Source organism: Taudactylus pleione, unplaced genomic scaffold (genome assembly GCF_031769625.1).
Source record: "Taudactylus pleione unplaced genomic scaffold, aTauple2 ptg000033l, whole genome shotgun sequence".
NCBI classification, from domain to species: domain Eukaryota; kingdom Metazoa; phylum Chordata; class Amphibia; order Anura; family Myobatrachidae; genus Taudactylus; species Taudactylus pleione.
This window is the reverse complement of record NW_028284435.1, coordinates 5,581,812-5,703,707: the sequence shown is the minus strand read 5'-3', so window position 1 is coordinate 5,703,707 and position 121,896 is coordinate 5,581,812. Positions and strand designations below refer to the sequence as shown.

Genomic DNA, 121,896 nt, shown 5'->3' with positions numbered 1-121,896 from the left:
TTTATCCCATTACTACATCCCTTTAAGTGGCAAAGCAAGTCTGTTGCCACTAGTGTATATTTATTTTATGTACACTGATCCTTTGCAGCTGCATTCAGCTTCCAGCACTTCAAACTTGCTTAAGTGATTGAGGGGTTTATTTACTAAGCAGTGTTAAGTACAGAGTGAAAAGTGATAAGAAAGTGATAAGGTGCCAGCCAATCAGCTCCCAACTGTCATTTTTCAAACACAGCCTGTTAGATGAGTTGGGAGCTGATTGGCTGGCACCATATCACTTTATATTGTCTCCTAACACTGCTTAGTAAATAGACCCGAGTGCAGTATTGTGTTCCACTTAATATGGGTGTTGAATAATACACAAGTGCGCTATGAGCCCAACTGAAAGTGCTATTTAATTTATTTTATTTTTTAAAGAAAAAATGTAAATTAAATATTCACATTTACAAGAACTTCAACCAAACCACAAAGACTGGCAGCAGTTTGTACAAGCTCAGGTATACATATTGTGAACAAGAGCCCCAACCAAATCATGGGGTACTTAAGTCACATTCATAATTATAGTGATGGCAATATAAAAAAAACCATGCTATTGGTACACAGTTTTAAATTAGTATGTAATCCATTCATTGTTAAATTCATTATTGTAATTGAAAATCAACACAGGACAACAATTAAACATGGCTCAGCATAAAATTTGTGTTTGGTATCCAATATCTTCATAAATTCTTCATTACTGTACTCTCCAGACCATCAATGCTTCATCTGCAATCAGTTCTTGCTCACCTGTGGAAACAATATGGTCAGACCCAATTGTAATACCTCAGAACTACCAGTCATTTTTCATTAATCTCAATTAAATTCAATAACCAGACTGCAAGATTATTGTATGAAACTACTGCAGAGAAATGCTACATGTAACTCACTCCATTTGTAAGATAACATCAAGTTGTGATTCAACTAGAGCTTTTTCTCATACATTCCATGTAAAAAGTAATGCACTGGTCATTATAAGACAAAGAAAGATTATTCTGTGCAGAGATCTATACATGCATCCTTAATAAATAGAAAACAGGACAGAGCAAGTTGGATGCGAGACCAGGTAAAGGAGATTGCAAAAGAAAATAATGCTGTGTTGAGCAGGGAGGATGGATGTAGTGATATAAAGGTAGCACAGTGGCTAGTATTGCTGTGTCAGCACTAAAGCAGTGTTCTATTCTGTCCATGGCACTGAAGTTTCTATGCGCTTCCTGTACGGATATTCTACTACAATCCAGTAACATACAATAGTTAATTTACTGAAAACTGAGGGGCAAGGGAGAACAAGTTGGGGGAGAGGGGGGGGGAGTGAGAAGGATACCCAGGAAACACAGCTAGTTAATGATTTTGACTACCCCTTGTAATGCCACATGAATCACCAACAGCACTTATTAGCATTAAGAAAAAAGTAGGCACATCATCTCGTTTTCATAGCTTATGTCCTCATAAAAATACATTTCTAATCACATAATATCATGATGTGAACAGCAGTGAAAGGTTTTAATCATTGGACATAGCTAAACATTTACCACATTGGTTCCATAATTTGAGAACAAACAAAGAAGCAATCTGCATTGAATAGAAGTCAATAAAGAACACTAACCAGCTGCTGAAATAGAACTCACCCCTTACAGTTTCTACTTCCTTTCAATATTGCAAAGCCAGGCATAAGATAGATTTGAAGCTTGGTTCGATATGTGAACGCATCTTTAAGTTGTTAGACTTGGCTCCCATGAAGAATCCTCTTGCACCATTTAGGCTTCACAATCCGGGCAGTTTCACTAGCGCACACAGCATCTTTAAGAGGGGAATGAGCAAATTTAGAACAGGACAACACTGATATTACAGTAACATACCCAAAAAAGGATCAACTTCTGAATTGGGATGGACATTGGAAGCCGATTGTTAGCAACCATCGATGTTTCTGATACTGGAAGTACTTTCTCCATTGAATACAGCTTTCTGATGTCCATCCGATAGGTGGCTGTGAGGAGGAGCACACACAGCTGCTCTGCATAGCAGGAGAATAGATGCAGAGAACATGTGCACAGCATCTATTCTCTGGGGACAGCCCAGCATCTCAGAGTGCTGGGCAAGCGCCCACAGTGACATGAACACGGTGTGTTGTGAGGCTCCACCCTTTTTTGATCAGAGCATAACCATCACGATGGTCAGGCTATCAAATGGTAGCAAGCCCAGCAACCATTCGATGCCAGGCTGCCGATGTCCATCCCAACTACTGAAATTAGCCTAGGAAAACATGCACTATACACCATCAATCACATATCAAAAATTAAATGGTAAGGAATTAGAAGTAGTGTGTGCGTGGGTGTTATTTGATGCTGTCCAATTATGGTCATAGGTAACAAATTTAAAACAAGTAACCACGCCATTTTCCAGTAACCTTTCCTTGCTACAATAAACAAGTGCTATAGCAGCAATAAGGATATGTCAAGCAGCAGCTCCGTGCCCTTCCCCCCACGTAGCTAATGCAGAAAAAGATACTTAAGATTGTTTTTAAATTTGAAACTACAGGTCTTAAACACTCCATTTCACCCAAAGTTAATACCACTTTTAAACCTAAATACCGGGTCTAACCCGGAGGTTGGAACAGTGTCCCAATCCGGATCAGACCCGGAACTTTCCTGGCGCCGACCCAGGATATTCCTGAGTCGGCACCATTCACACCGGAGCAGGGTCTGCAGTGACCCGGCTCTTCCGGCATTGAAGTGGACGCTTGGGGAGGATGTCATCTCCAAGTGCCACTGAAGCCAGCCAATCGGCAGGCATGCAGCACAATTCGGGTCATCGTGACCCAGATCGCACCATTTACACTGCAGGGATTCACAGGTCGTTCCAGTGTTAAAACCTGCAAGTTACCTGGGTTTGATTGCTGGGTCACTTGACGCAGGAATTCAACCCTAACCCCTTTTACACCTAGAAGCAACCCAGGATAACCTTGCAATAACCCAGGTTTTAGCTCTGGTGTAAAAAGGGTACAAGTGGCACAAACAGCATGGCTATACTGTGCAGTTGGACAAGTGTCTATAGGCTGTCTTATTAGTCAATCTACACAAAACGGGCGATACAATGAAGCAGAATGTTGAATAGCCGAGGGGGATATGGGGGGAGAAAAAAAAAAAATTATATATATATATATATATATATATAGATGGAGGTGCTACCTGATGAGACTAATTGCAGGCACAGAAACAGACAAATCTCAGGTGTATAACTCCAAATTATTAATTTATAAATGCAACAAAATTTTGCAATCAATAGAGGTTTTTAGCATAATCTTGGCCAAGATTTGAATCGTAGTATGTTAGGGACCTACCCTACAGAGGTTACCTGGATATGGTGGGTAGGCCCATAACCTTGGCCAAGATTATACTAAAAACCTATTGATTGCAAAATTTTATTGCATTTATATATTAATAATTTGGAGTTGTGCACCTGAGTTTTGTCTGTTTTTGTGTTAAGTACAACTACATGATTTCTGCACGCATTTTCCTGAGACGCGAGCAGAAATCCAATCCGTTTTATGGCTTAGTGCTGCGCTAACAGCCTTGCGACCAGCACTTTAGTAGGGGAATGCTGTCACAGTTAATAACCGCTTAAGGCGCGATAACAGGCATTCTCCGACTTATGTGGTTCAAGTCTAAATTTAAAGCATGGTCATTGACAAGCTCTGGGAACTCATTTCCAGGGCTATTCAGCATCACACTGAATTGAAACACCCCCAATGAGTAGCAAGCTATACATTTATACATAAATCATCATTTGGAGGCTTGACAAGTCGAGTATGGAAGGGCACACCACAGAAGTCCTGCAACAGTGAATAGTCACTGGACACTCAGGTGCTTGGTGGTATAATGCATACAATTCTGAATCCTATTCTTTAGTTACTCTAGTAATAGGGAAGACATTGTTATAAGCTTTAATTACCAAGATCATTTCTGCTTAGCCACTCCACATGAGGGGCACTCCATCATCTACACGCCTATCACAGAACATACCAAAGAAAGGTATCAAGAAACTAGATGGAACACAGAAATAACAAGCTATTAAAGATATAACACAACAATTAGAACAAGGCAGAAATGTTACCAATGCTGCTGTAGGTGCTGAGTGACCTAGATTAGGAAGCACCAACACAAGACTGAGAAACTCCTGGAAGCTGCAGGGTACCCTTATTACATTGGTACTACATTATTTTATTGCTAGTGGCTAGCTGCAAATAGTTCTTACATTTAAAATGGTCTCCAACCAGGAGCACATTCAGGAGAGGGGAACCCTTACATTAAAAATATCAGTCAATAAGAGCTTCCCTATTCGTCCTCAGCCAGATAAAGTGCTAATCATGGTTAAATCATGATGTGAACAGCAGTAAAAAGGCTTTCATCACTGGACGGAGTTTAGAAAACAGGTTTATCCTCTCTAGCAAAACCACATTTGGTTCACATTAAATAATTTCTCCATCTCAAAAAAAAAATAAAAAATATGAAGGTTACGACTGACCTCTATGTTACTGAAATAAAACCAGTATTTCAGCTCTATTGCTCCATGGAGGTTTGTGCATTTTACACTGGTCCTTCTTGGAAAAGAAAATTAACTGCTTGAAGACCGACATCTGAAACAGAACACAATAAAAACATATACACACATGCTAATTTTTCAAGCTTTTAACTGATCAGGTTTTCACATCCTCATAAGTCAAAAAAAGGTATAATCACAGCAGTCATGATGTGAACAGCAGAGAAGGTTTAATCACTGGATGTGGAACATAACAAGCATAACCCCAAACGAATACCCTGCAAAACTGCATTATAAACTCTTGCAAGAGTATGTTCTTGCACAAAATTTTATATTTTGCTAATGAAATGATCAGGGCACCTATAACCTGCAATCAACCTCAATGATTCTAGTAAAGCTAAACTTAACTCATTGAAGGTGAAATTGTAAACTACCACATTAAATAATAGCCCTGAACTATCCAACAATAAAGGGGATTGAAAAATAGATCATGTTTTGGCAAATACAAAGCAAGAAATACATGGTGTTTGACATGTAGTTCTTTACACTACTAAAACCTACTTCAATATTTTTATACTAATCTATACACTTGACAATGCACAGAGCAAGGTGCATGCTGACAAAATGAAAAGCCAAATCAGCAATGGGATTTTTTTTTTTTTTTTTTTTTTTAAAAGCACAAAATTCATTAAACATGATTTTGAGTTTGTTAAAAAATAAATAAATAAGGAAAGTCGCTTTGTTGACTACTCAAAATAACCTAAAAGGGCATTACCTTTAAATCACCAAGTCACTCAGCGCTCTTCCTGACACTTACACATCATCCCAGTAACGGCGCGAGTCCTCTTCAGGATTAGGTCGCATCTCAGAGTGCCAGACTCCATTACTGCTGCCAAGTATTTGTCCATACTGCTGCAGGGGCTTTGGTTACCTGACATGCTGTGATAAATAGAAAAACTTAGTAATGTAGTACTATAAGTCATCACCATACATATCCATAAAACCTACTTACAATCCTCTAGTATAAACATTTAAGAACACAAGTATACGAAAGCTGGATTTTACTATATGGGTACTGGATCACATAGGGCAGGGGTCTTCAACCTTTGGCCCTCCAGATGCTGTGGAACTACACATTCCAGCATTCCCTGCCACCATTTTGATATAACAGCATGCTAAAACTGTGGCAGGGCATCCTGGGATCGGTAGTTCCAGAGCAGCTGGAGGGCCAAAGGTTGAAGACCCATGACTTAGGGTGAAGCATGACATTTGAAGACCCTCGCTGAGCCTGCCTTTTAGCAGGATGTAGTTAATTTGCCGGCGCATGGAATGCCAGCCGTCAAAATCATGACTCCTAAATCCCAAAGTACTACTAAAGACCAGCGCCAGAATCCAGACATGGCATGAGATGCCAACGTCTGAATCTCAACACCCTGCATTCCAAATGACATTACAGCAGAGATATGTATATCTACACTCACAAGTAGCGGAGAGAGGGGGTGGGATAACCTTAGGTCCTGGGGGGGTTAGGTTTAGGCATCAAGGGGGGGGGTTAGGGTGCTTCTGAACGGCAGCACACCCCTTTTAGCTGCCTCTGCTTTGCACTATCGAAAGGCAAGATATACAGGCAAAGTGCACAGTGGAATGAACAATGTTGCTCAAATAATTATGCTTGATCTGCATGTCTCCACTACATGAATAACTGCATTATCCCCACCGACTGTCAATCAATACTTCCAAAACCTAACCACAACTTTGGACAATATTGCTTAATGTATGCAAGATACAATGAAGTACACATTAGCTATAGTGTGAGATTATATGATTATAGTTTAGCAAGTACTACAAAGAGGAAACATACAATAAACATCAGAAATATGAACTACATAGCTCTGGCCATTGTTACTGGTGCAGCACATATAAGGGGCACTGATCCACACCGATACATTGTCTATATATGCACATCAATGTTAGAGAACAGGGATGAGATACCACCCAATACATATTTACAGTATATTGAAGAACGTGTACTCCCGCATACGAGGACAGACAAGTCACAGCATCTCCCGCCTGATGATAGTAGAAGGCCGAACACACAATAATCCCTCCAGCGCACGTTCCCCGCCTGCAGTTATTACGAGGAGGCGACCATCACTGCATGTAGCCTATTACATTGCGAAATATACTAAGCAGCAGCGTTATATCATCGGCGCCTCCGGAGCACAGCTCCACTCACCTCCCTCCCTGTTGCCCGGACCGCAGCAAATGGCCGTAATCTAACCAGCACGAGGTCTTTACGGGCTGTACGCGGAAGTAGGTCACGTTACGTCAAAGGAAGGACAGACGCAGTAGGACGTGGCTACGTGAGGTTGATGGCGGCGCGGCCATACTTGTGTCTGGCAATAGGAATCCTATGTATTATGTGATTGAGTGGTTACTGGTGCAGTAGCAGAGTGTCAGTGTGTGACCTGTGGGTAGTGCATGGAGTGAGCGGTGTCACAATGAGAGAGCAGCGGCGCCGTGTGTAGGGTAGTTGCCCCGGTGCGCTGAGGCCGCGGCCTGCATGTCACACACATACAGTATAGCATACACACAGCGGCGCTATTATTAGTACAGTGCCGCTAGCGGCGGCGGCCAGTGTGGGCGGGGCTCTGGGTGCCACGTTGAGCAGTACGTGGAGGGAAGGAGGCCGGCCTGTGGGCACTGCTGCTGGGAGCGGAGCAGCCGGCTTGGAGAGGCGGTGATACGTGAGCAACAGCTTTAGCGTCCCAGACACAGTACTGCTCACCTGCCATCCCAGCCTCCAGGCACCCCCGCACCGCCTGCTCCCCCGTCTGTGCGCTGCTTCCTGCTCCGCAGTTAGGTGAGTGTGTCGCGGCTACGATTGGATCGGGCTGCGGTGGCAGCTGCCGGTAACTCCCCTGTTCTCCATATCTGTACCCCATACAGATCCTGTAGGGGCCGGTGTGCAGTGTGTGCGATGCCCATGGCGGGTAAGGGGGCAGAGGTGGCAGCAGCTGGTACCCCCCATTTCCTCTTGCTGGAGCAGCAGCAGAGACATATGGCCGCTGTCTGTAATACTACTGACTGATTGCTCTGCCCTCCTGGTGCCCTATGCTGCAGCGTCTGTATGTACAGCTGGATCCTCGGGCAACTGGCTGCCCCTACATTACCCTGCAGCACTCACCCAGCTGTACCAGCTAGGTGGCACATGATGTGACTGCACAGGGTATAAGTGGGCCTCGGGTGAGTGCGGCGCGGTGCCCGGTGTGTAGTGAGCTGCAGAGGTGTATGTGTGTGACCTCTGTCCGGGGCCAGAATGCCCACCTGAGCAGTGTTACATCATGGCCTAAGCACTGATGGGTCAGATGTCTACGGTAACTTTGTCCTGCCCTAGGAGCAGGCTCAGCACTGGCATTGCACGGATTACCGAGCTCTGTCTGTAACTACTAACTGGAATCTCTCATTCTTCTATTAACTGACCCCAGCACAAACACTGTGCTTATTGTACATGCTGATGTGTGCTAAGGGTAGACTTTCTTATTGTACATGCTGATGTGTGCTAGGGGTAGACTTTCTTATTGTACATGCTGATGTGTGCTAGGGGTAGACTTTCTTATTGTACATGCTGATGTGTGCTAGGGGTAGACTTTCTGATGTTTCTTTTATTTTTCTTAACAGAAAATAATCGACAATATTTTTAGTTTCCTGAAAATGCAGAACTCTTACAATAAAGTCTTTAATGCTGTCTTGTGATAGTTTAGATTGCTGTTAATGATTCTCAAATATGCGTTATCTGTGTAATTTTGCATTGAACATTTATTTTATGTGTAAAACTTAAAGCATTTCAATAATTCTTACTGCCTGAAAGTTATATGAAATAGAGCAGTTATGCCCTCCTAAGCAAGGGTTTGGGTTATACAGTAAAATGGGCAGTTTTTTTGGCATTGAAAGGTGAAGCCCTATTTGGAACCTGACTGGCAGATAGAGAAAGGGATGTACAGTAGGGTCAGCACGAAAAGCTTTTGAGTTTAGGTTACTTTCAAACTTTTCTTTCCCGGGAGAAGTGTCAAGGTGCCTACACCCATAGCGATATTTACACGATCTGGCCAATTCCGACGCATCGGAACGACAGATCTTGTAAAATATGCCCAAATCGTGAGTCCCCACTCACGATGCGATGCGTGTCCCACATCGCATCTTCAGATCTACCATGCTGTAGGGCAGTTCTGACAATCTCAAGTCACGATGCACTGGATAGTTTAGGAGGCACGTTGGCAGCTTTTTTAGACCAAATTGTGCCCATGACTGCCGGGGAGAGTTCAGGGGGAAATCGTGCACATTGTGGGATTGTGAGCACATCGCTATGTGTGTAGGCACCTTTACAGCCACACACCTAAAGATTTGCTCCATTCAGGCAACTATTTGACTGGATGGAATGGAAATATGGTAGTCTATGGGAGCAAATGACAATCGTCCATTTTTTCCAAACATCAGAAAATGTACAAATATGGTCATTCAGACAAGTTGTTAAAAATCTATTTGATTCAACTAATTTGGCTGACTGTTTTCTGGTGTTTTGGAGCAAATTGTGGATTGTCATTTGCCCCGATACGTTGCCAAATTTTAATTCCAACTAGCTGCCTGGTTGGAAAGACAATCTTTAGGTGTGTGGCCATCTTTAGGTACATCGACAGCGGGGGCTACCTTCATGGCCATAGGTGTTCTGATGGGGTAGGTTTACTGTTTGTTGAGTTTACAAAGCCACCATTGGATTTTAAAGGGCAATAATAATTCTAAACAAGCCTGATTAATTACTATTGCCCGTAAAATCCATCATTCAAAGTCCCTGATTATCGTTGGATGTAAACACAACCTGTATTTAATCTGCTCCTTTGTGTGTAATTGTTTAAATAGATCATATGTTTAGATCAATGATGGGCATCTGGATACATTTCAGGGGCCAAATTGGGTGTAAGGATGGTTATTGGAAGAGCGCAATTGAACAGTTGCTGCAGTGCCACCATTGCCTTGTGATAACAAATAAATTTTGTTTTGGAAACCACTTAACGGTTTATCCATCAATGGTGTGTGCATACACGGTTTATAAATATAGTTTGCACATTCTCAAGGGATCACGGCAACGGACACCTTGTACGATATGCCATCACCAAACATCAGGAAACTGCCATTGGAACTAAGAGAGAATGATTGCCACCATTGTCTGCGCTGGGTATGATCAATTGGTTCCGATGGCCATCCCTGATTGGGTGTCACTAATCTTCAAAAGGATTGCATATTACTTTTAATCTCTGTAATGTCTTAATTGACATATTGTCAGGCGTTTTCAACAAAATCTTATAATTCAGGAATGAGTTGGGATACAGGTAACGGCTTCTGAAACTACCTGTTGCCCATTACTGGTTTAGGTGGAGTTTCCCCTCACATTTGTGCATAAAAAGATTATAGGTGGACAAATGCAACAAGACACATGCATCATTAAGCTTCTGGTACAAATCCATTATAGTAAAAGATAATAAAAAAAATATGCATCATAAAACTTTAATATTTAATTGAATGGTTTACAACTGATTAAATAGCTAAAACTAAAATAAAAACAAAGAAATTGCTTATATTACAGTGTTCATTCTAACACCCTGCACGTAATCGGTGAGGAGGGCATATTTTAATTCTGAAGAGCAACATTGTAGACGTGATGTATCACTATAGCTACTGTAGCTGTAGCGATATGTCGCATATAAAAATGTTGCCCTTCAAGATTAAAATTTGCCCTCACAGATTATGTGCATGGTGCTAGAATGAACACTGTATTACTGCTAGTTTAAGTAATAATGCCTATTTGTTATAACTACTGTTCTTCAGGCTCTACATCAGTGTTTGCCAATCTCGGTACTCAAGGCACACTAAAAGTCCTGGTTTTAGTGATCATGCTTGAACACAGATGGTTAAATCAAAATAATTGAGGTACCAATTAAGACATTTGTGCTCAATTATGGCTATCCTTAAAATCTGGACTTTTATACATCTTTTACATGAATGCCGCGTTGCATCCGGGTTATGTTCATGCGCCCATCCCAGGTGCGACCTTTGTTCTGACCCCTTTCAGACTGGAGCCCCGACCCTGCACTAATGCTGCTTCAATGACGTCATGGGCATCACGTGATGAGCCGGTGCTTGGAGATGATCTCATATCCAAGCATCGGCTCTTCCTATGCAGTAACTCTGGCTACCCGTTAGCATCACAAGCAGGGTTGAAATGCCGGGTTGCTCGACCCAGCTTAATTCAACCTGGCCCTTTCACACTGCACAGAAACCCGGGTTCCTGCGCATTCACGTGCAATAACCCGGGTTATTACCTCTTGTGCAACATGGGTATTAGTGTGCCTTGAGGACGGTGATTGGGAACCCCTGCTCTACATGGTTACATTTTTTAATTCAGACAGAAATGAAGTAATAGAAGTGTTTTTTATGACGAAAATTAGGCATCTTCAAGGCTGGGGATACAAAAACAACAGCAAATCACTGACTTGTAAAAGATGTAAAGTACTCTTAATTAAGCTGAAATGTTGCACTATGCTTTTATAATCGCAATTTCTTATATGTCAATTAACAGGTTGGAAATGCCTCTGATTACTATTGTTACTGGTCTCACACCTATACTAAAAGTAGTTGAGTAGCCTAGCAATTACCAGAATTGAAGCCTATCTAATTACTACATTGCTTAATTGAAATAACCTACAATTCACAATAACAGTGTAGAAATGTAGTAGAACATTGCCTATAATTCAAAGTTTACTTATACCCCTTGTACACCAAAATAAAAATCCCAGGTTGATGCGCATCAACCTGGGATTTTTATGTCGTTGTAAATGGTCAGTGTAAATGGATCCACCCTGGTCTAGGGACCCGGGAATCCAACTCGGGTATTTTGCAGGGTTTTCCACTGGTCATTCCCGTGCCACCCTGTAGTGTAGATGTTGCAATCCGGGTCACGATGACCTGGATCGTGCCGCTTGCCGCCCGATTGACCGGCTTCAGTGGCGCTTGGAGATGAAATCTCCAAGCGTCCACTGCAATGCTGGAAGTGCCGGGTCACTGCACACCTAGCTCCGGTGTGAACGGCTCCGACACTGGAATATCCTGGGTCAGCGCTGTAATATGAAAGGGTTCTGTGCCAGGTCTGATCCGGATTGGAACAGTGGGCCTGATTCAGAGTCGCTCTGAATCAGGGCCCTCCTACCTAAAAATGGAGCGGCCTCCTTGCCGCTCGCATAGCTGTGGGTGACCACCCACAGCTTATGCGAGCGGCCAAAAAGATGGTCGTGATGGTCAAGACCATCGTGACCATTGGGCTTGCGACGAGACCCTGCGGTAGGGTCTCGTTGCCACAAGCCCAGGAGTGCTTTTGGCTCTATCGGAGCCAAAAGCACTCCCACTGACATCACTAGTGATGTCAGTGGGGCCGGCCCCAGATGGTAGGCGTTCCCATGGTAACGCCTCCGTCTGGGCAGCAACGCCTCCGGCGCGCCCACCAAAGGGAGCGTGCTGTCACTCACCATCGACAGCACGCCCCCTTTGGTGCAAGACCCATAGCGACAACTTGGCTGTCGCTATGCGGGTCTCGCGCATGCGCACGACGGAGCTCCCTCCATCATGCGCATTAGGGCACCATCGACCCACTTGCAAGCGCTCAGCGCTCGCGAGCGGTTCTGAATTAGGTCCAGTGTTCCAACTCCCGGATCACTTTGGTGTAAAAGAGATATTAGCTTAAAATACATTCTATTTGTAAGGTTTTATATACCTTAAGTGTGAAACTAGTGTTCCTCTTGTCTGTTCCTAAATACACAAGCACAATTGCTGATGAGGCTTGTAGTTACTCATTCTATATACTTTCACACTTGGATATACAGGTGATTAGAGTTCAAAGGGCAAACTTCAGCTTCTGTTTTGCAACATGCTACCCTTACTTCAGATCAAGTGTAATGTGTGATCTACTTCTTAGCAGTGTACAATGGAAATATATGGGTACAAGATTGTTAATCATAGAAAAGGCCTTGTTTGTAAAAGCTGTAAGTTAATACAAAATAAAGTCAAGTTATAAAGAGAAAATTTAAGCACACCAAACTGATAAGAGTTTCATGGTGTTGATAGCCTGAAGGTAATGTATAGTATGTATGTGTGAACTCAGCAAAGCAAGTATGAAAAATAAATCAAACTTGTTGAGCATGGAACTGTATTTTTGTTCCTGTACATTAAAGAATTAAATCCTGCCTTACTCCCATGGAGAATACATACCAAAGAATACTGTTTAAACATAAATGTAAAATTTTTATTAACAGTTGTAAGTAACCAATACATTTTAGATTGTGAAATATTTATACCTAGTGTTATTTATTGCTAGTCCGTGCATTTGCGGCTAACTTCTTTAAATCTTATTTGTACATCTTTCCTATTTAAAGGCTACTTCCACCTTCAAATAAGTGGCTTTCTTGAAAAATAAAAAGCCCAAATGTTCACAGTGTGAACTTCACACAGCACTTGTAAACTTTATTTTGAGACCTATAGCATTGCCTAACATTCTGCAGAGTTAAATGGTATTTTTTTGTTGCCCTGTGTAACAAATGCCGCTATAGAACTGTCACTTCTGTTCCCTCCTACTTCAAACCACAATTTGTGGAATCAGCCAAGGAACTTAGTAATTGTGTCACAGACTGGAACTCAGATGGTGTTTAGTATTGTTATTTGATCACTATAAGCGGCTGATGGCAGTTATAGACTGTTGGCACAATCATTCCATACTTTGTTTTTAACTCTTTTTTTAATATTAAATAATCCCATAAAATACCTGCATCTGAAGGTTTTCAGAGTTCAAACTGCATAGTTTTGTCAACTTTCTCACTAGTATTTAGTTTTCAAATAGAAATCATGAAGAGAAAGGTACTCTCATGTTTTGGGGGCACTTTTAACCTAATCTAAAATGTTACTTTTATTATGTTAAAAAATAATATGTAGACAGACATACAAACAATCACATGTAAGTAATACAATACAATGTGTCATCTTATAGCAGCAAAATATAGATTGTAATTTTGAAATAAGAATTATGAGAATAGATTCTCTTAATTAATAAGTTTGGCAGTCACAGTAATCCTAACAGGGTAAATAATAAAAATGTGGGTACAAAATATGTATAATAGAGCTGGGCAGCAATACAAAAACTCCACATATATGCGTATCAATTGCAGCATAAGGTTATTTCTTTAAAATTGTCAGTTATACCCCTTTCAGACATACCGAGAATCCCGGGAATTCCAGAGTTGCCCCGTATGTCTGGAAGGTACCCCCAGGTAGCCAACCCTTCAATCGACCAGAGAAATTTCCAGAGAAATTACCCTGCTTATGTCTGAGTGGTGCTACCCGGGAATTTACTACCGGGCTGCACTAAACTGCTTTGAGTTGGCAGCACAGAACGTCCTATAGGATGCTCAGCGCTGCTGCTGCTGCACAGAGAACCCCAGCCAGACGCCAGCGACACCCGCCGGCGCTGGAGATCACTGGCGGGTCTCTGCAACAGCGGGCCGACCGCACTCCCGCTGGACCACCAGGGCAGAAAGGTAAGAAAATAAATAATTTAATAATAATAAAATAAAATTAATAAAATGGCTGCAGTGATTGGTTGGCTGGCTGCTGCATGGTGATATCATCAGCGGCAGCCGGAGAGGGGAAAGGCTAGGAAGGGCAGAGGAGAGGCAGGTAATATTAAAAACTAAAACACCCGGCTTATGTCTGAAAGGGGTCTACCTGGGAATTTCCCAGGTATAAGCTCTAGTGTGAAAGGTGGGTCTCGACCAAATACCCGGGAATTTGCACAGGAGAAATTCCCGGGTCTGAGCAGGAAATTTCCTGGGTCGTATGTCTGAAAGGGGTATTTTTAGCAACATATCTATCAATATTGATATGTATATTGCTAATAACTGACCAATCCATTGTTAAAGTGTGTACTTAGCATTAGGAAATCTATTTCCCTTTCTTATTCCAAACTGTAATCACAACCTAATTCTATACATAAATGTATATTCTAAAAATCTGACACAAGAACACAAAAGTAGAATGTTATTAAATGGGATTTATATACCAAACAGTGGTTATTCATTAAAAACCGTTAATATAAATACTAAACGGTTTCTTTACAATAAAACAAAGAATAGAAATGGAAGAACATCACTCACATAATCTGTCTAGGGAAGGTCAAAATATGAAAATAACAAGTTCATAAATCATTCTGTTACTTTTAAGCTTTGTTCCTTGCCCAAATTAAGGTCCTTTGGTAACTCTCTTCTGGAACATAGCAGATATATGGTAATATTTCACTAAACATGGCATATACATAATAAAAGTGACTTTATAAATTATTGTCCTAAAAATACATTTAGACTTACAACAAGTAAATCACAACATAATACTTATTTATTATTTATTACCAGTTATTTATATAGCGCACACATATTCCGCAGTGCTTTACAGAGAATATTTGGCCATTCACATCAGTCCCTGCCCCAGTGGAGCTTACAATCTATATTCCCTATCATATGCGCACACACATACACACTAGGATTAATTTGTTTTGGGAGCCAATTAACCTACCAGTATATTTTTGGAGTGTGGGAGGAAACCGGAGTACCCGGAGGAAACCCACGCAAGCACAGGGAGAATATACAAACTCCGCACAGGTAGGGCTGTGATGGGAATCGAACCCATGACCTCAGTGCTGTAAGGCAGTAATGCTAACCATTACACCGTCTGTGCTGCCCCTTATACGTTAATATACTTTTACTGATCATCCACTTTAAAACTACCTGTATGTCCCTTTGCATGAGACAAAATAAAACAATGGCCACTTGTGTATATATATCTCTCATTCCTGCTAGAAGATGTGAATTATTCACTTTAAGAAACGTCTCTCACGCACTAATTTCGGAATGTTTATGCAAATTTTTGTTGGTTAGCTGCAGTAGTATAGCATAAAGTCACAAATTCTTTTCCTCTATAAGTCTCCAAGTTGTATCCACATGTAAGTCGCCTGTTTATCGTTGGTCACTCTTATGGGTCATAGTATTAGGTGACCCCAGGAGATGTACTCTCCACTGTGCAACTCCAGAGATTCCGGGGTTTCCAGCACAATACGAAAGTCCAGCAAAAAGAGTGACAGCACAGCGGCTTACAGCAATAAATGATCCACAGCTCTGGGTATGTACCTCTCTGCTTTGCAGTCATGCCACTGCTATCGAGTCCCGTATAGCTGCGGCTCCCGCTGGAATAGACCCTTCCAATTAAGCCAGGCAAAAAAGATTGAGCGCTGCAGCTTATATTAGACAGAGTCCAATCTCCGTCTTTTGATAAAGCTTCCCAGGTGGATGCGAAACGCGTCAGAGACAGATACTTTTTTGCTGACTATACTAGATTTCTATGGATGGCTGACCAGTTTAAATCTACTTTCAATTATCTACCACGGCCAATATCTTGGAGGAACATCCTCTAAAAAGATGGAGATTGGACTCTGTCTAATATAAGCGGCCATTTTCCCTGTAGTCTGCATGCGCAAACGACGGGAAAATTGCCGCGGCAGCCATTTTCCAGCTGGTTTTACAGCGCTGGCCCCCCCCGTGCCGACGTGGGACTCCGGAGAGGTAAGTATACTATGGGTGCAGGGTGTGCGATGCAGGGCCCCTCTGAACCCAGGGGCCCGTGTGCCCCGCACACCCTGCACCCATTATAGATACGCCCCATGTCATATGACTGTTAAGGCCCCTACACACAAATGATGTATGCCACGATACGATCTTGTTAACAATTTCCCTTGAACTCTCTGCACAATCTGACACAAGATCTATCGTGCACAATCTAAATATTTGCATATAATTAGATTGTGCGTTTAGCAGACTGATGCTTGCACAAATCAGTGCGAACCATGCTACAAGCATCTTTGTAAAAAAAAAAAAAAATCAAGACACAGATGCATAGACGGACCAGTGAAATCCGTCCGTGCATCTGTGTTTAAAAGATAAATACAAAGTGAAATTTTTTTTTTTTTTAAACCGTATGCCCACCCCTGAAGCACAAGCAGCGACGGGTTTTTCACAGCTGGTCCTGGTTTTGAAAATACAGGGAACAAAATACGTAGGGGTCTTGTATTTAGCACAACCAGCACTGGGCTGAGCCGGTCTGGTCCTGATTTTGATGCAGGGGACAAAAAGCGTAGGAGTCCCCTGTATTATCAATAACCAGCACCGGACCCTTTCTAGCAGGAGAGTAATGAGTAATGCCACAGCCAGGGGAACCCTTTCACCAGGTCCCCCGGTCAAAGCATTACCCCTGGCCGCTAGTCAGCCCAGGACGGGGATCCCTGGGGAGCTGGGGACCCCCCCAATAAAGGGTCACCCTTTCCAGGGCACTCCAAGCTGATAGCCCGGGGCAGAATCAGTATGATATACCGCCGGCCGCAGGTTGAAATCCCGAATGTCGGAAGCTAAGTATAAACTAACCTATTCTACCCCCTAACCCCCCTTCCCCTCCACCTAAACCTAAGTCCTCGGGGGGGGGGTGCCTAACCCTAACCCCCCTTCCCCTAGCCTGACTCTAACCTCCCGTGGGGGTGCCCAACCCTAAGTCTTCCCCGGGAGCCCTGCACCTAACCCTATTCCACCGGTGAAAAAATAAATTACCATACTCGCCTCTTCCTATGCGTGGATCGCGTCCTCTTTGTTCAATGTAGGCATCCCCGGTCTTGGCAAAACAAAAAACGAAAATCCCCGGACCAGCAAACAGTACCGTCCTCTAAGGATGGTACTACCTAAATGACGGCTCAGCGGCGGGATTTCACTATAGAAATCCCGGTGCTGAGCGCTCATTGGCTGAGAGAGGCGAGCCTTCCACTTCTCAGCCAATGAGTGGTTCTCACCATTGACTTCAATGGTGAGAAACGCTAAGGTAACTTAAGGTTACTTTTGCACATGTTATGCACGATCTGTCGTTCCGATGTGTTGAAAACGGCCGATCGTGCATAATATCGTATCGTGTGTGGGCACCTTAAGGATCACCTTTGTCTTATCAATCTTCACCTCTTGCCACTCCATATGTCCACAGCTTTGATTTGGGTCCAGACCCAACAGAGAATTTTAGGAAATATGCTGTTCTTGCTTGATGCAGTGACCTGTCCATTAATGATAGGACAGGACTGCATATGACAAGGTCACTATCGTGTACACCAGGCACTGGAAGCAAGCAGGAAGCCACTTACTGAAAGTTTTGGAAAAAGTTGTGCTTCATCTGCTCTGAGTACTCATATATATTTCTGTCAAGCTGAAGAGGAAAGATTGTGGTATTCATCACACCTGTATATGAAATCAAATTTACACATTAACTTTGTTTTAATATAATACATCTGAATATATCAGTTCATTGTGATTATTGGTCTTTACTCCTATGTCATGTGAGCTATTTACTGTTCTTAATGGTTTGTTTTTGTTAATGCAGAATGAAGCTTAAAGAGATTGATCGTACTGCAATGCAGGCCTGGAGCCCCTCTCAGCAACATCCAATATACCTAGCAACAGGTCAGTGAGTATATTTGAGAGATTTTAATTCCATTTCAAACTGTTTTGTGATGGCAGTAGTAAGCTTTGTAGAATAAGAAAAGCTGAAAGTAGCATATTTACAGATCTCTTCCACCAATATTACTAGATTATAAACAAGCATTTGCCCGCAGCTTCGCTCGCGTGGATGTCTGTTATTGCTCAGTGGAACTAATTTTACTAAGAGAGTAGTGGCATCTAATATTGTGATGTATATTGTAGACATTGACCACAAAATGTCTTTGTAACAAATATTTGCAGTGTTTCCTTCAGGGAAATGCTTGGGGCTACAAACTCATGAGCAACCCATTTAACCTGCAGTAACACTGAAAGGTTGCAAGTAATATGAGCAGCGACTATGATATGTAGTGTTTGTCTTGGTGCACCAACTACTGGATTGGCAAGTTTACTGAAACTTCATGAGTCAAGATAATCTGCCTAATATATAGTCGGATTTTCCTGCAAAATAGATCTTGAGAAATATATATGTATTTGTATATGCGTACATATATAAATGTTTGTGTACAGGGTGTGCAATATATGTGTGTGTGTGTGTGTGTATGTATGTATGTATGTATGTATATGTGTTTTATATATTTATATATATATATATATGTATGTATGTTTGTCATTTTGGACTGTGCAAATTCTGATAAAACATTTTTTTTGTCTCTATAGTTCATAAACAGACCCTAAAAGTATATTTGTTCCCAAAAAATTATATTAATATACATCTAGTCATTTTTGACTTGAGGAGCCCGCACACTGCACGCACCGACTGTCAAGTGTCTGGTTTTTCCTTTATTGCTCCTCTCCCTGATGTCACATTGAGATAATACATACCTCAGTTTCTTTCTAGGTGACTAAGCTATACAGTATCGAAAACGCAATCCAAATTCATCCCATTGTGTTTATGTGACGCCGGTACAGACAGAAAAACTAAAATTCTGAAAATAAATTTTTTTGTCTCCATTAGTTTATACATCGTCCCAAGGAGTAAATTTCCCCCAAAAATTTCTATGTACAGACACAACCATTACAACTTTATTATAAATATAGATGAACCTTGGGAGAATGGGATCGTGAAAAATTAGGTTTCTGCTCTTCTCTTATTTCTGGATTACATATTAAGGCCCCCATTTACAAACGAGTTTTATCACCAAAACGAGTGATAAATGTCACTGTGTATGATAAATGCTGCTCCAGCCAATCAGCTCCCAACTGTCAACTGTTAGAAAAATGACAGTTGGGAGCTGATTGGCTGGAGCACCATATATCATACAAAGTGAAATTTATCACTCATTTTGGTGATAAAACTCGTTAGTGACACCTCCGTTGTATAATGAAAAACTTTTTGCATTTTATTATGTAATTATGTAGTGTTATGAGTTATTGTAGTATAAATTAGTGTGACTCTACCTCCCAGCTTCCAGCATTTATTAAAAATGTAAAAATGAATAATTTGCTAGATAGTCTAACTTGTGGTGTCTTTTTTTTTTCTTTTCATTTTTGTTTCTTGGAATCCTCAACTCTCTCCCCCATCAGCTGTATATAGATAATGCTGTCAATCATCTTAGAGACCTTTTTAGATTTTTAACACAATTTAAAATTCCTTTTGTATTCTCTCAGCTCTCCAAAAGATTGAGGTTACTGGCACCTCAAACTACCATAACAAAAAAGGAATCAACAAATCTAATTATATATTTATTGTATACTACAGTTGAAATACACTATATTTAAATCTTATGTTTGATGCATTTAGTAATGATTTTATAAATGGACAGATTTGTTTAGCTGTCTTTAGCACTGACAGTGGACACTAATTGGTTTTAATTGCATGAATAAATTGGGTATTTGTTCCTATTGATGTACTCTCCAAGTTACAATATGATAAAACACAGAACTGTTTAATTTCAGTAAATATTTGATGAAACAACTTAAATGCACACTGCTTTTCTGCATTTGTTTTATTTTTATCTGGAGCTTTATTAAATATACGGTATGTATATTTAATAAAACAACACCTTACAAGTCACTGTGCCCATCTCCTTTAAATAGATCCAGGTAAGCACCTAGGTGGTGTGTGGAGAGAGACAAAAAAGGGTGCTGGTTTGGAGAATTCCATGTATGCACAGCAGGGAGCTGTCAGAGCACTGGCTTTCTGCCGTTGGAGCCACTTAATACATTTTTGCTTGCAGCGAGATTCCCCTGTAATTGAGGCAAACTATGAATTTTGGCTGTGACAGCATGAAGAATTTTTTTTTTTTGCATTAACATTGATTGGATGATTGTGTTAAAGGCTAAATATTAAATATCACAAGCCAGATTTTGTTCCCACCTATTTATTTATCTCTACACCTGCAGTGCTTCAGCCCTGTCATGGCACACAGTCCCCCAAACAATTCCTCAGTGCTGTATTAGCCACATTGTGTACCTATAGTACAGTGTTGGCTAACCTTGACACTCCAGCTGTTATGGAACTACATAACCCAGCATGCACTGCTACAGTTTTGCTATTAGGGCATGCTAAAACTGTGGCAGGGCATGCTGGGATATATAGTTCCACAACAGCTGGAGTGTCAAGGTTAGCCAACACTGCTATAGTATGTTCACAGTCCTTTTCTGACTTTTACATAATTGCCTATGTTTAACTATCAACCCATTACTGGTAATCAAGTGGGTATGTGCAACAGAGTCACTAAAGACGCGCCATCCAACATCATATGGCCACAGGCTATAATCATTCAGAATTCTATTTCTGGCATTGGACTTAGCTTTAAATCAGAATAACAACAGTTGCTTGGTACTGAGGAATTGGTCAGCTTTCACAGAGACATTTTAATGGAAAAAATTATTATCAAAAGATGTCCTGTACTATTCTAAATATATATTGATATATGCATACAGTATTGTTTATTGCAAGTAGGTTTTCAATGTACGTGGAAACATATGCTTTGTGGCTGACGTCCATTATTAGGGATGGCACCCCACTTTCTGCATTCCTTCAAAGTAAGCTTTGGAGTCCTTTGACATTCGGGTTACTGAGATTGTGAATTACATCTCTTAGACCGGTGTGCATGGATGGAAAAAATGTTTTTTTTTTTACTTATTGTCTGAATTTGTCCAGAAAGTGCAATGTATTGTGTAGATTAGAAACGCTGCCAACAGAAGAAGCGGGACCCTTTTTGCATTTAGGTTTGTGTCTAGTGCTTGCATACCCACTTTCAACATGAATGCGGCTGCCATACAAATCAGGAGATTACGCTTTTCATTAAAGCAGAAGGAAAATCCTTAATTCACTTGGAACTACACCTTTGCTCTTCTACTCCTTTTCCACCAAAAACCTGGCTCCAACCTGGGACACTGAGCACAGGTCGAAGCCGGAGGTTACCCCTTTTACACTGACAGATGGACCTGAGTTATTTTCCAGGTCCAGCCATTCACATCAGACCTGGGTATTCCAGCATTACAGTGGACATTTAGAGATGATGTCCTCTCCAATTGCTACTGAAGCCAGCCAATTTGCGGTTGTGAGGCATGAACCGGGTCAACGTGACTCTGGTCGCGCCATTTACACAGCACCGTTACCTGGATGCTTCCTTCAGTAGAGACCAGGGTCGGATTTCTGGGTCAATCAACCAGGGTTATTTTTCAAGGTCGCTTTTACACCGAACCACAACCCGGCAATAACCAGGTTTATTGTGGTAGTGGAAAAGGGGTATTAGAGAGCTTTCTTCTTATTCTCTACATATCTTGCAAGCAATTATATATAAAATAGCCTACTACACCACAAATAAAGTAGTGCATCTGCTTTAACAGCTCTAGAAAATGTTTTTTCACTTTGTTCTTCAAATTTTAGTTTTTCTGACACCTGTAACCTCTTCTCCCTCAGTTCTTGTGTTTGCAAAGGTCCTTGTGTCTGGAATAGCCTTTCAATAAATGAAGAGCATATCTTTATAAACTAGTATATTTCGCTATGTGTTTTATGAAAATAAAATGCGGATGAACCATGTAATTAGGAAGATTGGAATAAGTGTAGCTGTAGTTGGTTTGCCGCTCTCTATTACCATGGAACACAAGTCCACTTGTCAGGCATGACTCAGGCTGCCTTTGCTAAATTGTACATATATTTTGGCTATACATGTTAAAGGCTAATTTATTTAACATGTTGTATTTTACGATCTATTTTTAATTCCGCCCACATTTCATGTTTTATTTTGTTCTACTCTACCCAAAACTATGAACAAAATACCATCTAGATCTGCACTGAGCACTACTCCTCATTCAATGAGTTAACACCATTCAGTCATTTGTCTATTGCTATATGATTTTCTACCATACCACAACACCAAAAGTGCCAGTTGTCAGTGGCTGCTGTAATAATGGTGGTTGATAATGTTTCTGCCATACCATATTATGATGATCGAGCATTATTATTATTATCTTTTATTTATATGGCACTCCACAAGTGTCTATCGTGCCATAGAGGGAAAATTACAGAAATGCACATGATCAATGCAAAATAATAAGGTTAAAATATACAGTGCAAAGGTAGGTTATAAATTTCCTTCTCCTTATTTTCTGCACAAGTGATTGTGAGACACTATAAAAATGTCACAGTAGAAGTGATTTCACAAGTGTTTCATCTGTAATAGTGTGAGTTCCTTTTTTTGAACAGGCCACATCAGAGTGTGATGCATGCTGGGGAATTACTACCCCTTGTTCCTGCTTTTGTGCCTTTGTTAATGTGAAGTGAAAAGGAGGAGGGAATGTGTGGTTGTTTAAACACTACTATTCTAGGGCAATATAATGTGCCATTTGTGATGTTTAAAAGGCCCCGTCAGACATAGAAAGTGTTTTTATGACTACTTACTGTGGATGATAATACAGTTTTTCACAAGAATAGGTTAAGAATACATTTCGCAAACATAATTAGCTTTTTATTCCTCTACTTTATGAGTGCCGTGAGTGCTCCACCCAGTTGTGTGTGTCCCCCTCCCCCTCTGCCTCTGCCTCTCCCTCTCTCTAGACATATTGTGTTTATACATACACTGTGTGTGTGTATATAGATATATAGATAGATATAGATATATAGATATAGTGCCTTGCTAAAGTATTCACCCCCCTGGCTTTTTACCTTTTTTGTTACATTGCAACCTGTCATTTATTTATTTTTTTTAATCTGAATTTTATGTGATGGATCTGTACAAAATAGTCTAATTTGGTGAAGTGAAATAAAAAATATATAAAAAAGAATCTTAATAAATAAAATTCTGAAAATTGGCATGTGCATATGTAATCACCCCCTTTGCTATGAAGCCCTTCAAAAGTTCTGGTTCAGAAGTCACATTAGTTTAATGAAGTCCACCTGTGTGAAATCTAAGTGTCACATGATCTATCAGTATAAACACACCTTTTCTGAAAGGCCCCAGAGGCTGTAACACCACTAAGCAAGAGGCATCATCACACCATGAAGACCAAGGAGCTCTACAAACAAGTCAGGGACAAAGAGGGGTATTCAATATGGGAGCGAAAAGTCCGTGCTGGACTTTTCGCTCCACATCGGAGATTTTCCTGGGATAAAGTATCGGGCGCGCGCCCGCTTTATCCCCGTATTCAATATAAAACCTACGAAAACGGGAAGCTGCGAAGTGGGATCTGCATAAAAATTTTTTTTTTTCCTGTAATAAATTGTAGGACCCCCCTAAAGTTGTAAAAACATGGGGGATCACTATGGGTACCCCCGTTTTAGGCTGCAAATTAAAGTCGGGATTTAAATAGCCGCAACAGGTGTTTTTTCCCGACATTGAAGAAGTGTTGCAGAAGAGCACTTTTTTTTTCGTTTTTTTAAGTGGTCCCATCAAATTTGGGGTACATAAAAATGGGTACTAGCATATTTTTATGTCCCTAAAGTAAGTTTTAAAAAATTCTGCAACTATGCACCTGCCGCTAATAGCCTATTCTAGAAAACACCTGCCACATACTTGCAGAATAGCCCTGAACCTATTTCCCTATTTTTAAACACTTTTTTTCCCAATTTTTTTTTTTCACCCCAATTTTTAAATTAATTTTTTGGGGTGTCCCTATTTTTTTTTTAAAACTTTTTTTGACAGTTATTTTTAAAATGTCATTCCCAGGGGTGGAGACTATTTTTTTTTTTAAGCCTGCACCCCTAAACCCCAATTCTGCACTTTTTTTCGCCACCTATTCAGTGGTGAAAAGTTATCCCCGTTTTTTTTCAAAGACTTTTCGAACCTGCGAAAAGTCTTTGAAATTGAATACGGTGTAAAACCAAAACCTCTGAAAATGACGTCATTGGTGCGAAAACAACGCAAAAACTGAGTTTTCGCTCCATATTGAATACCCCTAAAAGTTGTTGAGAAGTACAATTCTGAGTTGGGTGATAAAAAAAATATCCAAATCTTTGATGATCCCCCAGAGCACCATCAAATCCATCATCATCAAATGGAAAGAACATGGTACCACAACAAACCTGCCAAGAGAGGGCCGCCCACCAAAACTCACAGACTGGGCAAGGAGGGCATTAATCAGAGAGGCAGCACAGAGACCCCTGAAGGAGCTGCAGCGTTCTACAGCAGAGACTGGTGTATATGTGCATGTGACCACAATAAGTCGTACTCTCCAGAGAGCTGGGTTTTATGGAAGAGTGGCCAGAAAAAACCATAACTTAGTGATAAAAATTAGAAGACACGATTTGAGTTTGCCTAAAGGCATGTGGGCAACTCCCTTAATGTATGGAGGAAGGTGCTCTGGTCAGATGAGACTAAAATTTTACTTTTCAGCCACCAAGGAAAACGCTATGGCGCAAAGCCAACACATCCCATCACCCCAAGAACACCATCCCCACAATAAAACATGGTAGTGGCAGCATCATGCGGATGTTTTTCAGCAGCAGGGACTGTGAAACTGATCTGAGTCGAGGGAAAGATGGATGGTGCTAAATACAGGGATATTCTTGAGCAAAACCTGTTTCAGTCTGCCTGTGATTTGTGACTGGGACGGAGGTTCACCTTCCAGCAGGACAATGACCCGAAGCATACTGCTAAAGCAACACTCGAGTGGTTTAAGGGGAAACATTTAAATGTGTTGGACTGGCCTAGTCAAAGCCCAGATCTAAATTGAATTGAGAATCTGTGGTCAGACTTGAAGATTGCTGTTCACAAGCGGAAACCATCCAACATGAAGGAGCTGAAGCAGTTTTGCCTTGAGGAATGGGCAAAAATCCCAGGGGCAAGATGTGGCAAGCTCATAGAGACTTATCCAAAGCGACTTGCAGCTGTAATTGTCGCAAAAGGTGGCTCGACAAAGTACTGACTTTAAGGAGGTGAATAGTTATGCACGCTGCAGTTTTCTGTTATGTTGTCCTAAATGTTGTTTGATTCACAATATAAAAAAAACACAACTTCACAGTTGTAGGCCTGTTCTGTGTATGAAATGATGCACACCTTCAAACAATCCATATTAATTCCAGGTTGTGAGGCAACAAAACATGAAAAAATGTAAAGGGGGTGAATACTTTTGCAAGGCAATGTACACACTGAGTGTATGTCTGTGTATGTATGTATGTATGTATGTGTGTGTATATATGTATGTATGTATATATATATATAATATATTTATTATGTGAGTGCGTATAATTTTATAGAAAGCCTCAGTCTTTCTCTAGCCCCCAATCACCTGATGTTATTGCGGTGAAGAATGTATTGTGTTGGCAGAGTTTTTTTATTCTTTTTTTTTGGGTGGGGCGAATCCTTACACTTTCAAAATATACTGTGGGAAAAATAGCAGGTGAACTGAATCATTAGCAAAGAAGTGTTCATGTTTTGGCCACTATGTATTATTTAGCATTAAGGCACATACACAAATAATATCACATCATCAGTCACGTTGGAGAAATTTGGCCTAAATTTGGATGCCAGGACCAAAACTTACAACTGCCAGTATTGTAAGATAAATATTGCAATGTTAACAATCTTGGTCCTCAAAGCACCATAACTTGACTTGCTATAAATACAAAGACTGTTACTGATTAGCACAACAACTACAGCCAATAAAACGCAGAAGGATTCCTTATATAACCTTGGTAAATATTCTTAAATAAAAAGAGTTCTAAACAGGCGCTGTTGGTAGTTCAAAAAGGGGGATGGGGAAAGAAATAGTCTCTTACTTTTCCAAATATATCTTTGAGTCAGTGAGTTATTTAAGAACAACTTGACTGCTGGCAGGGGCGTCAGAACGATTTTGTGATAGGGGCAATATAAAATCATTCCTGCCTCCATGCAATGAGGCCCCTCCCTCTAACTTACCTGCGCAGACTGGAGCGGCAGCCGCGGACGGTCAGGGGCTGTGCTTTATAGCAATAGGCTGCACAGCCCCTGCACTGCATGGAGGAGGAGGAGGTGTAATGTACGGTCATTACACACATTACACCTCCTCCTCCGTGAAGTGCAGGGGCTGTGCAGCCTATTGCTATAAAGCACAGCCCCTGACCGTCCGTGGCCGCCGCTCCTTCTCCCGCCCGTTCCGACGCCAATGACTGCAGTTACTTTGATTTACCCATTATGCACAAAAATGCATAATCTTAAATCCTGGACTGTTTTTAGGCATGAACATGCAGCCTATTAGTTCACTAAGACAAATGACCTAAAGGAGGCACATAATTACAGAGAGGCTTGAGGTAAAGTTCCTAGTGAATGTATAGGCTGCATTAGCATTGGTTAAGCATACAAAATTGTAGGTCCTGATTTAGGCTATAAAATCTAGGTTGCAGCTTGCATTTCCTAAGCATTATGGTGACCTAGTGCATGGTAAGTCACCATGTGAGTATGTTTTAAAGAATATTTTAATGAAAAATTAATTCTCATTATGCATATACCATAATTAAGCAATTTAAACATTATTAAGCGGTCAATTAAATTAGCTGAGAATAAGAGCAGCCATATTGCCATGCTGCATTTGCGGTAGCTTATTTTTGTTCATAGCCCGTAGGTCCGCCTTCAGACCAGGGTGAGATGAAGAGCAGTTGCTGGCGTTTCCACGCCAATGCGACGGCGCTACACCCATCTTGCCCATAACTGTATTGATCTCCAACATTCTCTTGCATTACCTACTTCTCTTGTACACCAGCTATACTCTACACCTCCACCTTGTGCCCTTGTGCTCTCTTCTCCCGGACTTCACTCCTCCGTTGTTTTCTGTGTCCTCAGATGACCTAGACCTGTTATCTGCACCCACACTAATAGCTACAGCTTTTAGCTTACTGTAAATATTTCCATTGCACCCCTTGCATTAGTGGCAGTGTTGAGATTTGTAGTGCTATTTACTACTTGTCTATTGTATTGTACTGTTTTACCCTGTACTGTCTTATTGTTTTGCCCTCCGTACGGCGCTGCAGACCTCTTGTTGCGCCCTATAAATAAAGTTTAATAATAATATTTATTTTGCCTTTTTCTATATTTCTTGTCAGGTACATCTGCCCAGCAGCTAGATGCCACATTCAGCACAAGTGCCTCCTTGGAGATCTTTGAACTAGATTGGGATGATCCCTCACTGGACATGAAATCATGTGCTAAATTTGAATCCTCTCACAGGTAATGAATTTAATAGAGGCAATATAAATGATTTTATTCTGAATTGCAGGCTAGACGAACTGTACATTTGTCAAGGATTTTGAAACTTCATAATAGAGTTGCAAATTTTTTAGAGCATTCACAACGGTATCCACAAGGAGAACCATGCGGAAAATAATTTAAGGGCATTAAGACATGGCCAATGTTGCTGTGTCTGTGTGTGAAATCAGTTTTTAGTTTAGTGCCTCTTTTGAGCCATTAAACTAAGTCAGTAATGCCGCTTAAGCTGGATACACATTAGATGATTTCTTGAGTGATTTGAGTGATTCCCACAGATAGGAACTTCAAATCGGCAAGTGTTTTCGCACTATGCACACTCCGGCGTCGTCGTCCGTCGCATCTTCACGGCACACCAACATGCAGCTCAATGTGACAATCTCGTTAACGTTTTCCTGCAAATTGTGCAGCGTATATGCATTACCAGACGACCAGGCGATATGTTAACATTATATAATTAATGATCTAACCACCAAATGATGCAAGATACCTGTATATCGTTCCGTCGTTTAGCACATTGCACAGTGTGTATGCACTATATCGTTTGTTAGGGAGTTCAAGGGAAATCTGGACGACCATCGCATCATTTGCTGATCGTCTGTGTACCCAGCTTAAGTCTTTAAAAGCAGCCCATTTTAAGACCATATATCATCATAAAAGGCACATTCTTAAAAAAAACAATAAGAAGTTTCTGCTGTTGAAAGCAGTGATGCAAACGTGTGAAGATGTCCTTTATGCATGAAGAACATTTGGTCAGCTCTTTTTATCACCATATTGAAGTTAGACAAGTTAGTGATGTGAATTGTGAAGCGCTCCATTATATGAATAGCTGTTTGGGTTGCCAGAAAAGGAAAATGCATGAATCATTATTGTAATTCAGTGCTTTTAACCATTATTTCCTGTACATTCCAATGTCTGAATGTCAAACAGTTAATTGTATTTTTCTATAATTGTATGTCTATTGTGGCTTGATTTCAGGTTCCATAAGCTAATTTGGGGGCCACACAGAATGGACTCTGATAGCAGTGTTTCAGGCGTTTTAATAGCCGGAGGTGAAAATGGAAATGTCATTCTTTATGACCAAGCTAAGATTTTGGCTGGTGATAGTGATGTAGTGATCACTCAGCAGGATAAACATACTGGACCAGTAAGAGCTTTGGACGTGAACACCTTTCAGGTTAGATCTGTTACTTTTTCTGTTATGTATCTTTTCGGACTTTAAGAAGTAAAGGAATAAAATACTTTCCTATGTTATTTCTTTCTTCAAGCCAAACCCTGAAATGTAACAGTTACTGACATAATAACATTTCTCAATAATACAGTAGATTGCCCTATATCCTAGGTTTCAATACCTACAGTATAGCATCCGTACTCTTAAGGCAGAGGTTCCCAAACTCCGTCATTACAGTCCATGTTTTTAGGATATCCATGCTTGAACCCAGATGGTTAAAACAAATTGACTGAGGTGCTAATTAAGTCACCTGTGCTCAAGCATGGATATCCTTAAAATGTGGTCTGTAATGGCGGAGTTTGGGAACTTCTGCTCTAAGGAGTTCCTCATGTTGATTCAAATGTACTTCAATCTTTTAAATGTTATTCAAAATAACATTAAATGTAGTAGTAAATTCAGCATACAAAACAAATTAGGCTTATTTTAAACCTTTTATTGTATTGTCTGTATAAATGTACTAAAGTTAAAGGGTAAATTGATTACATTTACACACATTAGGAGGTGCTCTGTATCAACAAGCACACCTTAAGGAGAACTTGGTAAATGGTTATCAATCCATGGGGGTTCAAATCTCGTATATAGGAACTCTGCTCTATAATGGTGAATGATAATTACCTTTTAAACATGTTGAGTTCTGAACAGTCTTAAGCACATTTCATCATTTGGTCAGTAGTGCTAGAAAGAAATGATACCATACTGCAGTGGTGTTACAATTATGGCTAAATGTCATGATTGGGATACCAGAAGTCTGGTGAATTCCTTGTTGTGTATGGCTTACTATTCACATACTGTGCATGACTGCTCGACTCTTGAGCTGGATAATGTCTTTGAACATGACTCCGCATGAAGGTGACTGGACTGTCTGTGTATTCACCACTATATCTTGAATTCAGGTCTCTCCCTCCCATTCTCCCTCTCCCTCTCCCCAGTTCCTCAACCCACCCTTCTCTCAGGAAATAGACACCAGCTTTCTTATTTCTGTAACAGTTGTATTTATTCATATATATCAAGTTTAACAATATACAAAAAAAGACAACAATGTCATACAGAGTCACATTATAGAACAGGATAGAGATTAACGTAGACAGGAGGAGGGAAGCATGAGAGGTGACATCATGAGACTATAACGAATAGCATGTTCCAAACATATCTAGTGAACAACGAGAAATGGGGTTGTTCAAAAGAACAACAGACATTGTAATGACGAAAACAAATACCTTATCTATACAAAAGGGTAGGAGGAAATAAAGAACTAGTAGGGAAGGGGGGTCGTAAAGGGGAACGTTAATGCACAGACCTCAAAACATCTGGTGATAGGAAGGTCTTGCAGGAGCACTCTAGTTTCTTACCAGCTTTGTTGCCTAATATAGTCCTTTGATATATGTGTCACATGTATTGATTAGATAACCTTTCCATCCTGTTTTCCTATGTGTAGACAAATCTTGTAGCTTCTGGTGCTAATGAGTCTGAAATTTACATCTGGGATTTGAATAACTTTGCTGTTCCCATGACACCAGGAGCTAAATCTCAGGTAAGAGACATGGTTTGTGTGTTTATTTTTTTGGCCTTATAATTGTTACTATTAACATGTAATTTTCTAAATTTTTAGTTTATGTTCCCTTAAGTATTGACCACACTATAGACATGTTGTGGAAGCATCACAGACCTTTTTAAACTAATTACATTACATATAGCATAGAGGGATAATTTTATTTCCGCAGCATATTTGCTAGATATATATTCACATGTCTAGCTGTTGTCTGCGGCTTCTCCCATGAGGAAATAAATTCTGCCAACAGTTTTTTTTATTTGAGGTGTTATAGTTGTATTGCTATGCATAGGGGCCCTGTTGCAGGAGTGGCCCACATGACTAGCCACGGTCACGTGGCAGGTGCGCCTTTACCCTTCACTCACACCAATGTCACTGTGTGCCCTGTGCACAGACTGCTATGTAGCCTATCCTATTCACCCACCACTCACACCAATGTCACTGTATGCCCTGTGCACAGACTGCTATGTAGCCTATCCTATTCACTCACCACTCACACCAATGTCACTGTGTGCCCCGTGCACAGACTGCTATGTAGCCTATCCTATTCACCCACCACTCACACCAATGTCACTGTGTGCCCTGTGCACAGACTGCTATGTAGCCTATTCACATGAATGCAGGCCCAAAGCACCTCTCTCCTTACAGGCCGCGCACATGGCACCACACCTATCTCTTGCATTGATGATGTCAGTAAAAAGTTATTTTGTTTGACTTGACGGATCAGGATGAAACAAAGTGCAGGTTATTTTTATGTGCAATTTTCATGAAAATCGGTTCAGTAGTTTTTGCCAGCAAGTGCCCTGCCTGCATTAGCGTGAACATTATTAATGCAATTTTGTTTATTAACTCCATCCCTTCCTTGTCATTGCATTTATATTGGTAGCAAACAGTGCTTTAGCTTAGTGGATGTAATTTTAAGCCAATTCAATATTGTGCCCACTCATGGCCACATAAATAGAACTCTGCTGTCAATGATGTTCTTGATTTCAGTGAAGTGACTAGGAATTGCAATTTAGGTAGGCCGAGCAGCTATAATTGGCCTGTTTACGGACCGCTTAAGAGACTTTTTAGTAAGTCAGGCCTGACGTTTATAGACAAAGTAGACTAAACACACCATTGATTACTTGCCATATTTATCAAATGGAATTGTATCTTTTTCCATTATGATGGTGTCCTTTTAATGTGTCATTTGTTTTTGTAGCCAGCAGTTTATGTGAGATCCTATATTTTTTGTTGGTAATTTATGAAGAGCAGCAAATTAACAAATGTCCACAGTTCGTGAACTGCCGCCTTAAAAGATTGTCGTACAGTTGTGTAAGAAATAGTTTCCCGCTCTCAATGCAGCTGCTCCCAGCAGTACTTTTGTATACATCAACATTACATTTTCCATCAAGAGATAACCAAGTATTATGCCCTGCGTACACTCTTGCAATGTGAGATGGAGGTTGTGAAAAATGTTTATACATAAGCCAACAAAACTGTATGTTATTGCTTGAAAGATAAAGCATTGAGAGGTGGACACTTACATAACAAACGTTTTAGTAGCAGAACTCATCTGGAGATGAACATCACCCTTAATTATACATGAATGTGTGCAGTTCTGTTAGGATGAATATAGACCAGTTGATTACAGGTTGAGTCTCCCATATCCAAAATGCTTGGGACCAGGGTTATTTTGGATAACGGAATATTCCGTATTTTGGAATATTTGCATACTATAATGAAATTTCTTGGGTATAGGACCCAAAACTAAACACAGAATGCATTTATGTTCTATATACACCTTATACACACAGCCTGCAGGTCATTTTATACAATATTTTTAATAATTTTGAGCATCAAATAAAGTTTGGGTACATACATGAAATTAATTTATGTTTCATATACACCTTATACACACAGCCTGAAGGTTATTGTATACTGTATTTTAATGATTTTGTGCTTTAAAAAAAGCTTGTGTACATTGAACCATCAGAAAGCAAAGGTTTCACATTATCAGTCATACAAAAAAGATTCCGTAATTCGGAATATTCCGTATTTCGGAATATTTGGATATGGGAGACTCAACCTGTATTACATTTTATTTTTTATTTGCAAATAGAAAAGGTGTCTCCTTTTGTGGACAGTCACTGTTCATTACTTTTTACTATTTTCTTGCCTAATTATTACTTCCTGAAATAGTGTGTGTGGAAGTATGACCACTCTACGATCTTTACCCTAAATTATGGGGTAACTCATTATATTAATTATGTGTAATCTGTTTCAGCCACTAGAAGACATTGGCTGTATTGCATGGAACAGGCAAGTTCAGCACATTCTGGCTTCCACCAGTCCAAGTGGTCGGGCCACTGTCTGGGACCTCCGGAAAAATGAGCCAATTCTAAAAGTCAGCGACCACAGCAACAGGGTATGCTGAGTAACCAAACCTGTGATTCAGTTTCTATGTGAAATAGAATGATTTATTTTGTAAATTAAAAAAAAAAAATTAATTTTACTGTGTGCATCAGATGCATTGTTCTGGAATGGCTTGGCACCCTGATGTTGCTACCCAAATGGTTTTGTCTTCAGAGGATGACCGGCTCCCTGTAATACAAATTTGGGATCTTCGATTTGCCTCTTCTCCGCTACGTGTTATGGAAAATCATACAAGGTATGTCATCTTTTTTTTTTTTCTCCTTTGTTTTCTAAACGAGAGTTCCTCATGTTAATTGGCACTTCAAATATTACTTTATTAAAGGCTACAATGTAGAGGACTTCTTAATCTTTAGTCTTGCTATACTGTTTCAAAGTTAAGTTTTCTCTTTTATAATCTTATATCTAGTTTTCTTAGTAGTGTAGAGGTAAATTACAGAAAAATGCCTAATGTTTCTGCTTTCTCATTCCACTTCAATTTGAGGAATGTCTTTTATTGTCACATGGATGAACTGCTCCCCGAATGCCTTTTTTATTATAATGCAAGAATGTTAATGTAATAAATTACTATATTGGTTGTGGTTCTAAATTATATACTTTCCACTCAGGGGAATTTTGGCTATTGCTTGGAGTGCTGCAGACCCAGAATTGCTGCTGAGCTCTGGAAAGGATTCAAAAATACTCTGCTCAAATCCAAACACTGGAGAGGTAAGTCGCACGCTGACAGTGGATTGTTATTACTTCCTGTCTTTCTTTTTTATTACACAACACTCCTAATACAGTGGATCTCATTCACGTTATTGTTACAAATATAAAAGGCACACCGATTTGTTATATTAAGAAGTATGAGGATGGTTCAATAAGTAGGGTAACAAGACCTCTCACATGTGTAATGTTCTCTATTTCATTCTAATTTCACACCAGGCCAGAGCAGGTAGACTATTACTTCTCTCATGGTCATTAGACTGCGCCTAATATCAGTCTTACTGTCCCAACATCAATTGGAAGAGGGCAGTGTTGGCGGAAACATGGTCAAACATTGAGGTGCGTAGTGCGTTCAGATTTCTGCATCTAAAGGGCACATCAGCAGCTGGAATTTATTGTCAACTTGTCGAGGTATACGGTGATAATGTCATGTCATGGAAACAGGTTTGGTGCACTGCCTTTGATAACGGCAGCACAGACATTATGAGCAGCAATCTGGCTGACCAAGCACGTCCACCACAGATAACACTTTGTGCCGCATAGAAGGTTTGATTCAGGACAGACGCATAGTGATCTTGCTGATGAACTGGGTACTGTGCACAACATTGTTCATGAGCAATTGGGGTATAGGAAAAAGTGTTTACGCTGGGTACCAAAGCAACTCACAGAAGTTCACAAAACTAATAGGATGGCAACTGACACCGAGTGATTTCCAAGTCTTTGGACCATTGAAAAAGCACCAGGGTGGAAGGCGATTTGCAACAAACGATGAAGTTCAGCAAGACGTCATGTCCTGGCTTCAGGAGCTTGACACTAATTTCATCTATGCCGGGATAGATGCCTTGGTGTACCATTGGTACAAATGCTTAGACAAGTATGGGGAAAAATAATACTATACTATTGATTATACTTATATGTACGAGTTGAATACATTTACGCAATAAGAGGTCTTGTTACCTTATTTATTGAACCATCCGTGTGTGTGTGTGTGTGTGTAACAATCCTGTTGCAGCAATTTATTTCAGATCCTATTAAGGTGCTTTGGCGATTGCTTGCACAGTTTAATCAGATTTAATTTCCTTATTTCCCAAAACCCATCTGTCAATCTTTTTACGCTCTAGCAAATGCAGCTTTGGGCAGCAGATGTACTGTCAGTGGGGCTTGGTATGACATCGTTGCAGACATGCCCAGTGGGAGCAGAGGACAGAAGGCCATAATAGAATGATATGTTTGTTTTAGTATGTGATAAATGTATGTATGGGAAAGGGGGGGGAGGGGTCTTCAAGGCTTTCGGTTGTGAATATTACTAGGTAAGCCAGGTTTATAAATATTCTGCATGATATATTGATTACTTGCTAGCATATTTTCCAGCCCTAGGTTAATATTTCATAGGTTACCAGTCTTCTCTGGGCTTGATTCAGAGTTGTAGATAAACTTGATGGTCTGTGTACAGCTCCAATGTTTCCTGATCGGCATATGCACAGTATCTAACTACATGTGTGCCGATCAGTGTCTGTGAAGACAGCTGCAGAGCCCCCTAAACCGCAGCATGGGTGCGCCGAGGCGTCACTGGTCCCGGCTGTGTGAATTTCACGACCATCCTGAGTAACCTGAGGGTTATATAGATGGCCGACGTTCACGCAAGTGATCCGATGGCTGCGTCCTCGCTCTGCAGGTATTGGCATATTACAAAGTTGCAGCGACTGTGCAATAACGTAACTCTGAATCAGGCCCACTCCTCAGTAATACATGCTCTTACACTAAAGTTATCATACTGAAAATTACATGGATGTAGTTAGATAGGATACTTTCTTTTCCTTTAAGTTTTAGATTGTAAGCAAGGTGCTAGGAACATTTACTGAAATCTGCTACCATCTATTGATATGTGTATTTCTAAGGTTAGCCTGTTTATTGGTTGTTTTTCTAGGTTTTATATGAGCTGCCAACAAATACTCAGTGGTGCTTTGACATCCAGTGGTGTCCACGTAACCCAGCTGTTCTCTCCACTGCTTCTTTTGATGGACGTATTAGCATTTATTCCATCATGGGAGGAAGTAATGACAACCTCAGTCAGACTCAGGCAGATAAGGTAAATGAGACGCATTTCATACTCCTCTCTAGAAATCCTATTTCTCCTTCTTCCAGTCTGTGGGTCGTTTTGTGGGTCCAGGATCTGGGCACTTGATGGGTTAACTTTATATAGACCTTCACTGAAATAATAATGTTACTAATTATCGGCCAATGTGACACGTTTCATAGCAGTATAATATTTTAAATGATAAGAACTTTTTTTTCTGGTTAAAGATTTCCTGTCTGTACATTTGAGTGTTATTTGTCATTTAATGGGTGATTTTCTGTGCAGCTCTCTTCATCTTTTGGGAACATGGACCCATTTGGCACAGGACAACCTCTTCCTCCTTTGCAGCTTCCTCAACAGCCCCCACAGCAGAGTACGGTTCTTCCTTTGAAAAAACCTCCTAAGTGGCTGCGTCGCCCTGTTGGAGCCTCATTTTCTGTAAGTTGGGATCAACTTGCCATATAAACTTTTACAGATTAATGTATGAAAGCACCATGAGGCTTACTGAGTTTTAGTTATTGTTCAGGTTCACTTTGTACCAATTGAATGTAGTCAGCAAAGGTGTAGTATGGTAATATTTTCACTAGAGGGCCTAGTCCAACATAAAATACAAGTAACCTATAACAGTATTCTTTGAAATTTGAATCTTTCCATCATAAATTCATTTGGTGGTGATAATGTCTGCAGAGAGCTTTCTCTGCAATCCACTTGCACAGTCAATGTTTAACCTATTACGTTTATGTCCTGTGCAACTACTGGCGAGACATTATCCAAAACTTCCTTGCAGTGAGTCCCTATGTTTTTTTATTTGATGTATGGAAATTATCCAAGGAAAACATTTTACTAACATGCCCCCTAGCCGAGTCCCATAGGCTGCTACATCCACGTGATTATCCCAGGGCTCTGCCAGATCTATAATACTCTTTTGGTAATTCCATATATCCTACTTAAAGATATGTTTAAATATAAACCAAACACTACATTGATGAGTATCCCTTTTTATGTACATGATGTAGATATTGTAAGATTTCTTCTCTCTACATACAGTTTGGGGGGAAGTTGGTCACTTTTGAGGCAGAGAAGACTCAACCAACACAACAGCATCCACAAGCCCAGCACTTCCATGTGTATGTCAGTCAGGTGGTCACAGAGGAGGAGTTCCTGAACCGCTCGAACAAGCTGCAGGATGTGGTCAGCACAGGGGCGTTCCTTGAATACTGCCAGAAGAAAATTGATGACGCCAAGAGTGATTTTGAGAAAAATGTGTGGTCCTTCCTAAAGGTTAGATTTTAGCCTCTTTCACTCAGCTTTATGCCTATTTTCCATCTTACCATTTGGGCGCTGATGATGGTGGGCACTGACACAACTGGTAACTGTTGGTGATATTTTTTAAAGTGTAATAGTCAAGTTATTCTATATTTTTAAAAACTAGAATAACCTGTTTATGGAAACATACAGCTGTAGCAATTTTACCGGGACTGGTTCTTTAAATGTCAATCGCCCGGTATCATTGCAGTACAAGAAATGGAAGACTTTCATTAGTCCAATGTTTCTTACACAATATCGTCTTTAGGTAAATTTTGAAGATGATTCTCGTGGCAAGTATCTGGAGCTCTTGGGATTCAGAAAGGAGGATCTTGGAGCAAAGGTAAGCGAAGAGTTTTTAGTAGTAACTGATTGATGGATACATGCATTTATAGTTAGGTGTGTCAGTCAGAATTACCAACTGTGTAATCTGGTGAAGTAGCTACATGGCTAAACCTCGGGGCCTTCCTCTGCTGCCAGGCTTCAGCTGGAGGTCAGACTTACCATTTTGTAAGGGTGACCACAGATCACTAGTCTCCTGGTGAGGTCATGATCTTTAGGCTTCTGTTATGCCAGGTAACTCGCTTGTCCCATTCTTATTTCAGCTTTTGATTTTTATTGTGCGCTGTTTATTCAGCTCATTCTGTCCAAATTCTCTGTCCGTGGGGATATGCAGCTTCAATACATTTGACTTCGGCTTACAAACTTTGTGGATAGAACTGTGGGCCTGATTCGGACCCGGGATCTAAGCCGCGAACGCACGCTATGGGCGATTGTCGCGCGCCTGCGGCAATATGCGCAGGCTGCTTGTTGCGTCCGGAAATCGTGCACTCGAAGTACACAGACTGGACGCTACTTTGAGTGACAGTGCCGTTTGTGGGCGGTAACAGGGGAAGGTGCTTGTGAACGGGGGAGTGGATGTGCAAACGCAGGCGTGTCTGGGCGTCAAAACGGCGTTTAATGGGCGTCCATAATTAGCATGGAAGTGTCATTGTACACGTCACCTGGTTGTATTTCAGCCTGCAGTGATCGCAGTGCTTGCAGCGGGGTAGGGTCTACCTCAAGGGCTGCGAGCAGCTCTGATGACTTTCGATGTTACTGAATAATAATAATGACGTGTGTTAAGAAAAGTGGGCGTCTTTAGACCGGACTGCGTTCACGTAAACAAGGACTGGACTACAATGTGTGGGGAAAGAGAAGATGTTAAAATACCTAATGCTAAATGTAAAAATGCTATTATATTGCTGTAATGAGTTTTGAGTTGAATAACTATAACTGTATTCAAACATAATGCATGGCAGTTGCATGCGGCAACAATAGAACATAGCATGAAGTGTACTAAACATTGTGAAGTGATGAATGCCTTTTTATTTGCCAATGTTACTTTCAAACCACAGGAAAATCAGGGAATTTGAGTTTCTAAAAACAATGTTTTGTTTGCCCACTCCAGATCGCGTCCGTTCTGAGCCACGAAGATGGAACCGATAAGGTAAGTTTTAAACTAATTCCAAACCGTGAACTCAAAAAAGTTATTCCTGATAATGAAAATCACGCACAAACATTGTTGCATTCTTCAAGGTGAAAAGCACAACTGAAAACAAATAAGAAACTAAACTCTTCAGTTTAAAATTGAAAGCAAAGTTTTACTTAATAATATTATTATTATTATTATTATAACTTTTTCACAAATGCACTATGAAGTGTAATATATAATCAAGTTGTACAGCATTGTAGCTATGGTGGCTCCTTACTGATTACATTTAGAGCTAGACAAGCATAGATAAGTGGTTGCTGGAAGCCGTGTGGTCTATGCCCTTATTTGCAGAGATTATCCGCTTTTAGAAGCATAAAACATTTATTTAATGGCTGTGCTTAGTTTGCCAAAGGTTTTTGTTTTGTTTGATTTGTGTTTACTTTTCTACTGACCTGTGAACAAGTGTTTTCCTCTTTATGTAGTAACTACTAATGGCTTCTGACAACATTTTTATTATTTATGGTATTGTAGTTGTATTGCTTTGAATAGGGGCCCTGTCGCAGTAGAGGCCCACGTGACCAGCAGTGCTGTACAGAACGGTGGCAGCAGCCCCTTCACCCACTACTCATCCCAATGTCACTGTATGCCCTGTGCACAGACTGCGATGTACAGTAGTAGCCTATCCTATTCATGTGATCGCGGACCCAAAGCACCTCTCCCTTCACCCCTTACTGGCCACATGGCATTGTGCCACACCTATCTCTTGCATTGATGATGTCAATACATTTTGTTTTTGTTATTGCTCAGCTTTAACTTGATGGATGGAGATGAAACTAATTGCAGGTTATGTTTAGTTTCCACTACAAAATAATGTAGTATTCATGAAAATGGGTTCAGTAGTTTTTGCGCCAACTTGAAACAAACAGACACAACATTCTTATAATATTAATATAGATTAACATCTTTTAAGCATTGGCATGTTCCTTTGTCCATTTAGTATAAACATTTATTTAAAACTGGATGATGTTTACACATCGTCAAAGTACCAGAATGCCTCTGCCTTCCAAGGAAATTCCTGTGTCGTCACTGTGTGATGCCAGGGCTGGTATTAATTATTACCCACTAGGATAGTGGCTAGTGTACCTGCTGGTTATTATCAGATAAAGGAGGGATAGTAATAAAAATGTATGTGTGTGGAAATATATATCTGATTCATATACAGCCATGAAACTTTGATAAAAGTAATTATATTCTGTATACCTGTACGTGAGATCCATCCTAGGCTTTCATAGTGAAAATGAATATACCAGTACTACTAAGAATCGTGACCGATGCTCTGGATAGGAGCAGCCATGACAACTACTATTTCTGGTATGAACAGTGATATGTGGTGTGTAGCCTAGCAAGGATTATAGGCGACGGCAGGGTATATTTGGGGGGGTTATAGAATAGTTGGTGGTGTTTTCAGGCTCTGTCGTGTTTTCCTATGTGTCCTGTCTAACCAATAATGATCTAGTACTTGGAATACTCTGCAGTCTGGACTGGCCTTCACTTTGCTTGCTTTTTCTACAAATGATAAATCCTATCAATGCTTATAATAATGTACAATGTAATGTGAGCATTGGTTCATGGCAGAGGCATTTTTAAAACCACTTGAATCTACAATATAAAAACTTTGTTTCAAACCCATGTTTGTGTCTAAGATAAATGATAATCATCTGTAAACCAACATTGCCTTTTTAAACTTTACATATTTTTGGCCATTTCCTCAATATAAAGAAACCTAAACGTACTTTGGGCCGTATTCAATTAGTGGTGAAAAGGCGTTTTCGGTAAGAAAGTTTCACCGGTGACGTCATTTCGCCAGGTGAAAACTTTTCCCCGTATTCAATTCCAAATACTTTTTGCCGGTGCAAAAAATCTGCGCATAGTATCGAGCGGAAAAGATTCGCCTATGAAATCGGGCGAAAAAAAGTGCAGAATTGGGGTTTTGGGGTGCAAAGTTGCGGGAACCCCCTGCAGCCTTGGAACAGTTCCCCAAAGGTAAACTGCGTAAAAAAAAAAAGATTTTAAATCACCCCAAACATGTACTTTCGTTTTGGGGGCGAAAAAGTCCAAAGTTGGGGGGACAAACTTAATAACTAGTGAAATAGACACCAGGGGGTCCCCCAAGTATGCCCCAGGTGTTTTTTTTATTACAGGTACTTGCGGAAGGTGGATTTTTCACTATTTTTTAAACTTGACTTTAGCAACTTTAGAATATGCTAGCACCCATTTTCAGGTACCCCAAATTTGCTGGAATTACTTATTTTCTAAAAAAACAAATTGCTATCCATCACCACTTATTCAAAGACGCTAATTAGCAGCTATTGAGACAATTTAAGTTCCCCAAATACCTTCAGCAGGGCTATTCAGAGGTATCCATAGTGATCCCCCATGTCAGTGCATCTTTTGGGAGGTGTCAGGCTGATTTCCCCAAACCTGACAGTACTTTTCGCTTCTTTGCATTTCACCGGGTCACGTTTTTGCCGATTTCGAATTGAATACGGGGATAAGCGGCGACGAGTGCGATAATTTTCCGTATTGAAATCCAGCGATGACGGCGAAAACCTTGGCAGTGGGACTTTTCGCACCTAACTGAATACGGCCCTTTGTTGGAATTTTGAACATTTCGAGTTGAAAAGACCATATGACTTGCCATGTACTTTTGTTATCCCTGATTTCTATATAAACTGATCCCTTTTTTTTTTTGTCTTTTGAATCTTTCATACTCCCCCCTCATCCCCCACCCACATTTCTTAATATAAATACATAAAAGGCTGCAAAAGAATCTGAACAAACTGTAGAAAGTGATGAGGAAGCGGGTGAGCCTACAGAAGAGCTGGTCTTGGGGGAGGTACTTTATTTCTTTCTTTAATGCTCCTACAATCTATCCTAAGCTCTCTATGCTGTTCTATGGCTTTACTGTCATTGAGACTTATTAACCACAATCAAAAGCCAATTAAAATGTCTTTGCGAGTTTCGATATGGTTAATAATTTTTTTTATAGTTGGTTATATTAATCCAGCTAAGTTACAGTACTACAGTACTTGATTGATTCGTTGCCTTGAATACCACCCACGCTTACGCTACCCGAGTCTTTAAGGTAAACCACTGTGTGCCATACTTTTATTAAATCCATCTTTGTCTTTATCTTACCTTAGAATCTAAATGTGGATAAAAGAGAGAGTGGTGACGCCACCCTGCCAGGTGAAACATTTAATATATCAGTGAGCAGAGGTAAACTTATTAATAATTTGTTGCATGACTTGAAATGTTTTACTTGAAGGGAAAACTTTGGTGGCTTGGACATGCAGAGTTGTGTCCTTTTCCATATCCTATGTATATATAATGCTGTGGAATGATAGAAAAGTTCAGTATTTAATACATCACATGCACGGATTAGGACAGGGGTGGCCAACCAGTCCGATTCAAAGAGCCCAAAATATCTGTAGATATTCAAAGAGCCGAGATCATGCGCGCGCTGAAGGCGCACTTGCAAAAAGGGGTGTGGCCATGTGCCAGCTAGGCCACGCCCCTGGAACGATTTTTGTAGGAGTATGTAAAAGCACGTGCACACAATCACCATGGAGGTAACTATTAAAGGGAAAGAAAAAGCCAGAACAATGTAAAAAAAACAGATCCACATAAAATACACTGAAACAAGCCACATCCACAAATAATACACTGAAACAAGCCAGATACACATAAAATACACTGAAAAAGCCACTTCCACAAATAAGACACTGAAAAAGCCACTTCCACATAAAATACCCTGAAAAAGCCACTTCCACATAAAATACCCTGAAAAAGCCACATCCACAAATAATACACTGTCAAAGCCACTTCCACAAAAAATACATTGGAAAAAAACCAGGTTCACATAATACAATTCAGCCTCTCCATGTGTAACTCCAGCGGCCCCTGATGTGTCACAACAGCAGCATCTCCATGTGTCACTCCAGCAGTCATTGCTGGCAGGAGAGCCGCATCAGGACAATGGTAGAGCCGCATGTGGCTCAAGAGCCTCAGGTTGGCCACCGCTGGATTAGGACCATTCAGTGAAATGAATGGAACCTTGCTCAACGTATGCCAAATACTCATCCCTACAAATGCACAGTTAAAAAAGTCATGAAGCATTGACATTACATGAAAATAAATACTATAAGCACTAATACCTAGTGTAATACACCTGAAAATAGGGTTCGTATTTGGATAGATTTGATAGATGCATATAATGGATGAATTTCATTGTAACTTTGTACTGTAAACCCTCATGTACAGTATCACAGTTAGGAATGTATATCGGGTATAAAAGTCTATAGCTGCTAAGCATGACCCAGCGTAAACTGTAACAATCCGTAAGATTTCCGGGTATTGGACTTCACACATACATAAGCTCACACTTCTGATTGATAAGGAGGAAGAAGCAAATACGTTTGAAATCTAATACATTAGAAACCTCTTTTCTTATCTCTGTTTACATAGATTGTGTCTCTAATAGCACATCTAATTTATCTGTAAGACATTTATTGATTACCAGATTTTTCTCAAATGCTCATCCCATAGCATATTTGGATGGTGAATTATGGCCCGATTCAGACCAGGTCGCTAGATGCGGACGCTCACTCCCAGCGTATGCAAATTCAGCTAAGTGACGTCAAGGCAGGCGATCGCACGGCAAGGCATAAGCACTCTCACTATGTCTTGGCGTGCGATCACTTTGTGTATGCAGACGCCCACCAGCCTATCATTAGCCGCCCACTACCGAACCTCATCTCCAGGAAGTATATACAACCTTCGGTATGTCGGGTTCCATCGGAACTGACTGTAGCGCTTGCGGTTGACTGTACCCTACCACAAGCACTACGAGCACTTCAGTGTATAATTCAACCAGGTGACGTGTACTATGACGCTGCCTGTTAGTTATGCTCTGAAACAGCGTTGATGCTCAGGCATGCCTGCGTTCGCACCTCCACTTCCTGTTTCCAGTGGCCTGCCCCTGTTACCACCCACAAACGGCTTGACCTGTCACTCATTCAGCTGGGCTGTCTCTGCTGGGCGAGCGATTGTTTCCCGATCGCTCATACTAGTTCACACACGCGCACTGCGATGCATGCGCACTTTGCAAAACATCGCTCGCTCCTAGCGATGGCTTGCTAGCGAACGAATCTGAATCAGGCCCATAGTCTACTGTGTATGAATGTGGCTTGTTATCTTTAAACTGATTCACTGTGTAAACTCTTCTACTTTATCCTTAATGAAGTTTTGGATACATCTTGTGTTTTTTTCTTAACCATTTCATATCATCAGTAAGTCCTATGGTTCGTCCACACAAGTGTTTTATGTTTACTTTTCAAGTTGCACAGTTGGAGGAGTCTTTGTAAAAACTGTTGACATTTTTTTTAACTAAACTTCCGAGTTGCATACTGTACGTGTAGACTTTATAGCTGTCACAAAGTACAGATCAATGGGTCGCTATCTCCCTGGTGGTCATTATTGCGTCTAATTGAATCGAGCCCTATGACTTATTAGTAACACAACAAACAAAAAAAATGCTTTTGTGAACATACACTTAGAGTAGCAATCCTACAGAAAATGTTTTTTTTTTTTTTTTTTCATTAAATAGGAAGTTAATTACCTTTAAAGCATGCAGCAGCTTATTATGATGTAACTGTCAAATCATTATCCCCTTCTCAAATTCACTCTCTGCATCACTGCCAGGAATAGTTGTATAATATGAAATATATCTAAATCTATATATTAAATCATTAAATATATTAGTGGCTAAAATCTCATTTACAAATAATGACGTGTTTGAATTGCTTTTCTTGACTTCTAAGTGTTGTGTACCGTGTGGGAAGCCTCTGTAACTATGTGATTGGAGAGGGGGAGAATTTTACAGTGCACACTCAGTTTAAGCTCAGAGGTGCATTCCAAAGTCTCTCTGTACATTACATGTGCCATGTGACTGTGGTTGCCATGGTAGTCACATGAAACGGTGTTGAACTGAAAAACCTTTCTAATATTCTTAAGTGACAAACAAGAAAATGGCAATTACGAAGTTTCATCCTATAGCCTGCCACAGTGATTTATTTAAAAAAAGAGAACAACGCAACATTGGATTGCTGCATTTAAAGTTCTGTTGTTCCCAATTGATGGAGAGTAGCAAGTGAACTTCTGTTATTGGCTTTCTGCCCTTTATAAATGGAGCACTTGAATGGACAGTTTGTATTGTTATTTTATTACTTTTTTCTTATTGGCTAATTTTTTTTATGTTGTAGATGTAGATGGACTTATTACCCAAGCCCTTCTGATGGGTAACTTTGAAAGTGCAGTTGATCTTTGCTTGCATGATAATCGCATGGCAGATGCGATAATTCTGGCCATTGCTGGTGGACCTGATTTACTGGCTAGGACACAAAAAAAGTACTTTGCTAAAACACAGAGCAAAATAACAAGGGTATGTATGTTCCTCAAAACAGAAATAACATCAAATTACAGAATTAATACAAAAGGCAAATGGTGCGCTCTGTATTAGCTTCACAGACCACTTATTCAGGTAGTGGCTGGCACATCTACACCCCACAGAAAATGAACATAGGAGAAGAAAATGTGAAGCGCTTAACCTGAATTAGTTGATAAGTCAATTACAACAAGAATCTCAATAATCATAGATATATAAATACATTCATAAAACCAATTACATATAATAGCAGATTAAAAATAGATCATTTGCATGTAATGATCTGCGTAGTTCATAAAAAAAAAGTCAGCCTCTGGATGTTATACTGGGCTGATCAAATAAACATTGCACTAAGTCTTGTGAGTTGTAACAAACTTTACTTTGATAGAGAGCACTGTAGTTTCACAATGATGCTGATACAATGTATTAATAGGGTAATATTGAGAAAGTCACCTTTCAATTAATTGTTTTTTTTAAATGTGTTCTTCTTGTCTTCTATACACATATAGTATTTTCTATTTTCATTGCACGGTGCATAGCATGATTACAAATGAGAAGGGGTGCCTTTAAACCATGGTATCCAGAAATGCACAAAAAGCTTATCAAACACAAGTGCTACTTGTTTCTTAATTAATTGGGAGAGGAGGATTTATCATAAATACCACCTCCCGGTTCTCGCATAAAATCTTGCCTTCTGATGCAACCGGGAGTTACTAAACCCGGAGAAACGCGTCAAGACAACAATCCTACGCAGGATATTGTACTGCACTACTACTGGGACCTCGCTTGATAGTGCACCTGCTTGCCACTACTGACAGATTGTGCCTCCATCATGGGCCGCTCACCACAGGACACCTGATAACGGTGGTCACCTTTCTAAGGACTACAAGTGAGTCCAATATCACTGCGGGGAACAGCGAAGGACAGAGCCAGCATATGAAATAGGGTGCCAAGTGGCTATGTAAGTTTTTTGTGTGTGTTATTAGTACAGCAGACAGTTGTTTAACACATTGTATTTTGTTCTGTTTCTCATATTACGAAATTCCATGCTGGAGTGATGAGAGAATAGGACAACTTTGTTGAGACAGTAAAGCTGCATCTTTTAGGATTATTATCTCCCTTTGGACTTTTATCTCTAAGCGCTTATGGTTTTTCCTTGTTGTATTTGTGTGTCTTTATGAAGTGGTGTTTCACTAGTTAAAACCAGAGCTGATGTGTTGCGCCCTAAATCTGAGTGTTTTTTATGGCTACGTAAGTGCTGCCAAAAGGATACTGACAATATATTCTGTGGACAGAGCACTTGGATTTATTGTTATTAATTAAAAGCGACTATCTCTAATATGGAATGCTAGCTGCAATTATATCTATACTGGAACTATCACTGGCTGCTTTGATTTCTTATGGGAATGTTGCTAATAAATGGCTAAAAGGATATGAGATTATATTTCCTCACTGACAGGTGACTTTTTCTCAATATTACCCTATTAATACATTGTATCAGCGTCATTGTGAAACTACAGTGCTCTCTACTAAGTGAAGTAAAGTTCGTTACAACTCACGAGACTTGGTGCAAAGTTCATTTGATCAGCCCAGTATAACATCCAGAGGCTGCCTTTTTTTATGGTCTGTGGATTTTTTTTTATGCACCACGCAGATCATTACCTGCTAATAGGATTTATGAATGTATTTATATATCTATGATTATTGAGATTCTTAATAAATGTTGTAATTGACTTATCAACTAATTCAGGGTAAGCGCTTCACATTTTCTTCTCCTAAATTATGGAATTGAAGCATTATTTTGCCTACATTACTGGAATTAGTAATGTTAAGCAGTGGCAGACCAATAATTTATTGCTGTAAGATTGTTCAAATCTTACCTATCCAAATGAAGTAATGCATTTATAAAACATTTGCCCGTAAGGAGCCTGCTGTGTATTCCATTAGCTTAGCAATGTTTTTGCTGTTTAATGCAAAATGTTTGGCTTTTCCAACTGCATGGTATAGGTGGGCTATTTGCTGATATTTGTGTTATGAAAATGTACTTCCAAAACACTTCGGTGAGTTATCATACACACAAATTCAGGTGTTGGACTTTTAACACCTCAAATATAAAGTATTAATCTGCCACTCTGTCATTTGGCATATTTATGATCAATTTATAAAAAAAAAAAAAGTATTTGTTTAACCACTTAACTGACTTGGACATATGGGATGTGAACGCAGCCAGCTGCTGCTGTGTTTTTGAAGAGGAAATTTGTTCTACACGTGTGCACAACGGGTCTCCTCTAGCTCCCCAGACATCGGCAATTTCTGGCCGCATTTTGATGGAAAAATCGTCAGTTAAGTGGTTAATAGACAGATCTACAATATTTGGGAAGCATTTATGTAAATTTATCAAACCGTGTTTATACTCTAGGATGGGGTGGCTAATTTGCATACCACTCCCAGTGATTATTTTTTGGGAGGGCGGGGGGGTTGAATTAAGTGTGAATCTGAACCTTGTGCAACATGTGTAATAGGGTGGGGTTAGAGTGGTAGGAAAATCTTGCACACCAAGTGAGTTTTTCCTGCCAGATAACCTGCATTGTGTTAGTGTACATTGGAAAGTCGTCGTTAAAAGAACCTTCCCCTTATTTTTTCAATGAAAACCTATGATGGAAAGGATACATGTTGGAGTGTTAGCATGTGTTTTTTTTGTTTGATTTTTAAACACTTCTGATAACATGCCTGTAACACTTCATTTATTTTCACACTAATGAGACATTATGTGTATGTGTGTTAGCTAATAACTGCTGTAGTGACCAAGAACTGGAGTGAGATTGTTCAGTCATGTGACCTGAAGAACTGGAGGGAGGCTTTGGCTGCAGTACTGACCTATGCAAGGACTGAAGAATTTGCCTCTCTATGCGGTATGGATTCACATCTGTATTTTGCTTGTACTAATTGGTTATCATCATTATCCTAATGAATACATGATCTATTCCATCCATTCTTAACATATTCACATGCTGTGTATTTTTTCTGCCCATCAGCAATTTATTTCTTAGCTAAATAGCCTATGTATATAATACACTGCTCCCGTGCTGTGTTTTTTTTTTACTAGCTTTTGTCTTTAAAATTGGCATTTTGCAAAGCTTGTACAGATGTGTCCACATACACCTATCCTGAAATCGCACCAAATGGCCATATTTAGCGCACCACAGACTTAAGTCCTGAGTACCTAGTACTCTAGCGAAATAAGGTTCAAATTGAGGAAAAATGAAACAATCTAGGGTAAAAAGACAAGATGGGTCAGATACGAGTGTCCTGCATCACTATGCTTAATAGATGTCTTTGTGCCAATTCCTTTGCTACAAAAATCCTAAGCACCTAGGGCCTGATTCAGAGTTGTGCACTAATGCTGCCACAGCTGCAATTCTCTGTGGATGTGCAGAAATATGCTAATGCAGCAGCCGCAGAAATGTTTATTGAGACTCCCACGGAGCCTTCGTAGCTGTCCACAAGTGCATACACATACACCACATCGGACGCAGGTCAGACAAACATTGACTATCACAAAATGTTCGGTTCCTGTCGATCACTTGCGATTGAATCCTCACTGCAACCGAAATCTCAATTCAATTGCTGCGCGTGTGCATTATGGCTGTGACGCAGGCCACTGATATTTGCTGATATGCGTGAACATTGGAATAGTGTACAACACTGACTCAGGTCCCTAGTACGCTATGAGCAAAGTAAGATACAAGAAAGAGTAAGCAGGCCGTGTAAACACAAGTCTGACACGAGTGACCCACGCCATACTTTGTATGCTGTATCTACGACTTTCCTTTGTGACAGGGAATCCTAAATTCCTAGTACACTGTATGCAAACTTACATGCAAAATTGAAGAATGTGCACAGCACAGGAATCTAACCAGGTGTCTTCCGCCAAAGGGATAGGAGTATGAGGGTACATCTGTAGTGGGAAAATAGTCAGGAGAAGGGGACCACGTCTGTAAGCTGTGGAGAGAGGTGTTCTGATAATGAATTACCGAAGAAAGTTGTTCTCTATTCATTTAATCAGTCAAATATCTACTTGCTATTGTGTGCCATCATATAGGGAATTGCATAACCAGGAATAACATAGGGATTGCTTTACTACAAACTTTTTCCCAATTCTAGCTTCTATTGATTTGTCTTCATTGATTCATCTAAGCAACTCATAACTGTTGTGTTTTGGCTCTGTTGGTTTCACATAAATCAGTGAATCTTATTTCTTGAATGCATGGAAATTAGCCTACAGTTATCATGCAGGCACACAATGTGTTTCTCTCCTTCTGCAAACCACCCCTGAGGCATATGACCGCAACAGTTTAGGCTGGCAAATTGAACATTGAAGATGAAGCAATGGTTTATTTGGTAGTAGATAGATGAAACTGCTGTCTTTGACTCTTCCTCGCTGTCCTTTCAGATCTGTTGGGCTCCAGACTTGAGAATGAGGGTGATATTTCCCTCCAGACACAAGCTTGTCTGTGCTACATCTGTGCAGGAAATGTGGAAAAATTAGTGGCCTGTTGGACCAAAGCCCAGGATGGAGCAAGCCCCCTCTCCTTGCAGGTGAGTATGTTGCCCGTTGTCTATACATAGAGACTGCGGGTTTATTCTGCTCTGATTTGACAAAAATTGTACATTCCTTAAAATGATTCTTCACAATTTATAGGAGATGCCTGGAAAGTATAACCTGTTTATGATAAACGTCAGATGAAAACTATCCTTTGTGAATTTTGAGTTCGGAATAAAAACTGTATAATGATAAAGCTGTGGCACAGTAGTGGGCTAGGTCCTGCTGTGTTTTCTGGGATTACATTGACCTAAGTGAGACGTTTTTCGTTTCGGCCAGTTTGTACACACAGGGCCTGATCCTGAATTGGGAGTAAAACAAAAAAGAGCAAGTAACTGTGTACCTGTACAAACCATGGGCCTGATTCAGCATGGATCGCAAGGCTTCGTACGCACCTGCTCGCTGTGAAAAAATGTGTTAATGAATGCAATCGCATGGCAACCACAGCACTATATACCAAGCTGCCCACCACTGTATAAAGCCGCCCATTTCCCATTACGTACATCTGCAAGTCAGCGAAAACATCGGTAACATCGGACCTATTCGCACAGATGTGGTTGACCATGACCTCCCACACAAATGCTAAACTTCCTGTCGCCAGCTAGACCTCTGCCATCGTATGCTATCGCAGGGGTTAATTATGGACGCCCCGTAACTGCGTTCAAACACACAGGCACTTCTATCAAACACCCCAAATCGCCACCCCCAAAGGGTCACTTCATGTCAATCACTGTGCAATGGATCTGCGTGCTTGCTGCGATCGCTTCTAGATCGCAGCGGCCGATTCGCACACGTGCACTGCGATGCACGCGCAGAACACAGACATCAACCGGGTGCGTGCGAACGCAGCTTTGCGACCCAAGCTGAATCGGGACCCATGTTCCAATGCAAGGGGTGCCAAAACATTTTTATTAATAAGCCATGGTTTTTTCAATGATGGTCATTTACACACACACAGTAGCATTTAGGAATTCGTATTTGCAATAATGCAAATTGTTTTCACTCCTGGTTTGAATTAATCTTGCAGTATCACCACATTTAGGAACAACATGTGAAGTAGGCGATTTTGAAAACTATTATTGCACTTTAAACTACAGCCCTTAATTCGGATTGTGTCAGTGTATTCCTCTCTCTCAAATTGGTCATTAAGGGGTCTATTTAGTAAGCAGTGTTAAGCTGGGTACACAGTGACAGATACATTGTCCGATCAATTGATCGGCCAATGTATCTGCTGCCCGTTGGGCAGTGTGTACCCGCGATGTCGATGAGCGTCGGTGTTCACCGACATATTGCATTGGCTGCACAGCTGATGGACAGACCGCTCGTACACACACAGCGGCAGGTGCGACGAGGGAAGCGGGACACGCCCCCCGCCCGCCGTGACACGCCCCCTGGTGGCCGAGACCTGCGGGCAGGCACAGATGATGGTTGTTCAGTGTGTACGAACAACTGTCATCTGCAGATATATCTGTATAGTGTGTACCCACCTTTAGGAGACAGAGTGAAAAGTGATAAGTTGCCAGCCAATCTGCTCCCAACTGCCATTTTTCAAACTGAGCCTATGAGATAACAGTTGGGAGCTGATTGGCTGGCACCTTATCACTTTCTCATCACTTTTCAATCTGTCTCCCTAACACTGCTTAGTAAATAGACCCCTCAATGTTGTACTGAGTGAGTGGTTGGTCTTAATCATAAAGACCACTCTGTTTTATTTTCAGACGGCAAATTTGGAGGGGACAGAGGGGTCTAAAGAAAGATGATTATGTTCAGGGGCGGTATGAAAATGATCTCTAGGGCTAAGGGAGATACCACATAGTCAGTGCTTTTATACAGGCATTTTTTAAAACAAACTGAAGGCATGGATATTTACTATGAAATTGTGTGGCTCAAGTTGTAATTATGGGCCTGATTCTGAATTGGGAGTAAAGCAAAAAGAGCAAATAACTGGGCACCTTGGCAAAACCATGCTGCACTGCAGGTGGTGCACATGTAAAATGTACAGAGAGATTTAGATATGAGAGGGGTGTGTCCACATTTATGGGCCACATTCAAATCAGCCAGTAATTACCCTGCATGCAAATAAATAGAGCAATTTACATATTTGTATGCCATAACAAAACCTTTTCTTCAAAGCTACAGAGCTTACAGAGTTCAGTTCTGCAGTGTTATAAAATGCACCATCTCAGAATGTAGAAGTGCTACCAGAAAGATGGAAATGTGTATCTCTGTGGCATGTATAAATAGAAACAAGTGTTTTCGCTGAACTGTGTTTTTTCCCTTTCCCTTATCATGCGATTCTTTAGGATCTGATAGAAAAGGTGGTTATCCTTCGTAAAGCAGTGCAGGTCACACAGGCTGTGGAGACACATGATGTGGGAGCCCTGCTGGCGGAGAAGATGAGTCAGTATGCCAACTTGCTTGCAGCTCAGGGCAGCCTTGTTGCTGCTATGGCCTTTTTGCCCAGTAACACCAACCAGGTGAGGCTAAGGGAGGGGATTGGGTAATTTGTTTTTGTTTGTTTCCTTCATTTTACAAACTTTTTACATCCTAAAAAGTTGACATTAAAACATTGTTGACAAGGACAGCCTCTAGTTTCTACACACAATAGCCACAATACAGCACCCAGTCTGGATATTGGGGTCGCCCATTGTGTAATTTTAGTACAAGCAGGGGTAGACCAGATTCTTATCTGCCCTAGCCCTCCTCAAAAGATGTACACTGGCCATTGAGTCACCTAATACTAGTTTGAATGGTACTGCTCTGCAACATGAATAAGGTCCCACATTAATAATACATAAAGTTTTAAACAAAAATTTACATGGTATAAAACAAAATCTAAAAAACAACAACTCTTATGCATTTGTGTCATGCACTCTTCCCTAAATGTGTGAGAACAAACCTCCACCCAGTACTAAGGGCCATTCATGTGCAAAAAAAAAACATGGTTTTATGTTAAACCCATGTAGCCGGAGTATGCATGAATGGTTGGTGCACTTTTTTTTACAATCCGGGATAGTATGTGCTTATTTCTTACCTTTACAGAGATGCCACTTAAAACCCCTGCACAATTATGGATGTGCTTAAACTGACTTGGTGGTGTTTATATGCCACAACATATGTTATACAGTGCTCCTGTTTAGAAACGTGTTTTATGCACATGCAAAAAGGATCCCACATTATACTGCAACACCTCACTTCATTAAATTGCATTATTACTAGGCTAAGCAATGGACCTTTTATGGTTTATCCCTCATACTTTACTTATCAAATAGTGCTTGTGCTGTAGTAAACATGAAGATTTTTGCTTCCATTAGTTGAACATTGTGCAGTTGCGTGACAGATTATCCCGAGCACAAGGAGAGAATGCTCCTAGCATTCCAGCATCTCGTGGAGGACCAGCAGGTGTACCACAGTCTACGTCAACACACATGAAACAGACAACTGACAACCAGTACTACCCTCAGGTAAAGGGACACAGTTTTTAAATTGAAGTATTCGTAATTGTATTAGCTGAATACATGTATACTTTCGGAATTGGAGATTATGCCTCAACTCTATATGGTGTTTTGTGAGATTGCAGATTAGTTATTAAACATGCTCACTACAACGAAGACTCATTTGTAAATAAATGTGTGGTGTGCTAGTAACAAGTCTTCTGTGTCACATTAAAGAAGAGCTCCAACAGTAGTACAAGTTAAACTGTAAACACACCTTTCCCATAGAGCAGATCATCACTAATCTTACTGCAGGAACAGAACCTCCACAGTCCTGGGGATATCCGGGGGCTAGGTATTTGTATCTCCTGTTGCATCCATCCAATCAGGTACTGTTGACACAATTGTCAGCAGCACATAGTTTTAGAATTCTGCACAGTAGTATGAGTATGGACCAATAGGATCTGAGTAGGGGGTATCTCTAAGACTGGAGCAGTATCTTATATGCTGGGGGAGAAGCACTGATTGTTAAAGCATGGCTGAAATTCCTTAGTGAAATTCCTTAATTGTCATAGTGTGGCATCATAACGGCAACAATTTCCTTGCTCTTTCCTTTTGAGCTTCTGGAGGCTTTGAATAATGCACATTCAAAGATTGGAGTATTTTTATTTTGTTCATAGCCATAGAGTGGTGCTAGTAGTCTAACAAAGACAAACAATTAAGAAACTTGAGGCATTTTTCAGGGCACATGGTAATCCAAGATCACAAGATACCTGGTGCTTTAGCTGAAGTTTGACTAAACGCACAGCGGATTTAATTTGGTATTATTTTTCTCTCTAGGACCAAAAGAACACTTGCCCTTGTCCAAGACACAATTTAGTTCTTCTCTTAGTTTTCCAGTGATTTGTTATTTCTTTGTTTACTTCAGGTTAGAATTGCCCCTACTGTCACTTCCTGGAGTAACAAAAACCCTACTGCCCTTGTCAGCTTTGCACCTGCTGCCTCATCCTTTGACACACAGGTATTACATTGCAACCCTCAGCAGATTTACTTCTTTCTTTCCCCTCCCCCTATGTTGCTTGCAAACGCTGGGCATGCGCTGACTCTGCACAATAGTGTGTCCTGGAATCCAGAAATCATTAATAAAGTACACAAGTTCCACGTTGCACAGTATGTTGCTGGAAGGAAAGGAGCTGGTAAAGTTTACTTTGGCACGTAATGTTATGTTTAAGATGTAGACTTATTTTACCTGATGACCCATTGGAAGAGAGCTGATCTCTTAAGGTCTCGATCAAACCCAGTTTATATGTCACTGTTCGATATGATGCAATATAAACGCTGACACATTTCAAGGGTGCATGAATGGGGCCACATTCCAATTGGAATCTGCTAGTAATTGGAAGACAAATATGATTTTATTCTTACAACTTGTTTGTAATTGTTTAGAGAGAAGCTATAGTTTAGTAGCTAAATCATTTTATTTCATTTGTTTTTGCAGAGAGAAAATGCCCCACCAGCTGGCTTTAATATACCTGGTGCCATGTATCCATCTCCCCTAGGGGTTACAGGGCCACCACCAGATGTGAACAGCAATCCTTATAACATAAATGCACAGATGGGTCCTCGGCAACCATATCCACAGAGTATGTACCTGTGTGTGTGTGTGTGTGTGTGTGTGTACACACCATAGTATGTTTGGCTTTAAAAATGTCCGGTTGTCACATGTGATCTATAAGGTCTACTTTACTAAATATGTTCATCGGGTACTTTTTCACTTAATTTCACTATGGCGGTATCTTAACAGAGCAGGTAGATGGTGTCGGGCATTTTGGTAGATTTGCTGTGTGGATTTGTTCATTCCCCCACAAGCAGGGCCGGTGATGTCATAGCAGCTGAAATCTCTCCCGTCTCAGCCGTTTCATGTGTGTCCATTGTTCTGGGAGGGTATTTAGTTCTCTAATGTCGCAGAAAGGGAATACCCAACACTGAATAATGTATTTTACCTTTATGGTCATAGCTGAAAATCTCTGTATTTCTAGCATCCTATCTGGGTCACTAGTTGTGTATCAGTGTTTGTAGTATCTCATGCCATTTATAGGTAGCAGTACTTTAAATAGTAGTTGGAGATTTTTTTCCTCATTGGTTTTTCAGAGTGCGTTTCATCCATTTATGTTTTTTTAATTAATGAAATAAAGTTTCACAAATGGAAACTAATTTTATACCAGAATAGTATTGTGTGCTATCTGACAATATACAGACTAACATTGTTTCTTCTTTCTTCTTTATTCTGTGTAGACTATCCTCAGTCACAACAGTATTCTTATGGTTCTGGGGGACCAGCTGTCTATCATCCCCAACCATCAGCTTCAATACCCTCTGCCTCCCCCTACCATAGTTCTCCTTATGCCTCGTCTTCCCACTCTTCTCCTCAGCCTCACTATGCTATGCAACCTCAGTCCCCTCCAGTATCATCATCATCGTCGTCTTCTTCTTCCACTTTCCCTCCTCCTGGAGCATCCTTCCAGCATGGCGGACCTGGAGCTCCTGCTGCCTCTGCTCCTTATGCAATACCTCCTCCTGGACCTACAGGTACTCTGCCTGCTGCCAGTGAGCTGCCTGCATCCCAGAGAACAGGTCTGAGCATGAAATGGAGGGGTTGGTGGGAGCATGGGATTTACACCTCTTTTGTCAGGACAGGAAGTGGCGAATATAAATGCATGTGTCTATGCTTCCAGTTGTATGCTCTGCGTTTGCTGTGTTATAACCAGGTGTATATAAACTTTTGTTTGCTACACATTAGATTTAGTTTTTTTCTTTTTAGTTATGTGATGTATAGATTGTTTGTTTCCTTATTTGTTTACTTTTCATTTTGAATTGTCTTTTTCTGTTTGGCATCATTTTTCTGTTGTCTTTTGTCTAGTACAGTAGTTTCTTTCAAAACTTTCTTTAAGTACTCCTGACAGTCCTTCATCTGCCAATCGCACTAACGAACAGATCTTGCCCAATTTGGCCACAGTGTAAGCAGCATTGTCTTGTAGCAAGAAGCCACCCTCATAGCTACACACTGATTGGTGCCCATGAGGTCTCACACTGTTGCTGGGCACTCTAGCTGAACCGCAGGAGCGGGGTGTGTGTGTCCAGCATAAGATCTGTAAAACATTCCCTGTAAAGGAGTACTTGATGAAAAGTTTGAATAACAGTGACATAGAGCATGCCACTTGCATGCCAGCCTTTTCACTGGTTCCACATAGACTTGTGATATATACTGTTTGGATTTAAGGTTTCGGCATCTTGTACAGTGACACCTGACATTCAATAGGAAAGTCGTACCAGTCATGTGAGAGTGTCTCGGCTGAACCCGCTCCCTATGAATCTAGGCTTTAGACAAGTACAGAATGCCACATTTTGGTGGCTAGAACGACCACATATGTTATGAGCATGTACTCTATAGGAGCCAATACTAGAATTGGGCATAATCAGTCTACTAAGTTAGTATTTAAAGAATGTGCTTCCTAATGTCCATACTTCCATTGTAGCTATTCTCTCTGCACCAGGCGCACAGAACAGAACTGACTGCAAAATTGTTTTTTTTATTTATGATTGAATATTGTCACCAGAGGGCTAATTACACTCAATGCAAACATTATATTCCATGTCCATTAATAACAATTACCTACTCCTAAAGAGTTGGCTACTTGTTCTCTATATAAACGTATAGCTTTCTCTCGTGTATAAAAAATAAAATGTAGTTTATAGTGTGTAAGTGATGTTTACATCTCATCTGCAGAATATTCCTTTGCTCAAGATATGACAACTTACCTGCAAGGTGAATAAACTGCAGCAAGTGCTGAATCAAACAGAAGATTACATTATGTAGAAATTTCTGATATATTAATTTATCCTATAAAATTCATAGCTATTCATTTTATAAAAGAAATCAATAAATTTAAAGCATACCTGTATACATTTGAAATGAAAACCAGGCTGAAGGTACCTAATGTCCTTCAGTGGATTCTTTTGTTGTTGTTGTTGATGTTCTTTTATGATTAATCTTACTAAAGGGGCCCATACATCTAACTCTCTGATTCCCTGATCCGCGATCCATAGTGGATTGGGAAAATGTAACATGTAAAAAATTCCCAACTCGACGATTCTAACTATTTTTGGTTTGGGATCGGGGAATCCAGATTTTTCAACATGTTGAATATTCCCGAAAACCCCGACCCCCAGTGTCGGCAGAATAAGGAAGTGATGCAATAGCGGCTAGATGTATGGGCCCCTTAAGTGACTAATTTTAAATGTTCTTGCCCCACTATCTGTTACTGAAAGAAAAGCTATTATCAAGATACATTGTATCAAGAATAAACAAGCCTATAATAGATGTTCATTTTGAGGGAGTTCCCAATTTTAGACATAAGTGAATATGAAAGCACAAGTTGAAATGCCAAACAGTGCTAGAATCTCTGTGAACCTCAATTTTCCAGGAAATTAAGCCCTGTACTGCTGAGCCTATGTGGCACTTTTGTGCTGGTCATATTTCAATGTCAATATCTGGAACTATTTATACAGGTTCCACACAAACTATAATTGTTTTCTTTTAGAAAACTTTTCCCCTGTGTGGTATATAGTTTATACCTGTATAAGGAACAAATGTTAGCTGCCACAAAGAAATGAGATGGGGTGCACTGTTTCCATCCTATGTTTTCTCTGTACCATTTTGCAAAAAAGGGGCAGGCCGCTTCTGTTCAGTTCATTCCCCTGTGTGGTAGGCTGCTCATAGGGGAGACCGCTTTCACTGAACAGGTTTGCAGGCCTGCAGCTTGGTCCTTCTTCCATAACTTAACCAAACTGTATAAAATGAATGTGTTAGCAGCAATTAATGCTGCCCTTGCCTGGAATGGCCTGGAGTCTATATTAAGTCATCTGAATTCCCAAGCCATGCTTTGAGCATCGTAACATAAAGTACCTATTGTGTGTTTGTCCTTTTACAATTTTCCAGCCATGCTTTGAGCATTGTGACAACAATACATATTGTGTGTTTGTCCCCTTACAATTCTGAAGGGGAGAGAGACATTTTTTCAAAGAATATATGAATACACAGTGCAGCTCCCAGGAGCTCTATTTATTTGTGTGGCTTCCATTACCTTTCCTTGGCTAGTGGTAAACTGTGATAGAGAGGAGGAGGATTTTCAGATGATTAGTACTTTGCCTCCTAGGATGGGGATTTGCCGCATTGTCTGTTTTCTCCTAGGGGAGGAACTTAATCTATTGTCTGTTTCCCTTTTTCTACATGTCAAGGAAACAGGCTGCTGTAATGTGAATATTATTATTATTGCGTAAGCTGAGCCAGCTGCTAATAAGCCAAGTACCACTCGTTACTTTTAAAACTTTGGGCCGTATTCAATTAGAAGCGAAAAGCCGAGATCCGCGAAAAAGTACTTTTCGCCTGTCGGAAACTTATCTCCATATTCAATTCCATCCGCTTTTCATGTACGCGGAAAGTCAATGCAATGTAATAGGTGAAAAAGATTTGCCTCTGAATAGCAGGAGAAAAGTAGTGCAACATTTTTGGGACAGCCCCCAATGGACAACTGCATCAAAAAAATCCAGAAAAAAAACTTACCCCAAAAAAGTACTTTGAATTTGGGGGCGAAAAAGCACAAAGTGGGGGGACAAGTTCGCAAATAAGGTTCTGGGGGTGCATTAAGAAGGGGTCAAGTGTTTTTGGCATTGCAGGTGCTTTTATGAGGGTGGAAATTTGCAATTATTAAAACTGCACTTTAGAGACATTAAAATATGCTAGCACCCATTTTCAGGTACCCCAAATTTGCCAGGACTACTTATTTTCTCCAATAAATACTGCTTTATGCCATTCTTCACCACCTATGCAAAGACGCTAATTAGAGGCAATTGTGCGAACTTAAGTACCCCAAACTGTTGTATTACGGCTAATCGGGCACTACTACATTGATCCCCAATGTTTCTGCATCTTTTTGGGGAGTATAGGCTGATTTCCCCGATTCTGACACCACTTTTCTCCTGTTATGACTTTGCGTGTCTCCGTTTTCGTGTCTTTAGGAATTGAATAGGGTGAATCGCAGGTACGTGCACGATAAGTTAAAATACGCGTTGTAGGCAAAGTCCGGCATGCAAAATTTTATCGCGTACGCGAAACTAATTGAATACGGGCCTTTATGTTTAATACATATTTTTTTTAAGTAACTGAAGACCATTTCTGTCACAGAACAGATACAAAAATTTGTGTTTTCTTGTATGCAACCTTTGGCTGAAAAAAATGGTTTAATCACAATCACGTCAGGTTCATGCATCATCCCACTGAACATGTGTTTTCTTGATAACAGCTTTTCTTATAATAAAAAAAATAAATCCGTGCCAAGAGAACACCTATTTTTAATTTATTTTATTATGGTTGCTTTCTGCCACACTAACCAATTTGATTTAAATTATGACTCACAGGGTGGAACTCAATTGTTTTTAGATGCCTGCATCTCCCATCTAAAGTGAGCGTCGATATTCAATAATGTGTGTTCGGCTGGCCTAGAGAACCTCGGGCGCCCATTATTTCTGCTCGCACCCCCCTTGGGTGGCAAGCAGAAATCCAATTAAAGTTGGGCTTTTGGGGGCCCAAACTGCCAATTGGGCAGCACAGCCAATGGTTTGCACATTTGGGCACATGTGCAATAAGTAATGGGCACCTGCAGCACTCTCACCCAGTGGCACCAACAATTGAGCATCACCTGTCTCTTTAGATGGGAACTGCGGGCACAAGACAACAATTGAATTCACCCTCCAGAGTAAAAAACGTCAGTTCTTTGCCTTTATTAAAAGCTGACAACAGATCTCTTGCAGGGCCTCAGAATGGATGGAATGATCCACCTGCACTGAGCAGAACTTCAAAGAAAAAGGTTTGTGACAATACAAGTGTCTTATTAGAATAAAGGAAACAACCCATATACTACATAATCAGGAATAAACACAAAATAAGTACAGTGCACATTCACAAATGTCTCTGGGAGATCTGTTACTACTGGAGGATGGGGTGGTAATGCCATTGGGCAATCAGTTGCCACTGGGGATGTGTGGGGTAATATTACAATGTTGACCTGTTGATACTGGTGAGGAGCCAGGCACCGCTATGGGTGTTTTTATTAACTAAAATATTTAAATAAGTTTTTAATTTAACATTTTACAAAAAAGAAAAATCAAATTTTGCAGTCAATTTTGATGGTAAAAAAATTATCAAGCGGTAAATGAACACACCGTTGAGCTACATTCGATATAGTGAGATAAAAATACTTAGATATGTAGGGCCTATTTACCTAGCATTTTGAGATGCAATTTCGGTCATAGTGTATGTATCATTATGTTAAAAATATTAATTCTTTGCAGAGTGAAGATATTTGAGTGCTTTACGTACAATATACCTGTTTAATTTGAAAAACTGTTGTTACTGTTAATTACTGTGAGTAACTCTTAATGTAGTCTTGTGGTGTTTTTGTTTTTCTGTAGGTTTTAGAAAACTATATGCCCCCACCTCCTATCACTGCTCCCATAATGAGCCCTTTGGCAAACCCTCGGTCCCAGCAGCAACAAGTCCCGGTGTCTGGAGCTCCTGTGCCATCAGTACCATATCAACCCTCCCAAGTGCCCCTTGGGCAGCCAGATGTACAGAATACATTCCCTAGCATGGCACCTCACATGGGACAGCCTGGTGTGCACCTTGGTTCATCAAAGCCTAATGTTGAAGGTGCTCCAGGTGCACCAATTGGCAACACCATACAGGTTATTGTTCATAACTTATTTTACAGTGTTCAAAACCATTCATATCTTTTCGCTATTAGGATATACACTCTATAATCACATATTTCATCGTTTTGGGTTTAATGAGCATAAATGTAAAAAGAACTGGCTTCTCACAACTATAATGCCCATTTGTTTAGTGCTTATGTGTATGTTGCAGACCATGCACACCCTGCCCGCTGAGAAAATCAGTAAGAACCCCATTCCTGAGGAGCACCTTATCCTGAAGACCACGTTTGAGGCACTAATTCAGAGATGTTTGTCTTCTGCCATCGACCCTGTATGTAACTTTCTCCATTTACGCATATGTGATATAGGCCACAAACAATTAATACATTGTAGGTTATGCTATTATCTATTTCCATAATAGTATATTTTCTTAGTCTGTTACAAGAATAACAGATTGCTAATATCCTGAGTACTAGCCATGTAGGCCTCTGCAATGTGTGCTAATATCCTGAGTACTAACCATGTAGGCCTTTGCAATGTGTGCTAATATTCTGAGTACTAGCCATGTAGGCCTTTGCAATGTGTGCTAATATTCTGAGTACTAGCCATGTAGGCCTTTGCAATGTGTGCTGATATTCTGAGTACTAGCCATGTAGGCCTTTGCAATGTGTGCTAATATTCTGAGTACTAGCCATGTAGGCCTTTGCAATGTGTGCTAATATCCTGAGTACTAACCATGTAGGCCTTTGCAATGTGTGCTAATATCCTGAGTACTAACCATGTAGGCCTTTGCAATGTGTGCTAATATTCTGAGTACTAGCCATGTAGGCCTTTGCAATGTGTGCTAATATCCTGAGTACTAACCATGTAGGCCTTTGCAATGTGTGCTAATATCCTGAGTACTAACCATGTAGGCCTTTGCAATGTGTGCTAATATCCTGAGTACTAACCATGTAGGCCTCTGCAATGTGTGCTAATATCCTGAGTACTAGCCATGTAGGCCTTTGCAATGTGTGCTAATATCCTGAGTACTAACCATGTAGGCCTTTGCAATGTGTGCTAATATCCTGAGTACTAACCATGTAGGCCTTTGCAATGTGTGCGAATATCCTGAGTACTAACCATGTAGGCCTTTGCAATGTGTGCGAATATTCTGAGTACTAGCCATGTAGGCCTTTGCAATGTGTGCTAATATCCTGACTACTAACCATGTAGGCCTTTGCAATGTGTGCTAATATCCTGACTACTAACCATATAGGCCTTTGCAATGTGTGCTAATATCCTGACTACTAACCATGTAGGTTTTTGCAATGTGTGCTAATATTCTAAGTACTAACCATCTAGGCCTTTGCAATGTTTATTAATATTTTTGCTAAATAGTATTAGAATCTGGAATGTAAATTGAAGATTGCCAAACAATTCTTTATGAATTCCTTATTAATGAATTTGTTACAGTTGGGAATGTAATGCTGGATACACACTGGCTGATATCTTGTTTGTACAGCCAGTGTGTACACACGATATATATATGGGAATGACATCATTCACAGATATTTTGTGTCTGATGTGCAGCATGGCAGATGCGATGTATCTATCAGATATATATCGTGGACATCCGCCTGTGTGCACGGTCTGACCGACCGTCCCATATGCCGGCTGCAGGAACCACTGACCATAACATCGCTACTGGTTCCTGTGGCCAGACATATCGGTTAGTCGTTAAGTGTGTATGCACACCAAATCAGTGTGATGGCCGTTCTGTCAGCCAAGTGTATACCCTACATTAGCAATAGCTGTACATTATGCGGCAGCAGCATATTTCAGTGTTGTGCGCCGTCTATAAGTTGTAGTTTTCCGGCTAACTTTGGGTTTACATAGTCATGTCTGCAGTAACACTATTCCCAGATACGTCTCCCATAAACCTATAACTAGTTATCTGAACCACTGAATTCACAGGTTACATTCATGGTTAATGTAGGCTGTGGCTAAAATCACAACTAGGTTTAAAAAAATCGGCATTTATCACTATTTTCTGCTAAATTATTTTCACACATTGCAGAAAGATGTTGAGATTTTAGTTACTGTCGGTGTAATAATCTAAGGATTCTTTGCTATTTTCTATACCAGCAAACCAAAAGAAAGTTGGATGATGCTAATAAGAGGCTGGAATCCCTGTATGACAAACTAAGGGAGCAAACGGTAAGCCTATAAAGTTTGCCATATGGCGGTTCATTATGCTGCTGCACTCCTGTGGGCACATCAGGCAGAATGTCATTTATTTATAGTGTTCTATCACTTCATATTACCTTTCCTGTCCATCAGTTAGCTTCAGCATCTCCTTGGAAAATACCACTGTTCCACAGTCTAGATCCACTTGACTATAGCAGAATGATTGCAGGAACATTGAGCAGTTTTAAATCTATTTCAGTATGTTATACAAATGTCTGTTTGATGATGCAGGATAGTTGCAGCTACAGTATAAGCGATTACAGTGTTCTGGGTCAGGTGAGTTGACCAATTATTTCCTTAACAAAACCTTAGCACATTTCTGTAGGAGATAAAAAGGTGATAGACCTGTCCCAGATCTTAAATCATGAGAAAGCAAATTCTTCAGAGGTATTTCCAGTATTATTGTCATTAGATTGCAAATACAATGATACATACCATGATGATGAGAACGAATATGACTCATATTTATCATTACCATCATAATCATATTCATCATCTGTTTACCAAGTGCACTAAATACTGCATAGCCCAAAACTCCATATACAAATACCTAAGTACAAATTAAGCATAATAACAAGACATGAGATACAAATACAAGTATGCGCTGCATAGACAGAATGACAAATAGCACAAAACTAGTACTCAGTGACGTAACTAGGGTATGTGGGGCCCAGGGCAAGATGAAAAATGTGTGTGCGGCGAAATAGTGGGTGTGGTCACTCAAAAATGGGGGCGTGTCAACATGACACACCACCGTTTCTTTACACTCAGAAAACATTGCTTTCCATTCCTTATGCACCGTAATGCCCCCAGTAGTAGTGACCCGCTTGCAATGTCCCCAGTAGCAGTGTCCCAGTACTGCACCCTTATACAGTGCCCCTAGTAGTGGTGCCCCCTATGCAGTGCCCCCAGTCGTGGTCCCCTCTACGCAATATTCCCAGTAGTTGTGACCGATATACAGTGCCCCCAGTACTGAGCCATATACAGTGCCCCCAGTAGTGGTCCCCCCTATGCAGTGCCCCCAGTAGTGGTCCCCCCTATGCAGTGCCCCCAGTAGTGGTCCCCCCTATGCAGTGCCCCCAGTAGTGGTCCCCCCTATGCAGTGCCCCCAGTAGTGGTCCCCCCCTATGCAGTGCCCCCAGTAGTGCTCCCCCCTATGCAGTGCCCCCAGTAGTGCTCCCCCCTATGCAGTGCCCCCAGTAGTGCTCCCCCCTATGCAGTGCCCCCAGTAGTGGTCCCCCCTATGCAGTGTTCTCAGTAGTGGTGACCCCTATACAGTGCCCCCAGTAGTGCGCCGACGGTGCCCAGGGCATGAGCCCCGACCGAGTCCCCCTGGTTACACCACTGCTAGTACTGATTCCGTGTGTACAAGTTGATGTAGCAGGATAACACTTGTTTAAATAACATTGCAGCAGAAAACATAACTGGTACAAAAGAAATAGAAAGGCGGTGGACATGGTCAGGGTCATGCTTATGAGAGCTTGCAATCTTAATGTCCTCTTTTTATTAATTCATTTTCTTTACTTTGTTAGTAGAATTTTAAAATCTGTCTAGAATTATGGTATAGACTTTCCTAACCCTTTTGCCCTGATCCACACCTGTGCTTCAATTGTATTTCATGTAAATATAGATGGCTATATATAAAGGATGCTGTTGGGGTGAAAACACAACTCTTAGAAATTGAGGTATTTCTACAAAATAATATCTGAATATCATAGTTGCTATCAGACTACAGTTTTGCAAAAAGATTCAGCCACCTGCCCATACAGGTGTAGCACTGTACAGATCAATCTTTCTCCATCCACAGTAGGTGTAGTTAAACACAGTGTTATTTCTACCCCTGTGTGGCCGTGCGCTTACAACAATCCGATTCTTTTCTTTTTTCTGGTTTTAAAGGAAACCTGGCTTCCTGAGAGGGTAGCAGAGGTGTGCTGTTACTGCATCCGTCCACTTCCAATGCAGGAATCACATTTTTATCTTTATTTGAATGAATCTTATGTGTTCTTGTATAATTTGCATATTTTATATTGATCTAACTGTTCCTTGTGTCTCTGTTACAGCTATCCCCTGCAATAATTGCAGGTCTACACAACATTGCCAGAAGTATTGAGTCTCGGAACTATATGGAAGGGCTCAACATGCATACTCACATAGTGAGCACCAGTAATTTCAGTGAAACCTCTGCCTTTATGCCAGTGCTCAAAGTAGTCCTTACCCAGGCCAATAAGCTTGGAGTGTGAGCTCTTTTCTCATAGACTGACTTCAGTATAAGTTTCTACCCTGTGCAATGGATGATAGCTCATGGACTGGCATGTTTTTAGAATTTCCAGAACTGAAGACTCACTGACTCCTGAAATAATTTTTAACCTTTATTTTTTATGCAAGTTTTTTTTTTTTGTTTGTTTTTGACACAGTACTATTTCTCCAAATATTATTGTATTTCATGGATTATTCACAGAATGTCATTATTCAGGTTTCTAGAATCATGCTATTGAATATCTGACCAGGGCTTTTTATAATTTAATGGTTCACATTTCAGAAAGATTTGGTTGCCAAATGATGTCATCTGGAATAAAGTATGTGGTCCAAAATCATAAATCATTTGGTTTTCATTTGCGTTTTAATCAGTACACACAAGTTATCGTTTTTATCATGATCAAGTGAAATTGAACCTTTTTAAGGCTCTTATACAAAGTGTACAAATCATTGTAAGCCTTAAAATGAATATCTTAAATCAGTTGACCTACTTGTAATGGAGTGTTTATCAGTAAATTTTTTTTTAAATTTGTCAGAATACATATTTCCATGGTTCTGTAAATGTTACTGTAATCCTATGTGTTCAACCTGAAATATTTACATTATGATTTGTTCATCTATATTTGTTCACCTACATTTGTTAAAACTTAGACCAACCACATATGAAATACATATGATTCATGCCTGACATCCCTACCAGTGAACCTAATCACATATAGTAATTTAATGTTCATTCTAGCACCTGTCTCAACCCGTGCTTCTAGCACACTCAGCTAATGCAACAAACGGCTGAGATACAGACCAGAGTATACTAGAAGCACCAGAGAAGAGAGTGGCTCCCCAGGCAGAAAAGAGGAACTGCATGGGTGTGACAGGTGCAGGGTGCTAGAATGAACACTACGATTGTGTTTTTATACAAGGGCATACAAACTGCGGCCTGCAGGCCAGACGGGAAACAGTCGGGAAGCTGGTGGACGCAATGCCGACCGCCGGCTTCCCGACTGCTAAATCCCGGCAAGGGTTAAATGACAGGCATCGAAATCTCGACGCCTGTCATTTTACCTATGCCGGGAGACCGGCGCCCGGCATCCAGATCGGAGGGATGCCGGGCGCCAACAGGGTTAGGTTTAGGGTTCCCAGGGGGGGACTTAGGGTTAGGCACCCCCCCCCCCCCCGGGAGGTCAGGGTCAGGCTAGGGGAAGGGGGGGTTAGGGTTAGGCACCCCCCCGGGGGTGTAGGCACTTAGAGGGGGGATTAGGGTTAGACACCCCTAAGGAAGGGTTAGGGGGGTAGAATAGGTTAGTTTATATTTACCTTCCGATGTTCGGGATTTCCACGTGTGTCAGGCTGCTGCCGCCGGGATTTGAACTGCCAGCCACGCGGCCGGCGGTAAATCATACTGATTCTGGCCAGACGTATCCCGCCACCTGCTGCAATCTGGCCCAGTGATTGGATCGGAGTTTGGACGTTGTAGTGGCCTGCTCACCTGTAGGCAAGCACAGTCCAGGATATCCATGCTTGAGTGTCCTGATGGTTAAATCAAATTGAGTGAGGTACTCATTAAGTCACGTGCTCTAGAATGAATATCCTTAAAACCTGGACGGTGGCAGAGTTTGGGGATCTCTGGTCTAAAGGATACATTTACTGAGAGTTGTTTTTTTGGGGGTTTTGAAACCCATGCCCACCATAGGCAAAAAGGTTTTTTTTTTTTCTAAACCACCATTATTGTGCATCTGTGTTACGGTGGTTTTGTAAAACCAATGCACCTATCTAGCCAGTCCGAAGGAGAGAAATCCTAGTACACTTATAATGATGGTAATATTATGTCCTGCATGAGGAGATAATGTAACTTTGATACTTCTCTTTTGAGGAAAATACTATCATTAATCTATTAGTGGGAAAATTATTGTACTGTATCCACAGAACTTCTATTATTATATCATATTGATACACCTTGAAAAAGATCCAGGAAGGATCGAAACGGCGTTGGTGCAGAGAGTTCTGGACTACTAAAGGGACCTTATCACCATTACAAGTGGAGGTATGCACGACTTCTAAACACAGTCTTTAAAGTCCGGACCTTTTATTGCACCTGTTAGAGGGAGTCATTTGCTGCATATTTTGCTTTTCCATTTGAACGTGATTGGGATTCCATCCTTTTGAACTTTTTATTAAAAAAAAAAAAAAAAAACTTTTATTCACATTGACTATTGGTTTTAGAAGTTTTTTTTAATATTGAGTAATTACTATGGAATAAAAATGATCATCTTCAACGTATCTGTGAGATTCACCATGTCATTTGGTCATTTAAAGATACCTTTAAAGGCGGATCCCCCAAAAAATATATGTGAGTTGGGGTACGCCAGCATTCCTATAACCCACCCGTGGGGATGTAAAGATACCTTTAGAAGTCTTCTGCCCCTTACCGTTAAAGTGAGTTTTTCGTACGCCCTACTATATACATTAGCGGTGGCGAGGATCATTTCTAGCTCTGGGAGAATCTACCTCACCATCCTATTTCTCTCATACACGCAAAAAGGAAATTTGGCTTGTTTCTACTACGTTACCACACATTGGTCTTTTGTTGTTGTTTTTGCTTTCATGTATTGACCACCATCGAAAATACCAATCAAGCTAATAGAACTTTTGCTTGGTGACTATCTATGGTATAGGTATAATTTGTTGTCACTTAGGCCCGTATTCAATTTGCAGCGAAAAGCCGTTTTCGCTTGTTTTGGGCGAAAACTTTTCGCCGATTACGTCATTTTGCCAGGCGGAAAAGTATCGCCGTATTCAATTTGAAAGACTTTCTGCCTATGTACTAGGCGAAAAAGTTTGAATGAATGAATAGCAGGCGGAAAAAAGTGCAGAATTGGGGTTTTGGGGTGCAACATTGCGGGAACCCCCGTGCAGATTTCAGACAGTCCCCCAAAGGTAAACTGTGTAAAAAAATAATAAAAAAAAACGCTTAAGAACACCCCAAAAAATCACTTTGAATTTGGGGGCAAAAAAAAAATGTTGGGGGACAAAGTTAAAAACTAGCAAACTTGACTCTGGGGTGTCCCCAAGTATGCCCCATGTGTTTTTTTTCATGGCAGGGACTTGCGGCATGTGGATTTTTCACGTTTTTTTAAACGCAACTTTAAAATATGCTGGCCCCATTTTCAAGTACCCTAAATTTGCTGGGATAAGTCATTTTCTGCAAAAAAAACCTCCTGAATACTATTCTTCACCACTAATACAAAAACGCTATTTAGCAGCTTTTGAGCCCGTTTAAAAATACCAAATACCTTCAGCAAGCCAAATCAGTGGGTGCCATAGGGAACCCCCATGTCAGAGCATCTTTTGGGGGGTGCCAGGCTGATTTCCCCAAATCTGTCAGTACTTTCCGCTTGTTTAAGTTTCGCCGGGTCCCGTTTTCGCCTACTTTCAAATTGAATACGGAGATACGCGGGCACGCGCGCGATACTCTTCCGCCTGCAAAACACGCGAAGTAGGTGAAAAGTCCGGGAGGCGAAAAAGCAGCTCAGCTCAAATTGAATACAGGCCTAAGAGTATATTTCCATTGTTTGTTAATTCCTGTATCAGTCCAGATTCCATCAACCCACTATATATTTTTTTCAGATTGTCATCATTTGCATCGCCTTTGATCCTTTACTGCATAATTTACATATTTATTGATTCCCAACCTGATTGGGCAGGTTTTAGTCAAAAGGATTGTACAGATACATTGATCTCTTGCGCCAGAAACCACTATTTCTTTCATTATTTCAATCATATTGACTTGTTAGTGATCTTATGTGACAAGTTAATGTTCTGCACTCTGCTGGTTAAGTCTACTTTGTTCTGTGCATATCTCCATTTGTTTGCCTATGCCTAACTGCTTTTTACCATGTGACAGGTCAAACGTTTGAATCCTCCATTTTTATTTTACTGTGCAGTTACACTGTATGAGTAGCTGACGGGGCCTGTTTCAGCAAGGAACGCACGCTAGCGCACACACGCACCCAGTCACGGTGAGAATATGCAAATCAATGCACATGCACGGAGACCGCAGCACAAGATGCAGATGCCCAGCCCCATATTAAACCGCCCATCTCCCTTTACTCAAAGCCTGATCAATACGCAAGATAGCGTAAACATTGGTAACATCGAGAACCATCGATCACATTTGCATATTAGTGGTTGGCCAGACCTCGCACAGGATCTTGGCAACTTCCTGTGTACACGGAGTCTCATTACTGCGTCCGTTGCCGTGCTGGCTTAATTATGGACGCCCCTAAAACAGCGTCCCAACGCACAGCCACGCCTGCGTTCGCACGACCACCCCCCACAAACCACTTCCTGTCAAACTATATTGGGAGGGGTCTGCGTACATGCTGTGTGTAGTCTGTGTGCGTTTACCAGATCGCACCAGGTAGTTTGCGCATGCGCAGTGCGATGCATGCGCAGTACGGCAACATCGCCCAAGTGCGTGCGTTCCTTGCTGAATCAGGCCCTGGGTTAGGTCTAAAGTGAAATGGTTTACAGAACCTCTGATGTCACAACCATGTGACTAGCAACAACGGGGAGGAGCAAGGTTCAGAATAGGGGACCAAAAGTGTCCCCTCGCGGGCTCGCTTTGCTCCTCGCTCTTCACAGGTTTATATTCCCCCTCAATGTCCATTTGGAGACTAGAAGTGGTAGCTGACAGGCCCTGTAGTAGGAGTCACATGGTTGGGGATGTCAGAGGTCCTTCTGCCAACTTGAATCTAGCATCTACCAAATTCCAGAAATCTCATTGTGGCTTAAGAGATGGACTTGGTTTAGCTATATGAATAATTACACACTGCTTACTTGTAATGAGGGTCAGAATAGTTATTTAATTTTATTAAGAGAGCAATGTTATATTCATTGGTTTTTAAAAATGGTTTTAATGATGGGGGAAACATTCATTTTAAGAATAAAATAAATGCTTCTAGCGTCGTCATAAAACATTTTTAAAACCTAATTAATTTATATTTCCCATTTAGTATAATGAATAAATGCTATTGCTTTCTTAATAAAGTTATCCCATAATTTTTGCATTAAAATATGTGGAGCAAAAATTTAATAAAAAGAGTAATAAAGCTGATACCTTATTAGCTAACAGGATGAAAGCTCGGAGGGCTGAACCGCTATTCCAGTCCTGAAAGATGCTCACGGCACCCATCACTATAACCCAACTGCCATCAACTCATTATTTAAGACCTACTACGAATGCCTATATAATTTTCCCAAATCTCCTGCCATGTCTTCTACTACTGACTCTTTGACCACAGAATACTTGACCTCTTGTAACCTTCCTCACATAGACTCTGAGAATTCTCTCACCCTATACGACCCCATTTCTGCTGAAGAAATTATCTCAGGCCTTAAATCACAAAAACTGTCCAAAGCCCCCGGATCCAATGGATTCCCAATATCTTATTACAAGACTTTCCAATCTTCTTTACTACCTCACTTAACCGCGGCTTTCAACCACATTTTGGAGGGTGCTCCATTTCACTCAGATACTTCCAAGGCCACTATTATAGTCCTCCCAAAACCCAACAAGGATCCTCTATCAGTGTCCAACTATCGGCCCATCTCGCTTCTCGACTCCGATTTGAACATTTTTGCCAAAATACAAACAGACTGAACCCACTACTCCCCTCTTTGATCCACCTTGATCAGGAGGGCTTCGTCCCATCCAGGCAGGCACTTGATAATACCAGACGCACAATTGATATTGTTCACTACATCAACGTCCATAAACTTCCCTCTCTGGTGCTTGCCTAGGGTACGGAGGCCTTTGACAGGGTCACCTGGTCTTTCATGTTCCAGACGCTACGCTATTTCGGTTTCCGGGGGAAGTTCCTTACAGCTATCCAAGCCCTCTACCATAACCCAGTCTAATATCTGACCCTATCCCGATCACCAATGGCACTAGGCAAGGTTGTCCCTTATCGCCACTTGTATTTAGTCTTATCATTGAACCACTGGCTGATCCTGATATAGCTGGCGTGGAAATCAAACACTCCAAATACACCCTTTCCCTATTTGCCAACGACATCCTCCAATATGCTGACAAAACAGCTCACATCCCTCCCAAACCTTTTCTGTGAACTCTCTCTCTTGGGGACCTCTCAGGTTATAAAGTTAACCACTCCAAATCTGAAGCTCTTCCACTTCATTTGCCAGGGAAGACATTGTTAAAATTAAATTTTGACTTCCAGTGGAAGAGAGACTCGTTAAAATACCTCAGGATTTTCATCACAAAATCATAAAGCTCCCTCTACAAAACTACCCCCCCCCCCTTTATCAATTCTGTTGTTAAGGACTTACAGCAGTGGCATTCATACTTCCCACCATGGATCGGCCGCATAACCCTGTGAGGATGAGCATCCTTCCAAAACTACTATATCTATTCCAGACCATTCCAGTGCCCATTCCCTAACATGCTCTCAATACTCTCCAAACCACTCTCTGTAAATTTATTTGGAATGACAAAAAACCCTGAATTTGATGAGATATCCTCGCCAAACGCACATGGAATGGAGGTCTAGGGTTATCCATCCTCCATCGATATTATAAAGCCTCCCAACTGAGTCAAATGATTGCTTGCCACTCTCCTCGCCATGTTAAACGTTGGGTTGATTTGGAAAGTGACCTGACCGACACACACTGGATCTCTTATCTACCATGGCTACCCTGTAAACTAAGGCCCAAACCAGCTTGCTTGATTCCCACTATTTCCCTAACGCTTAACAATTGGCACTCGCTTAACAATAAATTTAATTTCTCTTCACATCAGTCTCCCTTAACCCCCATTTGGAATAATCTTGCTTTTCCATCGGGCTTATACGCCACAATGGCTCGTCCATGGGTTTCAGCTGGTATTTCCAGATTTCATCATATGGTTGAGAATTTTGCCCCTCTGTCATTCGCCGACATTCAGGAAAAATACAAGATCACCAACTCACTCCATTATCAATACTTATATCCGCCATTTTAGCACCTCATCATCTCCTGCCTCCTCCGCATCTGCTCCCTCCCCCCTAGAGAGATTTAGTATTTATAGACCTAATGATAAAGGGGCTATTTCACATTTGTATCATTCTATTCTAGCAGTGGAGTCTCCCCCACTCGAGGCTCATGAACGGGCTTGGGAATCAGATCTGGGCCTCTCCCTTGATGGCGTAACTTGGGACACTATACGAACAGTCATCTCTAAATGCTCTACCAGTGTGGCTATTCATGAGAATTCTTACAAAGTATACACCAGATGGTACTTTGTGCCAGAGAGCCTCCATCAGATTTATCCGAATACCTCTAATTTATGCTGGGGATGCTGTGTCCATGTCGGTACCTTTTTTCACATTTGGTGGACATGTCCACTTATCCTTCCTTTTTGGAATACTGTCCGCACTTTGCTCTCCCAAATCATCGATTCCCCAATATCCCTCTTTCCCGCCAATTTATTACTCTGCGCCCTGATCGATCATATCTCCAACGCCTCCAAAAAACTGGTCTTACACATATCTTGTTCAGCTAAGTACCAGTCAATCTGGTACTTAGCTGTACAAGATATGTGTAAGATATGCACAAAATATGTGTACTCCCTGCCTGCAGGAACTCCTTAACAGGATCTGGTTCATTTAAAAAATTGAATATATCATTAGTTCACAGAATAACACTATGCGGACATTCCAAGCTATCTGGAACCCCTGGTACTCCCATCTTAATGTTCCTCTCCCAGGTCTCAGTTAATACTTCCCAGAACATTGCCGCTATACTCACTCTTCTCTTTTCTCCCCCCGACTCGTTTCCCTCCTCCTCCGCCCACCCCCACTCCCCTCCCCTTATTCTAAGACTCTCTATTTTACCTTCTTTAGATGGGTTCCGGACTATAGACAGACAGTAATTGGTTAGACAATGTCTAGATAGACACCAGATGTTAGACCGTTAATAGTTAGACAAGGATAAAAGTTCGACACAGACAAAAGTCAGACACACTGAAAAAAAATGTGTGGCGGAGGATTGGCTCACAAGTATGACGATACAAAGAGAGATGCAATGTTTACAGAGGATGCTTCCTTATATTCCAGTTCTATTGCGAGTAGTTAATTTTATACTATTCACCATTAAAATATATTTATTCTTCAGTCCAAGCAGGGGTCCACAGGGATACAATGGGGTGTAGGTGGTGGATAAGGACCAGACACCAAACAGTTAAGCTTTCAACTGCCAGGATGCAATGGTCCCTCCCCCCTAAGCCCCACCCCTGAGGCAAATCCGTTTGCTTGGTGTCCGGCAGGAGCTCGGATCACCTTGTATAACTGCGGCTGCCTTATGCAGCCCAATGTTTTATTTTTATGATTTCTAATTTTATTTATCTTTATTACCGAGTGTGCAGCATCAGACTATCATTAGGACGTCTGTGCTGCCACTCCACCCCTCCGGGCGCTGCAACTCCATAGATTGCTTTGTACTTCTGGTGGGGCTCCCGGGGACCTTGCTAGTTTGCCCCATGGAGGACCCCAGACTGCAACTTGGATGCAGGGGACAGGTAAAGCGGGTTACTACTTGTGGTAGCCCGCGGCTGAGCAGTCTTACCTCTGGTCTCAGGGGACAGGCCTCGACCGCGTGATCCACTAGAGCACAGGTTCTCAAACTCGGTCCTCAGGACCCCAAACAGTGCATGTTTTCCAGGTCTCCTCACAGAATCACAAGTGACATAATTAGCTCCATCTGTGTCAGTGAGTAATGAATACACCTGTGTACCTGCTAGGTGACCTGCAAAATGTGACCTGTGTGGGGTCCTGAGGACCGAGTTTGAGAACCACTGCCCTAGAGCACCATGGTACATATGGTGCGGGAATCCAGCGTCCCGGTGGTCAAAAATCATCATGGGGAGGTCAACTTTCCCTATTACAGTGGCCCCTCCCCCAGCTCAAGGCGCCATTCCACCACGGTCTGGACGATCTGAGCTGCTCTCCTATTCTGACCCCGCCCCATCAGAGGTCTCTGGTCATTTTCAGCAGCCTCAGCCACAGCTCTCTCTGGAAAACGCTGGGTACAGTACCCCTACATACCTCTCCCAGGAGTCAGGTTATGTCGCTCTATAGCCTACGAGACATTGTGTACGAGTAGTTGAATGTAGTGCCCTTTTGCAGTTAGTTTTTTTTCTGCATAGTATGTGATTTTTACTAGTGTTCTCTGTATTTGATTTTTCTAATCTGTCAGCCTATGCCTTTCCCTTTCCACTCACTATAACCCTATCATACCAGTGTATTCAGGGTCTGCTATACTTCACTGTCGGATACTGTTTGGTTGCACTCTACACAGTACCATATTCTGTGCTGTGGTCTTTTGCAGCTTATTTAAGCATAGGCAGGATCACTATACTGAATACCCATTAGTATACACTGTCGCATAATAGCGTCTGCATACCCATTTGTATTTGGTGTATTCTGTCGCATTATAGCGTTTGCATACCCATTTGTATTTGGTGTATTCTTTCGCATATTACTGTATACTCTGCGACTATGTCTAACAAAGGCAAAAGTAGCAAGCAAGTGACTGCACCAACATTGCTCTCATGCAAATACTGTGCAGCAAGCTTGAATGAGTAGGATGTTGTCCAGGACGGACTAAGTCTTCTGCCCTTGCCCAGGAGCCTCCTTGGGCAGCCCTGACTCAGGTGCTAGCTACTATTGCAGACCGCCTGACAGTCCCGGCAGTAATTCCCCCTATGGGGTTGCCTCAACAGGTACAGGCAGTACCGGTAACTTCATGGGTAGATGTCCTCTCTACTTCAGTACAGAGTCTAGCAGCTTCCTCTACAGCCTTACAAAATATGTTGCAAGGTGAGAAGCCCCTACCCAGTAAACCTACCAAGCGCACTGGTACCCCAGAGTAGGAGACCAACTTCTTCAATTTGTCTAATGCTGTCGTCAAACCACCACAGACACTTGAGTACAAGAAGTGGTCTCTCACGGGTGCGCCCTTTCATTCCTAAGACTGCCACCCCATCAGTTTTTCTATACAGGCCTTCCATCAGACCCAGAGTGTATCTATAATGGGTCCAGGGTGTGCGGGGCACATGGGCCCCTGGGTCCAGGGGGGCACGGCACCGCACACCCTGCACCCATAGTATTACTTACCTCTTCGGAGTCTCATGTCGGCGCGGGGGTCCAGTGCTGTAAAAACGACTGGAAAATGGCCGCTGCGGCCATTTTCTCGTCGTATGCTCAGTACAGGGAAAATGGCCGCCATGGCCATTTTCCCGGTGACCTGCGCATACTCTATAGACTCTGGGAGCACTCTAGTGCCCAGAGTCTATAACTCCGCCGCTGGCCGCACACAGCTCAGTGCGCTGCCGGCAGCCGGACAGAGAGGAGGGGGCCCATGTCGGAAACGGGCCACACGGGCCCCCTCCTCTCTAGAAATGCCCCTGATCAGACCTGAGCAGGGCCCACGGGCCACACGGGCCCCCTCCTCTCTAGAAATGCCCCTGATCAGACCTGAGCAGGGCCCTGCTTATCCAGAAAGCCATTCAGTCCTTGCTGCTAGCGGGGGGTAATAGTTCCAGTTCCGCTATCGCAGCGAGGGAATGGTTATTATTCTACACCGTTTCTGGTGCAGAGACCAAATGGGTCTAATCGGCCTATCCTCAACCTCAAATCCCTGAACAAATTCATCAGGGTGCCCAGATTTTGGATGGAAACCCTGCGCTCTATTGTACTAGCTATGGAGCCGGGACTTTATGGTATCTCTGGATATTCAGGACGCTTACCTATTTGTACCTATAATGTCCTCTTATCAGCGATATCTCCGGTTTGCTGTAATCTGTTCGTAGGGTGTCAGATTTAGGGGAGTTTTCCTGTCGCTCCCCATTTCTGATCTTTAATTTCCAATTTCATGCTCTGCCCCTTGTACTTTCTACGGCTCCATGGGTCTTTACCAAAATTATGGCGGTCATGGCAGCCCACCTGCGTTGTCAGGGAGTCAGGCTGCTACCATACCTGGATGACTTTTTGCTCTTAGCACGCTCCCCAGAGGTTCTTCAATGCCATCTTCTGATAACTATTGCCTTCCTGCAGAGACACAGCTGATTAATCAACTGGAAAAAGTCCTCCCTGAACCCTTCACAAAAGATGGTCCATATGTAGGATATTATGCATGCTTTATGAGGTTGTTATTTGGACTACTATCGCAGTGGCTCCACAATATTACCACACAAAAATACATTTTGATATGTTTTTATTTCTATGATTGTATTGTTTTTATATTTATATTAAACTGCATCTATTATCAGCGCTGCATATTTTCTTTTCTATATTCTTCAGGGCAAGCCTGTACAAGGGCAGCCTACATAAATAACCAAGGAGGCACTCTAAGTCAGTCAGCAATGGCAGAAGTGTCACGCATTCTCGCATAGGCCGAAGGTCACCTCCCGGCCATCTCCACGGTGTTCATTCCAGGAGTTCTCAACTGGGAAGCTGACTTCCTCTGCCATCACAACGTGCATACTGGGAAATGGTCTCTCCACCCAGAGGTCTTTCAAGTCCTAATGGACAAGTGGGGCCTGCCAGAGGTGGACCTCCTGGCCTCCTGACACAATCGCAAGCTGCCAGTGTACGGGTCCAGAACAAGGGACGCTGAAGCAGCCTTTGTAGATGCCTTGTCGTGGAAGTGGACTTGCCATCTGGCGTACCTATTCCCTCCAGTCTCCCTTCTTCCTCGAGTCCTTCGGAAGTTCAAGCAAGACTGAGGCACTATCCTGCTGGCGGCTCCGGCCTGGCCCAGAAAACATTGGTACACCGATCTTCACAGCCTCTCAATAGACGCTCCTCTCTTACTTCCTCAATGTCCGGACCTGTTGTTTCAAGGTTCATGTCTACATCTAGACCTGGCCCTTCTGTCTTTGACGGCGTGGTTCTTGAGATATCCCTCCTACGGTCCAAAGGGATTTCTAGCTTGGTGGTCCAGACTATGCTCACAGCGCGTAAGCCGACCTCTGCCCGGATCTATCACAGAGTGTGTCACACATACTTCCAGTGGTGTGCTACCAGAAGTTTTGACCCTCAAGTTTTTAGGGTCTCTAGAGTCCTGGCCTTCCATCAATCAGGATTGGACCTTGGACTCTGCCTGGCCTCACTGAAAGTGCATGTCTCTGCTCTGTCCATCTGGTTCCAGTGCAGAATTGCTCCAATGCCGGATGTTCACACCTTCCTTAAGGGTGTCCTCCTTAATCAACCTCCCTTTGTCCCTCCAGTGGCGCAGTGGGATTTCAGTGGTTCTCCAGGCCCTTCAGGGCCCTCCGTTTGAACCCCTGGAATCTGTAGAACTCGTGGCTCACAGCGAAGACTCTGGCTCTTGCATCTGCCCATAGGGTGTCAGATTTAGGAGAGCTTTCCTGTCGCTCCCCATTTCTGATCTTTCATCAGGACAGGGCACTTCTTTGAACTTGTCCTGACTTCCTTCCCAAAGTTTTCTCATTTCTATATTAATGAGGAAATTGTAGTCCCAGCCATCCAAGCACCAGACCTCTCGGCAGGTGAGGTCTCCTTGGATGTGGTCCAAGCTCTCAGGACCTACGTGGACTGGTACAAGTACTCTTCGGAAAACAGATTCCCTATTTGTCCTCTATGGCTTCCACGAGAAGGCCTGGCCAGCTGACAAACAGAGTCTGGCCCGATGGCTTTGCATGACTATCTCACAGGCTTACACACAGACGGGCCTTCCGTGCAGACTACCGTCTCTGCTCATTCTACTCGCTCTGTGGGACCCTCGTGGACAGCTCGCTGTGGCTCCTCAGCTAAACAGCTTTGTAAGGCGGCCACGTGGTCTTCTGGCCACACCTTTCTTAAGTTTTATGCCTTCGATACAGTGGCGGAACTCCCGGAGACAATGGAGTCATTTGCCGCAGGGCGCCAGGCCTGAAGGGGGCACCTGGCTCCATTGTCACCTGGAGCTGCATGGTGAAGGAGCGCCGCTGATTGGTGCTCCACCCCCAGTGGCATAACTACGGAGGGTGCAGGGCACCCCCTGCACCCTCCATATGACGGGTGCCCGCTGAGTGTGTTACCAGCGGGCACCCGGCTCCTTCTCTCCCCCCCGACAGTAGCCGAAGGACGGAGCTCACTCCTGAGCTCCGGCTTCCGGGTCCCACAGTGCAAAATGGGAGTGACGTCATGACGTCACTCCCATATTTCCGAGGAGCGGGCGCCGGGGACGGACGGCAGCAGGCACTGGAGCGGGGTTTAAGTTATTTTGTATTTCTTTTTGTGTGCAGCGCGGGGGGAGGGAGGGCATTATAGGGGACTTACTACTGGGGGCTTATTACAGGGAGCTTATTACTGGGTCCCTCCCCTTTTAGAATGCTTTGTGATTGTCATGATTATGGACATACTATATTCAAGCCTACTTAGATGTGCCCACTATGTCATCATTTGTCTGTTTTATCAAGCATCTTAATTGACGCGATAAGGTATTCCTGTTGCTTTCGCTGATGTGTCTTCTGGTCCTACCCCTCACTGTTGTTTGATTTTTCGGCAGCGCTTCTCTATCTCTCTGATGACGTGGTCGCACTAGTCTATGGCATGCACACTTTTATGCTTATATTTATGTCACAAACCCTATGGAACGGAGACTGCTTTTACTTGGAATTTTGCATTATTAAGGTGTGTTGGTTCCTTAATTGTGTTTATACATAATCCACATACAGAATTATCAGTCACATGTTTGTCTTAATAATGTTGTAACCCCTTCTCACTGTGCACTTTACTCTGTGCAGACTAACTCATGGTAGTGGGTGCTAAGTGTACAAGGGCTCTCTGAACATGCAGATTTAACAACAAAGTCATAAGATGTAGACAGGTGTTGGCACAGGTACATGATAAGTGCAGTGCAACACAATGGAGTCAATTCAATTAGGAAAAAGTGGAGTGAAATGTCACTGCAATGGCATGGAAACCCTGGCAGTGTGGCATTAGCTCTCCCCAGCTCCATTCCAATCCAAATTCCCAAGTTGTTGGAATAAGTTAGACACCAGGCCATCTTTTAATTTCAAATAATGACACTTATTTTACATTCCAATATTTCTACTGCAGCACATGATTTGAGTTGCAGTGTATAGATAACTATGTACATCTCCCCTCTCCTCCTGTACCATTCCTACAATGCAGCGCTCTCAATACTCCACAGTGTATCTTCAGAGGCCATTCCTCCCTTCTTATGTGATATTAGTCATTGCAGGGGTCCTGTCACACGCTGTCCCTCAGCGGACAATATACAGGGGCTGTTCTACCCACCACCACCCATGTCTGTCTTTCTGTGCATCCCAGCTTTCAACTATACAGACACCACATAGCTGCGGGGTGATTATCTCGCTGATCCGCTTCAATTAGGAGGGGATTCCTCGCTAGGGAGTCATGGAGGTGCGAGGTATAATCCGCATATACTCCAAAAATATACTGGTAGGTTAATTGGCTCCTAACAAAATTACCCCTATTGTGTGTATGTGCGTGTGCATGTGGTAGGGAATATAGATTGTAAGCTCCACTGGGGCAGGGACTGATGTGAATGGCCGAATATTCTCTGTAAAAGCGCTGCGGAATATGTGTGCGCTATATAAATAACTGGTAATAAATAAATAAAAATGGGCTATTCGGCCTCGCGCGCAAGGGAAAAAACACACTGATTCTGCAGTTTTCTCGGAATGTGTTTACGCGCGCAAGTCTCGATTTACGACACGGGGATAAAGCTATTTAAATAAATAGCTATTCCCCGTGCCGCGGGACTTTTGGCTCGGCAATTAGTCGTGGTTGAACTCCCGCAGCTAATTGAATATGCCCCATAGTGTGGCCTCCTCACACACTGACACGTCCTTTTCTGTAGTCACACTGCCTCTCTGTGACCCACCCTATAGTGGCCGCTGGTGGCTTTTTAGTTAAGGTCACACTTCCCCTCTGTTTGCAGCTTTTACCCCTCTTCGTGGGATTCCCCCTATGGGCCGGATTCAATTAGAGGCGAAAAGTGCAGTTTGGAGATAAGTTTCCGCAGATTCAGACTTTCTTCCTGTTTTCAAAGTATCTCCATATTCAATTCCAGGATGATTTGCCTAAGCGGAAAGTTAATACATTGTAATAGGCGGAAAAGTATCTCCTATGAATAGCAGGTAAAAAAAAAAAAAAAAAAGTGCAAAATCATTATTTTGGGGTGCAAACATGGGGTAACGACTCAGGACCCTTGGGACAGCAAAAAAGTAAAATGCGGGGGGGGGGTCAAGCATAAAATCTAGCGAAATAGACTTCTTGGGGGTCTGCAAGGATCAGTCAGGTGTTTTTGGATTGCAGCACCTGCAATCAATGCCGCAGGTGATGTTTTTTTAAAAGTTCCCCTTAGAGACATAAAAATATGCTAGCACCCATTTGCAAGTATCCTAAATTTGACTGGAGTACTTATTTTCACCAAAAAATATTGCTTTATGCCATTGTTCACCACTTATGCAAAGACACTAATAAAATGCAATTTAAACAACTTAAGTACCCCAAACACTTTTCTTAGAGCTATTAGTACACATCAACATTGATTCCCTATGTTAGTGCATCTTTTTTTAGGGTACAGAGCAGACTGATTCTGACAGTCCTTTCCGCCTGTTCCGCATTGGCCGGTTTCCGTTTTCATCTGTTTAGGAATTGAATAGGGTGAAAAGCGGTGACGCGCACGGAAAGTTTTCGCCTATGAAACAGGCGATGGAGGCGGACAGTTGGACAGGTGAAACTTTTCTGACTTTTCACCTCTATTTGAATACGGGCCTATGTCTCATGCTATAGGGTTTCTCAGGCCTCTCTTTCACTCTCTAGGACAGTGGTTCACAAACTTTTTTGTATTATGACGCCCTAGAGTATCAGCATTGTTTTCACGGCACCCCTAAGCCAAAAGTTTGTTATTGAGAAATTCAGAAAAAAAATTTGTAAAGTGAAGTCAATTTGTTCTTATATGTCATCCTTAGGTTCAGGTATGTAGTGGTGGACAGGTTTGCAACGTCCACATATTTACATGACATTGACAATAATTTGATTTGGTGGTGGACCACCAACCTGAGGCACCCCTGCAAGTGTCCTAAGGCACTCCAGGGTGCCACGGCACACAGTTTGGAAACCACTGCTCTAGGGCATTGGATGGGCAGTGTGATGTCCCACATAGCCCTGTCCAGCTATGTGAGCTCTCAGGTGACTCCTCCCAACTGTCACATATGTCGGGCATACACTATACAATTAGATTTCTGCGGAACGCCCCGATAATTGGATTGTGTGTGCGGCCGACCGGTGCTAAAATATCAATCGGTCGGGCATGCCGGATTGTCCAGCATGCCTGTCCGATGCGATATTCTGTAAGTTAAATGTCGGCCGCATTGGGCAGTGTGATAGCTCGCAGTGTATACCTGTGATATCGGCAGGCTGCCAGATAAAATGTCTCCCGGTCTGACAGGCATTTTTTCTGGCATTGAATGCCCAGCATTAGTGGTCATAGGCTCTAACTGTTACCATCTGTAACAGCTTGACCATGCCCCCAGACGATTCTCATTATCTCATGTCACCAATGGGCACAACCACACACCCATTGCGAAGGGGGTGTTACATTGATATACTATGAATGATACTAATATGAGTATTATTCTTGCTTTGGGACACATCATTTTTTGTTTTATATATGATTGGAGTATTTTAATTATTTTTTCCTTTTGATATTATGGGTGCTATAATTGCAAATTTACTAGATTTGAAATGGTGATATACTTAAGTATAATTTTTGTATAATGACATTAACCTAGTGTGCACTCATACTCAGTGACATAACTGTGGGGGGGGGTGCATGTGGAGCACCTTAAAATGGCAGAAGGAGGCGCCACTGGTCTGGGCAATGTGAAGTGTTGATCCCAGCACCAGAAGTCCTGCAGTCCGGTGATATGTGTCCCCGGCAGGTGCAGTTCACGGACCAGCGGGCATTTGAATTTGGCGCTGGCCACAAGCCAATTACGGTTTGCGGTCCGGCAGCAATAGAAAGTGACTGCGGCAATTGTGGCTTGCCGTGTCATGGTTTGCTCCGCCATAGCATCTGATGTCAGACGCTACTGGGAAGAGAAGTCAGTTCGGTGGTGGAGGATGCAGACATCGCAGGAAGAGCGCCGGTGGCCCTGGAAGAGGCCAGAAGACGCTAAGCTCAAGACAGAAGAATGCGGCTGAGGACCGGACAGGTAGGCTACCATTAATCCCCCCCTAGACCACCAGATTGTCGGGCAGTGGGGTAATTAGGCCACAGATTTTTTTATTTTTTTTTGGGGGGGGGGGGGGGGGGGGCGCCGTTGTTTATCTTCTTGGCCTGGACGCCAATCCCCCTAGTTACGCCTCTGCTCATACCTCCTTTTTAAAGATAATTGATTGCCATGCAAAAGCTAGTTTCCTTTATGTACAGAGTATGTCTTCTTGCAAGTTATCATATTCTTCACCTGATGGATTTTACAAAGCACTCCAACCTGAACCTGTGGAGCAAAGACCTATATATTTTGTGGCCATTCAACCAATCAAAAAGCAGGATGCTGTCAGCTGTAGTTATGGACATCGCAAGCCAATGGTTAGCAACTATCGATGTTCCCAGTTAGATGGAAATAGTTTTTCCATACAATCTTGGGATTGCAATGATTGCCAGCCATCACATGCCTCCGTCCGATGGCCATTCAGTGTCTGCGTTACTTAATTCAGCTGCAGACACCCGGAAGTGGTGTCTGGGGCATACATATTTGTGCATGTGCAAATTGACAGCTCTGACTGTGCATGTGCACTAAAGTAATCATCAGTGGTTGAACCATCAATGGTGGGTGCACCACACACCTTGTACCCATTATAGATATACCACTGTCAGCAGGGGCAGTGACCACAGTATTAGTATCGGGATTTAAGCTATGTCGTTATAAATTTATTTTTCTGTTGTCTTTTAACTAAATAGGCTAAAACCTTCCCAGACCTGCCACCTCAATGATAATAAGTGTTTTTTTGTATAGTCAAGCCTAAGCTGGGCTTTTTTCAAAAGAAAAGTTACTAAAATATGCTTGTGATGAAGATAAATATTCTTATTATCCACAGTTGAAGATGCTAAGATAGTGACAGTAAGCCTCTTTCAAATGACTTTGAAGTTTGAAGAGAATGCAAGTACACTTTACGGTCACGATTACGTTTGGCTAGATATGAGATCACATGACCCCTCATCACCGCCTTTGAGACCTCCCAAAAAAAGACCTGGACATCCCAGTGTGAAAGATTATCATCTACATATTCTCTCCATTTATTTCTCAGATATGTTTGAAAATCGTTATTTTGAAATAGGAACAAGGGAAGCACCAAAGGCGGGATGTGTACCAAGGATCAGTCCAAGATCGATCAAAAAGTACAGGGGCATGGTGAGAAATAATGATAGTCTATCACAGTATTATGGACCCACGAAAAGAGGGAGTCAGCTACCAGAAGATAATCAATTCTCGTGAACACATCATGAACCCGAGAATAAAACGAGAAGTCTCTACAAGAAGGATTATACAGTCTCCACGGATCAACTATATCATGAACCCAAGAAGTCTATTCCATTCATAAGGCCCTGAGAGGTACAGTCGTAGAAGAATTAGCAGAGTGATCCAAACAAGGGTCATGAAGACAATTAAAATCCCCTTCAATTATCAAATTAGGTGTATCATATTTCATCCGGCGATCAGATTATTTTTTTTTTTTTAAATAGGCTAAATTTGGAGCATTAGAGGCATAAATGTTAAGAATAGTAAATTTCTCGCTATTACCCAAGAGCTGAACCAAGAGAAAATGACTCTCTTTATCGGACACCACATTATCAATGGTATATTGAAGACGTTTGTGGAAACAAATAGCTACTCCACGTTTCTTTTTCTCATAGGAGGCTGAAACACACACCTGGATCCATGAACAGTTTAGTGTAGCTTGGGGACCACGCAATAAAATTATATCGAGGGCTAGTTGCTTAAGATGTGACAAGAGTCAACGTCATTTAATTGCAGAATTCTACCTGGTCACATTCCATGATAAAAATCTAATGGAAGTGGAAACTACCTTGGAAACTAAATCTGAGCTGAGGACGGGCTGTTATCCAATTCCAATTCTAGAAAACATAAAGGGAAAAATATTTTTGACAGATTTAATTCCCGTCCCATCCCAGCAAGTAAGACAGGCACCATTGTAACAAAAAGGGACTCTCAGCTGCAGCTAGAAAGCTAAAAAGGGCCACAAGTGATCCAGATGGAACAGGTAAGGGGACACAAAGAGAAAAAAACAGATACAAAGCATAAATAACATAACCTGTTCAAAGACAGTATCAGGTATGTAAGAATCAGCAAAACTTAGGTAACAAGCCACTGGAACCTCATCCTGAAGGATGAGAAGATTGGTACAGGGGAACCAGTGAGCATACAATACAGCAAATGTACACAAATAAAACATAATCTCATCCATCTGGAGGTGGGTTTGTAGAAGAACTCTGAGTAGGGATATCAAAATGAGCTTTAGCCAAACCAGGACTTTCAAACATAATCGGTTTTCCGTCAATGAGTACCCTCAGTTTAGCAGGGTATAGAAGAACGAAAATTATATTTTGGGCGAAAAGATAATTAGAGATTGGAGTGAATTCACTCCGTTTCTAGGCTACAGAAGAGGAAAAGTCTTGGAATATCAACAGTTTAAAATTACGTACTTCAAGAGTACGTTTTTACCTGAAAGCCATTAATATATTCTCTTTGTCACGAAAATTGAGAAATTTGGCAATTACGGGCCGAGGGCGAAATTGGGAAGAACAGTTGCCTCGGTCAGGGCCAATATGATGTGCTCTCTTAATTATTACTGTTCCTGAGGTAAATAATGCTGAGTAAATAAAAAAAGGTCTAAGCCTGCAATAGATTGATGTATACCTATGAATATGAGGTTATTGCACTAATCCCTGTTTTTAAGGTCATCAGTTTTCAAAGTTAAGAATGCAATTTGCTGAGAATGGGAGTTGTCAGAACTTTGCAGAGACAAAATAGTATCTTCAGCAGTATTGACATATTGTTCTACCTCAACTAATCGTTTGGTGTGGGATTCTAAGTGAGAAAGAACTGTGTTTAAAGTGGATTGAATTGCATCCAATTTTTTTTGTAAGTGTGGGTTCAGAGGAGGAGACTCAAGGGAAAGGGACTGTATAATTGGTGATGAGGATAAATCCTGAGATGCCGAGGAAAGTGATCTGCCTGGCTGAGGGGAATTCTTTGCCTCCCAAGCAGAGGGAGTCCTGGATTGTGGGTGTTTTTCACTGACCATGATATCAGTAGAGATTTTGTCTAAGTACTTGTCCATACTATCGACAAAATTTAGTGAGGCAAATACTGAGAAAAAAAAATTACACTTCAAACGTGAAGTTACATCAAATAATGAGTACCAACTACATATAAGGAATATTAAAGTGTGTCAGATGATACACATAAATAAAAAATAATCGTTGTATGTATGAGTTATAGATATATTGGACAGAATAAACTGAGCAATACAGCGTATCAAACAATACTAAATTCAATTGAGTCTAACAGTTAGGCTCAGAGCCATGACTAGACTCTGTGCCAGAGAGAGCATTGGCGCCCCCTCACCCCCCCTTTTAAATAGAAACATAAATAGCCAGGGAAGAGATAATGGAGGCCAGGAGATGCTGGGGATAAAAGAAGAGGAAGCTGCAAGTGAGAATGATAATAAACAGGAAAATTGACACTCCCAAACAGCGACCCCTGCCCTGCGGTGCCCTGTGCCATGGCACTGGTCACACTACCCTAGTTACGGTCCTGGTTAGGCTTACAATGGTATGTAAGTCAACGAATAAAGAACATGTGGGGTAAACACAAAATGACTCATCAGTAAATATAAACAAATCACAGTGTAAATTAGGGATGTAGCAAAAAATGCAATTTGGCTGATATATATCAATCAGTGAGAAGAGAGATAAAATTAACAAGATTTACCAGTTTGACTCATGTAATTATGCCAGTGAGAAAAAACAAAAATGAAATGAAATAAAAATAAAGAAAGAAATAAAAGTACATGCAATGAACACTGCTATGCTCCAGGGGGCAGATCTCAATAAGAAATCACTATTTGAGATATAAATGTATCAGAAAAAAACAGTGATATGATACAAATTTGTTTTCCCTCCTCTCCCTCCCCCAAAACCTCTATAAATGCAGAGAATGAATATTAAACAAATAATTCAGTCAACCAGATTAGTACAGAGAGTATAAATCCAAGCAGTATATAGGAGTAGTGTTCAAAGGAAATGTGTAATACAGTGACGTTAGTAATAATGAAAGTAAATACCAAATGGTGAGCAAAATTAATATTGTTTGGTACAGAGATTGTCCCGAGTACAGCTATGACCAAGTACTTGACTTTTGAATATGAATGAACCAAATCAATAAGAAGGATAAGGCTCCTGTTGGGATACAAGGGAAGGGGTAAACTGAGAGGATGGGAATGAAGGGAAGTGGGGAGGGAGGGGAAAAACAAAAAGGAAGGGAGGAAAAGGAGATTAGTAGGGAATTGGGATTAAACACAAATACCAGGTTAGAAGGGCAGAAGGTATCCGTCTTCGAGGTAGGTTGCTGGGATAGTTGCAGAAGACAGCAGGATCATCTATGGAGGCACGCCAGCAAAGATTCAACAGTGAGTCCCAACCGCACCAGGCAAGGTGAGCCTCTCCAGCAAGTGTACTAGCAGTGTAAACGGGAAGGGAGTGAGTCTTAAGAAAATATGGAATAGAGCATCAATTGACCATTGCCTTTAATGCAAGATGGTGTCAGTTAACGAGCAAACTGTACACTAGTAGAGAGAGCAAGTTGCATGCTAAAGGACACAGGCCGAGACAAGTCATTTTGGGCAGAAGACGTGTCCACAGCAGTTAATTTCAATAACAGTTTTCCTACAGTTGCCCTGAAGGACATAACACCCATTGAAGCATGGTCAAAGAGAAAACCAAGTGTAAGACATCTCAGAACATTTAGAAGTACTGTGTATGCCTTATTAAAAGCTCTGCTAGCATAAACCTACCATATAGCAGGACAATATATGCATATTTTTAAAAAACATCTTTAATACCCTTTTAACAAAGTACAGTATATACCTCGCATACAAATATAAAATCTCACACCTTTCACTAGCTCAGCAAACCAAGACCGAGGAATGGCTTCATTTACTACAGTCAAGAACCTGTTCAGTTATCTACAACAAGAGCAGATAATGATTGTGTTCAATAAATTAATAATAATATAATAATATTTCCTTTTATCTTATTGTTATCGTGTGAATATAAATCTACACACAACTTCTGAACTATTGATTAAAAATGACTTACAGTATAATTCACTGCATGTCAGCCAGCAGTGTGATTCACTGCTCTTTAGGGAGAAATATATTTTAATGAGATTTAGTAAAGATGGCAAAAGCACTCTGGAACAAATCTACTTTAACAAGACCCTGGAATTATGAAGCAGAAAATAAATCACATTAATTCAAACTCTGCATTAATTAAGTGTCATGCTACTTTCCGCAGCATTTTCTTTACTCATTACTTTGAAGTAATGGATACAGATTAAAAAATGCTTTAAAAATATTATTGGAGGATTTGTAATGAACGTATAAAAAATAGGAATTTCAATATAATACTAATAAGGCAAACTACCTTAACATAAAATCAACTATAATAGAGCAGAGAAATTATTGGCTAATGTAGTAAAATAAATACCACTAATATATTGTCACTTCAATCACCAAATGGAGAGTTACATTGAACCTCAGAGATAGCTGATGCTTTTCTAGAATATTATAGCACTTTATATTCGGCACCTATAGATAACCTGGCCCTTGGCATGCAGTTTCTCAGGGAGATAGAATCCCTGACCTTAACAGACGATGAACATGATTCTCTTACAGCACCAGTTACCGTACAAGGGCCCCTATTTAACAACGAAGGCATATACTGGCTGAATTTTGTGTTTAGTATCACTGTGATACTAATGAAAAATCCACTGGTATTTACTATTTACCAATACTTACCCCTCCGGCGAGATCCCGCAAAGTCCTCCTCCTTGGCGAGGTCCTCCGCTGGGCTGCTGGCAGTTATGCGCATGCGCGATGGTCCGTCTGCACATGTGCATGAAACGGGGACCCGGCAGTGCCGGCATATATTTCACAAATCCCCAGGCTGCTTTCCCTAACCTCCTTAAACTATTACTGGATTTTCATGATATATCAGGATTTTTGATTTATAGTACAAAACTGAGGCTCTTGAGTTACATAAGGCAGCAAGGAGAAATTGGGGGGACTCATGTCCCTTTAAATGGGCTACTTCTACCTTGAAATATGTAGGAATAAATATTCCGGTTAATCCACTTAATCTATATGGAGCAAACTTTCATGATCTAATTCGGCAGATTTTAAAGCTTGGAAACACTTGTCGTTATCTTATTTGGGCAGATGTCACCTAATTAAGATGATGGGGCAGAAGCGGGCTGTATTTATAATAGGTGCAGGGTGTGCGACGCACCTATGGTTGCTTTACCAATTTCTAGATCAAGATACTTTACAAGTGCTTATATATGAACAATTGACTCACACACCCTCATGTCTTTATACTAGGGGTGAGCGGGTTCGGATTTCTGAAATCCGAACCCCACCGAGCCCCCCCGATCCGAGTCCGATCCGAGTCAGGCTCGACTTTTCCCGCCTGACTCGGATCTGAAATCGAGGCAAAACGTCATCATCCCGCCTTCCGAGTCTCGCGGGTTTTGGATCCTATATAAGGTACCCGCGTCGGCGCCATTTTCTCACTCGGCTGTGGACAGTGAAGAGGGAGGGTGGGAGTTAGGGCTGTGTAGTGTAGTGTAGTGCTGCTGTTGTCCACTACTTCAAAGTCCATAGGGGCTGGCTGTGTTGTGCTGTGCTGCTGTTGTTAATAGGGGCTGTGTCCACTACTTCAAAGTCCATAGGGGCTGGCTGGACTGTGTTGTGCAGTCAGTTCTCCATAGGGGCTGTGTCCACTCCAAAGTCCTGTGCAGTGTCCCAGTCCTAAAGGAGTGCTGTAGTGTTGTCCAGGGGGTGCTCTGTCCATCAGGGGTGCTCCCCCCAAGTGCTAAAAAAATAATATATTTTCTGTGTTTGTGAATTGTGTGCGCAGTAGCCGCACGTGCATCAACAAAGTAGTGCCAAGCGTGCGCCTGTGTCATAAGTAAAGGGCCGGCTGGCTTGACCGTTAAAGGGTGCTGTAACCCCCGAAAGTACACTCCAGTCCAAACCAAAAAAAAATTATTTTCTGTGTTTGTGAATTGTGTGCGCAGTAGCCGCACGTGCATCAACAAATTAGTGCCAAGCGTGCGCCTGTGTCATAAGTAAAGGGCCGGCTGGCTTGACCGTTAAGGGTGCTGTAACCCCCGAAAGTACACTCCAGTCCAAACCAAAAAAAAAATTATTTTCTGTGTTTGTGAATTGTGTGCGCAGTAGCCGCACGTGCATCAACAAGGTAGTGCCAAGCGTGCGCCTGTGTCATAAGTAAAGGGCCGGCTGGCTTGACCGTTAAAGGGTGCTGTAACCCCCAAAGTACACTCCAGTCCAAACCAAAAAAAAAATTATTTTCTGTGTTTGTGAATTGTGTGCGCAGTAGCCGCACGTGCATCAACAAAGTAGTGCCAAGCGTGCGCCTGTGTCATAAGTAAAGGGCCGGCTGGCTTGACCGTTAAAGGGTGCTGTAACCCCCGAAAGTACACTCCAGTCCAAACCAAAAAAAAAATTATTTTCTGTGTTTGTGAATTGTGTGCGCAGTAGCCGCACGTGCATCAACAAAGTAGTGCCAAGAGTGCGCCTGTGTCATAAGTAAAGGGCCGGCTGGCTTGACCGTTAAAGGGTGCTGTAACCCACAAAGTACACTCCAGTCCAAACCAAAAAAAAAATTATTTTCTGTGTTTAGCCGCACGTATATATCAAATCGATATAACATAAATGGAGGACCAAACTTTCTCCGATAAAAATAAAATAGAGAAAGATCAAGAACCACTTCCTCCTAGTGCTGAAGCTGCTGCCACTAGTCATGACATAGACGATAACATGCCATCAACGTCGTCTGCCAAGGCCGATGCCCAATGTCATAGTAGAGGGCACATACAATCCCAAATGGCAAAGTTCAGGAAAATGACCTTGAAAAAGACATTTAAATCAGCTGAAGAGAAACGTAAACTTGCCAATATGCCATTTACGACACGGAGTGGCAAGGAACGGCTAAGGTCGATCCCTAGTATGTTCATGACTAGTGGTTCAGCTTCACATGACGATGGAAGCCCTCCTCCCGCTAAAAAAAATCAAAAGAGTTAAGCTGGCAAAAGCACAGCGAAGAACTGTGCTTTCTAAGAAGATATCACAAATCCCCAAGGAGAGTCCAAGTGTGGTGGTGGTTGCGATGCCTGACATTCCCAGCACTGGACGGGAAGAGGTGGCTCTTTCCACCATTTGCACGCCCCCTGCAAGTGCTGAAAGGAGCACCCACAGTCCACTTGCTGATATGCAAATTGAAGATGTCACTGTTGAAGTACAACAGGATGAGGATACTGGTGTAGCTGGCGCTGAGGAGGAAGTTGGCGAGGAGGATTCTGATGGTGATGTGGTTTGTTTAAATCAGGCTCCGGGGGAGACAGTTGTTGTCCATGGGATGAAAAAGCCCATCACGGTCATGCCTGGGCAGAAGACCAAACATTCCACCTCTTTGGTCTGGCAATATTTCTATCCAAATCCGGACAACAACTGTCTTGCCATATGTACCATATGTAAAGGTGAAATAAGTAGGGGTAGGGACGTCAACCACCTAGGAACATCCTCCCTTATACGGCACCTGCAGCGCGTTCATAAAAAGTTACTGTCAAGTTCAGAAACTTTGGCTAAGACCGTAAGCAGTCCAGGGACACCTAAATCCCGTTGTCCTGTTGTATCCAAGCGCCTGCAAACCACACCGTCAACTCCCTCCTCGTCAATTTCCTCCTTAGTCAGGATCGGAAGTAGTCCTGCAGGCCATGTCACTGGCATGACTGACTCTCCTATCCGGGATTCCTCTGGAGGATCCTGCATTGCTACGCCTACTGCTGCCGCTGCTGCTGTTGCTGCTGCTGGGAGTCGTTCATCATCCCAGAGAGGAAGTAGGAACACCACTACTTTTACTAAGCAATTGACCCTCCAACAGTCCTTAGCGAGGAGGATGAAGTACGACAGCAGTCATCCTGAAGCAAAACGTATAACTGAGGCCTTGACTGCTATGTTGGTGTTAGACGTGCGTCCGGTATCCGCCATTAGTGCAGTGGGATTTAGACAATTGATGGAGGTAGTGTGTCCCCGGTTCCAAATCCCGTCTAGATTCCACTTCACTAGGCAGGCGATACCGAGACTGTACAGAAACGTCAGAAAAAGTGTCCTCAGTGTCCTGAAAAATGCCGTTGTACACAATGTCCACTTAACCACGGACATGTGGACAAGTGGAACAGGGCAGACTAAGGACTATATGACTGTGACAGCCCACTGGGTAGATGTATCACCTTACGCAGCAACAGCAGCGTCACCAGTAGCAGCATCTCAGAAACGCCAGCTCGTTACAAGGCAGGCTACGCTGTGTATCACCGGTTTCAGTAAGAGGCACACCGCCGACAACCTCTTAGAGAAACTGAGGGAAATCATCGCCCAGTGGCTTACCCCACTTAGACTCTCCTGGGGATTTGTGATATCTGACAACGCCACCAATATTGTGCGGGCATTACATCTGGGCAAATTCCAGCACGTCCCATGTTTTGCTCACACAATAAACTTGGTGGTGCAGAATTTTCTGAAAAGCGACAGGGGCGTGCAGGAGACGCTTTGGGTGGCCCGAAAAATTTCTGGCCACTTTCGCCATTCAGCGACTGCGTGCCGAAGACTGGAGCGCCAGCAAACACTCTTGAACCTGCCCCGCCATCACCTGAAGCAAGAGGTTGTGACGCGGTGGAACTCAACCCTCTATATGCTTCAGAGGATGGAGGAGCAGCAAAAGGCCATACAAGCCTATACATCCACCTATGACATAGGCAAAGGAGGGGGTATGCACCTGACTCAAGCGCAGTGGAGAATGATTTCCGTGTTGTGCAAGGTTCTCCAGCCCTTCGAACTTGCCACACGTGAAGTCAGTTCAGACACAGCCAGCTTGAGTCAGGTCATTCCCCTCATCAGGCTTTTGCAGAAGCAGCTGGAGAAAGTGAAGGAGGAGCTAAGACGGAGCGATTCCGCTCGGCATGTGGGACTTGTGGATGAAGCCCTTCATTCGCTTTGCCAGGATTCCAGGGTGGTCAATCTGTTGAAATCAGACCACTACATTTTGGCCACCGTGCTTGATCCTAGGTTTAAAGCCTATGTGGTGTCTCTCTTTCCGGCCGACACAAGCCTGCAGAGGTGCAATGACCTGCTGGTGAACACACTGTCAGCTGAAGCGGAACGTGACACGTCAACGGCTCCTTCTTCATTTTCTCCCGCAACTGGGGCTGCCAGGAAAAAACTTAGGTATCCTAAGCAACCCGCTGGCGGTGATGCAGGGCAGGCAGGACCAAGTTTGGACATCTGGTCCGGACTGAAGGACCTGGCAACAATTTCTGACATGTCTACTGTCACTGCATATGATACTGTCACCATTGACAGAATGGTGGAGGATTACATCGGTGACAGCATCCAAGTAGGCATGTCAGACAGTCCATACCTGTACTGGCAGGAAAAAGAGGCAATTTGGAGGCCCCTGTACAAGCTGGCTCTATTTTACCTGAGTTGCCCCCCCTCCAGTGTGTACTCCGAAAGAGTGTTTAGTGCAGCCGGGAACCTTGTCAGCGAAAGGCGTAGGAGGTTGCTTCCACAGAATGTGGAGAAGATGATGTTCATCAAAATGAATTATCAGCTCTTCCAGGGAGACCAGCCTCCAGAAGGTACAGAGGGACCTGTGGTGGTGGATTCAAGTGGGGACGAGTTAATACTTTGTGAGGATGAGGATGTACACACTGAAGAGGGTGAGGAATCGGTGGATGAGGATGACATCTTGCCTCCGTAGAGCCAGTTTGTGCAGGGACACATTAATTGCCAGCATGTTTTGTGGGGGCCCAAACGAACCAATCATTTCAGCCACAGTTGTGTGGCAGACCCTGGCGCTGAAATGATTGATTTGTTAAAGTGTGCATGTCCTGTTTATACAACATAAGGGTGGGTGGGAGGGCCCAAGGACAATTCCATCTTGCGCTTCTTTTTTTTCTTTGCATTATGTACAGTTTGGGGCCTAGTTTTTCTAACTGCCATCCTGTCTGCCACTGCAGTGTCACTCCTAGATGGGTCACGTGTTTGTGCTGCCCACTCGTGTCGCTTAGCATAGTCATCCAGCTACCTCGGTGCAACCTTTTGGACATGAAAACACTATTGTGAGGTGTGAGGTGTTCAGAATAGACTGGAAATGAGTGGAAATTAAGGTTATTGAGGTTAATAATAGCATAGGAGCAGAGAAACCAACAAATTCTGTGATTTTAGCTGTTTTTATGCTTTTTAAAAAAAAAATACAGATCCAAAACACAAAACCCAGAACCCAAAACACGGAAGGGTGGTTTTGGCAAAACCAATCCAGATCCAAAACACGAAGAAAGATCCAGATCCAAAACCAAAACACAAAACACGAAAAGTGGCCGGTGCACACCCCTACTTTATTCCTTTGTTCGTTTACTACCAAATTCATAGTTTTATCAACAAGGTTTTATCTAAATTATAAAATGTTGATAAAGACTTTGGTATTGATAATGCGATGCATCGCTGTCCATCAATGGATTGTTCAACTTCATATATTTATACCTATAACAAGCGTCAGCTTGATTTGGCAAAGGTTGCTACAGACTTATCCAAATGGAAAGGGGAGGTCCCTAATATATCATTATTAGACATTCTTGTGCGATTAAACAAACATCTTGTATCAACAACGTATGCAGAAATGCGGCTACTACATCACTCACATCTAACATCCAAACGGCATTTTTTGATAGGGGCCTCTTCAGACTCCAATTGTTTAAGTGTACACAATCGGGAGCAGACCTGATGCACTGTATGTGGGTTTGTGCAGAGGTTCAAAAATTCTGTCTGTTAGTACAGGCCTTTATTAATAATGCACTTGGGATTACATTTAGGGTCACCCCTGAGTGGGCTCTATGGGATATATATTTAATATTGTTAACGTCCAAACCTCCAAAAGGAGAAAAACTACTGTTAGCCAGAATTGCAGCAGCGAGTAAAAAAACTATATTATCTCAGTGGACATCCTCAGATACTCTCTCTTTGCATTGTTATTGCCTAGAATAAAACATCTATTCCATATGGATTGGTTAGAAATGTCCATTGATAAAGATAAGAGAGTGAGAAACATGCTTTAATATCTGGCTTCCTTATATAAATACCCTTGACCTTTCTGTGAAAGTTTCTCTCAGATCAACGGTCCAGTTAACTTCTTGGTACAATTTAGAGTCCCTAGCATTGGAAAACCTCCATTTTAATATGCAATTATTGCATTTAATCACCTCCACATAATCCTTACATGTTTATGTGATTTTTATGCGTGGGCCTCTCAGATAATATGTTTATATTATATAGATTATTGTGTTATTCTGTGTTTTTGTATTGGGCTTTATATAACTTGGAAATTAATTGTATATGTACTGTAAATGTATTAATGTATTTTTTTGCTTATTAGGAAAAAAAATATATAAATAAATAATATCAACTACTGTTATATTGTTAAGAACTATTATTTAGATTTTTTTTTTACAATAAAGTCTGATAATTTGTTAATAAAATGATAATTTGTTGAGTTAGTATGTGGGAATAGACTCTACTCTTCTTGGCTCAAATCCCTTCCCTCTTGTTTCTCTGCATTTCCCTGTCCCCTTTTCTTCTTCAGTTGTCACATTTTTCCATCTCCCTCATTTAACACTTTTCCTTCTGTTTGACTATATTGGTGGAGATGTATCAAACATTTTAAAGAGATAAAGTGGAGAAGTTGTCCATAGTGTTACACTTGTCACAAGGCAATTGAGTGCTAGCAAAATAATGTGAATCCTATACATAGCAAGAAATGCAACAGCAGAGATGAGTCAGCCCTTAGTGTTACAGTGTTACCAGTCAACGGCACGACTTGCTACCCTCCAGCACTTCGATGGTTACTCCTTTTACTTCCACCTGCCATACGGGAACTGCACCATCCGTTGCTAGGTGGTCTAGACGCCGGACGCATAGGTTCCGTCTGCCTGGAAACCCCCCTCACCAGCCCATACCATGACCACAATAGAAATAGTAATATAATGGAATTTTACTAGTGCTGCATGTTCTTCTCAGTATCATAAATGAAATAAATAGCACCACCTGTGGATCTTTTAACATGTATCAGCCAGTAATAAATACACCTGTGCACCAATTAGGGGATTTGGAAAACATGCACTGTTAGAGACGCACTGTTATAGAGCCTAATATTTACATATATGTCCAGGGCAGTGCTAGGTTCTTCTGCTGCTCCCCCAGACTCCTGGACTTGCTCCAATGCTCTGGAATGGTGCTCACATCCAAAATAAATACATTTAGCTCAGACAGGATGGCCCTACTGCCACGTCTAATGGCATACTGTGATCACTGGTCCTGTATATGCTGGAATTATGACACACAATACACTTTGTATGACACATATAATGCCATACTGTGATCGCTGGTCCTGTATATGGTGGAATTATGACACACAATACACTTTGTATGACGAATATTAAAACTGGATAAGTGGTAGTTGAGCTCTCTTCATGGACTGACCACACTCACTCTAAAATCAAGCATTTGGAAACCCCCCTCTAGAAATCCTGTGTTTGCCACTGGGACGATATCACGTGTTACTGGGAACACAGAATGATCTTCCATTGCTTTGATTGGGTCTTCATCTTTTAAATATCCGGCGGCATTCTCACTTGCCAGCTATAGTGTCTCTGTACGTGCCTTTCCGGTTTCTGCAGCTAGACTCCATCACAGCATTGTTCCTTACCTCATCTCGGCTCTCAGGCCGCACCAAGTCCTCTGGCTGTCTAAGCCGCTCCACAGTGAACCTCACAGCATCTCAGCCTCTAGGCCGCATCAATTCCTCCGGCTGCAATAGCCGCTCCACGGCGTACCAAGCCGCACCGACTCCGGCTGCAATAGCCGCTCCACGGCGAACCTCGGTGCATCTCGGCCTCCAGACCGCATCAATTCCTCCGGCTGCAATAGCCGCTCCATGGCGTACCAAGCTGCACCTCGGCCTCCAGGCTGCATAAGTTCACCTGCTGCCATTGCCACTCCACGGCGTACCTAGCCACTCCTTGGCCTCCAGGCTGCATCGCTTAACCTGCTGCCATTGCCGCTCCATGGCATACCTAGCCGCATCTCGGCCTGCAGGCCACATCAATTTCTACGGCTGCAATAGCCGCCCCATGGCGTACCAAGCCACACCTCGACCATCAGTTAGTCCGGCTTCACTAGACATACCATGGCTAATCCAGCCACACCACGGTCTCCCTAGACCGCATCAACTCGTTCAGCTTAACCAGTTGTATCAACTCCTTCAGCTGCAATAACCGCTCCACGGCGAACCTCCCCCGCATCTCATCCTCCAGGCCACATCAATTCTACTGACTGCAATAGCCGCTCCACGGCGTACCAAGCCGCACCTTGACCTTCAGTTACTTCAGCTTCAATAGACGTTCCATGGCAAATCCAACCACACCACATTCTCCATAGGCCGTGTCAACTCCTTCAGCTTAACAAGTTGCATCCATACTCTGGCTGCATAGGCCACATCAATTTCTCATCAGCTATACCAGTTGCATCTATACTTCAGCTGCACAAGCAGCATCAACTCTGGCAGCTCCTATTGTGTCACATTAATCTCTGGTCTTCCTAGATTGTCTGTGTAAACCTCTACTACTCCGAGTATAAGTCCAGGTGGCAATCTAAGTACTGGTGAACATAGTTAGTTCTAGGGGAACAGCGGGTGGCTGTTATTGGTAGAAGACCTCGACATATTAGAGTTCTAGGGGGTTTACAAAGTAAGGTCTAGGAAACCGTAACATACAGGTAGTCGCAGAAAAGATTGCTGATATATCAATTTAGGTGCAGCAAGGCATTTCAGCTGCAATGAGGAATGGTTCACTAAGTTAATCCAATGTGACCATATGACTTTCAAAAGAATTGGCAATCAAGTCCTTACAGTACCATAAATTGGGACAATTAAAGCTAGCTTAAAAATTGGGACAAGAACAAAATTCACAGAGATCCAAGACGTGCTTTACCAGAAATGGGAACAAATCTTATCGCCATCAGTGTCCTAGAACAGAGAGGCCACAGAGTTTACTTTGCCAAAGGAAAGTACATTGTGAAACAGAAGAGGGACAGTCATAGCTACAGGCACAAGATGTCAGCAATTGAACATCCTTGACACAAGCACTGTTACTTTCCTAGAACAGAGAGACCACAGAGTTCACTTCACCAAAGGTTATGACAGTGTTCAGAAACTACAGAGTGGGAAGGTCACAGGAATGTTGGTGACTAATGCAAAAAACCCATATGAGGGAGCTGTATTGTAACAGCTACAAAACCAATTGAAATAGTACATTCAGATGTGTGCAGTCCAATGGAAGTAAAGTCTGTTAGTGGATACAGACACTTTGTGACGTGTATAGATGACTTCACAAGGATAACATCTGTACTTCATCGGAGAGAAATCTGAAGATGCAAAAAAGATTGCAGATTACAAGAGACATGTACAAAATCGATCAGGTTACAGACTCAAAACCCAGAGATCTGATAATGGTGAAGAATATCTCAACAGAAAGGTGGAGCAATTCTTAAGAAAATATGGAATAGAGCATCAATTGACCATTGCCTATAATGCAAGATGGTGTCAATGAATGAGCAAAAATGTACACTAGTAGAGAGAGCAAATTGCATGCTAAAGGACGCAGGCCTAGACAAGATGTTTTGGGTAGAAGCCGTGTCCACAGCTGTTTAGCTCAATAATAATTTTCCTACAGTTGCTCTGAAGGACATAACACCTATTGAAGCGTGGTAAAAGAGAAAACCAAAAGAAAGACATCGCAGAACATTTAGAAGTACTGTCTATGTACATATACCAAAAGTGTAAAGTCCAGAGATGTTATCTTTAAAGAAAAAATACAAATTGAAGAAATATTGGAAGCTGATATGCAGAGCAAGTATGTGTCACTGGACATGCCAGCAGCTGAAGATATATGTGAGTCAGAGACTATTAGCATGGAAGTTTAACCACAATGGAGGTCTTCTGCAAGATCATATATCAATAAACCACCTATGAGGTATGAGGAATTTTAAAACTTTTCATTCAGTGAGTCTCAAGATATCCTGAATATATGTGTCCCTCTGTATCTAGGAGGTGAGTACGTTTAACTGCTATGTAATGATGTGCTGGGCATATATGCTACTGTTAGGGACCTGCAGAAAAATGGGATCCCTTGATGCTGGGCTGCAGGCTTAAATGCTTTGATCAAATCATGACAAAATCCCCTTTGTTTTATTTGCTGCACACACATAAATTTGTAGTATATTATTGTTAGCGCCGATAGTAAAAGTTTTTCTGTTTTGTATACATTTATGGCATTAATATTGCCATGCTGCTGGTACCATGTATGATATGGATAAAACCGAGCGCGGGCATATTTCTTTTCTGTTTCAAAATTTTGCCTTGTGCTATCATGGCAGCTTTCAATGAAGGCTATAAAAAGCATAGTTGGGTGTGGCTAACAGCCAGCCCCTGTATAGATGTTTCCCTCTGTATCTAGGAGGTGAGTACATTTAACTGCAATATATGCTGGGCATATATGCTAGTGTTAAAGACCTGCAGAAAAATGGGGTCCCTTGATGCTGGGCTGCAGGCTTAAATGCTTTGATCAAATCATGACAAATCCCCTTTGTTTTATTTGCTGCACACACATAAATTTGTAGTATATTATTGTTAGCGCCGATAGCAAAAGTTTTTCTGTCAAGATATCCTGAAGCCAAAATCATAGTCTGATTGCTGTTTAATGGAAATGGATATCAAAGATAGGTAAAGAGACTTTGCAAGATTTTAAAACCATAAGTGTGAAAGAAACATCATGATAGTTGTAACAGTGCCAAGTTTGTGCATAGAGAGACTGTTGTTAAGGCCCATGCTATCAGTAAAGGAACTTTTCCTAAAGTATCTTCCAAGAAGGTCAAGTTGAAGTAAGGTAATATGATGATGCCTTTTCATGTGTTTAACCCAATTTATTTTACAGGTCGCTACAGAAAATCTGAAATTAAATGTTTATACTGCCCTGACTCCAGTCTTCCTCTTCTCCAGGAAGGCTTTATGGCCAGTGTGGCCACTACTGAGCATGTGCAGAGGCCTTCTTGTCTTTACTGTGTAAGAGTGACATGGTGGGAGACAGAAATCTCCTACTTAGCTCCTATGAGAGACTCGCGTTGGTGAGTTGTATGGAACTCTGCTTCATTCAAGCTCTGCTCCATCTCCAGTGTGCATGTAACAGTGCATACGGATGTACCTTTCAATAAACCAACATGACTGGTTAAGTAACTGGGCTGTTCATAGTTGAGTCATCCGCTGGTGTGTGCCTATATAACGTTCACCTGCACACCCATCATTTCCAACAGTTATTTGCTGAAAATGATCTGCTAATCACTGAACACGATCTGTAATGTATGGGTGCATATTGGTGGATTGGAGAATCAGGGAAGAAAACTCAGAATCTTTGAATGTTTTTTTTCTGATTGCTGATGTATGGGCCCCATTATCAGTCACTTTCTTTTTACTTATGCAGACCAAACAGGTTTATGTTTTCCACAACTGTGGAAATAACTGTGCTACTTTCAATACCTGTGCCTCAGCTTGGAGATTCAATAGAGGGAATCTGGGCCCGATTCAGACCCGGTCGCAAGCACTGAGCGCTCGCAACCGGGTCAATGGTGGCCCAGTGCGCATGCGCACGATGGAGCCGGCTCCATTGTGCTCATGCGCGAGACCCGGATAGCGACGGGCACTCCGTTGCTCCGGGTCTCGTACCAAAGGGGGCGTGCTGTCGATTTTGAGTGACAGCACGCCCCCTTTGGTGGGCGGGCTGGGGCAGTGGCTGCCCAAACGGAGGCGTTCCCATGTGAACGCCTCAGTCTGGGGCCGGCCCCACTGACATCACAAGTGATGTCAGTGGGAGAGATTTTGGCTCTGTTTGAGCCGAAATCTTTCGGGGCTTGCGGCAACGAGACCCTACCACAAGGGTCTCGTCGCAAGCCCGATGGTCGCGATGGTCTTGACCATCACGACCATCTTCCTGGCTGCTCGCTATAGCTGTGGGTGGTCACCCACAGCTATGCGAGCGGCCAGGAGGCCGCTCTAAAAAAAAAATAGGCCGGCTCTGATTCAGAGCGAGCACTCTGTCAGAGCGTCCGGCTCTGAATCAGGGCCTCTGTGCCCAAGGACGTGTGCTACATTACAGCCGGATTTGGGATTAATTACATGAACCTGGTGGAAAGAAAAAGTTAAAGGGAGTCATTTAAGATGCTAGAAAATAAAAGAGTGCAGCATATTAATAATGCACACCCTGGATTAAAGGGCACACAGGTCTGGGGCTAAAAATGATCAAGGGCCTTTTGTGAGAAGAGGAGGAGCTGTGACCTGTGCCATGTGGGCCCCCTATACTTTGAGCTCCAATGTCTGCCCAAATCTGTATAAGTAGGAAATTACATCATTTTGTGTGAAGAATATAAATTAAATTTGAACACTTATGTGGAGACCTAGAGCTGTAGTCACATCCGCTCCATTACTAATCTGACCCTGATCACACCTATGGTAACACATCTTGTATTAATGGGTTCATTGGCTAAAAAACAGACTTATCAGTGGCTTGGCCGTCTGTGCAGGCTTTTTCTGTGACCATTGCAGATTTTTCGTACTGTGACAACTGCGCATGGTTTGTAAAACTTAAATACAGTCGCTATTCTATAAATTAGGAAATGAAGAAAGATCAGAGCTGTATTTTCTAGAGATGTGCGGGTCCAGTTCTCCGAGAATCGGAACCACCCGAACATTGCAATTCCGAGTCGGATCCAAGTCTGGCTCGAGCTTTCCCACCTGACTCCGAATATGAGACAAAACGTCAACCTCCCGCTGTTGGATTCTCGCAGGTTTTGGATTCTATAAAGGTCCCGGTGATCAGCGCCATTTTCACTCCGGCTGTGGAGTGTGTACAGAACAGACATGCTCTGTTCTTCTCTGTTGTTCAAGAGTGCAGTGTTGTAGTTGTTCAAGGGTGCAGTGTTGTCAGGCTGGGGCTGCAGTACATAAAGTGGGGGTTGCTCCTGTGTCACTGTTGTCCTGTCAATCAAGGGGCTAGGGCTGGAGTTCATAAAGGGGTGCTCTGTCAATCAAGGAGTGCTCTTTCCCAGTGTAAAAAGAAATAAAAGTAAAAATTTATAATTATCATTTCATAAAAAAAATTTCTCTCTTTTTTTTATTGTTCGGTGACACTGCCGACCAGACCGCAGTTTATCATTCACGTATTTGTGACTCTGCAGGTGGTGTTCCGCGCTTCGCAGGGGTGCTTTGTTGTCCATAAAGGGGTGCTTTGTTGTTCATCAAGAGGCTGCTGCCTCGTCCAGGGGTGCTCTTCCCCAGTGTAAAAAAATTATTGTTCGGTGACACTACCGGCCAGACCGCAGTTTATCATCCACGTATTTGTGACTCTGCAGGTGGTCTGTCCGCACTCCGCAGGGGTATTTTGTTGTCCATCAAGGTGTGCTGTGTTGTTCATCAAAGGGCTACTGCATCGTCCAGAGGTGCTCTTCCCCAGCATAAAAAAAATAAAAGTTAAATAAAATTAGTGTGTTATTCTTTTCTTATTCATAAAAAATATGACAGTGTAAGTGGTAGCGCAGTGTTTTACTCATAAAAAATATTGTGACACTAAGTGGTAGCGCAGTGTATTCTTTTCTTATTCATAAAAATTATTGTGACACTGCAAGTGGTAGCACAGTGTGTTATTCTTTTCTTATTCATAAAAAATATTGTGACACTGTAAGTGTCAGCACAGATGGTGTAATGGTTAACACTACTGCCTCACAGCACTGAGGTTGTGGGTTCAATTGCCACCACGGCCCTAACTGTGCGGAGTTTGTATATTCTCCCTGTGCTTGCATGGGTTTCCTCCGGGTACTCCGGTTTCCTCCCACACTCCAAAAAATACTGGTAGGTTAATTGGCTCCCAACAAAAATTAACCCTAGTGTGTATGTGTGTGTGCATGTGATAGGGAACATAGATTGTAAGCTCCATTGGGGCAGGCACTGATGCGAATGGCCAACTATTCTCTGTGAAGTGCTGCAGAATATGTGTGCACTATATAAATAACTAGTAATAAATAAATAATAAATAAAAATAAAGGGGTAGTGTAGTGTTTTACTCATAAAAAATATTGTGACACTGTATTGTAGCACAGTGTCTTATTCTATTCATAAAAAATATTGTGACACTGTAAGTGGTAGCGCAGTGTCATTCTTATTCATAAAAAATATTGTAGCACAGTGTCTTATTCTATTCATAACAAATATTGTGACACTGTAAGTGGTAGCGCAGTGTCATTCTTATTCATAAAAAATATTGTGACACTGTAGGTCATTGATACTGCAGTGTAATATTTAAAATTGGTACAAATTGATGTGTGCGCTGTACCCCACTTCATTCGTGTTTGTTGATATGGAGAACGGTCAGTTGAGAAGAGAGCAGGAACCACATACTAGTGCTTAAGCTGCTGCCAGTGTCACCAGTTATGAAAATACTAGTCCATATACATCTTCCACTCAAGTTGATGCTCAAGGGCATACAGGGCTTAAGTCAGGAAATCTAAAATCAAAGAACCAATCTTTTATAGTGGTAAAGAAAAAAACATCAAAAGGAAAGTTAGCTGCAGAAAGATATAAAATTGGCAATATGCCTTTCACCACACAAAGTGGCAATGAAAGTCTAAGGCCTTGGCCTTTATTTACGACTGGTGGTTCTGCCTCTTATGATGATATAAGCCCTTCTCCCTGTAGACGTTTCAAAAACATGAAAATTGTTAAGGCACAGAAACCAACTGTGCACTCAGAAATGCAACAGAGAGTAAGTGTGTTAGCAGGTGCCATGTGTGAGCCTGACCTTTCCAAAACTATACTAGAAGAGGAGCCTCCTTCCACCACTCATGTGTCCTCTGCATATGTGGGGATGAGCAGCACAAGTCAACATGCTGACATAGAAATCGAGGATGCTTCTGTGGAAGTGCACCAGGATGTGGAGGATATTCGTGTAGCTGATGCTAATTAGGATGCTGATGATGAGGATGCTGATGATGAGGATGTTGTTTGTGTAAATCAGGCCCCAGTGGAAACAGTTGTTGCCCATGATAAGGAAAAGCCAATTGTCATGACTGGGCATAAAACAAAAAAATCCACTTCTTATGTGTGGAATAATTTCTATACAAAATCCAGACAACAATTGTCAAGCCATCTGTACCCCAGTCAGTCTGCATATGCCAAATCCCCCCCACCCCACCAGTAGGTCAGTGTATGCCTAATACCCCCCCCCCGTACCAGGACTGGAACATTTTTAGATATGTGGATATTACAGAGAAGGACTTATGCCTAAAGTGACTAATGTGCCAGGTTTAATGCACACCATGCACACTCTTGCTTCACCCCCAATCACCCAATTGTAGCAGGTAAATGTAGGTGAAAGCTGGAATCCGTAAAGGTGCCTGCCAGTGTGAGGAGGGGTGTTGCCTGCCCAAAGCACCGTGGCAGGCGTCACAAACCCCACTGCTGCACCGCCTCTCCTTTTCCCCAGTAAATGAAAGGTAGCAGGGGCACCTCACATTCTATTCTAGTATCCTCTTTGGGCGACAGCACACCTCAACTTCTATCTTCTTGGCTTCCCTCACACGCAGGCAGAAAACACAGTGGAGAGCAGGAAAGGAGACAGAGCAGCACCCGGCACTTGTCCAGAATCAATGAGCTGACAGTCTGCCGGGGTCCGGAAGTAAAAATGCACACGGACACTCCAATAAACAGCCCTGTCACCGTAGTGGCAGAACTCTTGAGTTGTGCTCCCAGGTGCAACAATATGCATTGGGGCCCCCACCCCACTGCAAGCAAGAGACTATCTGTGAACCAAAGGCGCACAACCGAAAAAGGAGTGTGGTCTGGTGGGGAAGGCTCGTATAATGCAGAGAGTATCACAGTGATTGCCATATAAATGCAGAGAACATCACAAAGACTGCCCAGTAATGCAGAGAGCATCACAGTAAGCACTATATAATGCAGAAAGCATTGCAGTAAGCACAATATAATGCAGAGAGCATCACAGTGACGCCATATAATGCAGAAAGCACCACAGTAAGCACAATATGATGCAGAGAGCATTGCAGTGAGCGCCATATAATGCAGAGAGCGTCACAGTGAGTGCTATATAATGCAGAGAGCGTCATAGTCAGCGCCATATAATGCAGAGAGCGTCACAGTCAATGCCATATAATGCAGAGAGCATCACTGTGAGCGCCATATAATGCAGAGTGTCACAGTGAGAGCCATATAATACAGAGAGTGTCACAGTGAGCACCATGTAATACAGAGAGTGTCACAGTGAGCGCCATATAATGCAGAGCATCACAGTGAGAGCCATATAATACAGAGAGTGTCACAGTGAGCACCATGTAATACAGAGAGTGTCACAGTGAGCGCCATATAATGCAGAGCATCACAGTGAGAGCCATATAATACAGAGAGTGTCACAGTGAGCACCATATAATGCAGAGTGTCACAGTGAGTGCCATATAATGCAGAGAGCGTCGCAGTAAGCGCTATATAATGCAGAGAACATCGATAATCCACATATAAGCTATAAAACAAATCACCTCTTACACACACAGAAAATGAATACAACCCCCCCCACACACACTACATTAATACACCACCCCCACCACGGACAGTATTAAAACACATTCCAACCTTCCCCCCCAACAAAAAAAAAAATACTAGATGTAAGTGCTAGATGACACTGGCACTTACTTGCTTCAGGATCTGTGTGGCCCCTGCTGGTCTCCAAGGCACAGGAAAGGAAACAACTTAAGGAGAGTCTGGCCTAGACTGGAAAGGAAGGAGCGGGGTCTCTGTGTTAGGGGGCGTGGTCTCGGACATCGTCCAGGGATAGGACGGTGACTGTAGAATAGATAGAGAGAATGGGGCGGGGACTCAGGGAAAGGGGCTAGGTCTCAGGCTGTCACAGTGACAGGTAGAGCGATAAGGGGAGGGGCCTCCTCCTCTCCTCCACCCGGCCCGGCTCCTTCTTCCTCGGTCAGCAGTCAGCAACAGAATACAGTATTAATGAGTCAGTGTGACTCATTATTAGTACTGCCTGGCTGTAGGCCCCTTCATTGCTGTGGGCCCTGGTGTAAGCACCGCCGATGCTGCGGGACCCCTGGGACCCACCGGGCCCTAAGCGCCCGCTTTGGTAGCCTAGCGGTAAATCCGCTACTGTCAAGCTTACAAATACTACATTTCACTCCAAGGGGTCAGTTCCATTAGACACATGAGGGATGAGTTGCTATTGTAATGGGGTAGAAATGCTGCCAACATTACTGCATCTCGCCCCACTTGCGGCCCGATCTCGCCCTGGATTCGTGGATTTTTGTACACAGCTCTATAGGGCTACGTATACAGAGATCAGCTGCAGCAGGGGGGACTGATCATCAGTCCATTTTGACACACGCTCCGCTGCGCTCTGCATACGGGGGAGAGAGGGGTTGCTCTTGGAGGTGGTGGGTAACCACCTGGGGGGGATCTAGCATAATTGGGAGTGGGGGAGGGATAAAATAAAACCATATGACACTGGAGGGGGAAATGGGAAGTAAAATAAAAATAAAATAAAGATTAAAGTGATTACAGTGTAGGACGAGGATGGGGGCCAAAAAACGGGATTATTACTTTTAAAACTGTATTAAATTAAATAGAAAAAAAGACCATTTCTGAGCAGTTTTATAGAAATAAAATTGTCAGTTAAGTGGTTAAATTTAAGCCTATGGGGCAGATGTATGAAGCTGTGGAAAGTGATAAAGTGCAGAGCGATAAATGACCAACCAATCCGCTCCCACCTCTCATTTTTCAAACATAGCCTGTAACATGACAGTTGTGAGCTGATTGGTTGGTCGTTTATCACTCTGCACTTTATCGCTTTCCAGAGCTTCATACATCTGCCCCTTAGGGGCAGATGTACTAAGCTCTGGAAAGTGATAAATTAGAGAGTAATAAACTACCAACCAATCAGCTCCTAACTTATTTTTCAAACACAGCCTGTAACATGTCAATGAGGAGCTGATGGCTGGTGGTCACTTTCCAATTTATCACATTCCAGAACTTAGTACATCTCCCCCTTAGACAGTTATTTTACATGTTTGCTGAGGCCATAAAAGTCACCTAAATCATCCTTTTCTGTCCCAAATAAGGATAGTTTCTGTATATCGGCACCATAGATAGAAGGCTGACCGTGCTCACAGCCATTTGCACAGTACTGACAACCTGTTTAACAATATTTTAAAGTACCTGTCAGACACAGACGGGAGGTGGAACAGATTTAAATTATACAGAGTTCCTCAATAGTTATGTGGTTGTAAATCCTTACATATAATCACAATCTCATAATTTAACTGTGCATTAAAATTGTCATAATAAGGATTATGGTAAATCAGGTGAGTGGTTTTCCAAAGCATAATGTACAACATAATTCACTGTTGTTTCCAGGATCAATGGATGTTGTATATGATATATTTGTTAAACAGATAGGCTGGCACAGGGCCGGATTAAGAGCCACATGGGTCTGGGGCTCAAAATGGGTCTATTATGAAAAGGGGAAGAGCTGTGACCAGTGCTGTGTGGACGTGTGCATCCCTACACTATCAGCTATATTGTTTCCCTAAATACATAAAAGTAGAAAAACTTTAGTATTTTGTGAGCAAAATAAATAAACTATTTTAAATAATACATATGATCTATGGCTGACATGGGCAGCTGGTAATCATTATACTGTCATGATAATGGGCCTGTTTTTTATGTGGAGGCCAGAGGGTAGTACCATCCCCACAAACTGTTAATCTGGCCCTGGTTAGGTAGCATTACCCAGCAGCAGTGGCGTAACTAGGGCAGGGCCGCCAGGGCTCGTGTCCTGGGCGCCGTGGGACCGGCGGCGCGTGCCGCCGGCCACAGTACAGGTCCGCCCTAGTCAGTCAGTGCAACTCCGCCTTCCAGCTCCTGCAGTGGGCGATGGGAGAGACGTTATGACGTCTCTCCCATAGTACCAAGTGGGAGGACGGAGGAGCAGACAGCGGCGGGCGCGGGGATTCAGGCAAGTCAGTGTTTTGTGTCTGTATGTCTGTGTGTATGTGTTATGCACTACTCCCCGGGGGCACTGTATCACTACGAGGGGCACTGAATAGGGAGGACCACTAAGGGGGGCACTGTATAAAGGGCACTGCATAGGGGGGATCACTACTGGGGGCACTGCATAGGGGAGATTACTACTGGGGTACTGTATAAGGGGCACTACTGGGGGCACTGTATAAGGGTCACTACTGGGGGCCTGCATAAGGGGGACCACTACTGGAGGCACTGCATAGGGGGCACAGTATAAGGGTGCACTACTGTGGGCACTGTATAAAGGGCACTACTACATGGGGCACTGCTACTGGGGACATTGCATAAGCGGCACTACTACAGTGGGCATTCAAGAAGGGCACTACTACTCGAGGCATTAAGGTGCATATGGAATGGAAAGGAATGTTCCCAGAGTGATGAGAAAGGGGTGTGTCCCATTTTTCAGTGGCCATGCCCCTTGTGGCACGTGACCACGCCCATTTGTCGGTGCGTGCATATGGGAGGAGTGTCTCCATTTTTCATCTTGCCCTGGGCTCCACATGCCCTAGTTACGCCACTGCCCAGCAGTCAGATTACATGTGTGATGAAGATAAGGCACCTTCAGTACTGTATGTAGCTTTGTAATTAATGCACATTTAAATAATACAATACTCATCCTGTTCACAGGTTTCTAATAATAACGCTGGGCTAAAAATATGTACATACTGTATTGATGGATATTTCTGTTTTCTCTTTCAGCCACTGAATCTGGGTCATTGTTGTCAACTTTAGCATTTACAATGGAGACAAGAAAAAACAATGCAGATGCACAACATAACCAGAGAATCAGTTTCCGCTTTTATCTGAACAATGTGGAGACATGTAGATAAGCAACACAGGCCCTGATTCAGAGCCGGACGCTCTGACAGAGCGCTCGCTCTGAATCAGGGCGTTTTTTCTTTTTTATGGGGCAGCCTCCTGGCCGCTCGCATTGCTGTGGGTTGCCACCCACAGATAATGCGAGCGGCCAGGATGATGGTCGCGATGGTCAAGACCATCGCGACCATCGGGCTTGCGACGAGACCCTTGTGGTAGGGTCTCGTGGCTGCAAGCCCCACTTGTGATGTCAGTGGTGCTGCCCCCAAATGGTAGGTGTTCTCATGGGAACGCCTCCATCTGGGCAGCCACCCCCCCGGCCTGCACACCAAAGGGGGCGTGCTATCACTCAACATCGACAGCACGCCCCCTTTGGTGCGAGACCCGGAGCGACGGAGCCGGCTCCGTCATGCGCATGTGCTCTGGGCCACCATCGACCCAGTTGCGAGCGCTCAACGCTTGCGACCGGGTCTGAATCAGGCCCACTGTTCAGTCTGGGGTATATTTACTAAAGTGGTGGTTTTTAGAAGTGGAGATGTTGCCCATAGCAACCAATCAGATTATACTTACCATTTATCAAGCACCTTCTTTTCCTTGTGTCTGTTGTAAATGCTAAACTTGACAACAATGACCCAGATTTAGTGGCTGAAAGAGAAAACAGAAATATCCTCAATACATACATATGTTTATGTATATATCATATCCAACATTACAGTGCCCACCATATAATGCTGAGAGTACCGCAGTGTCCACCATATAATGCAGAGAGTGTTGCAATGCCCACCATATAATGCAGTGTGTCGCAGTACCCACCATATACATAATATAGAGTGCCACAGTACCCACCATATAATGCAGAGAGTGTCACAGTGCCCACTATAAAAAATGCATTGTTGCAGTGCCCCCCATATAATACAGAGAGTTGCAGTGACCGCCATATAAAACAGATATTGCCGCAGTGCCCACCATATAATGCAGAGAATTGTCGCATTGCTCACTATATTATGCAGAGTGTTGCAGTGCCCAGCATATATATTATATAGGGTGTCGCAGTGCTCACCATATAATACAGCAGGGGTAGCCAATCTCAGTTCTCGAGAGCTACCAACAGTTCACATTTTCCAGGTCACCCAGCAGGTGCACAGGTGTAGTTATTACTCACTGACATATTTGAAAAGATCCACAGGTGAAGCTAATTATTTCACTTGTGATTTTGTGAGGAGACCTGGAAAACATGCACTGTTGGTAGCTCTCGAGAACCAGGGTTGGCTACCCCTGTAATACAGAGTTTCACAGTGACCACATATAATGCAGAGACTGTTGCATTGACCACCAGGTAATGCAGAGAGTGCCGCAGTGACCTCAATATAATACAGAGAGTGTCGTAGTGACCACTATGTAATACAGAGATGGCCGGGGTGACCGCCATATAATACAAAAAGCGCTGCAGTGACCGCCATATATTTGCAGAGTGCCACAGTGACTGCCATATAATGCAGAAAGTGCCACAGTGACTGCCATGTAATACAAAGTGTGTCACAGTGACTACCATGATATAGAGAGAGTGCCATGGTGACCGCCATGTATTTACAGAGAGTGCCACAGTGAACGCCATATAATACAGAGACTGCAGCAGTGCCCACATTATAAGGCAGAGAGTGTCGCATTGCTAACTATAAAATGCAGACTGTTGCAGTGATCACCATATAATACAGAGTGCCACAGTCACTGCCATATAATAGAGTGCCGCAGTGACCACCATATAATGCAGAGATTGTTGCATTGACCACCATATAATGCAGTGTCGCAGTGACCGTCATACAATGCAGAGTGCTGCAGTGACTGCCATGTAATAGAGTGCTGCAGTGACCGCCATGTAATATAGAGTACCGCAGTGACCACCATATATTTACAGAGTGATGCTGTGACCACCATATAATACAGAGAGTGCCGCAGTTACCGCCATATAGTAGAGAGTGCCGCAGTACCTACCATATAATGCAAAGATTGTAGCAATGCTCACAATATAATGCAGTGTCGCAGTAGACATGATATCACACAGAGAGCATCAGTGACCCACATATTACACAAATATGAATACATCCTTTACACACACACAATATTAATACACCCCACCCCAACACACACATGTAACATTAATACACAACCATAGACAATATTAAAACACAGCATCCCCCAGAAAAAAACAAATCCATTCCCTTCCCCACAGTATATCAACCCCCTTAGATAACACTAAAACATTTTTCATACCACTAGTTACACTTACCTGCACAGAGAGTAGCTATGACTTTCAGTGATGGATGTGCCTGGCTCTTCTGCTCTGTGTTTGTGGACTGCAGTGAGCACCTCCAGCAGCCTGGGCTCCTCCCCCCTCGGCACGTGATATCATAGGAGTAAATGGTCGTAACCTAGTTTACCTCGGAAGTAGGCGGAGCTTCGGCCACCCGTGGGTGGATGGAGCTTGATTGACCATGGGCTGGGCTTAGGACGGCTGGGGGCCATTGTTAGTCTGGCCCTGATGGCAGTGTACCCCCCCTTCACAGTTGTGGTGGGTAACGCCATCTTCCTGATGGTGGTACCCATAGAAGCCTATGGGCTTCTTTCTGCAGAGTGCTGTAAGAGGGATCCAATCAGATCCCTCCCAGCACTCCCCGCGGCATGTGCAGAAGGACGCTGGAGAGGCTTCTGGGTCATAGATCCGGAAATCCCTCCACATAGCAAAGGGCCACTCATACCGAGAGATCATCCCTTTGTGGTGATTGTCATGCATGCCGTCGTTGTCAACGACGGCATGTATGCGAAGACCGGCGGAATGCATCGCATCCCGAGTGCGATGTGTAATGTATCCTGCCCTGAGGGGCCTAACCCTGGTCACTCTGCTAATATGTCCGCTTACACATGTTGATTTGACTCAGTGATCACATGTAATACTATTCAATGTGATCAAGAAGTCCCGTCGTTAACAGATAATGTAACGATATCACACTGCTTCCTGGGTCACCGGCGCACAGTGCGCACGCGCAGTCATTGGCCAGAGCGTGCATCACTGGAAGGCTCCCTCTCTGTAAAAATTAGCTAAGTAGTAACCCATGTGCTACTATAGGAAACTGCCATCTAGAGACGGGGTTATCTTATTGGGGCCAAGCTTGGTAAATCTGGCAGCTCAAATAGAAACCTATAAGGGCTGTGGCTGCTATCAGAAATAGAGGGAGAGCAGCAGGGCCATAACTAGGGTAGTGCGACCAGTGCCATGGCACAGGGCACTGCAGGAGAAGGGGCACTGTTCGGGCCTGTCAATTTTCTGTTTATTATCATTCTAACTTGTAGATTCCTCTTATTTCATCTCCACCATCTCCTGGCCTCCCCTATCTCTTCCCTGACACTTCCCCATGAGGCAATGCCCCCTTTTTGGGTGCTTTATGTCACTATTTAAAAAATAGGGGTGGTTGCCAATGCTCTATCTGACACAGGGCACCAAAAAGTCTAGTTAAACTCTGGACAGCTGAGGATACTTAATATTTGCTGGTATCCCTGAAAATAGCTGCAAAAAATTGGAGCAAGTCCTGGAGTCTAGGGAAGTGGCAGAGGAATCTAGCATCATCCCTGGACATATATATACACATTGGTTTCCTCACACACTGGATAATGTATGTAATTAAATCAGTATTAATAGTTAACACCATAGGTGGTCTATAGCAGTGATTTTCCAACTCAGGCCCCAGGGACCTCTAAAAGTCCATGGTTTCCAGATCTCCTAGTTGGTGCACAGGTAGATTCATTACTGGCTGACACATTTTAAAAGATCCACAGGTAGTGCTAATTATTTCAATTGTTATACTGAGGAGATCTGTAAAACATACACTGTTAAGGTTCCCTAAAAACATTTTTTTTTTTTTTTAAACTGGTATTGCATAGGCTGTGGGGCGAGAGAGTCTTAAAAAATTAACTTTCTGTATTAAACATTTTTATCTCCTAAAAATAACAACTGGACACCCATCATTGCTACAACAGGTTTGTCCAAAGCCGTGAGATATTGAGTTTGTAATATGGAGGGATAGTTCAGCAGTGCAGTACCAAGGCAATACATTGTTAAACGCTACAGATCAAGCGGACTATGGATGTCATAACAAAAAAGGGTTTTTTGAAAAATTGGCAGCCAAGTACACAGAAGTTTCTGTCTCTGCAAGAAGATGATTTGGGTGAAGACAATGACATGCTGATGCTACAATAACATTTCTCTCTGCTTCTTTAGAAGGTGAATGTCTGTTCAGACTTGATAATGTTATTTCTTAAAAGTGCCCAACACAATTGAAATCTGCACTGTCAGCTGCTAACATGCACCACCTGGGGGTACTGAATGAACATAAAGTATGTGGACAGAAGCCAAATAAATCATTAGCTATGTGCTTCAGTGCACATGTGGTTATTACAGAGAAGTCCAGGAATTGTTTTAACACAAAATGAAAACGCAGCTCAGAAAGTCCCCAAACCAACATCTGTTACACACAGCTACTCCGCATTTCTCAGCACCATCATCTGACAGTTACATACTTACAGGCAGTGGCGTAACTAGGGTATTTGGAGCCCAGGGCAAATTTGAAAAGGGAGCCCCCCCGACGTGTGCGCGCCGAAGGCGCAGCAAAAAATGGCTGTGGTCACTTAAAAATGGGGCGTGTCAACATGACACACCCCTTTATTTTCACACTGAACATTCCTATCCATATGCACCTTAACCCCAGTAGTATCCCTTATACAGTACCCCCAGTATGCAGTTGTGGTCCCTCTTATGCAGGCCCATAGTAGTGCCCCTTATACAGTATCCCCAGTAGTGGTCCCCCTTATACAGCCCCCAATTAGTTCCCCTTACTCAGTACCCTCAGGAGTGGCCCGCCCAAATGCAGTGCCCCATGTAGTGTTCCCCCTTATGCAGTGCCATTTATATGGTGCCCCCAGTAGTAGTCCCCCCCTATGCAGTGTCCTTTATATAGTGCCCCCAGCAGTAATCCCCCCCATGCAGTTTTCCCAGTAGTGGCCCCCTTATGCAGGCACCCAGTAGTGATCCCCCCTATCCAGTGCCCCCTGTAGTGGCCCTTCCTATTATTGCCCCCAGTAGTGGTCCCCCGAGTGCAGTGCCTCTAGTAGTAGGCCCCTTTTATAATACCCCCAGTGGTAGTTCCCCCCCAAGTAGTAGTCCCCAGTAGAGGTTCCCCTCCCGATTAAGTGCCCCCAGTAGTAGCCCCCCCCAGTAGAGGTCCTCCCAATAATGGTGCCCCCAGTAGTAGCCACCCCTCCCCCGTAGTGCCCCCACCCACAGTAGAGGTCCCCCCAGTAGTAGCCACCCCCTTCCCACGTTGTGCCCCCAGTAGTGCAGTTAGGTTAAAAAAATATATATATATAAAAATATACTTACCTGAATCCACGCTGCTGCTGCTCTGGTCCGCGACGCCGCACCCGCCGCCGCTGCCCGCCAGTCCTCCCGGGCTGGCGCGCTCAGCATTATGGAACAGACGTTCAATCATTCAATCGTTCATCTGACAGATCTGACCATGTGTATGCACCATTACCTCCAACTACAGATTTTATGTTACTGCACCTTATTCTTCAGACGTTCTATTGTCTTGTCTATGTAGAAAAATACACATGGATAGACTAGTACATAAACAATATATTTAATATGAATAACACATTTAACTCCGCTCTTCAAAGTTTTATTTTTAATCATAGAAGAACAAATATTACAACCATGTGTGGGGCTTATTGCTTTCTCCTAAATTAAATAATTGGTTTGTTCAAAACTTTTTCTCATAATGTGGAATTACTTTGAACTATGGCCCTCATTCAGAGCCGTACGCTCTGAGCAGAGCGCACGCTCTAAATGAGGGCCGGGCTCCATGAAAATGGAGCGTCCTCCTGGACGCTCGTATAGCTGTGGGTCACCACCCACAGGCTATACGAGCGTGCATTTTGATGGCCGCGATGGTCGTGACCATCGCGACCATCGAAATTGCGAGCCGGAACCTGCGGTTGAGGTTTTCAACCGCAAGCTCCGGAGTGATTTTGGCTCTATCAGAGCCAAAATCACTCCCACTGACATCACTAGTGATGTCAGTGGGCCGGCTTCTGACGGGAGGCGTTCCCGTGGGAACGCCCCCGTCAGGGAGGCACGCCCCCGGCACGCCTACCAAAGGGGGCGTGCTGTCAATCAGCATTGACAGCACGCCCCCTTTGATCGGACACAACGAGCGAAGGACTTTCCTTCGCTCGTCGCGTCTGGCGCATGCGCACGACGGAGCTCCCTCCGTCGTGCGCATGCTCAGTCCATAACATCGACCCACTTGCGAGCGGACAGCCGCTCGCGAGTGGGTCTGAATCAGGCCCTATATTACTATTTTTATATGTAGTAGCCTTGGTGGCTCTTACAATATGAGACTGGAGATGTGCGCCGACCCCCGTATTTTGGTTTTGGATCTGTATCTTCTTCTTGTTTTGGATTTGGTTTTACCAAACCGCCCTTGCGTGTTTTGGTTTTTGATCTGTATTTTTTTTTCAAAATAGCATAAAAACAGATAAAATCACATAATTTGGGCCTGTTTTTGTTCCTACAGTATTATTAACCCCAATAACATTAATTTCCAGTCATTTCCAATCAATTTTGACCACCTCACAGCTCACAATATTGTTTTCGTCCAGTTGAGGCCAAAAGGTTGCAGAGCTAGCTGGCTGACTAAGCAAAGCGACAGCAGTGGACAGCACAAACATGTGGCAGTTCAACTTCCAACATGGCACATCTAGGAGACAGAGTGTCACTGAAGCGGCAGACAAGATGGCAGTTTAATAAACTATAAAAAATGTTTGACGTCTATGCAAAAAGACAGTCAGCAATGCTCTAATCAACGCCTAATGCAAAGAAAAGAGGTGCAAGGTTGAAATGTCCTTGGGCTGTCCCCCCCACCCTTATGTTGTATTCAGTGCATCCAGAAAGTATTCACAGTGCTTCACTTTTTCCACATTTTGTTATGCTACAGTCTTATTCCAAAAGAGAATAAATTAATTTTTGTCCTCAAAATTCTACACACAATACCCCACCTTTAACCTATCCGTTACGGATACGGAGGTTCCGCTTGAGAAAGTGTCTGCTGGGGGGGGGGGGGGGCACTGCGCCACCACCATCTGTCCAGGAACCCCGAGAACCGGGGCCAGGACTACAGCCTGGTGCGTGAACCCCAGCTGAGGAAACGCAGGGGGGGCTGACATCCAGTCTACCAGAGCAGTCAATGCCTGTGCCAAGTAAGCCCAGAGAGGTTCTTGTGACATGCTGGGCACAGCAGGAGCAGCAGTAATGTCCAAGCATGAAGTACATTTGCCATCCTGCAGTGCAGCCCCCTCCCCCCACACCTGCTCTACATCTGGAGGAAGAAAATAAGAGAGGTGAACCCAGTGACACAGAATCCTCACTTGACATCTTGGCATGTGAAACACCACACAGAAACAATAACAATGAACTGTGAGGCAAATACCTACCCTGACAGTACTGGCACCGTTAGGGAAGAGAAAGGGTAAAAGATATAGGGACAGTAAAAATGGCTGACAGTAGAAATACAGGCAGACAGCGCTAGCATAAAGGCACACACCAATGCAGAAAATCACCTGCAAAAATTGCGTAACCTCAACTACGCAGACCTACAGTCTGGTAAGAAAAAGCGATGCATAAACCGACCTTACTGGAGGAGAGGTATGCAGGGGGGATCCAGGCTCCGCACTCTGCCACCAGCTTGAAGCACAAAGAAAATAGCAGCCGGAGAAGACAGAGGAGGCAGTCCCAGGAGGAGGATCGCTGCCTCAGCCCACCAGACCTCAGCGGAAAGGCGCTGATAGCAGCGGAGAAGGGCCTTCTCCTGTGCTCAACAGGGAAAGCACCCCCCATGCAAGTAATTAACCCCCCGGGATGCTGGAGCGTGATCTGCACCGCTCCAGCCCCTCATCCCTGGTGGTCTAGTGTGAGCACAGGCTCAGTGCCTGGCTCCACTATACTGCCGTCCCCAGGGAGCCCCCAGCCCTGGGGACATTGGACTGTGTCTCAGCGGGCACCTTCCGCAGACGCCCGCTGCTTACCTTGCGTTGCTCCCCCCTGCATTTCGGCCACAGTCCAGGGCACCCCTGGGGTTCCTGCTAGCTAGAACCCCCAAGCGCCCGCCGAGTTCCCCGGATCAGTACTAGTGGTCGGCGCCGGCAGGGGTGTCGGAGCAGCAGCATGGACGTCCGCTGTACTCTCAATGCTGACCCCGCTCTAGATGATCTTCAGGGGCTGTGCAAGACAGCCCCCCGTGCAGTGACCCGACTACTGCCGTGCCTTGACCTGGGAGCGGGGTATAGGAGAGGGGGCCCCTTTGCATCCTGGGAAGAAAACTTTTAACTGTGTGGTGCCTGATGGACGAAGCCATGCCTATACCCCAAGGTCTCCTGTGGAGACTATGAACTCTGAAGTAGAAATGCTACTTACAGCATGTCAGCAAGCTCGGCGATACAACTGTAAATATGCTGGTAAATCAGTATCTTTACAGTTGTAATGCTGATCCACTTAACAAGCTGTAAGTAACATGTTAACCTTGTTGGCATGCCGGCGTCTGCATTGCAGGATTGGCATCATCACTATTGACAGCCTGGCCCAGGCTTGCTGGAGGGGCACAGCGGGGGCCAGGTCTGACGCCCCTCCGTCCCTCTTCCCTGTCAGTAGCCCAGCACACACTGCTGTGTGTTGGACTGCAGTGGGAGACTGCTCACTGCTGCTGTGCCTGTGGGGGGAAGCAATCACACTGATCCTACCCCCGCTGGATTTGTGCCCGGCTGAGGGTCTCACAGCACCTACTTCCCCTCTTCACGGCGCTGCAAATAGTTTTCTTTTCCTAAGGGGATGTGGCCACACCTCCCGTGATTAGGCTGGTTCTCTATGGCCCTGTGTGTAGTTCCACAGCAAGTGCTGGATGTTGCCAACTCTTGAAGGAGGCAGTCTCACAATTGTTACTATGCAGATGAGTGGAGACAATGGTGGATGAAAGGAAGTATAATCATACAGTAGCAATGTGAGAAACAGATAGTTGCAGGGCCATATTAACCCATGGCCGGGCCCCTTGGCTTCCAGGTATTTTGGGCCCACTCTGGCACTTCAATCTTTCCCCCCACTACAGGTTCTATATGGTGAGTGGGTCTGGTAGGCTTGAGTGAAAAATTAACAGTATATGGTCTAATCAGGGGTGTAACTAGGTATTTGAAGGCCCCAAAGCAAAAGTTTGTAAGGGCCCCTATGTACCATCCAATGGTGAAAAATATATACAACACATATAACTTTTACAAGGAAGATGGGCCCCCCTAAGCTCTGCACCCCTTGCACTTATGGTAGTTATGCCCATGGGTCTAATACAGTGTATGGTAACTAAGACAATAATGGAGTAACTTGATACAGTATAGAGTGAGTTTCTGTTTATTAGATTGCTAAAAATGGATTCACAGTGCTCTAGACAATCTCAATAAAATGTACATTTAATTATCAATAATGTCCAGTGTGGGAAGACTGTTGTCAGAGAGGTTGTTGGTGAGATAAGCTGGCTCCTTTAGGGTGTTCCACTGTCCAAATTCCAAATAGTGGTGATATCTCCGTGTCGTGTCTGCAGTGTAGCATCTACATCTGAGTGCAGTCACATACTGAGAATGGGTTCTGTAAGATGACCCTTGCTGTATGGTGTACACACCATACGTCTCCTTTACCCTGAAAGTCAGGGTTTTGGAGGTCCTTGTGTGTGTGTCATGGCGGCGTCCCACACTCTTCACCAGCCATCCTGGTGTGTGCACTCTGGAATTACAATACTGGTTGGCTCCACCCCTTATGCTGGGGTATCCTTGCTCTACAATGGGTGGCTCAGGGATTGAGTTAAAGAGCTACAACTATGTATGTGGTGTGGAATGATGATAGAGACACTAAAATGTGGGTAATTATGATTTATTGATGTTATTTATTATTATTATTTAACAGTTTCTTATATAGCGCATCAAATTCCGTTACGCTTTACAATTTGAATCAATATTAACATTTTACTGGGTTGTAAAAGACATACATACATAAAAGACATACATAAAAGACATGCATAAAGGTAAGAGGGCCCTGCTCGCAAGCTTACAATCTTTAGGGAAATAGGTGTCGATACACAAGGATAGGTGCTACATATTGCAAATTGGTCCAGCCCAATTGCTGATGTTCTTGGTGGGCTGTATAATCCAATCACACTGGAAAGTTGGCCTAGGAGGATGTTAAATTGAAGAAAGAGAAGATGTGATGGGTGTTTACTATAAGGGAGTTAGATAGGGAAGCTATAAAAGGTTATGTGGGCGGTCCTGGAATCTGATAAGCTTGTCTGAAGAGGTGAGTTTTCAGAGAGCGCTTGAATGTTTGGAGACTAGCGGAAAGTCTTATTGTGCACGGGAGGGCATTCCACAGGCTGGGAACTGTAACTGTGCATGGGAACAAGTAATGCGTGGGGATGAGAAACGCAGATCTTGTGCAGAGCGGAGATGTCGGGTTGGAAGATATTTTGAGATAAGTGAAGAGATGTATGTTGGTGTGGTTTGGTTAATAGCTTTATGTGTGAGTGTAAGTAATTTATATTGAATACGGTAGAAGACCGGCAGCCAATGGAGGGACTGACAGAGTGCATCAGCAGACACTGAACGTTTGGTGAGAAAGTTTAACCTCGCAGCTGCATTCAAAATGGATTGTAGTGGGGAGAGGCTGTTTTTGGGAAGACCAATAAGGAGGCTATTGCAATAGTCAATGCGGGAAATAATGAGTGCATGTATTAGAATTTTTGCAATGTCTTGCATAAGATATCGTCGAATTTTGGCTATGTTTTTTAGATGTATGTAACAGGATTTAGAGACAGATTGAATGAGGGGAACAAAAGACAGTTCAGAGTCAAGGATCACACTTAGGCAGCGAGCTTGTGGGGTGGGGTTGATTGTCGAGTTGTCAACAGTAATAGAGATATCAGGTTGGAACTACTATTGGCCGGTGGAAATATAATCAATTCTGTTTTGGATATATTGAGTTTGAGGTGGCGAGATGACATCCAAGATGAAATGGCAGAGAGACATTCAGTGTCACACACCAGCACAGATGGTGACAAATCTGTTGAGTCACAGTGCTCTTTAGTAATTAAAAGAGTAACAGGGGAGTTCCTTTAGAGAATACTCTTTATGCATGTAGTGGTGGGAGACCACTACACAACCAACTCACTTGAATATTTGTGGGGATAACAGATAATTCTATCAGGTATTTTTTTTGTACATATGGTCTAAACTCAGGACTGTTGTTATGTCCCCCTTGTTAGCTGAAGTATAGCATAAAGTGCTGTGATGCTCCTATGACAGGTATGGCACTAATGCGAGTAAGAATATGTATGAATGTAAGAATCACTTACCTGCAAGCTGCCCCTTCTCTCTGTTTCCAGTGTGCATGTGTGTTGAGGAGAGGGGTGAAATCTCCAGTGCTTACTCGTGGTTCTCAGCTATAGTAACGTATGTCTGGTTGTTCTGAGGTTGGAAGATGAGCTTGTTCCATGTGGGCGATTACAGCCCAGGTGGTTTAACTCTAGATGTTTATGGAGTGCATGGGTTAATTTGTGCCTTGTCACTTTAACAGCTCCTGCTGTGCTGGGTGGGCAGCTTTCCGGCTCCTGCTGATGTGGCGGGAGTCTGGCCTGCTCGGCAATACAGATGTTGCATTTGTAGTCCATGTCCCCTTCATTTTGGACTGTCCCCATATGTTGGTCTTCCTGCACTCCGTCCCTACCACCTAAAGACATGGAGCAGATACACAATGTGTACTCACCAAATAGGAGGACTGTGCCCCTGCTTCTGGTAAATTGGGCAGTTCCAGGGAAGGGACACCCCAATTTGGTATAATGCAGGGGGCAGATCAAAATATGGGGATATGTGTCCAAAAGAGGACATCCCCTTAGTGTTGTAGTACTGAGTTATGAACACAGTACTGATTCACTACTGATTGCAACTGCGAATGCAATAGCGATTACGCACGCAGTTCAACTGCGATAGTATACTAATTCATTGCGATCGCTATACCGCTGCAGCACTACACAAGGACGCCCACTTTACCTTACACACATCCGTAATGTTTAGTGAGTCTGATAAACCATTAGTACAATCGAGTACCATTGTAGACACACGCACACTTGCACAAGCTCTCACCTTACTCAGAAATTGCTAACTTCATCATATACTATGAGTCCTTAAGCTGCATACGGCATTGCAATGGATAATTTAGGTAAGCCCCTGCAACAGCATTCAAACACACTGGCATGTCTGCGTTTCGCCGACCACCCCTGTCACCATCCACAAATGGCACTTCCTGTCAATCACTCTACGATGGGTCTGCATAGTCACTATGATTGCAGTCCTGATCGCAGTGGCTGGTTCGCACACTGCGATGCATATGCATGCTCAGTACACAACAATTGGCTGATTGCATGTTTAATTGCAGTTGTGAACACTAATGATTCAGGCCCACAGTCAGTTAGATATGTAGAGGAGGGTATGTAGTGGAGCTAAGGTTGTAGTGGAGCTAATGATTCAGGCCCACAGTCAGTTAGATATGTAGTGGAGCTAAGGTGGACTTAGGTTTAGGCGGCGGGGAACGGGACAAGGATGTTGGAACCCAGTGGGATTGTTGTGGTAAACGAATGGGAAGATTGTGGGCACTGAGTGGGATGTGTGTGCCACATAACTGCTCAGACCTCAATTGCATAGACTGCATGTGTGTATTCCAATGAGCACAATTCTGTGAATTAGCAGCACCACCATTTTGTGAGTGACAGCAATCTCATTCTGTGAGAGTGCTGAATCTGCAGTTAACCACAGGGTGTGATGGAATGCCATATA

General features: G+C 42.7%; 1 protein-coding gene and 1 long non-coding RNA gene across 11 annotated transcripts; one reads left to right on the top strand and one right to left on the bottom strand.

Annotated features, from left to right (window-relative positions):
- Window positions 1–373: 373 nt before the first annotated feature.
- On the bottom strand, window positions 374–6,892 carry LOC148538896 (uncharacterized). 2 transcript variants are annotated; one of them, XR_015871380.1, is made up of 5 exons: window positions 6,809–6,892; window positions 5,348–5,511; window positions 4,558–4,669; window positions 1,662–1,833; window positions 374–783 (listed from the first exon to the last, which is right to left on the bottom strand). It is a non-coding gene; the product is annotated as an uncharacterized LOC148538896 (long non-coding RNA). The 2 variants fall into 2 exon arrangements; XR_015871381.1 differs by lacking the exon at window positions 6,809–6,892 and adding an exon at window positions 6,583–6,774.
- Window positions 6,893–7,120: 228 nt separating this feature from the next.
- Window positions 7,121–65,766, top strand: SEC31A (SEC31 homolog A, COPII component). Of its 9 annotated transcripts, none has more exons than XM_088452142.1 (29): window positions 7,124–7,435; window positions 18,127–18,206; window positions 27,712–27,835; window positions 28,850–29,048; window positions 30,538–30,633; window positions 32,921–33,061; window positions 33,162–33,304; window positions 33,675–33,774; window positions 35,699–35,860; window positions 36,134–36,286; window positions 36,896–37,129; window positions 37,422–37,496; window positions 38,604–38,642; window positions 41,446–41,523; window positions 41,831–41,876; window positions 44,951–45,129; window positions 47,918–48,044; window positions 49,586–49,731; window positions 52,039–52,212; window positions 53,050–53,199; window positions 54,098–54,190; window positions 54,668–54,812; window positions 55,465–55,803; window positions 56,957–56,995; window positions 60,040–60,095; window positions 60,700–60,972; window positions 61,151–61,270; window positions 63,067–63,138; window positions 65,229–65,766. In XM_088452142.1, the coding sequence occupies exons 2-29, from the start codon at window positions 18,128–18,130 to the stop codon at window positions 65,406–65,408; spliced, it is 3,762 nt and encodes a 1,253-aa protein (XP_088308268.1). In that variant the 5' UTR covers window positions 7,124–7,435; window position 18,127; the 3' UTR covers window positions 65,409–65,766. The 9 variants fall into 9 exon arrangements, with proteins under 9 accessions (XP_088308272.1, XP_088308274.1, XP_088308273.1 ...); XM_088452140.1 differs by having other exon boundaries at window positions 41,831–41,906; XM_088452143.1 differs by having other exon boundaries at window positions 7,126–7,435; window positions 41,831–41,906; window positions 55,465–55,758.
- The last annotated feature ends 56,130 nt before the right edge of the window (window positions 65,767–121,896 follow it).

Bases quoted from the DNA above. Each gene is read 5' to 3' on its own strand.
- SEC31A (XM_088452140.1), top strand. From the start codon at position 18,128: ATGAAGCTTAAAGAGATTGATCGTACTGCAATGCAGGCCTGGAGCCCC. The intron at 18,207-27,711 runs GTCAGTGAGTAT...ATTTCTTGTCAG, and splicing joins TCCAATATACCTAGCAACAG to GTACATCTGCCCAGCAGCTA. The intron at 33,775-35,698 runs GTAAGTCGCACG...TTGTTTTTCTAG, and splicing joins CAAATCCAAACACTGGAGAG to GTTTTATATGAGCTGCCAAC.